Here is a 141,514-nt window from a genome sequence, read left to right as displayed (position 1 = left end):
CATTAGCTCCCGCCGGTCCCTGCCCGCTGGCTTGAGGACTGAGCGTGCTGTCAAGCACAGGGTGAAGACCTGAAGTTGAAGGAACGCATTGTAACCGTGCTACAAAGGAGTAGGAGCTTCCTGGAAGAGCATAATAGCAATGGACAGGTTGTGTACCAGAAACTGAGGGGAGAGGGAAACTAGCCAGATTTTTTGATACCAGGTAGAATAGTTGGTCAATGGGGTGATATCCACTGGCGGATCATGCTGAGCTCAAGAAAGATGTTAGACATGTCCATGTACTTTGCTGCATGAGTTTCATACTTTGCAGAAGTTGTAGCACCACTGAGCTCTCCCAAGGAGAGGCCCTGGGCTTCAAAGGGACATTCTGCTATCTATCTAGCTCCGCCGTGAAGCAAAGGATTGCCAATGCATGCAGGCTTGTTATTGTACTTTGTTACAAGTCTATGAAGAGAACCTGGAAGAAGCAGGGCTAACCAAGGTCCTTTATTTCAATAAAACAAAAGGAATAACAAAGCTTATCTTCCAGGCAGGGGTATATGGGATGGCCTTGGGGGGCCTGGAGGAAGTATGCACACTGCTAAAACCATAGGAAATAACACCATCCAGGAAACATATTTGTAAAAAGAAATCCTGAGTATATTTTTCAGGAGCTACCTACTTCATGCTGGCCCCAGATCATGCTCTGAGTATGACTGTGTGCTACTTATTTCTGGTTTGGATAACCTCAGTCATTGACGTCCGATCCTATAAAAAGGACACGAGTAAGGATGAAAAGAAGTGGTATGCAACCCTACAACACCCCACAGCCATTTTCAACAATGAAAAAGCTCTAGGAGATAGTTCATGTTTTTGATACACTGACGGAGACAAGACTTTGGTGTTTTTTCTGTCACCACCATGAAAAGAACAAGCAAAATGCAAATGCTTTATTTTTCACTATTTTTAACCCATCCTCAACAAGTCAGTCAAGTTCTGTATTGAAAGAGTGAGACAGTGTGGCTAACTGACACACACCTGTGAGCCACTGGAGCTTGCCTTCCTCACATTTCTAGAAAAAGTAAGCAAAAATTTTTTTTCTCATTTCAATGAAAATTCACTCTTTTTTTTCCCCTGCTCCTTTACTGACTTGTTTTTGAGGCCTTCCACCTCTGTTAACTGTGGGAAAAAGCTTCATTTTGCCAGGGTACAGCATGCATTGTAAAAGTAATTCAATTTTACACCATAGCAATGACATGATCAAGGGAACTTTGAGCAGGCTTTGTGGCCGAGAGCATTTAACAAGTATGTGAAAAGCTTCCAGAGAGCCTGCATGAAAGAAAGAAAGATTATAACAACAGGAGAGGTAGTTTGATAGTGGTAAATTGAGAGTCATAGGAGTGACTCTAATCAGGTTAGACTTTAGAGAAAGAGAAGCACCTTTATTTCTCTCTAAAAGGGCTGGTGGCACTGTGGCCTATACGGCCTGACTGCATCAGGAATTGTTTGATTTGTGTTGGACAGTGTACCAACCCTTGTGACAGCACTTGCTCCTCCTTGGATTGAAGAATTCAGCCCTGCAACAACAAAGACTTTCCAGTCAAAATAAGTAAAACCACAGATCTGGACCGAGCAGCTTGGCAAAATAGCATTGAATCGTTGTTCTCCTGGCAACAAAGGTTTTGTAGATTTCTAGACCTATTTAGAGGCGTTGAATTAGGTTTTGGTTGTCTTCCATTCTGTTCTCTGTGGAACTGTCCTGACAGTTCGAGTGCAAGCGTGGAAGCAACGTTGTCCGTAGAAGCAGTGAAGAACAATTCACATGTGTTACCAGGTCACAGAGTCTGTGCAGCCTGAGCCAGATTCAGTCCTGGACTATATCCTAGTGAAGTACATGAAGTTGTAGAAGTGAGAGTTGGAACTGACTATGCAAATAAAATTTTGGCCCCGCAAAAGCCGACCAGAAAAATAAAATGGTTTCTGTGGGCTCAACATTTCATACTACATACAAGAAAGGCCAAGCAAATTACGTTTAATTATCTGTAGTGTGCATATCCACGTGTGTGTTAGGGAGACTGGTTCTAGGCATATCATTAAAACGTAGGGTTAGTCGCACATACGGGTTTTTAAAGGAGAATCCAGCTATCTAAACAGATAATACCTATGCAAACAGCCCTATCAAGCAGTTAGGGCTAGTTTCTTTTTTTCTCACATCTGGCTTAATTGACACCTTATATACTAGCACGTTACTGTGAAAAATTACCAGAGTTTATTTTGCTCAGGGGAAAGGTTATAACTTGCTTTTTCCTTTGTTGACAAAAAATAAGAAATGAAAAAGTTGGGCCTGGCTCATTTTTGCAATCGACAGGGACACCTACAGGAAGACAAAATTAACACATTGGCATATTGGGTGTTTTCTGCTTTATTTGTTCACAGCTTGAGCCTATTACCTAATAGAGACACAAGAAAATGGCCCATCTGTTTGCAGTGGGCAAATGTGTGAGTACTACTCTCTGGGGCTGCATGGGAGAAGGGTTGCTTTTCAAGAATGTATTTACTCTACTCTCTGTTTTCTCAACGGTGTGTATAACTCAATACTAAAAGGCTAATTTGTTTAAGAAAACCAAACCTGACTTCTTCAGTTAATTGCTTCTAGAAAAGCTGTAGGTATTGCACATAGTCTGTGTGCTTTGCTGAGTGTACTGGAGTGGCCTCAGATACGCTACTGGCGAGGGAGCAGAAAAGGCAGCTTGATTGCAGCGAACTGCTCATTGTTCCTGGCCTACTTGCTGTGGCTGGGCTTCGGCACTTGGGAAAAGATCAAGGATGTGTAAGGAGTGGGAGAGAGATGAAAGTCTGTCTATCAAGGAATGGGGATGAGGCATCTGGGAGGGGGCAGGCACGCAAGATTTGAGATATGATTAATGCTTTGGCAACACGATAACAAGAACAGGATCTGGCAACTTAGAGGAAATGCCTGTGTGTTCGCTCGCAATGAGCCTCAAGCCGGAATATGAGCCTGCGCTCGTGCAAAAGTAACTCCAAGCTTTTGCATGTACACGAATGAAAGCTGGGTATAATTGAACGACTTGGGATTTGAAGCCAGGCTGGATGGCAGGAATTTTTCAGGGACCATTCCTCCAGCTGGAGCAAGGGTCTGCTTTGTAGCCTATTTTAGGGATAGGGATTGTTTTGGTAAACAGCAGCACGCTCTGGAAAAACTTGGGCAGCCGTTGCTTCTGCCCACATCCTTTGTCATGCAGGCTTTTAAAATAACTTTTAAAACTCCCAGAGTCAAAATCAGTGGAAGCTGAGGTAGCCTTTACTTCTCTGTAGTCTGCAGGGACAGAACTGCTTGAAGGTATTAGCTATGCTAAGCCTCTTAAATAACTATTAAACACATAAAACTCTTAAATGCACGCAAATCCTGTGTAACAAATGGCAAACAATAAGGAAAAGCTGATCACCCATTATACAGCAATTTAATCTATGCAATTTGCATAATTTTGTCTAACAGAAGGAGGCTGTAATAGAATTGCTTTCTGAGGAAAGACAGAAATGCTGTACAAAACAGGTAAACAATCGAGCATGAGGATTTTGCAAGTTCTCAGCAAATTCTTGGCACACGGACAAAGGGAGCGTGATATAATTGCAAGGGAGTGTGATATGGATAGATTGGAAAAGATAAAAGATAAGTTGTGAGCGTGAAAAAAAGCTGATTTTGCAGCTAAATCAGGAGCTACAGAAGAAAGGTTGAACATGTACCTTTCACTGTCCCTCTGTAGTCATTGCATTAGCCTTACCTGTCCATATACTCTATTAGGGAAACAGTACTCCTTACTATGACACGCAAACTGAGGCTAGCTTCAACATTTGTGCATGTGTAGCGCCTTTACATTTGGAGAGATCAAAGAGCGGTTACTTCTGAGCAGCCTGCTTCACAGAAGGCCACAAGGCAAATGAGGCGCCTGTACCAGGACTCCGGGCCGCTCCGCAGAAGAGGCTGCGCCTCCTCCGTCGCACCTACAGAAACCCTGCTTTCTCTGTTTTACCGTCTGTAAGGTGGGCTCATATTTCTGGGAAAATGCCTAGCACGTTCTGCCAATCTGAACTCACATACTGAGCACCCAGATATTTCAGGGACAGGAGTTGTACAGCTGACCCATAAACAGGCAACCAGTGCCCTGCTTGTCACTGCAGAGCCACCTGTTTAGGTACAGCCCTTGCACCCCCTCTGTATTTACACCAGGAGCTCATTAACAACTTAGTGCTGGGCTGCAAAGCACCTTTTTTTTTTTTTTTTTCAGGAATGTCCTCTGTTATGTTGCCAGCAATCTGGTGGCCATCAACACCTTGCTGATAAACTGGAGATCTTCACCTTCTTCCATCCTCACCTCTCAAACGACCCATGAAAGAGGCTTGGAGATCAAAGAAATCCTCCTCCATCCTTATCCTCCTGACAGAGACTGATGGGATTTAGCACCCATGTGGGAATATGAGCATTGGTAATTGGGGAGTAGTAGGGGTGGAAAATGGGGGGGGAAGGGGGGTGAAGGAGGAAGATAGCCTAAAAGATGAATTACTTGGGGAGGAGGTGCATGCTGAATTGTGGTCTCCACAGCAAGTGCGAGGAAATAGAAGAGAAATGACTTCCTCTGCCCCAAATAAAGAGCAAGCTGTATTTGCATTCAAAGAGGTTGGGTTTTGCACATATCCCATCTCTTCAGTCACTTTCTTTTAACTTAAAATCCTAGCTAATTAATTGTTCTGCAAATTATGCTTCTACGCATCGTATATCTGAAGGGTCTTCTTATTTCTCCTCTGCTAACTGCATATGTTTCTTGCCCTCATGTTTTACTGTCCAAAGCCAAATGAAAAATATAAAGGAATCCAATGAGAGAACTAGGGGATTCTGCGAGATTTTTAAAAGATTCTGCAATTCCAGTACTTTCAAAGTAAAGACACATTTGCTAGAGATAACCAAGCCAAACATCAAATAAGAATTGACCCTTATTTATCCCATTATTTCAGCAATTTTAGGCTTTATTTTGAATTCATGTTAGCAAACTCAGCAAGCCGGGGGCTTTCCACAGCACCTTAGGCAAACTAAACTGGAGCTGAAGAATAATCTGTGATGAAACAGCGGTTATCCAAATAGCAGAGAACCTCAGGCTGCAGACGTGCACGGAGCTGGGGGAGAGAATGTTGCACTCGCACAACGTTCCATTGTATTACTTTTCTATTTCTTCAGCTCTGAAAAACGAAGAAGCAACGATCTTTTATCTGTTGCTGTCACTCCCTGCTTCACCAGTAAGGTAGTTTTCTTTTCTTTTTTTTTTTTTTTTTTTCATGATAGGTATTTTGACATAGACCCCGGTCAATCATGCCTTGAGAACGCTGAGCCCATCCATGAGCAGATTTTTTTTTTTTGAGGTGAATAACTGCTCCCTCATCACCTCTCTGTATCAATCAGAATGTAACATGTCATGTTCCACCTTTTCTTGGTTATAGTCCTAGTCTGTTTAATCTCTGCTTGCTCAAACATCACCTACTGCTTTTAAGCATCTTTGAGTATGTTATTTCACTCTTCTGTGCATCCTTTGCTTTTCTGGTGTATCCTTTCTGCATTGGCAATGCAAACCAGAATGAATACTGCACTTGGGTCTACAGCAGCACAGCTTGGGCTTATGAGCTGCCAGCCCAGCCATCTACCCTGCCTGAGACTGCACGCAGCAGAGCAGGATGCAGAGCCATCAGCAGGTCCTCTGTCACCCACAGGAGCCCTCCTCCTGCCTGGGTTGGACTGCTCAGTGAGGCATCCTCAAGGACTTTGCATCTGGAGCTGGTCTGCAGTGAGAAGCCAGTGTTCAGCAAACAGGGCCCAAATTTACAGTACGCTAGCTGCTGCCTGTTGGATCGCTTTCACGATCCTATGCAGGCCTGCTGAAGAATAGTCACCTTCAAGTGGTGATCTCTGGATATCTAGATGTGTGTAGATAACTCATAAGAAGTCTGCAAAAGCTAATTTAGAGAAGCCTACCATCAGCAGTCCTCAGTTCACTGTCCAGCACTGGTACCCTCACTGGAAGATTTTTTGGACTTGCATACTGAGAAGGGTGGAAAGCTGCTGCTGTATAACCAGCAATGAGAGAGACATCGTCACCAAGGAACTGAAAGCACCTGAGCAAGTAGCTAAGAGGCTCCTGCTCTGCTCAGTGACCAGTATTTCACTTGACTTGCCTGTGCCCAAGGAGTAAGCGTGAAGCAATCACTGTGCTGCGCTACACCTTCGTCCTCTAGCACATGCTAAACTCGTTTCACCCTTGCGCAGGTCCCTACTAGTCAGCAGTTCACAGAACTGCCATCCTGAGCTGTCCGGTAGCTTGTCTCAGACATTAATTCACAAGTGCCCAAACTTCTAAAATATTTCCATTTCAGGGAAAGGAGGGCAGGGCCAAACTTTGTATAACTGCGTGCCATCCGGCCAGCTTTCCAGGAAAGCCAGCGGGCCTTGCCTGAGGCAGAGCGTAAACGCCTCCCATCCTCCTGGCAGAAATGCAGCTGTGAGAGACTATAAGTCGCCAGATGTGTAGCTCTGTGTCAGCTGTGTGGCTGGACGCAGCGCGGGCTGCAACCTGCAACAGCCCCAGCCCAAACACCTGCATCAGAAATCGGCGGCAGCCAGTAGGCTGCACTGTGCGTTTGGCTGTGGGTCCTCGTCCCACGTGCCCACCACCCTGCTGTGTGGCTGTTATTTATTCCTTACCCGAGAGCCTTTATGAAGTGATCAGGTTCAAACTGTTGGGATTTTTTTAAAAGACGGTAAGTGCTCACAGGTCATTGCCCCAGAACGGCAGCCCCGGCTAGGCAGGGGTACACCCATTCGCTGCGAATGACCCCTTGTAGTCAAAAGAGAGAGGGCTGTGTTGGTTTTCGCTTGAGAAATGTGAGTGAGAGCACACAGCAGTTATGTTCCCAGCCCAGCTTGTTGTTTTTGATGGTTCCCATCCCCAACAGAGGTCAATGGCTTCTGTAGCTGTTATAATCCATGGGAAGCTGATGTTTGACAATGCAGGCCCAAGACCTCTGTTTTGCTTTTCTGTTTTAGTATTTATTTTCCTGTTAAAGTTAGGCGGTTCCATTTTAGCTCTTTTTTTTTTTTTTTTCAAACTGCTCTCTCCCTTCCTCCACATCTTATTCTTCTTGTGGTATCGGACTGTCACTTACCAGCTGTTCACAATCCCTTCACCCCCTTCTGTTTTTCAGTACCACACTACCATGTCATACACTCAGAGGACATTTTCTTCCTTGCAGGACACCCCTGCCTCCGGTGCCCATTGAATATATTCGGTAAAAACACTCTTCTGTCCCTTTCCTACTTTGCAGGAAGGTTCTCATCATTTGTTCTCATCATGTAATTCAGACTGGCCAGTCTGTCGTCCTCTAATTGCCTGAGTTTGATTTCTTGTCTGTCTGTAGAGCTTAGGACTACTGATATTCTTCTCTCCTTGCTGGGGTAAGCTCACCCACAGAGTACGCAATAATTATTTTTCAGCATAAAGCTCATTCAACTCATAAATCTGATCTTTTCTTCCCTGTCTTTTCCATTTTGTTCTGTGTAACTGTTTCGTTGTTGTTGCTGGCTGAAACTTGACAAATAAAATGCATTCCCATATATCAACAAATGGTACCCAAAAGAGGCAAACTGAAATTACGTTGTTAAGCAATCAGTTGCACTTTCTCATAAATGCAGCAGTGGTGTTGGCCAAAGATAGAATAGCTATTACTTGGGACCTGAGGCCAGATAGGTGAGGTGGATTAGGGGAACTTCCTCTGTTGCTAAATGGAGAAGAGGCTGCCGAGTTCCTCTCGGGAATGTACTGTTTTAATTTCTAATTGAGTTATTTGTTCACTTGTTGAGGAGCTCATCTCTTAGGGCAGTGACTCTCAAAGACAATAATAGCGACCGCATGCAGCCACCAGGGAATTCATTGCAGCCATGAGACAAAAACTTGCTCTGATTGTTCAGTTCTGTTTTGACTTAAACTGTCAAAACTGTGACCGCTATGAAATTACTGTGATGGCATATGTCACAGCTGTTTGTTTGAGAGCTGCTGGTTAGTCCCTTCTCTCTTTTAGGGACTTGGAGCAGGAGTTCCCAAGCTGCAGTCTCAAAGACCATGTTAAATAGTCTACAGAGCCATATTAACGTTACACTGTTTGCACTGTCTTTCTTCTGTTTGGATTAGAAGTGCTTTGGGAAGGAGTGCAACAGACTGCAGGAAACACAAGGGTGTTTAGTGACTGCAGAAAAAATGGTATCGTCAAATTGACAAGTCAGATTTGCTCTCAGAGCCCATCTCTGCCAAACTCAGCTCACAGGTTACCTCATGCATCCTGTTGACTATGCTCCTGGTCCCTGATTTGTGTCTTCCGGATACATCCTTTATCTGCAAAGCAACTTCATAGGTGTCAAAGAAACCCAGAAATCTGATTTTCTGAGGAACCACCCATGTTAGACTTTGTACCAAAAACAGCTCCAGAGATTCCTGATCCAAGAGCCCCTCCCAGTGAGACTGATTCAAAACAATCCCTGCAAAAAAGATCCTATTGATGAGATGCCTTCTCTTTCATTGCTGGTAGACAAGGACAAAATTAAACGTACCAAACATGCTTAGTCTCCAAAGTGGAAGTCACAAGATGTCACACAAATGAAGCGCATACATCCATTACGTTTACTACCTTCCTTTCATATCTATTCCTTCGGTCTGTAGCCAACTTCTGGAGGAGCCATTGTGCAGGGAGCATCAAGAACAGATTTCTGTGGTAGGAAGTAAAGGACAAAATCTTCCATGTTTTGTTGCACAGTTTACTATTCTATTTCCTTACCATAGAACTTTTTGTTATGATGATGCTGCTCCTCATGTGAGACAGCTTTCTCCCCTATAAATGACCAGCTTCAGATTACTCTTTTTGTTAATATTTATCAAAATATCATCAAAGCCATCAGAGCTCTATAGGTGTGTGTTGTTTGTATGGCTTAGGTTAGTACTTGCACATGACTGAACTTTTGCAAAGGATGACGGAAAAGAAAGAAAGACACTTGCGTGCTTTGGCTTTAAGGAAAAGTATTGACTTGGACACATATTAGTAATATCTCAACCATGAGATAAGAAGATATTGATTTGCTATTGATGGCCTATATGAGAAGTACTTGCAAAAGGTAAATAGGGGAGTCCTGAAATTCCTGAGATGTGACCAAGCAGTCAGTCAGAAACAGTTGTTATGAAAGACTACAGCCCTGGCAGAGCAGAAACCTCGAGGGAAAGGCTGCAGATGAGTTGAGTAACTGCTGATCAGGGGAAGTCAGCAGCAGTCCAGGTGGGTTGAGAGCACCAGCAGGAAGTAGATCTCTGCTCCTTGGTGGAGGATCTCTTCCCCAGGGGGAGGCTGTTAGACCCCTTGTAACCTCTAGAAGAGGTGGTAATTCCTGAGGGAATAAGAAAGATGAAGGATCAGTAAAGCTCAGATAAGACAAAGCCTAAGGCTGGCTTATGAATTACTTTAAGAAGACAGTTCGATCTTTCTAGCCTCTTGTGAGCCCTTTCAGTACCCAGCGAGGAGAGAGACGGTCTAGGTATGCGTGCGTGATCTGTACAGGATATGCGCAGGGGGGCTGGATAAGCTATATGGGCACAGACCAGCTGTGTAGCATGTGAACAACATGTCTATTGCTGCTCAAAGTTTATTCTCCATGGACTCTGGGGAGTCTGCTGCGGCACGTGGAGCGAGCGCATCAGCGTATGTTGCTGCCTGGCAGAGGTTACTGCCCTGCCTGCAGTGCTGACCATCTGCGAGTCCCAGCGAACGTATGAAATTCTCACGTTCTGCCTAAGCAAAGCTCCCGGAAAAAAGAGGTGATGTGTCTACAACAGATGTCTTGCTTTGTCGGTGACAGAGGAATGTGCTGCTGGCACCAGGCTGCTGTGCCTGTTCCGGGCTGCTGACAGGGCTGCTGCCTCTGATTTCTCCTGTGAGCAAAATGTATAGGTAGAGTAAGTCCTACCAAACCCTAAACCCAGATTGCCTCATTAGTAAGAGTGAAAAGAAGTAGAAAACAATGTGCAGTAAAAGCCCAGGCAGAAAGTCTGTATGTAGGGTAGGACGTATATAGGCACAGCAAGGCCTCTGGTAAGTGGTGGATGTTGTACGTTACGGTGGGCTGTTGGCAAGCAGAGGACTTGGATGTTGGGGTGTCACTGAGGTTCAGGAACACCATCCAGAACAGCGTTAAGGAGCTTATGTTTCTGTAGGGCAGAGAGGAAGGGTTTGGCTGGGTCACAACTAGGTAGTCTGAGAGGTGGGACTAGGGAATAAGTGGGGAAAGAGGGAGAAAGCGTGCCCTCCCCTGCATATTAAGGTTGAATTTAAGAGGTCCGGGAAGCTGCATGCAGTCAGCTGGAATTCCTGTTCCTTCCCTCTCCCTCACTCCTCAAACAGAACAAAAAACAGGGCTTACTCTTTTTAAGGGTCGTTCTGGTGCATTCACTAAGGCAGAGACCCAGTTGTTCTGGCTCTGCACGTTAAGCCAAAGGAAACCTGGGAGCTTCTAAGATTAGGCAGCAGCTAAGCATGATGTGTTTTTCAGTCACTATTTTTGATTTTCTATTTGGGTGCCTGTTTCTCCTAAGCTGAAACCTTCCGCCCCCCTCTCCCCTCGTACTTTTTAATAAAATGGAGCTGGGCTCAGAATAATCGTGTGATATTCCCCCAAATGCCATTAAGACCCTGTGTCTTCTACAGCAAGTCACTCCCAAGGCCGAGACGTATATCCGTTCGGTGGGATGCCAGGAGCTGGTATTTGACAGGTGAATCGATCCATGAGCACAAAGCTGCAAGATCAAAATGTGAGTCGTCAACTCAGCAAGTTCACCTTTAGCCCAAAAAACTGCTGTTTCCAGCAGTGAAGGCAGCTTACACACTGTGAAACTGTCACCCTATTAAAGAAAACCCCAAACCTAGAGGTTTCTTTTCTCCTAATAAAACTAAGCTTGAAAACGTAACTAGCCAACAGCAGTTTAAAGGCACGAGAACAGCAGCATGTGGATGCGTATAAAGGAAGCTCTTAAACTATGAAATGTTTCGGAGCACAAAAATGTTCTCTTTCAGAAAGGACGAAGGTTTCTGACATTAAAATCTCGAGTTTGATTTTACTTAATCTGTTTCATCATGGCTTCACTTTTTTTGCACCTATTTCTAGGAAGTACATCACACGCTGACTAGGAGAAGCAGCTGCGGTGGAGAAACCAAGCTGCAAAGTAGCTGTGTCTGCTGATCTAAAAATGAGTACAAGGGAGAGGCATGGGAGCTTGTTTCTGAGCTTATCCTAAACTATTCCCTCCCCCAGAGCTACCCTGGCTCATGGGCGAAGCCAGGATCCTTCCAGGTGAAGAGCGTGTCAGGGAAGCGGGGCCAGCTCGACCGACTCCCTGGGGTTTGCTTGGGCGAGCAGAAGGTTTGCAGCTACCCTGCCCTTTGGTGCATGGGAGGGAGTCACAGGCAAAACCTCAGAGTCTGTGCATTCAAAGCACTGCCCCAGTTTTTCTTGCTCCTGTAGCACGTCTGATATTATCAGCATTGTTTTCAAGCACTGGTGTGGAGATTTGTCATCAACTTTTTTAGCGCGTCGCGTGGTCGGTCGTTCTTCCCTCCTCTGTCCTCGCCCTCCACTCCCTTATCGGTGCCCCCTCTACCTTCCCCCACTCGATCCGACTCAACAAGACACTCTGAATTTTCCGTATCTACTTTTTTTTTTTTTTTCCCCTCTCTCTTTTTCCCCTCTTTTGTCTTCTGGTAACAGCGTTTGGCGTTTCCCGGACAGCCCGTACTCCATAAGGCCTTAGTGTTTGAATACTAGGACGGCTTGAACGTTGCCTGCTGAGACTGAAGAAGAACTTGAGTGAAAATAATCCCTCTCTTTTGTTCCGCTTGGGTTGCTTTTTGTTTGCCTGACAGATGTTCGGCCCCTGTGCGTGTGCACGGAGCGGCTTCTCCGCCGAGTCGCCAGGCCCTGTGATCCGTCAGCTTATTGATTTCTGCGTATCTGTGCTGCTTGTCGCCAGCCCTTACAGATGCGAGGGCTCCAGGGCTGAAGCCCCTCTCCTTTGCACACAAATGGGGCCATCTCCTTTTGTGAGGGCGCTGCCTGAGGAGAGCCGACCTCTCTCCCTCTTGCACTATTGTGACAAATCTGAGCAAGTTTGGGGGGACGAAGGGGAAATCCTATCAAGCGTCAAGGCAGGATGCTGCATTTTGGCATGTCGTGACGTCCTGTCGTGCAGGTGCATGAGTTAATGGGAAGGCCAAGTCTGGAGGCATAAAGGTCTCAGAGCATTTTATTGTACCCCTGTGTTATTTCAAGTTTATATTTCAGGTGCTTGCCTGATGGAAGGATCAAAGATACAGAGAGAGAAAGCCTTGTAAACCACAGTGCTTAGTATTGCCCTGCTCCTCTTCTGCCGCGTTTCTGTTTGCTGCTCTGAGTTAATTGACTGGTCTAATGACACAGTCACTACATGTGAGAAGACTTTTATCTTACAATAACTGCCTTGTAACCCACTTATAATGCTTTTCTCCCATTTGTCTTTACTGTTTCGGATTGATTTTCTACCGCCTGAAGGATGGCACAAGGACTCTGTCACCAGAGAGGAGTACAGGCGCTCTGCGAACGATGCACGCTGCAGGCAGTCGCCTGTGTTTCGGGATACATCTGTAGGCTTGCTTTGCTGCTGGGAGTAGTGTGTTTGGTTTTTTTTTTTTTTTTTTCCCCGCTGGCGTATGTCTGGAGTGGCACCAGACCTGTCACTCTGGATGAATTGCGAAAAACAAGGCATTTGTTTTGCTGTGCTCACCTGTTTCCCTTGCATAAGCCTATGCTACCTAGAAAACAGTTGTTGCTTACCATCCTACCTAGATGCCCGTAACAGCAGCTCTTTACTGGTGTCTAAAACACACGTTCAGAGGGGGCACGCTGTCGAGGTACAGAGGCGTATCCTGTTTTCTGGGGGTTGGGATAAGGGTTATACTATGGTTGACCTTACTTGACTGCACCATTCCCTTACAGTAGAGACGAAGTGTGTGTTTCTGGGGGGGCTCCGGAGGTGGGTATCTGCTACCTCGCTAATCCCTCACACCTCTTGCCCCCTACAGTAAGACCTGTGTCTGCAGACCAGCTTCTGGTCCGCTCTGTGTCATGTTCCCCTGCCTTATCTCATCTCTCTCCCTGAGGCATATCACGTATCGCGGCGCATGTCAGAGCCTCCAGAGCTGTGATGAGTTTGTAGGCAAGGAAAGGGGCTTCCTTTGATTTCATTGATGCTGTCAGGCACTGAATTGTCATTTAATACCGCAGTAGTTCAGCGCCAGTTTATTGAAAACTTAGCTAGCTATGTGCTAATGGCCTGTTACTTGACAGGATATTTTACCCTATGGAAACAAATACGGACACCTTTGCAGTGCTGCAGAGTTCATCTGTTCTCTTCCTGACGTTCCTTCGCTTGTCGGGGATGCAAGGCTTGGGCTGACTCCGTTTGGACTTGTTAAAGCGAAACTCCCATTGACATGTAATGGTCTCCTGTATTTGCCTGAGAGGTCCCCAGAGCCGGCAGCGATAGCTCCAGTAGCTTAAACAGATTTGTACCGAGGAGGAGAGCAGGCGGGGATGGAAAGTGAGCCTGCGGCGCGAGGTGCCCTGGGTTACAGCTCTAGCTGCCTTGTGGCTCCTGGAGCTGAGCTCTGGTTGGTGCCTCTAGTCCTCAGCGTGCGCTTCCCCCTGACATCTCAGTGGGCCTGTGGCTGTAGTTAGTGCTACAAGGCAAAGGAAATGTCTCTGTGCCACACTGCCATGAATAACTTCTGGCAGTAGGGTAGAAACTTGGATGGCATATGTAGGTGAGAGCAGATTTTCTCGTGATCTGCCTCTTCCCGAATTTCTCTCAGTGCATGAAAGTATCAGAAGGGCTCCTCTTCACTTTCACGGACAAGACGAACAAATGCTGCTCTCAGAACCAGATCAGGCCTTGAGATTGCCTTCTCTGATGTGCATGTCATACAGTTCAAGTGGGATGTGTGTATGAGTCATTAATTGAGGGAAAGTAATATTGCCAAGCCACTGTGGTATCAGGACCCAGCAACTTTCATTCACCTCTTCAGTGGTTTTGGGGCCTCCTTGACACACACACACACACACACACACACACACACTCTAAAATGAGCATAAGGGGCTCATTTGGAAAGGAGAAGAGCTGTGTAGAAAGCTCTCTGGTTTGACAAACGGAGCCTTCCTGAGCCTGCTAGACCTGGCACTTGAACTCCCTTCTGGTGTGAATCACTCGATGCATGCTATGCAAAGGGAATTTTGTCCTCGGACTGTCACCCAAATGCTGCGAGCTAGCTAGCAAATGCTGTTTGCAGCTAGGTGAAGTTTCAGACGTTGGGTTTAACCTGCTAAAAACAAGTGGTTTGGGACTAAGCGTTCACAGGGATTACCTGTAGCAAGCTGTGGGGATGCCTGGCCTCTTACTCCAAGGCCGGAAGGACAGCAGATGATTCCTGAACGATGCCCAACACAAGGTTGAAAGGGAAAGAAAATTCCAAAAGCCAAGTCTCATAATCCTCTGAGGTTGTGATTGGGGGGGTAATAAATACTTTCTCTGGCTTTCAGGCCGGAAACGCGTTATAGGTTTGGGAGGATCGGTGTTCGTGTGAGTACAGCCCTGTGTACTGGAGGTACCTGCTGGAAGAGGTAACGCAGAGCCTGGCGACAGTGAATTTGTTCATGCCCGTTTTACAAAGGCCGTTTCTAACGCTCTGGAGGCTCTGTTTGAGCGAGAGCGTGGGTTTTATGTAGAGCACTTATCCTGTAGCTGGCGCCTGAAACCTAAGGTGTATCCATGCTGAGTGTTAGAAAAGGAAATGAGTATTTGAATTGATTCCTTTGGCTTGTTTTGTTTCAGTCTTTTCTCTCATCTCCAGTCTCCTTGCTCTGTACAGCCTCTGGGTGCTGTTGTTGTTTGCGGGGCAGCTCGGTGGCTGCATGCGAGCTAGTCTGTGACTTTTCTTTTAAAGCCGTTCTTTCAAATTCTTCTGCTTCTGTAATGGGGAGCTGAGCTCAGTTGCAGCACTGTCGTGATGGTCTGGCAAGCCATCTAATTGGGGTGTTTCATTAATACTTACAATTGACACTTACAAGGCAGCAATCCTGTAGTCCAACGCTGTAGCCAGCCCCGCGCTGGCTGACCAGGTGCCCACGCGTGCCTGGGGCTGCGGGTGCAGAGGCCTGGCCACAGGAAGCTGCTTGCCGGCACACTCACCCCGCTGCAGCCGAGAGGACGCTTGAATGTAGCCGACCATCTCCTACTTTACATTCTCCGTAATGAGACTAACGGGAGCAGTGCAGTTAAAATAAACGAATAGGTGGCTTTTAATCCCTAGTTTAGAGTCAGGACTCCTTCGGGGATCTCACACTGGACACTTAAGGACGAACCACCCACAGGCCACTGTTGAATATCCCAGCCTAGATGTTTCTTCTTTTTCGTTAGCACGCGCGAAGAGGAACGCTGCATGAGAAGAGCAGACTTGTGTAGGCTAATAGGAACTAAATTCTTGCATTTTGGCCTTGGATGGAAACAGTTAATTAAAAAATAAAACTCTGCTTATGCAGAGCAAAATGTTAGTTAAACCACTGCAAGCACCTTCTCTTACGAGAAGTCTAATTTTTCACTTTAAGCCAAGCAGTGCAAGAGGCCATTCGTTCACTTATTCCAGGACTCTGATTCACTGGCCTTGGCTTCATTTTAGCTCCAGTGATGACTGCTCCCAGCACCACAGTTAAACTGGGAGCATGAATTGGAGCGCGGATCTCCAAGTCTGAGCGCAAAGCGAAACTGAGGGCAGTTTACTTGCCGACCTTGGGTTTAAAATAAATTACTAGAAGCCTCTCTCAACCGTTTGTGCAGGAGTTTTTAACTGGTTGAATTAGGCACGTGAACGTCTGCAAATAAACGTTGCTTCAGTCTCTGTGACTTCTTAGCTGCTCAGAGAATAGTGTTCTGGCCTTTTTGGTGCTGGGCTAAGTTTAGTAAGTAGTGTCCCTTTGGCAGAGAATGGTCTGAACAGCGGTGGAAAGAACTACAGCCCTGGCTCCAAAAGCTGTGCAGCCAAACAAAATACATTTGATAATTAGATATGACAAACCACTCTAAGTCAATAGCCTGTCTGTTCAAAGCCATAAGCCCAACAGTTCTGCATTAAGGGCCTGCAGCAATTTGGGGAGGGTGGGGGAACATGCCTGTGGAGATGCCTTCAGCTGTGACCCGAGTAAGTGCTCAGACTGAAACAAAACAGGACTGCTGGTCGGGGACACTGGCTGCCCAGGTGACATCTCCTGAGAGTTAAGGGGTGCAGATGAGCTATGTCATGTACCAGTCAAACAAACATTAGGTAGCTTGAGTCATGATTCACACTGGGCTGCTCAGCATCACTTCAAATGCACCGGTTACTGCATGGGTAGCAGGGTTTTCCTATCCATATCCTCACACAGTGCACCTGAGGTTGCAGCTGTATGAGAAAAATTCTAGTGTCACCATTAAAATCTTATTTGGCCGCACTTTTCGAAGAGCAGCTTAATGTAAAAGCCCTACTAAATACCAGCTGAAAGCACTTTGCATCACCCTTTAAAACATTTTTACTTCAAATTTTGTGAGTTAGCTTAGGGTGAGTGCATCTCTTGGCTTTTGTGAAAGGACATAAAAAGCCAGACCGTGTGGTTTATTTTAAATTAGAGAATGAAAACACACTGCACAGCTCTTTCAAAGACAAATTATCTTTCATTTTTAAAAATCCCAGCTAATTCTCATTAATCAAGCCATCCCCTCTGCTAATAAGATAGAGGCAGGGAACGGAATGTCATTTCAGCTCAAGCAGCTGTTGAATATGTCAACCAGTTTCAAAACTCTTGGCAAAAGTTGTAAATGTAGTTCTAATGAGATTGACTTGTCTGCAACTAGCAAACAAATACCAGCCGCACCAAAATGTCTGTTTGCCATGAGACTTAATGGAGATTGTGTTAACCATTCTGCATTCAAGGGTACATGTCAAGAGAAGTTCAGATCAAACATAAGGCAGTGAAACTGGTATGCAGCTTTCGCTAAAATGGTTGCTTATATAAGAACCTCAGGAAAAGTCTCTCCCTCTTCTTTTTTTCCCCCCTCCATCAGACGTTTATCTTTCTGCTATTCCAGCGCACCAGCTTCTTCTTTCCAAAGGGCACGTAAGAAAGCTGCAAATGAAAACAGGACACTGAGCGTGGGCTCTTGGTAGAGGACACATCCCATGCCACTCCAAAGCACCACAACATCCCTCACCTCCAGGGCATCCCCAGCTGGTGGGATGTTGTGGACAAGAAGGCAAGTGGCAGCCAGGTGAGACTTCTCAGGCCTGAAATACAAGAGCACAGTAGCCAGAGAATGATAAACAGATTGATCATCTAGCAGACCTGACTGCCAAGTTGATTGAAACTTTTTTTTTTTTAAATATATATATTTATATATACACAAAGCCTGGTTAAATAGAACATCAGTCCAGACGAATTGTAATCCTGTTAGGCTAATCCACCTAAGTGGGCCAGGTACCTGTACCTTTAGCACTGTGGGCAGGTACAGAGGTAAATCAGCATTTCTGTGACTTCTTTTAGAAGAACGAAGCACTTGCACGGCTGGAAAAAGCTAAGCAGTGGAAATATCTACATTTCAGAGGAGCCAGGGCTTGAGTAAGCCAAAAGCTCTTTACCCCAGCAGTGAAGTGTCTATAACGTTGCAGTAAAACTTGCAATCTTCCACATTTGGTTTCTCTTCCTGGGCCAAAAGGGAAATACAAATCCTGGTTTTTAACGTTTCTTTTATAGTTCTTTCATCTAAAGTGCTAAGCACTCATTCAACTTACTTTCGGTACCATCATTATTCTCTTGTTGGTGCTCCTTTGTGTCTTGTGCCAAAGAATATAATTGTCGTAGGCTACAGTGAAGTTGAGCTGCTTGACAGAGTCCATCCCTACCCCCAGCTTGATTCTCTGAAACGAACGCTGAAGTTGAACTTTGCCAGCAACTGTTAGGAAAAGGGCCAAGAACAGTCTAACAGGAAAGATACTGAGGATTTTTTGTTTGTTTTTCTGTTAAACCATGTTTTCGTAATTATGAATACTTTGTTGAAGTTGCTTAGAAAAGGAAGTGCACATAAAATGGTTCAAACAATTAAACTAACTACATATAACAGTTGAAAGAATAGAGAGCAGTCTCACCCTGCTGCCCTCACGCAGACGAACCCCCACTCAGGAGGAATTTGGCTCGGAAAGACAGTTCTGGATAAAAATCTCGGTTAACTTAGGCCCCATGTGCCATATTGCCTGGTTTACAACTGCCCCAACTGGCCTAAAAGCAAAGGACATTTGCACTAGACAAAGGCAATGACTGAAAGGAAAAGGAAGAGGAATTTAAAAGATGTCACTTCCAAAACCCTTTGACTCTAACGTTGGTTCCTGACTCAGCATTAGCAAACCTGACCAAGAGAGCAATTACTTTCTGCTCCTAAAACTATTTTCTGCTACCCTGGGGAGAAAGAGGACTATTTTATTTTCCTCAGATTCTTAGGAATGCTTCTTTAATCATTCCCTGTTTGCTCCTGCCACTTCTGCCCAAGCTGCAGGTTTGTAAAACCTTGAACCTCTAAACTGAGATCTCTTGCAATACCTTTCTCTTGGTTTCCAGTATGGGGAGGTGGGGGGAACACTTTTATAAATGTGAGGTTTTACAACTTCATCCCCTAAATAAGAAACGCAAAGGAGTTGCAGCAGGAACACTTCAAACTGCTACACTTCAAATAGTGTTTTAATTCCCATATAGCTAGTTTCCCCTAGGGAACAGGAAGAAAATAGAAGCAGCCCCCTCCTGCCTCCCAGCTCACTGAGGCACATACACTGAGGCACATGCACTGAGGCATGCTCCAGCCTTATCTCGCTGAGAAAAGGAAACATGTCACACCAAAGTGAGAGCGCTCAGTATTGGGTTTAGAAAACCAACATTTTATGTTTCAGCCTTAAGAAAAATCTGGCTCTTAGTTAAAGCAAACTCCAACTCTTTTTGATACCTGCTTACAAGGATGATACAGTGAATTCAATTTCTAGAAGCATATACGCAGTATATAAGCACTACCAAGCACTTCTCGTAGCAACAGCCCCCCCACTCTTTACACAAAATGCTTTTGCCGCATAAACTATATCGCTGAAAACATGTGTCTAAAATAAAGCAAGGTCTACTTTATTGCAAACCAAGTCCTTAAGGCCTATTCTGACCTTCTATAGTCCCTTATATAAGCAACAGTATGCTGCCATTTGGCCGAGATCAAAATAAAGCCTCCCATCGCCTCAATAAACAGTTCTGCAAAGCATGTTATAGCGGGAAACTGGTAAACTATGTATGACTATTTTTACCCCCAGAGCGTGTAATTAGGCTGAAGCCCGTGATAGCAACTAACTATTGCCATCTTACGGTGGCCTTTAGTATTGCCCAGACGAAGCTGAGCTAGCTGTTACAGCAGCGGGCCCTTGCCCTGGTTACGCCCTGCAACCTGCAAGTTCTCGAGCAAGGCGGCTAGAACCGCTCACCCCAAGAGCGAGCAATTTCGCAGTACAGCTCACTTAAAATACACATATTTGTAACTTGCTTAATATAAGAAAGGAGTTTTGCAAGATAAGCACTTTCCCTCCTTTCTCTTACGTAAAATTGTATTACAGATACCTAATCCCTGCCTGAATGGATGTGTCAAACCCAGATCTCTGCTTCTAGCAAGCATAAGAGGTATTCTGATATTTGCTTTACCTAGCTGTTCATCTGTACTGTAGCAACCTAGAACAGTTCTGTATCTCTAGATATTGTCCAAAGCACTCAAAAAAATTAATACACATTGCAGGCGTACTACGAGATGACTACTGGCCTGATTTATATACAGGAAGTACAGGCAAAGAGTTAAGCAGGGTTGCAGAAGATCAAGTTATTCCTATTTTCCAGTCCTAGTTGATGATAATCTTTGTTAAAAAAAAAAAAGCTAAATAACTTGGTGGATTAAGCGACATCTGTGACTTGTGAGCACATTTTAATACTAATGAGCAAGCAAGTAATTTCTGGCTGAGCAGCCTATAAACATTTTTCCACTTACATTTCTTCCATCACTCCTGTAACTTCCATCTCTGAGCATGAGTGGCGATGAAATCAGAACAGGTATAACCAGGGAAGCCAAAACCATACTGGGAAACACACCTTCTCTGGTCCCTGGTTCCAACCCTGTCCGCACAAGGAGTGAGCGCCGTGCTGCCTTCTTTTGCCTCCTTCCATAAAAGGCATTTAGTATTTCAGTTCAACGGGCCTGTCAAAAAGCTTCCATTCCTGCTGGTCTTTTTTTTTTCCAGTGGGATGTACTCTGCAAGCGACCCCAGAACTGAAAAGGATACACAAGGGCTTTCTCATCTGTAGAAGCGCTCCAACAGGATAGCCCTGATACGCAGTAGCCAGAAAACTTGTATTCCCACTACCTGCTGTTGTATCTCTTCTGCAATCACCAATGAGGCCTAAAAACACTATAATAATCTTGTATTTCTTTTGAAACAATTTATAGAGACAGACCCAGACACTTGAAACTAAAACAAATCATTCTTAAAAATCTATTGAACATGCATTTATTTTGGATATAAATTTTACCCTTAAATATAAAAAGCATCCAAACTTCAGACCCATCCTAAAGGTAGGCACATCAGCTTGTCACTCTGTTGGGTTTTTTTCCTCCCTGTAGACTTGAACACTATTCAGTTTCACTAGTCTTCACTAACTTTGCACAAAGCATAATGATCTACTGTGAAAACACTTGAACACCTCAACATAAATTGGTACCAAATATAGTCAAGGATAAGGTGCTTCAATCGAATTTTACACAAGTACCAGAATGAGAGTTTAACTTGGTATGGCTCATTTGTATTTTAAACAGACACAAGCTTTCAGTTCTTGGCATTTCTGTTCTTGGCATTTTGTTCAGCCTGCTCAGCAAGAAACAACACGCAGCTACCCAGTCATTTATACAACTAACCTTGTCCATTTAAGGTGACTTCTGCAAATAACGTTAAACATTCCTGTAAGTTATGTTAGCATGCCTGGAAGTTCTGACTTGTGCAATCCAGTGATCTCAGGCCCAGTGTTACTCAGACTGGGATGCTCCGCTTCCTCCTTACCACCCATCGGATTATCTACAGCTGAGAGGTGTCTGCTCTTTACGTGGGTCAACAGCGGCACCCAGTGGTCAAGCGTTTCCATAGACAGCAAGAAAAAGCAACTGCTCAAACTGCTTTCCTGAACACCTCTAAACTTGTTTTAAAATGCAGTGGCTTTGCGAGTATTCAGGTTCAAGAAGTTACCTACAACTTAAACTGTCTAGAAAGCCTGAAGTTACCACCACTAGTGAACACTCGCCAGAGCTAGGAAAAATGCACAGCACCTGAAATGCTGCACACAAGGCAGTCCTCTAAGCAGGAAAGGATTATTGCAGGGCCAACCACATGAGCAAAATTGTTCTTAAGAACAAGCATGTCACCTCAAGCACAGAGATGCTTTTTATGTCCTTTTCTGAACGGCTATAGACTGAAAAGAGGCCTGAGCAAGAGAACGCCTCTCTTTTGTCCTTGATTGTGCAGCTTTGCTTTTCTGAAGGTCCTAATACTCAAGCCAATTTCCAGTGGTGCTATACAGCACATGAGACAGTCTACACTTTGATGCACTTTCCTAAGAAAGTGGAGCAGTAGTAGGACTAAAAAAGGCCCACAGACATTAACAGGCACTAAAGGAATCTCCATACTAAGTTATTTTCCATCAGTAGCCAGAAAAGGGTGATGCTTCAAGTTTTCACCAGTAACCGAATAGAAATATGTAGAGGTAAGCCCGGATGCAGAGTTCAGGACTAAACTCTGATAGATTCCTTTCAGCATTCTCACCTCTTACAGAGAGAGATGGGTTTTCTGCAGCTACCCTAAGGCCTAAGCCTCCCATCTCAGGTGATTCAGATTTACGGTCTATAAACTAAGGGCAGGGAGGTCAATGCAAGGACAGCAGGTCAGAAAGATACAGGAGAGAATAGCAAAAAATAAGCTATGAAGTACAGAGAAGGCAGCAGGAACACAACAGAAGCTTTTCTCACTAGACCAAGGCCAACTTGAAAGCATTATCAAAGTTTGTCAAACTAATTTTAGTAAGTTTAAACTTCCACAAGTTGTAGCACAAGGTACTGTGAACAGGAGACTAAGTGGACATTGGAATTAGACTGATTAACAGACTAAAATGAGATGAACCAAACTCCTGACTTGTAATACTAAGTAATCACCCTTACCACAAACTGCCTTGGTTTCTAAAAAACACTCTCTCTTCTAACAAAGATAGAAAATACTCAGCATTACAGTAGTCAAACTTCTTGAAAAAATTTAATAAGACAAATGTCTTCACAATACAGGTAGATGCACATCATAGATTACATGTTTGTAAGAGTTAGTCTTTCCGTAATTGGACAGTTTCTTCTTTAATTCCATCCTTTGTGACAATGCAAATCTTAACTGCATCACCAGTGTACACATCTCTCTCAGCAGCTGAAATAAAGACATCTTTAACTAGCTGCAAAGCCTTCTCCAGGGTCAGAGGTACATGTTCCACGTTTTGCATGTTCTTGAAGCCAATCTAAGAAAAGATGAAAACTCATTTTAAATAAATCATGTTCCATCTAGCATGAAAGTTGCTAGCTAGAAAGTTGCTTCAGTCTCTGCAAGAGAATTAACACACGTGGACAACTTAAAAATGAAGTACTTGGTCTGTTTTAGAACCCCAAAGTTGGTAAAAATATTCCTGCTGTAATGATGTAGTGTTTATAACTGCATAACCAAAACTTAAATACTGATATTCTTACTAAAAGTAACTGGAGGCAGATCCAGTACAAAGCAAGTGTATAGCTTCCCCCCACTAATATCCAGCATATGCAAAGCATTGCAACATTCATATCTAAATTGATCTATTTCTTCAGAAGCTTCTCACCCACTTTTTAAACTCAAAGGGCTAGCTAGCATCATCAGAATCGCACACGTGGGCACACATCTAAAGAAATTCCACAATTTAAATATTTAACTGTATTTTAAACAGCCAATCCACTGTTTGTAGTGCACTAAAAACCTGAACAGATCCTAAGGCAACACTTTCTAATTTGCCTTCAGAAAGTAGAGCCACCCAATTTGTAAATTTACAGATAAACAATCCTATCTGTAATACATTTAAGCCTTCTCTCAAAAGGCTACAGTAATATACTCTGAAAGTAAAGCAACAGTAACTTGAATGCCACAAGTCCTTACTGTGATCATTAAAAAGGTGGGGGAAGGGGGACTATTTTACCTGGTTATCAAGCAAGGGCTGCAGCATGGCACTTGCTGAACCACCTGCTTTGAAAGAATCTCTCTGGTATGAGCCTACCGGATCAAAGCTATATACTGCTCCCTTCCCTAAAAAAAAAAAGTACATAATCACAATCCAGGAAGATTCCCAATACTGAAAAGGAATTACATCAGAAACTATTTATCTCCATAAACAGTCTCTGGAGTACCACAGATCCCAGCAAACCTTTACAAAATACCTCAGTACATTCAGACCATACGTTGTATAGAAGGTTCACTGTGGTTGTGGTTTGGCACTATATAAAAGCATGTAAGTATCTTCCAGATTTAAGCTATAACTCTGCTCTAAAAGGCTTTTTTTTTTTTTTTTTAAACAGTACTTACCACAGAAATATACTCCTGGTGCAGAATAACTAAAGCAGGACCAGAATGTGTTACAGCAGTGCTGCACAAATAGCTCTACTGATTTTAGGGCTGGCACAAATAAAGAGGCAGTTTAGCCATCGTTTAAAACTCAAACTACCTCCACAGAGCCTGCTTAGGTGCCTCTTCCTTGCCTTCTTAGAACCAGGGATCATGCTCTGGGCTTTTTTTTTTTATTTTTTTTTTTTTTAAATACACACTTCCTTCTGGAGTTAGGCTAGCTTGTGCAAGTCTAAGCTCATGCCAGCATCAGAAATGCAGGCGTACCGTAGCTCTGCAGCATCAGGGTTTCATGGGGAAATACTAGTTGAGGCACAGCGCCAGGTCGAGCACATTCCTTCCATTCAGACAGGCTGCACCTGATTTAACAAACCAGCCAGTACACTGGGCAACACACTACAGGTCCCTGAGCAACCCAAGAAAGCTAGCAAAGATCCAGAAAGTAACACTAAATCAGAGCTGATCAATTTTGCTGGACCTAAACTAAGACCATGGAGGCAAGCCTGCACTCTGATTATTCTCATCACACACTACAGCACCCTCATAGTGTGAGATTTATCATTAGGCAGGGAAAGCAAACAGCCTTCCAGACTCTCTATTATGTGGACGTGTTAACAAACCAGGAAATGGTTGAAATTATCGAAACAAGACCAGTTCTGAGCTCCTGATCAAAGTCAGAACATAGTATTTTATTAATTCAATCAAATCACTGGACAAGGGCTGGAAGGGCTGTATGTTAAACTACAACCTCCACCTAGAAGTTATTATTTTCAATGGAAATTAGTTAACATTTAAAAATCCCTCTATAGAAACTAGCCCTTCATATTTAATGATCTGTAGCACACAAAGAAAAGCCTGAATAAAATATGTACTACTTTACTGCTAACATCTCCTTTAAAGAGATGTTTATAATACCTTTGCTGGAATTCTCAAATTTTTCTACTCTAGGTAAAAACATGACAAAGGTAAGGGATGTTAACAGATTTCACCTGCAATCAAATAACTGCAACGTAGTTTTTAGACTTTCAGACTCTTCAGAAATGGAAGATTAAGCTGGTAGTGAAAACTAGGAGACAAGTCAGACGCATAGTACGTATTTGATCGGTGCAAGTACCGTAACATCTAAAGCTAAGTTTCATTACACCATCAGTACATCTGAGATGTAAAAGGATATCTATTCACCTGTAGAAATTTAGCCTCCCTTTTTCCATGGTGTTCCAAGTCTTACCTTCTTCATCAAGTCCACCGATTATGTTGTACACATAGTAAGGAAAGAAGCGTCGAGAATACAGAATTGTAGACAGCATTGCTGCAATAGCCCCAGTAGTCATGGTCTTGTTATTGGAATGCTTGTACATCTGCAAATGGCACAGCACATCCAAGCAGAAAGTGATACGCTGAATTTTATGCTCAAAATAATCAGAGCCCTATTTGCTGCAGTCTCATCACAAAATAATTTAATGCTAAGCAGGATTATTAACTAGAATACATCTACAAGATTACTGAAAATATACTTGTCTAAATGCAAAGTCTCCTTACAAGCCAAACTTATTCTTTGTAAAACTTCAGAGAAATTTTAGATTTTGCCTGGTTAACATTATCCCCTCTGACTCTTCACTTTTTCAAAGCTGAATTTGTGACATTACATTTAGTAAGAACGCAGCAATCTCCCCTGCTTGATCTTTGCTTAGCAATACAGCTATAATTATGATACAAATGCTTGAGGAAAAACAGTAAAGTTGATATTTAAATATATTATTGGTCTCCTCTGATGTGAGGTTATATCAGTTTCTAAATACATTAAGACACTTATCTACCTTTAATCTTGCTTCAATAATTTTAGTAAGCGTAAGGCAGTCGCCATGGAAACCACTGCATGCAATGATCGTTTGTTCTGTCCTGTAAAATGTAAAGTTTCATTGTGATTTTAGGTTTAGTACAAACTACACTTTTTTTTTGAAACATAGGATATTATTATGAAAACATCAGGTGTATTTTCCAGTTTCTCTAACACTATCAGGCACAGTTTTCTATGAGTGAAGTACTTGTTACTATATTTTAGAAGGGAACTGCAAAGGCCTCATTAAGGGCAGAACTACGTGGATATCATTCATTAATACACTGACGTCAGCAGCAAGACTGACAAAAAGAAATTCACACTTTTTTCCTGCACTCCTAACCCCAGCTAATACCATTCGGTCTTGCCCGGGGAACTGTTCTGAGGTGGGGAGCCCACCATGCAAGATCACTAAACCCAGTTTTACAGCATCTGGCCAGAGGATTGCACTAGTATTTTAAAACAGTAATGTGAGTGTTACGTTTTGTGCAATTTTCTGTATCGAGACAAGAGAGAATATCTGGATGCAGAGGCATGGTAGATTAGTCAGCTTTCATGAAACGTTTTGAGATTGTGCAAAGAGCTACAGGAACATACACTTGAATTTTAAATTGTAATAGAATAGTGAGAGTATATAACCATTCAAACTATTCATACGATTAACAGAGTCATTTACAAACAATCTAAATTGAAATCTCTCAGTCTGTCAGTAGCATTACCCAAAACCACCCATCACGTGGGGTGTACAAGTTGTACCAAAGTAATTTCCAAAGCAAGTCAGTATCAGAGTCGAAGATATAGTAAGGAGGTAGCCTGGAGAAACATGAGTTTATACGAATTTGTGCCAACATCAAGAAGTTTAATTACACAGCTGACGGCAGCTACATTTAAAAGGAAGTAAACAATACATATTTCTAAACCAAGGCAATGATACCTAGGCAAGATGAGCATAAGTAATTCAATAATGGAACCACTGACCAGTTTACCTCTCCTAAAATAAATAGCTCTTTGAAGTGCCGATGGCTGACTAGAGGGACAGAGTACAACTGGTATGCTGAAAGCAGTGTGTACCGACAGTGTACCGACACCAGGTGTTCCAAGGAAGCAGAACTGTTTACTACAGGAATAAGTTTTACTACAGTTAAGAAGAAATTTCCTATGATTATCCAGCCAAAAAAGCATTTAGCTAGCATTACAGATGAAGTTTGGTACTGTACTAAAAAAGTTCTGTTATCAGCTAAATTCAAGAGCATGCAACAAGAAATCCAGTCATATTTACGGTATCACAAAAGAGTCCCCTTAATAACAAAATCAACTCTGTTACTCAGTATCCTTTTTTTCTGAAAATTATGCTTAAAGAAAACGCTAGTTCTTTTCAATATCCAAGACCTTTCATCATTTTCAGTTCAGACTTACAGTTTGTAGCATTTTGGACTGTCCCGGCTGTGAATTGCATAGCCCTCACTCAGTCGCGTGTCAGAGGCAACGATAGAAAAATCTTCTCCTGCAATTGCCAGCACAGTTCTGAAAGGAGAGTATTTGTATAATCATGATTTCTAGCACAAGTATTTTTTTACTTGACAGAGGAACCGACAAGACAGTAGTTCTCTATCCAGACTCAAGTTTTGTCAAGCATCTTATTATATTCCTTGATATGCTTCCTATTACACATTTCCCTATGCGGAAACCAAACCTGGCGAAAAAGAGATAGAGGCATAATGAACAGAATACATGTTGTTTTCTGCTTTGTTAACAGACTAAGTAAACTTGTTAGTGACTGATTTTGTATACAGCACAAAAACAACAGCCCAACGGATTAACGTTTTTAGATGCCTGACGATGAGAAAAGATTCAGCTCCCCAAAAGGATTTGTCTCTCCAAGCAAAAAAAGTCCAGCCAAGTGTAAGCAATCAAATCATCACGCTTAGATAACAACATTATTTTAGTCTGACATTTTCCTACGTTATTTGTTCTCAAATAACTAGCTGTATGTGAGCGACTGTTAAATAGCAAACAGGTATTCCTTAAGAAGCAGTTCGGCATTAAGAAAAAAATTAAATACCATGCTGGCCAGAGCCTGACGCCACCTTAGGGCGGGTGTCAAGAAAACATCACCAGGTAGCTATCAACGCAGTTACAGATTTAAAAGCAGGTAACGGGACCATCACACAGCTTTCCTAAGCCATTACAAAGGAACAACCCTATCGAGAAGGGAAAGTGCTTACTTTGACCCGTAACGCTCAGGGAGCCCGAGCATAACAACAGCCTCAGAGAATAACGTCAGAAACACAAAGAGGACCCCGCGGGACACTCGGGGGTACCCCGGCCCTGCCCCCTTTCTCCATGGAGAAGCGCTCACAGCGGGAGACAAACCCTCGCGCAGGGCCGGGGGCGGCAGCAGGGAGACCAACCCCGCCGCCGCCCTCCGCGGGGGCCCTAGCCCACCCCAGAGCCAGCCTGCGCCTCCTCACCCTCCGTTGAAGGTGTAGGGCGAGAAGCGGTACTGCACGGGCGCGCCGAGCCGGTAGCCCAGCTCGGGTGTGGGGTCCGCGTAGCCGGCGGTGGACAGCATCCCGACGGCGGCCGGCTGCTGTCTCACGGCAAAATGGCGGCACCGGAAGCGGAACTGGAGAGCAGCCGCTTCGCCGTATGTACGCTCTAGGAAGGCAGGAGGCCACCGCGCCTCGTCTGCCTCGGGCAGCGCCCCGCCCCTGGGGCCGGGCGGGGGCGGGGTCTGGGGCCGTTGGGGCGGCCGTTGGGGCGGCCGTCTCCCCGGGCAGGGGTACAGCTGGGGAGCGCGGTGGCGCCGACTGGCAGAGGGCAGTCGTCCGCCGCCCGCCAGCCTCCTCCGCAGTCAGCTCCAGCCGCGGGCCCGTGCCGCGCCGCAAAATGCAGCGGCTGCCGCTGTCATCTGCCTTTGCCGCTTCTCTGCCTTCTCACCACCCGGCAGGAGCAGGCGAGCTGTGGGCTCTGCGGGTCGCGCCCGTGTGCCTGTCCCTGCGCGGCTCCAGTCCTGCCTGGGGAGCCTCGTCTGCTGCGTTTGGTGGGGTCCCTAGCCAGGCACGACGTTTAGCGCCTTGGTTAGTTCTGGCGAGGTCAGGGTGCTGTGCTTTTTCTTCTTCCTGGAGTGGCGGCTGTTGGAGAAAAGCAGGGGAAGAGTAGCAGCCGTGAGAGGGTCGTGGGAGCCCCTCGTGTCTGAGCAGGCAGGAAAGAGGGTAGCGTTGAGGCTCCGGGTTTGGAAAGGAGAGGAGCACGCCCAGGGAGAAGCCCTCTGATGAGGAGAAGAAACTGGAGGCGCACCAGGCTCTTGAAACGGGAAGGGGGATGCGGTGCCTGGCACGGTGACACAGCCTAGGAAGGAATGGGAAGGCCTGGGGCAAGGAGTGCAGGGAGATGGCCGGGGTGGAGCCGTCGGGGAATAGCGGGATGTCACGGGCACGCGTGGTCTCCAGTGGAGAAACGTGGCCCCTCTGACCAGGAGAGAGTCCTGGTGGGGGACGCGCCAAGGCACCACTCCTGTAGCCCAGGGCCCGGCGCTGCGCAGCGCGCACAGCCTCCGGGGAAGGCTGGTGAAAACCAGGGGCGGGCTGGCGGTGGTACGGCGTAGGTGACTAAGGAGGCGAGCGAGGCGCGGTTTCTCTGGGGGCACGACCTCTCATTAAATCTCCCCTGATTATAGCACAGCCAGAAGCCAGTGAACAAGCTTCGGGACACACGAGCCCTCCTCCGGGTCTGAAACAGGAGCCAGGCACGCCGAAGCGAAACCCAGGCGGCGAGCACCCCGGCCGCCCTTCCGCCGCCGCCTGCCACCGCCCCGTCCGGCAGAGGGGCCCCAGAGGTGAGGCGGCCCCCATCCCCCTCCCCCACCGCGGGGTGGGGGGTGGGGGGGGCGCGCGGGCGCCCGGCGGAAGTGACGCGGTCGGGACGCGCCGGCGGCGCGGGCGCAGCTCGGCTGGCCGCTGGCTCTGCGCGGCGGCGGGTGGCGCCGGGGAGCGGCTAGGTACTGTCCGCGCTGCCGCTGCTCTGCCGGGGCCCGTCCGGCCGCCCGCGCCGCGGGGATACGGCGGCGGGGCCGCGATCGCGCAGGTCGAGACGGGCCTGGGGGAGGGGCGGGGGCGGGGCGAGGCGGGCGCCGCGGGGACGGGTTCGCCCCACACTTCCCCGCGGGCGCCGCCGCGGGGCCGGGGACCTTCGGGCCCGCCCTGAGCCACCGCGGAGCGGGGCGGGGGGGGGGGGAGGCTCCTGCGGCGGCCGGGCCGGGCCGGGCCGGGCCCCTGGGGCAGGCTTCGCGGCGGCCGTTGGCGCCGCTGGGTGTAATTGCGAGCAGCGGTTGCAGCCGGGGCCGTAACCGCCTGCCCACGTGACGGGGCGGTGCTGGCCCGCGGCCTTCCGGGTGGGGGGCGCGGGCGGGAAGGGCCGGGGGCGGCGGGGCCTGGCCCTCCGAGGGCTGCGGGAGCGGCGCTGGAAGCCGCTGGGGCCGAGGGGAGGCCAGCTCGCAGCCATGGCCCTCGCTGTGCGCCCAGTTGCGTGGTATCGGGGATGCCCGGAGGGGCTCGAGGGAGGTAGGGTCGCCGCCTTCTCGTGGGTGCCTTTTGCCTTTGGACTCTGTTCCCTGGGGAAACGTTAGTGGAGATCAGAGCGAGCCACGGTTAGGGGGTACAAGGCGGACCTTTGTGTAGGTGTTGTATGAACTGCGGGTCCTGGCATGCCTGGTATTTAGAGTTGTTACTAAACAGCTGGCCTGTGGAGGAGTTGGCTTTGTTTCTTCTGGGGTAATGTTAAAATTTTCAGTGTTCCTCGTGCACCCCCAAGCTGTAAAACTTGGGTGCTCTGTTGATACCTTCAGTGAGGGTAAATATAATGTATCTTATGATTGTAATTAAATAAACCCTTTTTAGCTGTGGCGTTCTGTTAGTGTAATTTTGAGCTCTCATGCTTTAAAAAAATAAAGGCTGAACAGGCTTTCTTCAGGTTTTCAAGTGGCTTACCTCAGGCCTAAAAATGACCTTGAATATTTCTGTGCAATAGGTAGCTAGTACCGAAAGCTATAAATTAATGAAAAAACATTAGGTAAAAAGTTATAACATTTAAATTGTCAATGTGCATTGGTTGTTTCCATAGCACCATAACAGAGGCATAGTTTAATTCATATTTAAAAAATAAAAAAAGCACGCACATGTTTCACAAGTACACCCTAAACTGGCTTTAACTTCTTTCTCTCTCTCTTATAAAGCACATGCCATTACTGGTTGAAATATCTTAGTGCTTTATTTTACCGAAGTGAATGGAAGAGGGTTTCATATTTCTAATTTAACTAGCAATGTTTTACTATAGAAAAAATTTTTAGAGGCCCAGGCCTCGCAATTGCACAGGAGGAGGCTTACCAGCAATGAGAGGCTTTAACTATCCTGGTTATTATAGTAGAGTTCAATTCTGAAAAATCATTACTTTTCCTAAATAAAGCAAAGCTTGGTGCAGAATGAACATGAGCAGCTTAAGTTGTTTGCAAACGAGGGTTCAGTTCTGCAAACGTTCGTGCATCCTGCTGAATCTTCAGGGCCTGCTCTTGTGAGGCAGGTTACCTTCTAGGAGACTTCAGCAGAAGCAGATGCAAAGGTTCCATAAAGTGCCCAAAAGAGGTTATTCCGCAGGTTGTGCGTGTATTTGTATGTATATTTGTACGTGAATATCTCTTATCTAACATAGCAGCTTTTGTTTTTGTTTAGATCACACTATCAATGTACTACTTTTTTTTTTTTTTTTCAGGTTTTGATTAGTGTTTTAAGCTCACAACACACGTTTCTCTGGAGCCGATGTTTTCCTAAAGCTTTGAGCTTAGCTAAAAAAACTACTTTGCTGGAATGTTTTAAAGGGTTAAAAACCCTTTAGGGTTTGAAATTGATTTTAGTTAATTGAAGGAAATATTTCTGGACTCACCAAAGAAATAACAGGGATCATGGATCAGAACAACAGCTTGCCACCCTATGCTCAAGGCTTAGCCTCCCCTCAGGTAAAAGTGAATTATTTTAATATGCAATTGTGATCTGAATTTCTTTGTGAACGTGTTTTTTTGTTTCTTGGATGTAATCACTACAGCTTTTATGTTTGCAGATCTGAAAAACTGTAGTAGATACAGAATAATATTCGTATAAAACTGAATTTTGAAACCATCGAGGTGTATATCCAGAGATTTAAGAAATGTGCAGATAGTTCTCTGGAGCTGAAACACAAGCGATAAGTTAGGAATACTAATTTTAATGGTTGACCTGGAAACCGTTTAAACTAGGTCCATTGTACAGTCTATTAAGCACTGTAGCTGTACTATGAATACATTTGGTATCAGGGGTAGAGTCTTCAAACAATTGCAAGTAAAATTTGTGGGTCAGAATTGAGTATGTTTGCAGGGTGCTGTGCGAAATGTACCAGCATCACTGGCTGGTGGAGAACAATGAAAGAATTGATAAGATCAGTAGAGACAGTGTTTCGTTTTATGGAAGAACTGTATTTCTAGGGGCTTTTTGTTTTTAATGAATCACTGTGCCTCGGGTTTGATATGTTCAAATAAGCTCATTTATTTCTAGACCCCTTTAGCAAGTTTTTTTTCCTTCTCTTAAAGACAAAATGGAGTCAATGGTATCTGTAGTTTATTTTTCATGTTTTCTTCTGTAGGGTGCAATGACTCCAGGAATTCCAATTTTTAGCCCAATGATGCCATATGGCACAGGACTTACACCCCAGCCTGTCCAGAGCACCAACAGTCTGTCCATCCTGGAGGAACAGCAGCGGCAGCAGCAGCAGCAGCAACAGCAAGCAGCGCAGCAATCTACGTCACAGCAAGCAACACAGGGAACGTCCGGTCAAACACCTCAGCTCTTCCACTCACAGACTCTTACCACAGCCCCTTTACCGGGAACCACACCTCTGTACCCCTCTCCCATGACTCCGATGACTCCAATAACTCCTGCAACACCAGCATCCGAGAGCTCTGGGATAGTGCCACAGCTACAGTGAGTGTGCCATATGCTGGCACAGTATGTCCTTTCTTAAGTAGCCCTTTAAAGACTTGCGGCCAAAGCCCCATCAGGAATTGGGTTCCATGGCTTAGTGGAGAGAAAGGTCCTCAGAATTCATTTATGGGTCTCCTTTAGCATGAGAGTAACTTTTTTTTTTTAAGCTTAGTTTCTGTTACTAAGCCACTTAGTAAGAGAAACCGCTTCTTAGTGGTTTGTAAACTATATATCCTTTATTTAAGCACCCAAGCGCAAAATATCATATATGTCTTTATTCAGCAGCATCTAACTTTTAGCTTAGTGCACTCTAGGTATTAAAACTGAGTACATGAACTATCGCAGCTGGAAAGAAACTAAAAGGATAGAGGGGAAGAAACTGTCTAGCAGCTAGACCTGTAATTGTCCTTAATATTCCACATTCTGTTTTCTGCTGTTTTTCTACTACAGCTGAGTTTATGATTAGGGAAGAACACATTGAAGTAGTGTTCTCCATTTAGTTATGAAAATATTTTCAGTGAGCTTTAGCTGTAGAGAGACATATATGGCAATTTAGGGAAGGCACAAAGAGAATCAAGGTGAATTTTGTAGTGGAAGAGTGGTTCCTAGTTTTTATTCCACTGAGGAACTTGAGATTGAAGAGTTTTCCTAGAAAACAAGTTTCCAAGGATATTAAGTTTCCTAGAGATCTTTTTATCACAGAGCAATGGGCTTCACTTCTAGCTTAATTCCTGCTTAGTCCTGCACCCCTTCAGAATATTGGCTTTCTTCCCCCTTAAAGGGTGTACCAGGAAAATTTCAGGTAGTGCTGTTGCTTCCTCACTTTTCCCTGTTCCCAGCGGCTCCCCTGCCTGTGATGGTGATTCTCAATCTCAAGAGTTTTTCCTGCCAAACTGCAGGAGAGACTTGTCTCGTGAGACACTTTTCATAACAGCTGGCAGAACAGGAGGAACTGGCAATCATGCTTTAGGAGCAAGTGCCCTAAAAAAGGCATTTCTGCCAAGTACAACCTGAGCCAAAAGACTGCTCAGTGCAGTGCTTCGATTAAAAAAAAAAAAATGCATAATTAAAAACGGGGAGAAAGCATGAATTTTTTTAATTTATTTATTTTCTCATTAATACATTTCTCTGAACTGTCTTCAGGAATATTGTGTCCACGGTTAATCTTGGTTGCAAGCTTGACCTAAAAACCATTGCGCTTCGTGCCCGAAATGCTGAATATAACCCCAAGGTAAGAGAAGCGTATTAGATTTCAACCTGTAACAGGTATGACAAAGGCATAGGTTTTGAGTATAGTTTGCTGTCATAGCTAGATTGAAAAACCATCCTGCTATATGTGCAGTTTTATGCTAGCGCTTAAAAAAAATCTGTAATAAATGTAGACCGTTCTTCAAATTAGTAAAAAGCATTTTTATGCGGATGTAGCTGTGTTTTTTACTTGGGCACATTTAATTATTTATTTATATATATTATTTTCATGGATAATTATATATATATAACACATATATATTATGCATATTTATGTATATTATATTTATTATATTATATAGTCATATTTATGAAGAACCTGACCGACAATGTACTACACTGCCAAAGTTTTTTGATACAGAGCTCACCTCAACTACCGCTCAAATGGACGTGTGTGTTTGTTGCGCTCGGGAAGCTCATATGAGTCTGAAATGTCTGACGTTGAAGCATTGTTATCTATCCCTTAACAAGGAGAAAGGAAGGAAGATTTCAGTTTCTGGGCTCCTGCCAGAGCCACGGTTGCTCTGTGTATGCTGTGGCTTCCTCTGCCTGGCTACTCCCCTGGAATTCTTGTGGCTGCAGTGCAGTAACTGGGTTTTTACAGTCTCATTTCCCCTTTGAGCTCCACTCCTTCATGTTGTCCCCCAATGCACCCAGCTTCCCCTCCCCACCTGGAAGGTTAGGTTTGGTGGAAGAGCCAAATGAAGCTGATCTTTGACTTGTCTATTTCAGAGTTGCCCACTGTTTCTAAACAGCAGCTTTGCAAAACTGATGACTAACTTTGGGGGGAGGAGTTTTTTAGCTTGGAAAACTGAACAGCAGCAGAGGCCCTGGAGCATTGAATCAAGACAATTATGTTGCTTCATTTTTCTTTCACTTAGCTCTTTAAAAAGTTATTTTTGCAGCCACAGCAGTTAGACACTATTTTTACTGAAAGCTTAGATGCTGTGTAGTTGAATTGGCTTGCCTTGTGAAGGCTTCAGTTTTCTTGGGGTGTATGATTTTTTTTTCTCGTTTTATTTTGTTTTAATAATGTGGGATTTTGCTACAGCTTACCTGAACTCAGCTCTCAAAGATTAAAGGCATGCATGCAGGCGTAGGTAATAAATAACTGTTACTGTACCATTAAGTTTTTATCAGTGATACTGTTACATAATTGCATGTGAGTAAGATTTGAGTGCAGCAAAAATTTGAGCCTGATAAGGTAATTCTTAAGTTAGTAGATGGCTATGTAAAACTTGTAGGCTGGAATGATCGATATGAAATGCTTTTTCCCATAGCAGAGAAAAAGGAGGGTTATGTAATGCACGCCCGACTTCTAGTCGGTACGCTTAGCTGTCAAAAAGAAGTTGCTTGGCTGTGTCATTTACGCCATAGTTGCACAAATGTGGTCTTAGGTAGCCCATGCTACTGCCTTATGTCAGTCAGCAGAAGGATTTATGGGGCTGCATGATGAACTGGTCCAGGTTAAATATAACAGGCAAACAGGAGGTTGTGTGTGTGTGTGTGTGTTTATGCCCAGCTTAGTTTTCAGTATCTCCTGCTTTCAGAGAGTTTAAGAATATTTGTAAATGGAGCTCCAACGAACGTGGCTTCTGAGTTTGATTTCCAGCTGTTCTGTTAGCAGTGTTCTAACACTGTCCGATTGTTTAAGATACAGAGACAAAATAGATCATAAAACATTTGTAAGCAGGATGGAAGACTACATGCAACAGATCAAATCTCAGGGCATGGGGAGGAAGGCTTACTTTTTAAAGATGTAGTTGTCTCCGTATTGCAAACGTTAGCATTATTTATACATCGCATGTACAGTAATGGGAAATGAGCTTAGTAAAATAGGAATGTAATGGCAAATACCCTTCCTTTCTGACTACCTCTAAGCGTGTGTATTTGAAGCTACTTGAAATATTCCAATCATGCATGATCTGTAAGTATATTTGAATTTAGTATTTCTGTGAAATACAGTATAAAATGCTGTTTAGAATACTCAGTTTTAGAATATGCTAATTATTGGAGCAATCTGTCACTAATAGTTTCAACTTTCACATTTCAGCGTTTTGCTGCTGTTATTATGAGAATAAGAGAACCTCGTACTACTGCACTTATATTCAGCTCTGGAAAAATGGTGTGCACGGGAGCTAAAAGGTAGGCGTAGCCTGTTATAAGAAAACTAATGCAGACTCTTTCCACTGTAGCATGGTGATTTAGAAATAGTTATTTGTGCCCATGCTGCTTCCCACGTACGTTATTTTGCCAAGAGCTCCAAGTCTCTAGTGCCTGTAGCCTGATCTGTTCTTAACGTGATCAGTGAAGAATAAGAATTGAAAACTAAACATAAGCTTAACTCCAGTTGGCAGGAGAGAAATTCTGCCCTGAAGAACTCGTTTAGGAATCCAAAAAGAACAAGTTCATGAGCACAGGTGAATGAACAGAGCCATACAGGAAACGCTTTCTCTGCCTGGTGACACTTGAAGTTCAAGTTGTCTTATTCTGCCTTAGGACCAACCAGAGATTTTCAGCTGCTTACAAAACTGAAGCAATCTGGGTTCTGCCAAAGCAAGTAAGGCCACGCAGTTGTAATAAACCCAGGTTTGAGTGCCTTAGCTGAATAAGGTAGAGGAGTTCCACGGCTTTTTTGTAGGAACATGTGTTTTCCAGCAGTAGTTCAAAGCTGTTCTCTACTGAAGACTGAAATAAGTTTTTGGCTTAACAGAAGAACTCGAGTAGATTTTTTTAAGAGTGTAAATGTTATAGTTACAACTTACTGTATTCTGTCTCATAGACAGTGAGTACATTAATCACATGCAAGATCTTAGTATCAAAATTAGAATACAAATCAATGTTAGTTGTTGATTTTGGATGTAAAAGCTTGGCCTGTGATCCTCCCCGCTGCACCTCTCAACGTGTTTTACACAGTTAAGTATTTGTAGTTTAATGCTGTTTGCTTCAATACTTACTAAGGGAATAAAACGCATATCCTTTTCTCCCTTCAGTGAGGAGCAGTCCAGACTGGCAGCAAGGAAGTATGCTAGAGTTGTCCAGAAGTTGGGTTTTCCAGCAAAATTTCTGGATTTTAAAATTCAGAACATGGTGGGGAGCTGTGATGTGAAATTTCCCATCAGATTAGAAGGATTGGTACTTACACACCAGCAGTTCAGCAGGTAAATAAAGGCTTGCTTGTGTTTCATCCTGCTGTACGCTTGACCAGCTAGAGTGACGTCTGTTCAGATTGTTCCCTTGCACCAGAGGGAAATCTGCATCTTTTCCCATCACTGCCCTTCCTCTGGTGTAATTATGTTGCCCACTCTGAACCCAAATGCTAGTGAAGCCTACATCTGCTCTGTCTATTCCTGCAGTCCGACAGGTGAAAGACTGGGATGTCTGTCTGCTAGCATGTTTATACAATCAGTGTCATTCTCTTCTCTTGCAGCTATGAGCCGGAATTGTTTCCTGGCTTAATCTACAGAATGATCAAGCCAAGAATTGTGCTACTCATTTTTGTTTCTGGAAAAGTGGTTTTAACTGGTAAGTCAAGACAGTATCTTATTCCAGTAGGTTAGATTTAGAGTGTATTACACAGAACACACAATGGTATCAAAAGCATGCATCTTGCTAGTTGCTTTCCTTTAGAGGGGACAGTACTGAGAAAGAGCAGATTCTACAGTGCTCTACAGAAGAGAACCCAGAAAGCAAACCAAACATACTTGGGTAAATCCGTATAAGCAGTGATCATGAAGCCTAATCAAGTTTACAGGTACCCCAAAAGCTGTAGGAGCACAGATTTAACTTCTCTGGCAAAATCCGAAGGTGTGGTTCTGCGTGCTAGGTAGATGCGACTGGGCTAGCTGATCTTTGACAGCTTGGCTGGAGACTGCTGCCATTCTCCTGGGATGCAGCAGCCAAGAAAGGGGAGACACTCGCCCTCGGGCGTTCCAAGCACACCCTTCCTTTCTCCCCTTGTAGGAAGAAACAAAAAAAAAAAAAAAAAAAGCAAGACTTGCATACAAAAGGACCTTGTCCCTGCACCATGTCAGGTGGCACACCTCTGAAACTGCCTCTGTTTCCAGACCTTGTGCCCAGTGGCCACGCTCTTGAAAAAAAGCTCCACAGGTCAAAGGCCTTTCTTTGGAAACATCCTGTGGGGCTAGGCTTTGTAGTTGCGTCTCGTCAAGAACTTACGTATAGGACCATCTCATTTGCAAGGCTGACACAGACACCAAGATGCTAATCAAAGTCCTGTTCAAAGGTTATCAGAGTAAATACAGTGAGAAGGCTGATAATATATGGTTTACACAAAACGTGTAGAAATGTATCAATTGTTAAGAACAGCCATTCATATATATAATATATACATGCATAGGATTTATGTAAATGGGAAGCATTCAGGTAAACATTATAAATGCTAAAATTAAGTATTTGACTCTGAAGAAAGATGCAGCATAATTTCACTTGCTTTTTCTAGGTGCTAAAGTCCGAGCAGAAATCTATGAAGCATTTGAAAACATCTATCCAATTTTAAAGGGATTTAGAAAAACAACGTAACAGTTTCTATGAATTTCAGAGAAATTGGGGGTACATTTTAAAAGGTATTGTGGATGGCACAGCAGTAACAAGAGATGGACTTTCAGAAACTACAACACCAGGACTTGGACTGTTTCCCAGTTAGTGCCTATTTCCCTGATACTCGAGGGGAATTGTATTATTGATTATGTCTACTGAGTTACTGTGAGTTGCTTCATTGGGCTGTTTGGGTAGCAGTCCCTCCAAGTTTTATTTATATTCTAGCTTTTAAATAGTTTTAACACCAGTTTTATTAATAGAAAATCCGTAAGTTGGTTTGAAAGACAAATACAACCATGTCACTCAGTGTATAAACCACTTAAATTGCCATGTATATATGTTTTACCTTCCTTCCGTAAATCCATGGGTTTTTTTAATTTTCAGAACTTAAGCTTTTAAATGTTTTCAATTTCAGTTTTTCTTGGTGTGAGACACATTCCCTCTTTCCAGTGTTAAGCAAGACAGAATAAATTTATTAATGAAAATGGTTCACTGTACATATAATATATATATATATATTCTTCCTCTTCCTCCCTTCAGCCCCACGTGTACAATAAACCCTGTTTATACAAGTATGGGAACTGTCTGAATGGATTTTAAAATTACCTAGCTGGCAGAGTGAAATACATTGAAAACTTTTTTTATTTGATCCAGGCTTTTCAATAGCACATGCACTACTGTAAATGACTTGTCATCTTCTGAGAAAGCCTTAATGTTCTGGCTTGCTTACCAGCAGTCACGTCCTTGGCAACATCTAGCTTGAGTATTTCTAGTATGTTAAAGCAAAGGAGATTACAGTATAAAGAAGTTTGTGTTCAACTGCTTGTTGCTTCACCTTCAAGAGATGGGATTTATGCAAGTCATAAATGGCTGTGTTTGACTGAATCGGAACAAGAGACTTTTGCTTAGCTTTTAGGATTTCTTTAAAGTACTCCTTTTGTATTTTACAAACTATGACAGTCTCACTATATTAGTGTTGCTGTAAAATGTCAAACCCCTTCCGAATGGTCAGTATGTACGTAATCTTCCCTTTGGACTGTGCTTGAAGCTTTAACAGGCTGAGAACGAAAAATAAACTTTTTCCTCCAGTGCACTTCCAGTAATAGTGACCTTTCTATGACTTCCAGATTCTTTCAAACAGCTTTTACCTAAAACTAACCCAAACGTAACCACGGTCTCTGTAGTTAACTTGTGTTTCATCCCCGACAAGATGACGCGACGGCTGGCTTTGCACCCCCTCCATTTGCCAATCCTGACGGAACTTAGTTCTTACAGTCTCCTCTGCTTCCCTGCAGTGGCGTACAATTGTGTCTCTAGGCTTTTTAACAATTGGTTTCACTGATCTTACCAGGAAGGTGGTGTTTAATACTGTACCGTTGTCAGGATAAGTTCAAGATACCAAAGATGATGTAGTTAGTATTCAGGTGCCACACCACTTTGCGCTGTTTGAGTCAGTGAATGTTCCAGAATGCTCTTGAACATGACAACTGGATCCCTGTCCCTGCTTTTGTAAGTCTCCGAATGTACAACTGTTACCAACCAGTCTGCAAAATTTTGCAAACTCGGCCAGGAAATCTTTGACCCTTAAGTAACTGAGGGATTGTTTTCATTAAAATCAATTGAGTTGTAGTAGCGGTACATGCTGTTGCCCAGTCTGTTAAATGCACCACGTGTTAAAACCACCCTTTCAGAAATTAAGGTCTAAGATAACAAGACTGCTTATACTGAAAGCATATCCTGCCTTTTCACTGGACTATTTCCACCATCTACAGTGGTGGAAATAAAACAACCTCAAAGTCATAACAGAAACAGTCATAAAAGAAAACAACAGTGGGCCTAGGGTTACATAAAATCAGCACTGGAATCATTGGTGAGCAGGCATAAGTGTTTTAAGCAGGGTAAGAGAATAAGTCACTGAAGTAAATACTACGCTGAGACAAAAAAAAAAAGAGCTTGATCTTTTCAACCGAGTAGCTATAGCCGTAAGAATAGTTAAGCAACCATCACAGTAAATTCAGTACGGTGGTTTTATTTTTCTCTTGCCTCGGCTCTATGGCAGTCAAATATCAGAGCAAGCCCTGCACAGGACAGTAGTTTTAAAATTTCACCGATGATGAAGGACTTCAGGTACGGTTCAGCTTGAAAATCTGTAGCTACAAGTAATAAGCAACAAAAAAACCCCCCATGTTCCGCTATAGCAGCCTTGGTTTAAACTACTTCTGCATCAGACAGTCCAATGCAGAAGCTGATGGTTAAAACTCTGTTATTGGTCCTAAGTCAGATAAAACACTTACTTAAAAGAACAATTTTGGTGCCTTTTATCCTGAATTACCACCGAACCACAGAATGTAATAGCTACTACCAGTTTACTCAGTGTACCTTTTGAAAAAGGGTAGTAGATTTAAGTTACATACTGCAAGGTTAAGCAGCCTTAATTTGTGTCAGCTAGGACTTCTGCACACCTCCTGAGCATAAGCCCTCAAGGATCTTTCTTACAGTAATCTGCTTTCTCTGTGAATTAACTTTTGAGCAGCATAAAGAAAACCTTGACAGACAACAGTTTAAGTTCTGAAAGTCCAGTCACTGACTAAGGACACTTTTACCAATCCAAAAGTGTTTCATCTTTATTTAAACATTCAAAACTGCTATGTGATGCAAGATTTGATGTGAAATTTACTGAACAAAAGCACCTGCTTTCAGTAGCAGGCTGAAGTAAGACGCTCCACCGGAGCGCAAGAAAGCACCGGCCAAGATTACTGTTTTCAGTAGTTTTATCGTTGTTACAAGATAGGTAAGATATCCGTGACATCAGTTCAATTACCTGTTTGCAAAGCACAGACGCACTGAAACAAGGAAAGTATTAGATTTAGATAATTCAATTTAGTAACATGATGGAAGTTACAGAGAGACTGCAGAGAAATCCTGTTTCCATATGAACTCCTCAGTGTACTGATTCCCCTCATTACAGTTATCCGCACAGGTGTACACCACCAGCGTTCCCCAGTCAATGCTCTCTCCAAGGCTATCGACCTTTAGGTGGTTCAGGAGCTGTGGCATAATCTTCAAAGAAAAACAACAGTTTAGAGGCTGGCCACAGCTAACTCCCTACTTTCTCACTGTTTCTCTTTCCTTAAGGTAAGTCCTGCCTTCATTTATGGACTCTCATACCAATATCCTAGTCAAAACTTACTAAATAACACAGCAGTTCAAACTAAATATATTTGGATTCCCTCAGACATTGTAGTCGATACACAAGAAATCAAATGCATGGCTCTGCTTAATTTAAGGAGCAATGAACAGCTTCAGTAAAAGCACACGTCTATTTTTAAAGCATTCTCCCAGAAGTTCCATTTGACTAAGTGTTGTCTGATTTATGAGCAAACCTTTTTCTATTTGAAAATATCTTCGTAACTACATTTTTTTTTTTTTATCTTTTCATGACATGAAACGTATTCCCTATACGGACGCTTCTAGCGTCCCAAATTCTACACCTGAATACTTCCAGCTAGGCATATTTCAAATTCACATCCTGAAATGTTTTTCTTCTTTAAAAGAAACAGTACCAAATTCCTATTACTTACAAGATGGTTCCATAGCCACAATTGCACCATTTTTTGGACCACACAAATTATCAGGATCGAAACCTACTTTCTATATGTGAAAGTCCTAAAAGAAAGAGCAGTTATACTAGTAAATAAGGTCTCTATACAATTTAGTGTCATCATTATGTGGCATCTTTAACTATCTCGCTGTAATTATAGGCCAGTATCTATAAAATTAGAACCTGTTAAGTTTGAACCACAGTACCTATATTATCTTTAGATGAATTTACATACCTGGAATTCAAATATCCTTTTGGCACCACACGAGCAATTGGGGACATCTTTCTCTTCAGGAATATTTTCACCTGATACCCAGATGGGGCCTTCTCCTCCCCTGCAGTATCTAATAATCTGAAATGGAGCAGGAGTTTAAGTTCTCAAGACTGTCTTTTCATCTTGGTATAAAATTGGTATTTACTGACATACACAAAGCTGTAAGATGGATGCAGACAAAAGTCGGTTCTTCCCCATGGCCTAAACGCAAGGGGACTGTCTTAATGCCCAAGATGGAGGTATCTTCAGACGTTCATATCCTTTGTTGTTTGGTTACTATTTCAATATATATATGGAAAATGAGGCATTAACAACAGGACACTGGTGGAGGTCAGCTGGTACATGGATCATCAGAGGCAGGGGATGCACCTACCCAAGCAGAGGAGTGAACAGAAAGTCTCCTGCTTTCCAAATGGTCACCCTAATCCCTGAGCTACCAGGGCAAGAATCTCTTTTTTTCTCCACCAGTTTTGTGGATCTAGGCCTCTATTTTCTCTGACAGTACTTTTTTTTTGGCCTTTTGTGGTGGCAAGAAATAGTGGGAACATTCTGTTTTAGATAGTTGAACATTTAAACCCATCACTCAGTCAACCTTACAAAAGCCAAACCAACCCCCATGCAACTGGTGAGAGTGACTCGGCTCTTCTTTGCAGTTTTGGTTCTGGTGAGAAGGAAAGCCAACAAGGCCAAAGGCCAGGGTACCCAAAAAGGTGGCAGAAGGAGAGCGATACTTCCTCTTCTCCTTTTGCTAGGACCACTTGACTGGACAGCACATGCTCCCCTGGTGTTGGCTTTAATGCCCCTGTGCCTGGTCATCCTGACCACTTTCTGTCCGAGTTAGATGAGCAGGTGCTAAATTCTTACTTCATTGAGAATCAGGTTCTGCATCTAAAGAATGGTAGCATATATTGATTAAAGCATGCAGAGGATGATGAGGTATCCCCACCGCCGTTTCTAACTGTGGGTATATAGGGCACTGAAACATTTTTCAGATGCAGCCAAATGCTGCATCAGAACACGTAAGTTCTGCAGATTGCCCTGTCTTCTGACCTGCTCTGGTTCTGCAGCTATTCGCTCCTTAAACTTTTGGAAAATCTCGTCGTCTTCAGTCTCATGTTTTGCCATTGCTTCCAATGTCTCTTCATCTAAGGATTCCAACGTTTCACCTAAGCAAGGAAAAGCCCCTGAAACATTACCGGTTAACAAAAGATGGCTGCAAATTAAGCAATAGTATTGTATCTGTAAGTGCACTTTGCCCTCGAGAATCATTCCCAGGGTAAAACACTCAAATAAAAAAAATTTCAAAACATCAAAGATATTTTCTCTTCTTTGCGGAAAATGTTAAGATCGGTCATGCCCACATCCACTTGTTAGTTTTTGCAGCATTTTGAACATAGATTTTAATCCCGTAATGTTAAAAAGGGAGAGAGAGGAGTCAATTTACCAAAGTTTATGGCCTTCCAGTGGGGATCAGTGAGATCGTTGAACCTTCTGAACCTGTCACCTTTAGGCCACCTGGGCTGCGTGCGCCAGAGTAAGTTTCCATCACTGAAAGGCTTATCTGTTATAGCTCTGCCACAGCACTCCCCAGCTCACATCCTTGTGGAGCACTGAGCAGTCTCTAGACAGCTTTAAACCTCAGTAAGATTCGGTTGGGAGCCAAGCAGCTTTCCCTGTAACACCACACACTCCTACACCCTGGCTCTGTGCAAAGCCTCAGTGGTGGGGAGCTGAAAATACATGATTTTTTTTTTTTTTTTTAGGGAAAGGGCCTACACTTCAACTTCTTAAGGTTAATTAAGGTCTCCTCAAAGCAGTCGTCTTCCAGCACAGACAGGGAGGCTTGTTAAATATTTTTCATAAAGTTTAACCAGATGAAGCCGAACCCATTTAATTAACTCAGTCTCCTGTCTCCAACAGTGGCCAGAAGCAGAGACACGCATGGCCCTATTTTTCTCACTCGAGGAAAGAACGCAATGATACAGCATGTTCCCAGCTATCTGCAGCTGGACCGCAGCAACAACTGCTCTGGCAGCTCTGAGGGGCTGGGGGGAGCCATTAGGGGAGTCTGCCTACGACTCCACCTGATCGCTGCTAAACCAATACTTCTGACCTCCACAGGACTGTAATACAACAGCTGCAGCACTCGTTATTACATCTTGTATGAAAAACACATTTGTTTTAAACCTGCTGAGACTTTATGTTTCCTAGTTCTTGTGTTGAGAAAGAGTAAATAATAAAAGTAACCTCACCAAATAAAACCCACAGCCCAACAGACGGCAGGAGAATTTGGTGCTACCAATTCCGAACAGTAAATTCAAGACTATGAAACCAGTCACTCTTTTACCCATTGCTCAGCAAGTCTCTCCCTCAAAAGCAACTTATATTATGGGATACCTACAAAAGACTCGTGCAAGACAGCAGCACATAACAAGCTCGAGTTAACAGAAATAGCTTGGCTATGGAAGCTGATTTTTGCTTGCATCACAGATGACCACAGGTTAGCCTTTTATCACAGGCAGTTTACAATGAACCCTTCAAAATAACACAACGTTTTACATTTTACATTTTACTGATGCAATATAGGCTGCACCAGGGAGAATTTCAGACATCCTCATTTATTTCTTACTTGCACTGCTTGTAGCTGTGAGTTCCTCTTGTTTTTCTGGGCTCTCTAATGTATCTGCAGCTGCTTCTTCGTCATTAGGATCTACACTGCCATCAGCAGGAGATTCTGGTTCCTCAGGTTCTATCAAAATTTCATATTCTGGAAAAAGGAATTCATTATGGTCTGGAACGGCATCCTCCACATCATCTGCAAAAACAGAAAGTAGATACTGTTTCCCAATGTCATTCCATATTTCCTGCTCTTCTCCCAGAAGTAGCTACTTAAAAATACAGCACCGACATTGCAAGAGCAAAAAGGATTTACATCACTGCAAAGAGAGATCTCATCTTAAAGTAAAAGGAAGCAGATTTTGTTTAAGCTACAGTAGAAAACTACAATAGGTGACAAGTTGCTGTCAACCTTTGTAAATCTACATGACACAGATGACAGACTGAACAGTGTTAGGAGCTGCGTTTGAGAAAAATAAATGCAGTTTTACAGCTCTGTACGTACCGCATTCTAACTAGCATATTCACAGAAGTCAAGCATGCAGCCAATGCCTTGCAGTCATATTATTCTTCTTTTTCCTTCGTATTTTGAAAACATATTTTTTAAAAATGCATCAAGTGTACCTTCTATAAGAACGAGGGAATAACTAAACGTTATATGTTTGAAGTTTTCACTGTTTAAATGAAATGTTTCAAACACCTGACCCATAATTTAATTTGCCTAATTCCAGTTTTTACCTACTGCTTATTTCCACTTCTCATAATTAAAGTTTTAGGGACTAGCATCCTGCAATCTATAAACAGAGACACCTTACACACCAAATTTCATCACACCACTACTAACCTGATACTTCTAAAGCCAAAAAAGAACTTTCAATAAAACCATGAACTGCAGCAGCTACCTAGCTGTAAGCGTTCAATACTTACTCCTTTAACTACTAGCAAACAAACAAGTATGAAAATAACAGAGTGGGAGAGGGGATGGCTTAAAGGACTCAAATAGCATACTTGTAAAAGGGACTTTTCTCATCTACTGACCTTTATAGCATCCTTTTAGGCATCACCTTTGCATACTGCTTTACAGTTTATGAATAAGCCATCTTAAAAGTGACCTGCGAAGGGAAAAAATAAGTTTATGTCCTTTAAGCTTTTTATGATATAAGAAGGCCAGAATGAGGTCTTTGAAAGAAATGAAAGGTATGCTCTAAAGTTATTAGCCTTCCAGGAAGAACAAACATGCCAAACTCTTATGCTGCTGAAGTAAAATTCTGACAGAAGAAAAGCTTCTGAAAGATTCATTCATGGTTTCTTTGCAAATCAGAAAACAACGTAAAAGACATAAGCTTCTTTTTTCTTTCCTTTGCAGGCCCTTACAGTATCAGTAACTAACGAATTTTGGCACGCTGAGAGAACCAGCAGCTTTGCAACAGCAACGTTTCTTAAAGAACGCCGTGCAAACAGCAGGCGCAACAAGCGCAGGGCGATGCAGCGAGCAGAAGCCTTCCGTTTAATGCTGCAGCTAAACTTCCCATCTATGCTCTTATCGCTTGACCCCGAATCCAGTTTCTAGCTTAGTCCCCTCGGCAAAGGGCCCCCCCACCGCCCTCCTCCTCCTCCTCCTCCTCCTCCTCCTCCTCCTGCGCGGGGCCCACCTGCGGCGCCGGGCTGCCCGCAGGCCCGCCGGTGCCCCCGCCGCCAGTCCAGGGCCTGGTGCTCGGGGCCGCAGTAGGCGGCGCGGCGGCAGCGGCCGCAGGCGCGGGGCCCCAGGCAGCCGCACACGCGGCACAGGGCGGCGCCGCTGCGGAGCCGCCGGGGAGGCGCGGCGGCGGCGGCGGCAGCGCCGGGCGGCGGCTCCCGCGGCGGCGGCTCCTCGGGGTAGGTGTCGTTGCGCCGCGGCAGCTGGTTGCGGAACACTGCGGGCGAGAGGCGGCGGGTGAGCGGGGCGGCGGCGGCGGCGGCGACCCCAGCCCCGGCCCCGCCGCCCCCGGCCCGCCCCCCGCCTCACCGCGCAGGGGGCCCCGCGGGCCGGCCGGGCGGTAGCAGGCGGCGCCGCGGCAGGCGAAGACGAAGAGGCTGCGGTGGAAGGCGTCGGCGCGGCCGGGCAGCGGCGCGTAGAGCTGCAGCAGCAGGGCGCAGGGCTGCCCGCAGCGGCCGCAGCGCAGGGCGGCGGGGCCCGGCAGCCCGGCCTCGCCCAGCCACGCCGGCCGCCCGCCGACCTTGCTGGGGAAGTAGGCGCTGCGCAGCCGCCACGCCTGGCCCGCCGCCGCCGCCGCCGCGAAGCCCAGCTCCACGCCCGCCGCCATGGCGCCCGCCGGAAGGCGCCGCCCCGCCCTTCCGCCCGCGCGCGCTCCCGCCAACGGCTAACGGCCAACGGCCGCTACCCACCCCCTCCCCCCGCGTGTCCGCCCCACGCCCGACGCCGCGTGGGGCAGAGCAGCCGCGGCCGCCGCCTGGCGCGGGGAAACCACCACACGTGAAGGCGCCGCGCTTTAACTCCGTTTTTATAACCACATTTATGAAGTAATTAAAACAATGCCAGTTGCTTGGGAAGAAAAAAAAAAAAAAAGCACGCAAATACACAATTAGCATTTCTGGTTATTGCCCGGAATTTGTTTTGTGCTCGTCTTTCACAGGGGCCTTATCTTACATACAGGCAGCCAGCAACATATTTTTCCTAAACGTTAATTTTAATGTTAAGTCTTTTAACTCCCTGTTATAGTCTCACGTCCATGACATACTTGAAACCAATCACATTCCTTGTTACACCCCTAAAAAAAGTATTTCAGTAACGGTTACTGTGCGCTTCTCTTTAAATGTATCCCAAAAAAGACAATGTTTAATCTGTTTTAAAAAAAAAAAAAAAACACACACAGCCAGGGTACAAATGTAAGTTTAACCATCAGCAGCAGTGACAGTTTTTAAGTGGCAACGGAAAACGCTCCAGCTGAAGAACACCTTTGGGCCACGCGTCCCCGCCTCTCCTGCCTGGCGCGCGCTTACATGCTGACAGCTCCCAAACCCAAGGCTGAGGCGTGATTTTCACCGCTGTCCCTCCGCGCTGGCTGTTGTCCTGTGTTCTCAGCAGACGGTTACGGTCACAGTCCCGGCACCACAGACCCCTTACAGTCTTGCGGCCACAGGTTTCTGTGCAGGGACCCTAGAGCCTAACAAAAAGTCAACACTTACTATGCAGTGTTAAAACACCGTAAATAACATTTCGTTAAACCACTTCTTGCCTTATTTTCTTTGGTCACTGGGTTGCAAAATGTTTGCAATATAATAAAGAAGGGATAGTCAACTGCACAGGGAAAAGTATTCAAAAAAACCCCAACTTTCATTCAGAGACCATCAGTATTTTCATACTGATAACTTTAAGGAGATACTAGAAAAACACACAACTTCTGATGTATTTTCATTGTCCAACTTAATTTAGAAACTGAGAAACTCTTTAAAAGAGTTAGAGATCATTCAAAACACTTACCAAACATGTCCAGAACGTTATTAACAGCTTCTTGATTTACACTGTAAGTGAGTCCATTGGTCCTAGAGTTTAAAAAAAAAAAAGTTTATTCAAGGAGTATTTCTTAATTCATTCATTTCTGCATAATCTGAATAAAATATATTCGGTTTCATCAAATTTTTCATCCTACCAGCATCTGTATCAATTTAAAGGGCCAACTTCAGCATGACAGCCTTTTGCACGGATTTTAAATGGATTGTACTCAAGGCTGGTGAAGGTTTCTTTTTCTTCCCTCTTGCTCAGACTCCCTGCCTCTCTCTTCCCTTAGTTTTTATTATTAGTGACAATTGCAGGAAGAAAAGTTTTGTCCGCTTACTTTCATCTGAATAATTGCCAAGACTATCTCTGTAAAACTGAGCCAAATCTTCAGCTGATGTCAAAATCAGGTACACTCAGCTGCTTTATTCCATTTACTCGAAAGGGGAATTTAGCTATAGACATTTATTTAGCACAATGACAAAGCAGGGGACATACCAACAACAGTACTGTCTGTGTGCTCTCCAAGAGCACTACAAACCTTAACCAGAAATAAGAAAATAGGTCAAGGCTACTGTCTGCCAGTCAAGTTCTGTGAAGCAGTCAAGACAATACGGGTCCTTGTGGGGCCTACCATAGTAGACTAGCAGGGTCTACCACAGTTACGCCCCTCAGTATAGTCAGCTCCGCAACACACACAAAATTGGTTACGTGAAATGTATGCCATCGTATTTCTGTACTGCAATAGCTGTTTTTTAATCTTAGGTCAATCCCCTCTAAACAGTGTTGAAAGACAAAAGCCTTCAGTTAAATTAATTTGAGATGTTAATGCCCACCCCTCCCCCCAAGTATCAATATTCCCAATTAACATTTATATTCCTTCCAAATGCTTATTATAATGCACAGAATAATACATGGGAAAAATAAGCAGAACCCTCCTCTATTTGCTTATCAAAGCCTTGGGAGAAACTCTGAAAACCAAAATATAAAGCATGCGGCGTCAAAAGAACAAGAAGCCTACTAGTGGGTTAATAAAATTTGTCGCTGGGTCCCACAGGACTGTTTACGCTGTAAGGGGTGGGCCCTTCTGCCGTTCTGCCTCTACAACACGTATAGAAAGCAGCTCCCCAGGTCTTCACTGTGGCTCAGGTAAATCTAATCCATCATCAGTTGACTGGCGTTCAAGAAATCCAAGTTAAGGTATACCACTTAATACTTATAGCTCAATCGTTAACAATTTCCAGTAAGACCACACATGGTCTTTTGTGCACCAAAAAGCCAATGTTATTTACATTTTCTTCTTCTTCACTGCACCTAGTTGCACAAGAGCTGCCAAGGCGTTCTTCTGGGTGTCAGAAGACAACGCTTCATAACATTCAGTATTCCCTACAGAGAAAGCAGAAACACAATTAAAAGCTTTATCACTGCCCATCAACAGTGATATCGATGTGATCAACATCATATTACATAACAGCTGTACACACCCTTCTCAAGAAGCTGAAAAACAAAGTTGCGGACTCCAGGTATAAACTGCTTCTCAGTAAAGGCTTCTTTTGCTTCTTTTGAGAGGTATCTGAAAATTAACTAACATTTTTAAAAAATTAACACTTCTTCCTTTTCATGGTCAACTTGTTATTACAAACAAATATGTCCTCATAAGGAAATAACATTATTGTTACACTTTGAAAAGTGTAGGAGATGGGCTCAAAGGTAACGTTACACAGAGCACCTGAAATTTTTATTACTGATTAATGGGCAATCTTGAGAACTCCAATACTACAGTAAGATTCAGTATTTCTGTAATAGTTGTCATAGACACTGATTTAACATCCCTGTTCTCACAATCAAAACCAGTATCTTTTTAAAGCAATACATGTTTTACAGATGGGAAAAACTGGGCAAATAGTACAGTTCAGCCTAAGTCATATCCCAGGTCATTAACAGTTCTCTCATCCACTAGGTTCAGATACCTACGTTCCCAACGATATGCTGTTGGGAGAACTTAGCCTCCTAATGCTGCATATACTATTTATTTCAGAAGCACAGGGTTTAGTCTTACTAAATCCGTGGAGAAAGCCAAAAAATTAAAAACAGATACTAATGGAATTAAGAACTCCCTAAAAGGCTATCAGATATAAGACGCAAACAAATTTCTGCACCTGGCAGGACAGCCCACATAAAATGACTTAAGGAAGAACTCCTCCTAAAGAAATAAAATATAAACCTGGATGCAGCACCCTCCCTGTGCAGCTTATATACCCACAACGGGCCACTGCATTACAAGGTAGTTTACTGCTTTGGTCATTTTGAAAGGTCTGAGACAGAAGTTGAAATCAGGATCCTGGAGGAAGGGTGGTGTTTAAGATACTTTTAACTGCTATTTCTCAACTCCTGCGCTCCCTAACCATGAAAACACTCTCTCTTTATGCTGCGGAAGAATCACCACTCTCATGGTTTTCCTATAAAACACAGGAAAGAAAAAGACGACAATTTTCTGAAGAACGACATACCTGATAACCTTCCAAAAAAGGTCTGAACATAGCCGACAAGAAAGATAGTACAACGCTTCCTTTGTCAGTAGGGTAGATTTCCTGTTGAGTTGTTTGAATTGCATCACATTTTGTGAGTAGAAAACATCCTTCTTCAAAATCCTGGGAGAAGGAAGCGTAACTGATATTTTAACATCTACAGCAGGCACAGCTACCTTTTCCCCGTGAAAAAATGACACACAACATGACACTCCTTCCATTTCTGAAATCAGGTCTTTAGAGACCTGAACCAACATTTTCCTATATACCAGAAATACACTTCTAAAAAGGCAGCGGGAATGCGTTTGCAAACACAGATGCAGCTAGATGCACAACAGGCCTTCTAGGGCCAAGGAAAGATGTCATGGCTGCTATTTTAACAGCCAGCCTGAGCTCCCGCAGGATTTTGCCAGAAAAAGGCAGATTGTCTGGTTTGAGAGTTGGGTTTTTTTTTTTTTTTTTTCCGGCCAGGGTTTGCTTTTATCTCATGTCCACTGGTTGTGATTAACGATAACATAGTTGACTGACCTCCTGCCTGCATTAAGGGGCAACACAATGGCCAAAACTTACAGCACTGTCTGTGACAAAACCTTTTTTTCTGCCAATAGCTGGGGGGAAGAGTAGAGGAAAGGGGGTTGGAGATCTCTTCCTGAAGTAACTTAGCAACTCCTTCATTTGATTCCAGAGAAGTCAGTCACCGTCACCTCCCTGTTCCCTATTTGGTTTTTGGTACTTACAAAGAAAAAAGGCTACAAGAGGCAACAATTGCTGACCATGAAAACTAAATGTGATTTTTCAGATCAGCGACTCTGCTAGTCAGCCTTTTAAAAAGTCCCAATTCTCTTCTATATAAAAATCCTTGAGATATTAATATAGTCAAAAGCCTTGAATAGTCTTATGAAAATTATTCTTATCTCTTTGTTTATACAGTGGAAGTGACATTTGAATACCATCACCATATATTTGGCCATAGTATTTGATAAAAAACCATATTTAATCAGTTTAAAATCCAAATAAAAACCTAGACTTACCAGTTAATATTGGGTATGACCGTGACTTTTTTTTACTGCCAAACTTGTGCTCACCTGCCTTTCAAGCTGGCTAGACCACAGCCATCACGATTTTATACATAAAAAAAGTTTACTTATGCACAGGAATATTGAAGCCTTCAGAAATCAAGATATTAGCAGAACCTTAGGCACTGTATACACACTACAGAGTTAAACGCAGCCACGCTGTGGATTGAAGGAGGGGTGAGTGGAGAGATGTCCTTCAACATATGAGGCACTGGGTGTTGGCAGAATGCTCTGTTAGCCCTGCCATGCCAGAGTATACATATGGAGCTCTACAAAACAACTAATCATGGCTGCACTAATAGGACTGTAATTACCTAGAGGACAATATGAACTTACATTGAGAAAAATACATTATTTGTCAAAGATAAAGACGCACAACAGAGGATTATTAATTGGTACAATAAATTTAGTTTAACTTTTGGAAAGTCGTTCCTATTGTAGAGCCTCTTCGCTACCTACTCTGCAACAGCTTTTAGGTAAACTTATCCTGCTTCTGCCCTCAAAGAGGATTCCTATTTTGCTTTTGTGTTGTCTGAACATACCTGTTCTTTGCTAGAATTCAGTTACAAGAGCTACATTAACACTTTTTTCTTCACAGCCTAAGGTCTTTCACAACCACAGAAGAACAGGACAGCCTTTACACTTCATTTTAAAGATTTTTCTACACGTATCTTTCCATCCATGCTGAAAAACTGGTAGTTTTATGCCAAAACAAAAAAGTCACACTTGTGCTACAGTTCTTGTTAAATAGCTCAGAATTGTGCAATTTTAGACTTTTTTTTTTTTTAATTGGATGGGGGGAGGGAAGGAGAGAGAAAAACGCACATGCAACCTTGTGGATTCAGACAATGGTTTGTAACTAAACAAATGACTGACCTCCACTCCGTCCCCCTTTTAAGTTCTCCCTCCCGCTTACAGATCAAGCTGATATCTCCGGAAATATTTATCACAAAGCACTCGTTAGGGAGAGTCCTGAAATTAGATGTTGCTTTAGTTGGTTAAGAACTATCAGTATTTATGTACAAAGGATGATTTTACCTTCAATGAAATACCAGGAAAGAAGATGAACTCATCAGAAAAAACATCTCTCAAGAAGCTGAAGCAGCTATAGACTTCCTCTGAAAAAAATTATTGTAGAGTACTGTCATTTAAAAACATGTTATACAGTAAATAAGTTAAAAGCCACTTGCTCCTGATTTTAGAGGTGTTACCTACTCCAAAAATAAAATCTGGACTTAACCTTAAAGCATACATAAATATACACCAGAAACTGCCACAGTGGGACAGCGAGTACTCCAAGTACTTGATTCAATTGCTCCTAAAAGGAGGGAAATCAGGAAGTGGGTACGTAGCTTCTCAGGACATGTATTAAATACCATATAATCGGATGCCACACAAAATTAAGGTATATATTCTGAGAAGTTTATTTTAAACAACCAAGTACTAGAAAACATCAAAATACTTCAGGAACAGTAGTGGGAAGAAGCAGAAAGACTGGGAGCTAGCTGCACTCCATGCCCATGAGAACTGTGTGCGATTTGTAACCTATAATGTGGGCCTACTAATCACCAACAAGACAAGACACTTATCCACTGCAAGTCATTCTACACGCCTGTAAAATGAAACCTTGTTAGAGAGACAGGAGACACTTCCAAACATAGTTCCACTTAACGGATCTGACATGTAAAAGGTGATTGATGCCACTTTTGGGGCTATTTCACTCTCTGACAGTTCCACAATGCCCACTGCAAGGGAAGCAACACCAACACTCCGAGGCATCCAGTTCTAAACCGTATTAACTTTGTATTCCAGATCACTGTAAACAGCAATCGAGATCAGCTCTGAACTCTGCCCTCTCAGTGGAATATACTTATTTCCAAAAGCACCAAAGAGTAAACAAATAAAGTACGCAACAAAAATACACCCCCCCACACACCACATCCACCTTACGTGAGCAGACATCATTCAGCATGCTGCTGAATACTTGGAGGGAGCTCCCACAAACAGCTGCAGGAGCCTTGCGCTCCTCTCACTGGGGACCACGGGAAGAGCAATGTCACTGGGCTTCACTCTTACGGCTACCCAAAATTACCTCTTCGGAAGCTGCGTGTCATTTGCAAGGCAACCGCCACTAGAGATGGACGCACAAACACATTCAGCAACTGGTTCCTGTAGGTTCCACACAGGAGGACAGCCAGAGCTCGCTTAAAGACGGTTTCCTCTACAGCTCCATCTTCCTTTCCTTTGTCGTTTAGGACTACATGGCCATCGACAAGGCGAGCGACATTGGAATGCAGGGCGAGGCCAGATGTGACTGCTTTTTTGGCACACAGGTTATCTGGCAGGAAAACACAACGCTCAGGCAGACGCAAAAGGGAATACATCTCTGCTGGAAGCGCACACGACAGCATCATAGTAGTAGGAAGGGAAGTCGTGCACACAAGAACAAAAGAGGTCAAAGTCAAAGTTAGATGAATCCCTTATTTGAGGGGGAAAGTATCGGCCCGACTCCAGCATTAGCTATCCCAAGCAGACAGACATCAGCAAGATGCTTGAATCAACTTTGGGCAAGATTCTGTTTAAGAACCTCTGTGTTGTCATCCAAACTGAAGGAAAATCATCTGAGAGAAGTTTCCACAATGCAACCCTACAAGGATGTCTTAAACAAGTAAATATGAACGCGAAATAGCCTAATAGAGAACGGCAGTATCTTCTGGCACCCGAGCCTTTTAAGGAAGGCTTTACCATGTTCCTCATTCAGGAAACGGAGACCATCCTTTTGATTAGGCATTTTTGACACTATAATTTTTGAATTGGATACACAAGTCTTTATAATATTTTTCTTAATTCTCTTATACAAGGAAGTCCTCATCCCAAACTAAGTTTGAAGAAATCGTAATAGAAGTTTCATAACATAAAACACCTGCTCCAAAAGAAAACAGACTGCACTTAAATGCAAAACTCTTCTTGTTTCCCAAGACAATTGTGACATTCGTTTTAAAGTGTCTAACGCAAGAGATGCGTGGCTTTGGTTTTACTGAAACAAAGTTCTGCAAAGGCAGGCCTAAGTTTCGCAAACCTGCGTGTAAGCCTTTTCATCAGGCTGACACACAGCAAGACTCGTGGAAAGATAACGAGCAGGATCTCAAGTCCTGCAATACGCTCAACTTTTTAAAATATCGTAAGCTTTAAACACTATCCAAACATTCCCTGCATAGAGTGAGAGACTGAACCCTTTGGCAAGCAAGGGAAGAAGCAATAAAAACATAGTGATATACTTTGCTTGATCACAGCAACACAAACTTATCAAATCAATGCAGGCCTTGATGGGGGAGAGGGGTACGAAAAAAAAAAATCACATATTCAATATTCTTTCCTCTTAACATAGCTTTCACACAGAATCTCACTGCATGTTATTTGCTCCTTTGGCCTGCTTTGTTCCAGTTTTGCCAAGCACTCAAGTTTCTCAGTGTAATAAGCAGAAGTGCAAGAAAGTCATTTTGCAGTTCCTGTTTCTAAAACAGGACTTCTAGCACCTCAGCAAATATTCTGCCTGTATCAACTAACCAACATGATAAAAGGAGAAACAGCTAGTCGTTTAGAGACAGAACAACGGACAGGATACATGTAGTTTCTGACTTTGTGACACCTCCAAATTAACCTTTAAAATGTATTTATTCTTTCAAATTAATGACAAGCCCCCCAAAACATAGTAAGAAGCCTGTTTCTATGCAAACCATGCCGAGAGCAGAACCAAAACATTGCGGTAGAATCTGCTCAGTTGTTGTCATTTCTCTATTTTATTACCGTGCCTATTTTCCATTCTCTGACTACACTACAACTCTACTAAAGCAAAAGCTTATTCATCATTGCTAAGAAAACAGTCAAAATAAATAAGCAAATACAAATGTGGTGTGTGCTTCAGGTTACTGTGCAGTAAGATTTGGCATGATGCTTAAGTATCCCCATGATAGTCCTACTTTTACCAGCCTGGAAGGAGCAGACCTTGCCTGTACTCACTACAGTGAAGATCTCTGGAAAAAGTATTCTTCCAGAAATGACTGAGTTCTGTTAAAACTGTGGCCTCCTTGTATTTCTTTCTTGCAGCATTGAGAGGGACCCTTCACTATAAACATGACTATAGAAGCCAAGATGTGTAGTTTAAACATACTTAAGACTGAAAAGGTAAATATATTTGCATCATATAATTATTTTTCTTTACCTGCTTTACCACTTATATCCTGAGCGAGTTACCTGTGTCACCTTGGCTCACAGAGAGAAGTTTAATATTTAAAAAAAAAATAGTTTGTTTAGAAAGTCTGGCTTTCAGCAGCCAACAGGCATACACACGTACATACACAGAGAGAGAGAGCGAGAGAGAGAGAGATACATATATATAAAAAATCTCTTCTCCCAAGCCCACCACTCTTTCCGATGATAAAGCAAAATGTAAAAACAAATAGAAAAATTATAGCTTTGATTTTATCTCACATATACCTTTGGGCGGGCTTTTTTTTTTTTTTTGCCACAGTAACAATTTATACTACAGTCAGTATCAAGAACCAAACAGCATTATACTAAGTTACCGTTGTGGATTAGGTAATTGCCTGTGACTTACATTTTAAAAGACAGGGTTCAGAAAGATTGGGAATATGTAAATCTCTGCACTCCTTAATACAATCACCTTATAATTTTCCCTTCATTCCATACCTCAAGAAATAATAGTAAAATCTCCGTTCTGCTTCCACCTCACTGGTTTTCAAAGTAGCATCTTCTACAGCCTGAACCAGAAACCTTCAGCTTTTAGCATCATTTTTGCATACCCTAAAACCCTTTTATGACTCACCACCAATGAAAACTTTATACTGTAAAGTCATTGAACACTGCTCCCAAGTAAATAAAATTTATCCTTCATAAACAACAAAAGTAATAGAAATAACACTTTCTCTGCATACCAGGCCACTCAACGAATCCTCCAAAAGTCTGCGTTAAGCCTTTAAGCCAAAGGGTCTTTTCTATTAGAAGTTCAAAATCCATGGCTGGCAAATTCTGGAGCAGGACAGCAGCAACTAGCACCCATGGGCTCAAAACCATGTTTTCTATTTGCAGGAGCTCCATTTTATAAGCTACATCAGTGACAAATTCTTGGACATCCACAGATGGCTTTTGGGGAAGATGCCTGAAAAAAACAACACAGTTCAAGGTAAAAAGCTCTGAAACGTAGGATCTAAATTATATCCTTCCTTATTTATTCTGTATTGCTCCCAGATCCGTAACTACTTTCCAGATGTTAGATGCCAGAAAGTAATTCTATGCATGTAGTATGTACCTCACAGGAGATGTGAAGTACAGAGCAGAACAGTAGCAGCTTCGTGATCGTATTTAAAATACAGAGCTCCGCACTGACACTGTACATTCGCTATCTGCAGAAAAAGAAATTCCAGGGCCTTACATTTCGATATCAAATTATGAAAGTCACCCGATCCAGTCAAAGCTACAGCTTCCTGGTGCACGATCAAGTAACAGCTTGCAGTAACAAAGCAAGAAGGGAGAGAAAAGTGGAATTTGTAAGTGGCAAAAGCACTGAATTCTCAATAAATGTCTCAATAAATGTCTCTCTCTGTTTAAGAGCTTTGCATGGCTCATGCATCATCATAATTTTATATGATGTTTCTCAACGTGATACAAAGCTAAAGCAAGTAACAACAAGTAACAACAATTTCAGAAGCACAATCACAAGCACAATAACCCTGTGCTCAGACAAAACAGGTTCGGTGGTCTAAACAGTCAGATTACAGGGAAAAGAAAAAAGTTAAAAATGGACAAAGTACTGAAAGTATCCCTCTTAATTATTTTACATAGGCGAAGACTAAACAAATGCTTTTCCTGTGTACAAACCGTGAAAGATGGGGTACCTGGGAACCAAATTATATGGGCATCGATTGATCCTCCCAGATGCTAAGGTTCTGAGTGACACTGGCTGGCCAACGTAAATATGTATAGACCCAAAATTGTCACTGAGGATTCTTCTGGCTTTCAACAAGCCCTAGGAAAATGGAGAGAACGAAGAGCAAATTCTAATGCTACTGGGTGTGTATATATCCGATTAGGTTCTGTTCTTATGGAATTTACATACAGATGTAGATTCTTTGGGCTTTGGGACTCCTAGGAGTTCATATGCATAGAGGGATTCTTCCAATATCCTCTCATAGCTGATGCTGATGGGAACAAGGTATGTGTCAAAGACTTCACATTTAAAAAATGGCTCCATCACAATACTGAGAAGACCTGTAAATAGGAAAAGAAAGTGAATCACACTCGTCTTTTTAGAGCGGGGAACAGCAACTGCCATTTAACTTTGAACAAGATCAAAAACTAAATTAAATAATTAAAAATTAAAAGCTGCTAATCGGCAAGCACTGCACTCGTTCTCTCTTCAAGCAAGCAGAAGCACAAGATGTTGCCCAAGCTTTAAAACACAACGCAAACCTAAGCGATGCATTCAGTCGGCTACTTGTGCTCTTTTCAGCAGCACTGCTGCGCGCTCACTCCCACAGCATCTTCCTTCCAAGGACTCCTCATTTCTTTTACAAACAGTTAACTTAAAATGTTTCTGTGTTGGCAAGGGGATTCCTAGCGGTTAAGTACACAGCGGGACAACAGGAGAAAGCGGTAGAGTGCAACAGACTTGTATCGTCCTCCTTTGTCTGGCCTTGAAAAATCTAACCACAACGTTTTCCACTACTCTGACAGACCTCACACATTTTCCACCACTTTCACACCCCACATTATCTGAGGAACTTATGAAGAAATAAGCTACGAATGACAATACTCATAAACATGAAGAGTTCCAAGTTTTCAACCAACCTACCAAACTTTGGAGTCAGAGTCTTGGCAGTGCGGCTTCTAGTCCCTTCAAGAAAAAATTCGATTGGGGCATAGCCATTCTTAAAAAATAAGACAAGACAAAAAAATGTTCAGAACAATATTTCTTCTTTGCTTCCCCTCAAAATTTTCTGTTAAGTTTCTTAAATGGAAGCCATGCACCTCTAACTTCAGTCATCTCTAAGCCTATATTCACCCACTGTATTTGCCACACCATATAGCTAAATGAACTGATGCATTTTGCCTGTGCGTGAGATACAGGCACATGATCAAAAGCAACTGATGAGCTGTGGTTACCACCTATTGTTGAAGTGCATAATGGAGCGCATGCATGCTGTTCGCTTGCATCAACTCTGAGGGAAAATTCATTTCCTCAGACCACAGTGAAGTTTTCGATCGTGTACCTACAGCATCATGAATACTTCACAAGAATCATTGCAGCAGAGTATTTCTTAAGCCAACATTTGATAGTTCAGTAATTTATTTACCCTTAACACAGTTTTTACATATTCAGCAAAAACTGCCCAATAGAGTCTGTTCCCACCGAACGAACGTCGCATAAAAAAGGCACCTGCCCTTCGTAGCAGCTCACCAACTATTTTCATTCCTAGGAAATCTGGAAAAACAAACAAACAAAAAACAAAACCACACACACAAAACTCATTGATTAATATTAGCCAGCAGGGTCAACCAGTTTCCCTAAAACACTGATTCAATTATCAGAATAAAGGAGATCTCCTTCAAGGATTCTCTTGTTGTAAATACCTTTACTTGCTTTCAGAACGTCAAGCAAGACATACGTAGACATGACTGAAATATGTTTTCAAGCTTTCTGCACACTGCACACACTTAGAATAATTTCCTTCGATAATTTAGATGATCGGATTTCAGTCATAATGAAGACTGCGTTATGTTCATTGTCTCACTTATCTTCAGAAAGATTAGTTATTATTTAATACGTCCTAGAAGACACAGAAGTATACAGTGTATATTCCAGTCAGTTAACAGTTATACCACTTGCGATGCTGATTCATTGCCTTTTGGGCGGTGGTGGGAGAGGGATCTCTCCCAAATCAGATCAACTAAATTTTTGCTAGTTTTCTAGTTTTACACAATCAGGGTAGACACCTAACTTGCTAAAACCAGGCAACACTTATTTTAACAACTTTAAGGGAGGCATTTAAAACAAGAGTCTACGCAGCAGCTTGCCATTTGCTGCTTCTGTCTCCTTGTCACCTCAAACAGTGAAACATCTGAGAACAGAGATCCCCTCGGTAAATAAGTTACATTTCCAGCTGCAACACTGACATGACCGCCCTGAAGACCTGATGTAGTTTTCTAGTACCCACATATACGTGCTTTATATATATGTGTGTGTAGGTATACACACAATTATTATTAATATATATGCTATTGTATATAAATAGCAACGTGTTATTGTGTATATATCTTATAATACAAATAATAACTTATATATTAGCAAAGACCTCACATACCTCAAGCCTATACCCCCTCACCCACTGTGTGCCTTGAACATCACTTGCTCCTGGTCCCAGGTCGTGAGACAGAAATGCAGATCCCACCACCAGCTGGGTTCCTGCTTATGCAGCACCACATATGCTGCAGTGTTACTTAGCAGCTATTTACCTCACTGTAGCTGATCCCCATATATCTGTCCGTACGGTACCTGGACTCAAGGGATAACTAACAGAGGAGAGGTACTTATCACCGTGATCAGGAGAGCATTTCTCCACTCGGCACAAGTACCACTTTGAAAGTGAGTTTGTGTATCACATCTTCTGAACCTCTAATACAACATGTAGTAAATATGACTAAAATCAGAGAGAGCCGTGTTTCCACCAGACAGAGGACTTTAAAACGATACACACACACACACACACACACAGAGCAACGTAACCAAGCTGCAAAACCCTAATTCTGGAGAACTTTGACCCCAAAACATCTAAAACATTAAAAAACAGTTAATAATTTAAAAATCCCTCTAAGCTAACTTCGTAGTATTTTGAGTGTTTTGAGACCCGTAACTTAAAACGGGTATTGGTCTAATCCAGAAGTCAGCAAAGGAGCACACCGGTACCTACAACAGCACGTGAGCAAATTCTGAGTAAGATGTGACAGGTTAGCAGCTGCAGCTCCTTAAAAAAGGCAGCTATGAGACAGCAGCTTCTGAATTCACCAGAATTCACCTGTATCACCCAGAAGCAAGATACCTCTGACTCACAGATCAGCAGAATCTTGTCTTCCCTAGCGAGTATATTTCCCCAGCTTCTGCCGTCTTTCTACTGGTATACCTAACTTCTCTTTTGGAAAAGAAAAATCCACTCTAGCCTCCACCCTTGAAAAGTTCCCAGCATCAGAAGAGTATTGAGAGAAAAATTTCAGGAGCACACCCTAAATCAGCTGTCCTCATTCATTCTAATGAGAGAAAAGCTAAGCTTAACATGGACCTGAAAAACCCACCCTTAACTTTTAGCTATTGCAGGTGCCTACTTAATAAAACACAGTTCCCAAATCTGTGACACTTTTCATGCAAGAAGCTCAAAGCAGAGATCCTGGACATCAAACAGTACCTGCTGAAAACAAATAACGACTCAGACTGTCGGAAAATTTTCAAATGCTTTTCCATCGAAAGCAATGGAAAATTTGTCAATATGACAAAAGTGACATGTTGCATGGGGGCAGGGGGAAAGAAAGAGAGGAACACCACCTTATCTGTTTATTCACAGGCTCATTCACTCCCTACCCTTTCAAAAGAGATGAACTAGTAGACTACAGAAGACTAATACATTCCCAGATCTTTGCTAGCTCGCCTGTGTGCATACAGGACTGCACCATATCTCCAGCTGCTGCCTGCCCACTTAGAAGACTTAGTTGACACTAAAGGTTTCTCAGCTAAATGCTACCGTAAAGCTAGGATTTTCAGAAGCATGTTAACCTAGAGAATATTCACTGACCAAGTTCAAAAAAAAAAATCCACACTTTCATTTCCACAAATAAAATTGGCTGCACGTGCTTTAGGATTAAATATATTCAGCAATATGCCTATTGAGGCAAATTTCATTTTCTAGCCAGCTCTGCTCTCAGCACTTCGCTTAATGGAGTTCTGTCAATGTTTTCAAGAGGACTGGTCACATCAGCACCTAGGATGAGGCACTTCATATTTGGCTACTATGACTACACTTAAAACTGTACAAAGTATCACAAACGGCTCTGCATACCCAGCAGCTCTTCACCAAGTCTTTGCCTGTTTTCAGCCAAAAAAATATACACAGAAGTCTTCTTCTCAACACCCATCTTTGCCCATCCTCGTGTCTGCAGTTGGGGCAGTTCCAGTCAAACTGACTACCAAAAAAGTTCACCTTTGATTAGACTCCTCAGCAGAGATGGAGAGGCTTTCAGACGCTTTAAGCATCTCAACCAAGGCAGATATTCCAAGACATTATTGGAAAAGAAGTTAAAGACACTTTCTTATAATAGCAGCTACCAGACCACTTGCTACAGATCCTCTGAATCCTGAAAACATTGTTAGAGAACATACTTGCCTATTCCTGCAGCAATGACAGGCAGAGCCAAGTCATATGTATACAGCAAGTAAGACAGCATCAAAAAGTCTATGTAGCTTCGGTGACTGGGCAGTAGTACAACAGGATGCTCTTGAATGGCATGTTGCAACTGAAAACACAAAAATCACAAACAATATTGTTCCAATATTTACAGACTGCCTGTTGAAATTTGCAAACGCAGACCTTTGCGCGGTTTAAGACAAACAGAAGTTGATTTGTTTGAGGGCGGTTTCTCTCTTCACGGGCTCTAAAACCTCCTTCAGTATGGCGCCACAGGAAATTTGGAGCTAGTTTCCATAATAGCAATGTGTGGTTTCACAAGCATCACAGGACTCACAAGCAAGGGGCCACCTCATTGCATGATAGCGTAATGCAAATCCCTTGATGGGGATGGGAAACCCAATAGCGGCTGTCAGGGTTGACATCGTTAAGTCTTCCAGGGAGCACACTGCACCCTCCAGTGCAGTGACATCCTACAACGAAACAAGGGAATAAGAGCTTCCCAGGGAACAAACTTAAAGTGTCCCCTGTCTCAGGGGCACAGCGTTTCATGGATCTTAGCTGCATGAAGGTTTTGTGGGACAGCCAACCTCCTCAGTCACGTAACACTAGGTTTTCATCCCCAATTCAGCCAAATGCATAATTAAATCTACAAAAGCCGATCTAACAGAATCACTGAAACATAACTGCAAGTATTCCTTACGCATATGCTGTACTCCTTATAAACAAAGCTTTCCATCACACAGTTAATTTAGCTGTATTCCAGCACTTAGTTCAAAAATCCACTAACTCTACTTAAATTGTAATTCACTGACTACTCTTGCAACTTACTCTTGCTTTTTCTGCCTATATTCTTGTCCGCATACCCACGTTTCCTCTAAAACCAGGCCCAGCGTTCGTATTTATCTGCTGTCCAGGCAGCTATTGCCACGTTCCACCCCACACGGAGAATTGCTTCTGGGATGTACTGTATTATTTCCTGCTTTATAACATAAATTAAGTTAAAAGAAAACAGGCCAAAGTTTTTCCAAAACAAAACTCTTAAACAAATGCTTCTCCTTCCTCTATGCTCTATATCTCATACATCACTTTATCCAAATATGTTGCACAGAGAACTTCTTTTAAAATTAGGAATTCAGACCCCTGTAGAGCCGGCAAAATAACGACATCACAAGAGTAGGGAAAAAAAAAAAAGGGAACAAGTGAGAGGAAGATCACAATGTGTCTTTTTTGACAATTATTTATCTTTAATGACAACTCTATGGAAAAAAAGATGTAAATAAGACTGTTCACATTACTCGTGCTTGCAAGGCTATAAGTATTATTTTATTAAAGAGTCTTAGGCAAATCCTTTCTAAGCATCAAAATAAACTGCATGAAAAAGAATTTTTTTTTCTAATCTTACATATATCGTATTCATTTCCAACTGTATTCCAAGTGCAGATCTACCTAACCTCTGCAAAAGAGGTATGATGCTTTGTATAAAAATGCCTCTTTATTGTAGGCAGCATATGGAAATAGTGCAAGAAATTTTGCTGACTACTTGCATCTAAAATACTTAAACAGCATCTGCCTTTTTTCTTTGTATTGTTTTTTTTAAGAGGTGCAATAATGAACACAAGTGCAGGGTTGTTTTTTTTTTAACGGATCCTTACGTTTTTGTATTTGTTACTTGGAGTGAAGACTGAAATCTTTCCTGCGTGACTAGTATGAAAGTATTATAGCTTTTTTTTTTTTTTTTTTGAAACAGTACTCACTCTCTGCATTCCTTCTTCATTCACGCAAACTCTCTGAAAAAGCCGTTTAAATATTTTGCTCAGAGTAAAGGCAAAAAATCTGACAGCTCCTAATTGCATACTGTGGCCCATCTCATCCAGGATTTCCATGGCTTCTTCTTGAATAATATCAGGTGATTCTCCCGTCTCTTTTGCTAACTAAAGGGGGAAAAAAAACAAACAAAAAAACAGTCAGAGGTCATCTCCTCCTTCCCCCCTCCACACGCACTGCTCCATGTGCCGCAACAATTATGGCAAAACTATTACGATAGTCAGCAAGACTTTTCTCTGTGACAGACAGGCATCTAATCTTACTGAAACTGTTCCATGTCAGCCAACAAAAAAAAGCCAAGTTAAAGCTGTTTAAAATCAAGAATGAACTTAGATGTCAATGACAGGGTGGGGGAGTAATGTATCAGCAGCCTATAAAAAGACTACAAGACACCCTCGAAGTACAAAAACGTCTACTAACAAAGTGGGTGCTGTGTCTTTCAGAATGCTGCTTTACATCAAGGACAGTGGAGAAGAGGAAAGAAAGAAGCGAAGCACACTGGAAAAGTTAAAGGGTGAACTGTCACATTCGCAGAGTCAAAACACTGCTACATGAACTAGTGTTCTAGCAGGTTCAGTGGCAGCTCTGTGGTAAATCAGTATTCGCTTTCGCTGCCAAGAGCATGGCTCTCAAGTTACTGATTTATTGGATTGTCTTTCAAACTCCAGCTACCATGTTTGACAAGGTCAGCAATCATTTTTTCCCCCTTCCGCCACACAAAATTTGGCTGCGTTCAGTCTGCTTTTTCTTACAGCTCAGCATTCAGACTCACCTGCTTGATAACGTACTGAACTTGCTCTGACTGGAGAACAGCACTTTTAATAGCATTTGGCTTGCATGGGGAAAGCCCTTTGTAGATCACAGGTGTATAGCATTTCATTGCATATCTCAAGTCACTAGACAACCGTCTTTCCTCCAAGATATCTTCAAATTCATCTCTTTTCTTTGACGTGAGCTCTTTCTGCTGGGAATATACAAACAAAGAATGAGATACCGTCCTGAGCTATTCAGTGGTCTGCTTGGCTACAATAGCAAAATAATGGTGTGCAATACCTTTGCAATGTTTGGTTTTATTCAGATTTCTAAAATATCTGCATCCCATACTCTGCACGTATGAACAAATATTACCTGCTTGGAACAATGCTGCAATTAGAAAGAAACTAACCACCACCCCCCCCCACACAAGTGCAAGGATCTCCAGTTCACCTTATACCACATTACTTAATCTTGTCCAACAGGAAGAAGTCAAGAGAACACCTAGGCTTTGAAAGATAAAAAGCCTCGCCTCCAGCCTCTTCGTGATTAATAGCTATTAACTAAAGGACCTTTGATTCCAACTGTTCCAATTGCACGGAGACAATGAGATGAAAGGCATTACACAAAAAATAATGCCTGCCGCTTTAAGCTGCTTCTGGGACTTATCTCATCTGTGCTGGCTTTCACCAAGCTCAGATATAAGGTACAGAAAACACAGCCAGATAGGAACAAAACAAAAAACAATTACCAGCTTACATGTGATTCATACATTGACCTGGAGCTAGGTCCTATCATAACGCAACACGGTGCACAGACAGATGGAGAGAACACAGTCTCGAGCAGCCAACATCACTACTAAGCAGAAAAGCTAGCTGCACACTAAGAACGAACTGTGGATTCATCCTACTGCAGAAATCTCCATGATAAGAGTCCTCCACTCATCCACTAGTATCTTCCATGCTGGAGAGAGAGATGTCTCCTAGTATCTCCTGTAACATCACAACGTGCATGAATGACCCCTTAGTCTTTCTAAAACTGAACTCGTATTCATCTAAACTTCAGAATAGCAGTAACAGCCAAGCAAGGCAATTGCATGGGTCAGGCTCAATGAAATACAAATATAAAGGCAACTGTTTAGATTAAACACATTTTTTAGAAGATACTAAAATAAAAAGGCTTCCGTCTTCCTCTATCTTAAATGGTAGCATGGGCGTTCCCTTTCATTCATTCTTTCTTCTCTTTCTTCCTATTTACAAGCTATGCAGAACCAGTCCCAGTCTACATACTGAAGGATAAAACACATTGCTTCACTGGTTCTTACAGTGGCATTTTCTGGTCTCAAGATGACGGCCTGGCCTGCTAACACACATGAACGCTGGAAGCAGACAAGCAACGTATCCAGCAGCGGCAGTTGGGTGTTCAGCCTTGGGAGAGGCAGTCGTATTTCACTGCCAGTTGACCACAGTCTCATCAGCAAAACTATTAAAAACAGCTAACAGATTTAAAATAAGTATATAGCAAACATTTAGTTCCTGTTTGCTCATCAGTACAAGATTTGGCTCAGAAGCATCTCCATTTAAGAACCACAAAAGAAATCCTTCAAAGCCTCAGCTCTATCAAAAGCCAGCTTCATTTTATTAGAGAATACAAATCCTACTGTAATGTTTTACTTTTTCCATAACTTTTTTCCCCCTACACAATGTAATCACATCTGGACACTAGCTTTCCACCACAGCAGCATTTGGTAGCTTCTAGCTTTCTAGCCATCTAGCTTTTCCATCTACTGTCCTACTACAGAGAATTGTCCTGCAGCAACTGCAGAACCAGTTTCTCCACGGACTTTTAAAATAATCAGAGGGTTTGTTCATTCAGAAGTTTTAGGCTTTTTTCAGGATGGTTTAGCATTAACGTTTTCAGCCTTTCTTCTGCAGCATCAACATCAGTTGATGTTTTGCAAGAGCTAAGTAAGCTAAGAACAGATGAGAAGACTGGAAATAGCTTTTATTACCCTTCTGTTGCCACTGATACCTTATGTCAATCCCCCTCGATCAAAAATAAAGACGGCAAAGAAAAATTTACATCCTGTAACAGCAAAACGATGGCATGAGAAAAACATTAGTCGATTCTACATTATGCACATGCTTATATCATGATGCCATAAGAAGACACGGCTCAGAAAAATCTAAGCTATGTTTACTTCAACTGCCGAAGCTTAAGCCCTGTAACATGCAACTGCATGAAAAGCAAACAAAGAAATCCAGCATGCAGCTCTGGTATTATTAGCCACATCAGCAGTCACCGCCTGCTACAGCCACTCCAGAACATGCCTCTGACAAGGAGTTTTACAAAGGCCACAGCCAATTGAAAAACCATCACTCTGCCACTTTTCTTCCCTTTTCACTTCCAGATTTAATGAGCACCTAATTTCTGTACACAGCAGCGGTTATTTTCATGCCCTGCCCTGAAGTAGCATGGAGGAAACCAAAACAAACAAACTTTACCAACTACTAAAGGAGAATAACTCTCCTCTTATATACTGAGGCCAAAGTGCTGTCTTGGCTTCAACCACAGACGGGCAGAGAACGCACTCAGAAAATATGCTATTAGCAACTTAGTAATTGGGAAATTCAGCTAGGTTCATGATTACCATGGAACTGGTGAACTACAAGAGTAAAACCAGAAGGAGCCTCGAATTTCTCCTTTTCCATATAACCTTTTAAAACGATGAAGCGATGCACTTGGGATACCAGTATAGAGCCAAGAGGACACAGAAAAGAAGTTCAGGAATCTCCCCTGAAACCAGGACTTATTTCCTCCTCTCCCCACCTCCCTCCCCCATCCAAATCCGAGCAGGGAGAGAGGTTTAGCATCCCACATCCAAATCTCCTTGTCCGAGGCTGGCAAAGGAGCTGCAGTTAAAAAACAAGGTCAATGAAGTCATTTTAATTGCATCACACAGGAAAACCCATTCTGTCAATTCCAACTTTATGACCAATTTCTAATAGCAAACGTAATTGAAAACTTATTAACCACAGCATATTGTGCCTACGCTGGCCAAACGGTTATGTCACGCACGTCAGTTAAAAATAAGGTTAAGCGAGAGAGAGACATTTTCATTCCAGGTGTTTCAAATCCAGAAGACAGCCACGAGCTCTACCTCCCAAAATGCTCTGCATTCAGATACCTGCTGCAATCACGGAGGCTTTCAGCTAAGTTAAACAGACCTGCAAACAGGCCTTTTGACAAGACTTTTCTTTAAAGTAAAGTCCTAGTCATTTCTGAACTTTTTTTTAAAAAAAAAAAAAGAGGAAGACTGGTATTTTGCAGTGCATTTCAGCTGAGAAGTCAGGTCTTCAAAATCAATAAATTAATTGTAATTATTGTGATTTCAATCCAGACAAATGCTACAGAGGCAAACAATCTGTGTGCGTGCTTCACGCCAGCTCCCAGTGTTTTTAAGCCGAGCAGCTGGGGAAGAGGAACTTTCCACTAAAACAGTTAAATTCTCAAAAACAAAACAAAACAAAACAAAACCAAACCCCCCAAAACAACAAAAAAAGCCCCCAAACCCCTGCAAGGAGCCAGGGCCAAAGCTCCGCAAGGCAGAGCACCTGCCAGCAGTTCTTTACAGCAGATTTCCTCCTCAGCACCCCAGAGCCCAAGGGGGGACCCCAGACCCCTCGCCAGCCCCCCCGCAGGGCCTGAGCCAGCGCTCCCCGTTACCCAAACGGGCCGCGCACCGGCAGGCCGCCCTCCCGCCCCACCGCGCCCCCGGGGCCGCGCCGAGGCCAAGCCGCAGGCGGCGGGAGCAGGAGGCAGCCCACGCCCGGGGCCAGGCGCTCGCTCACGGCCGGTAACTACGGCCTGGCGCGAGCAGCGCGGCCCCGGGCAGAGCCCCAGGCATCCGCCCTCCCCAACCCCCACGAGAAAGGAGGCAGCTCGTGGAGCGCCGTCGTTCCGCTTCAGAGTGAACAGCGGCGCCGCGGTTGCAGGCAGCGGCCCCGCTCCCCCCGGCCCCCCCCGCCGCCGCCGCCGCCGCCGCCGCCTACCGAGTACATGGGCGCCCATCGCCGCGCCCGCCCAGCCGCCGCCGCCATGGTGCTGCGAGCGCTGCCGTCGCGCCCCCCGCCCGCCCTACCGCGTCGCCGCGGCCTCACAACTGCCGCTGCGGCCGCCGCCCGCGGCGCCCATGGCCCCCCGCGTCCCTCCGCGCCCGCCGCCACCGCCGGGGCGGGGCCGGGGGCGGCGCCATCCCGGGCGCGACGGGAGCCGCGCGCGACCAAACTTCCTTCCGCCCGGCGTGCCGGCCATGGCGTCGGGGGAGCGGTGCCGCCGGCTGGCGGCCGTGCTCGGCGCCCTCTACGACCTGGGTGGGTGAGCGGGGCGCCGCGGGGCTCCTTGGGGGCGGGGAGGGGAGGGGAGGGGAGGGGAGGGGAGGGGAGGGGACGCCGCCCTGCGGCGGTGGCTTTCTGTGTAAACTGGGGCTGCCCCCACCGCCGGGGCCGGGCCGTTCACTCTGAAGCGGAGCGACGGCGGGCGGGCGGGCGGGTGACGCGCTGTGTGCTCCGACGCGCAGGTGACGAGAGCGGCCCGGAGGAGGCGCAGGCGAGCGGCGCGGCGGAGCCGGCCGTGCCCGAAGGCGGCGGCCGGGCGGGCAGGAGGCAGCGGGGCGGCGGCGCCCGCGGCTTCTTCAGGGAGCTGCGGGCCGAGCTGCGCGGCGCCGAGCCCGGCGGCGGCGGCGGTGCCCCCCCGCGGCCGCCCGCGGCGCCGGCGCTGGAGGTGGTCGTGTTCCGCGGGAGGAAGAGGAGGGCGCGGCCGCCCCCCGGCGGCGCCCAGGTAGGGTCCGGCTGCGCGGGGCTGGGAGAGGGGGGCCCGGAGCCGTCGGTGAGGCGTGCGGGGGTATCGGCGGGTTGGACCCTTTGGGAGCCCTTTGCGGAGGGACCAAGCAGCGGGTTGAGTCCTTTTCCCGGCAGATGGCCCTCTTTTCTCTCAGGGCTCAGAGCTGTTTGGTTTCCTAGCTCCTGTAGCAAGCGGCTGTGGAGCCCGCGCTGGGTTTTTCCCACTTTTTGGTTTTTTTCCCTCTCTTTCCCTAGGGTACAAGCTAGGCCCCCTGGGAAGTTCCTCCCCAACCTGAGAACTGCTGATGGAAGGTCTCCACAGAAATTGCTCAGCAGAAAAGACCTTTTCACTGATGTCGTTTCGCACGTTTAACGCTGGGTGCCGGCTATTTTGTTGGGCCTGCCCTTTGTTGGCAGTGCTTCCTTTGGAGCCTTTTCTGTTGCGTTAATTAAGTAGGATGCGTGCCTTAATGTATTTGTATACAGTTATGGAATAACTGTTGTTCTATATGTTACTGCCAACTGTCAGTACATACACTAGTACCTCTGCTCTGCGTGAAACAAAATGACTTTAAGTTCATGTCCTGCCCTGCAATAGCAGTTTTGGTACAGGTTTAGAAATGGCAAATGTAAGATGCATAGCTCACATGCAATAGTTCTTATACAAAGTGTAATTTAAACCTGAAGTTTCAAAAACTAATTGCAGCTATTAATTTGATTATACTGTATCTTTCTCAGTTATAAAACTCTTTGTGTTAGCAAATGACCTAAGCAAGAAAACGCTGAGCAAAGCTCTGTGCTTTAATGGTACCCTGTGTATTGTGCAGGGTTGTTCCAATAAGACCCTACAATAGCTACGTATTAAGAATGCCATTGAGACCTTCTTGTTTTTAATAAATCAAGGTCATAAAGATGGGAAAAGATCCTGCTGGAAAGCTGTGTTCTCTTCCCTACTACCCATTTTAGCGTTTCACTACTTTTTGAAAAACGATCATAATAAGCATTTACATTGGGGTTGCTTGTTATATTAAATGGAAACGTTTTGTTTTGTTTATAGATCAGAAAAGTGGCTGAAGAAAAAAACGTGAACAAACACGAATTTAACTTTGAAAAAGTAAGTCACCAGAATCTAATCTCAACGCTTTAGTGTGCAGGTGGCTGTATTTATGTGCTTGGGAAAGCTACAGCGGGACCAAAGAGAAACAATTCCAGAAAAGGTTATCTTTCGCAGGTGAGGATTTCCTAATACATAAGTTTGGCTGCATGCCGTTCTGGAGGAGTGTGCTGGCTGTTGGGAACAGCTCTTTACGAACAGAGGCATGTTACAGCTCTGTGGCCTTTATTTCTGATTTTTCAGTGATAATTTGAGGAGGATCATTGTGTGTTAGGTGTGTAAAGTGTGTAAAGCTATGTGGGTACCCATAATATATAGCGAATGCTGATTTAGGCCCATGATGTTAATTTTGGTATTTCTGATCTCGCATGGCGGGGGGAGAAGCGTATTGGTATATATTTTTCAAAGAGCAGTTGGTTTTTATTTTTTCATTTGTCTTTTGGTTCGAAGTTGTTCTTATAGAACTCACGTTAGGCTTCTTAGATAGTGAATTGGTTTCAAATTTGTGCGGGTTATTTTATATGCCTGACCCCTGCTCAGGAAAGTGATGTGATCCAGTGAAATCTGGTGACTGGGTGTGGCGTTCTCTGCTGCTGAAAACAGTGGGGATTTAATCGCTACCTTGGAAAAGGTTACGAATTCACCACCGATTCTGCCAAGGTCTTCCTGTGTATTGTGAACGAGACATCCTGTGTAGTCAAACCACTTCAGCATCTGCACGTCCAGGCTTCTCACTGGTGAAGTGCTCTGTGGTCAAGTAATGAGAACGCTCTGTAAACGTTGGGTGTTGTTGGTAGCGTGTTTTATTGTTGTTCTCTGTGCAGCACTATGATTCATTTTAATACAGAATAGGTCTTTTCCACGTGTTCAGTTTTATGTGAAATAAGGAGAGTCAAATATTGTCACCCAGACATCCTCACTGTCCAGAGATGAGACAGTGGTTAACCGTTTGGCAGTATAGGTCTAAACTCAGTGAGTTTTATTTTGTACTTTCAGGTACTATCTGAGGCTTCTTTGGGGGTACAAATTTGTTTCAGTCTGTCAAGCGTTGTTTCACGCAGGTTGGACAATTATAAAATGCTTTCAGTTTTCTGTAATGTTTTAGGCTCGTTTGGAAGTGCACAAGTTTGGAATCAGTGGCTATGAGAAGCAGGAGCAACGCATGTGGGAACAGGAACGTGCTATCATGCTGGGAGCCAAGGTAATTGTTGCTTGTTTTGTGGCAGGAGATGACCCAGCTGTTTTGATACAGACAAGTAGTAAAAAACCACAGTGGGCGTTTGGCCCTAGTTTTTTAAAAAGATGAGCTCTCCTTCCTTGCCCCTTCTGTGACCTCGTCCTTATTTTTCCTGTTTCGGCCCTATTTTCTGTTCAGTCTCACCTGTTTTCTGTAGAAATCTGGAAAACTAGTACGTTTGTGTTATCAGAGATGTTGCTTAGGTGAAATAAGACAGATTGGGATGAAAATCGACATTTATTTATTTTTATTCAGACCATCCAAACCTAAACGACTGGAGGAGGGGCTTTCTTGTTAAGCTTTCTAAAGCTTCACCTTCCCCAGCAAGTTAAGGACAGAGAAAGGTTTTCAGTTTTATTTACCGTCAGTAGTGTAAAGAAGACAACAGAGTAGAAAACGTGTTTTTTTTTTTTGAGATGGGTTTTTTTTAAGGGCTCTGTGTATAGGAAACCTTATAGGCCTGTTACCCCCATCAAAATGCCCCCAACTCTATTGCCCCCATCAAAAAAAGACATGGTTTCAGTGTGATCTACCTTATATCCCTCTAGTCACTTCCATTCCCCCTAAAGGGAAAAAAATGGGTTTTTTTTCCTTTTTTTTTCTGGAGGGCAGGAGTTGTTTGTTGCTTGGTTGGTTTTTTTTTTAACCCTCTGTGAAAAATAATTTCCGTGCAGGCATGTGTATATTTGATGAACCTATTTGAACATTTCACCAGTGATACCACTCCTGATCTTTATTGCAGCCCCCCAAAAAAGAACATGTGAACTACAAGACTTACCAAGAGAAAATGAAAGAGAAGAAAACAACGGAGGATGATAATAATGGAAAGGTTTGTGTGAAATGTCTCTATAAAAAGACAGCATGTAAGAGCTAGTCCAAGAGCCTGACAGATGATGCCTGAGGCACAGGAGGGGTGCCTGAGCTCGACGCCTACTGCTCCTCATAGTCTATCCCTCCTAGAACTAATCTCATCAGTAAAAGCTGGTTGTGTGCAATATGAAGGGTACAGAATTAGGCCTTTATGGTGCTACATTTCACTGCCTCATCCTTTGAAGCTGATAGACTGACTGCACAACATCAGCAGTGTTTTTTTTCCTTGCCTCTTAAAACAAAATACTCCTTCAATTATGATTTGATACACGTTATCAAACCGCAGAGAGCCAGATCTTCAGCTGGGTTTGTATCAGCACAATTCCATCTAGGATCTTCCTCATTATTTCAAGCAAGGGTGAAGTTTGTGTTGCAACCATCTCGCGTGGCCCGTCTGGCTCATGGTGTGCTCCTTCCTCCTCAAGGAGCCCGTTGATGTAGCTGGGAGCAGGCTGCGAGGCAGGGTAATTGCTCTATCAGCCTGTTCCCTGCCACCACCTTTTCCAGGGGACCTACTTTTCCTCTGTCACATGACTGAAAGTAACACGCAGCAAACAACCAAACACAGCCAAACCATGTCCTTTGACAGGTACGCTCAGCCAGGTCACTAGGCTGGTAAGAAGTCAATCTTTTGACCTGACAATCTGTCATGTACCCAAAACACAGGCCTCTCCCCTTGTGCAACCGGACTTATGCCCCCTCGCATGGCAGGGGTAGCATCTTGGTCATGAAAGGGCTGTACTTTGAATAAGGTGACAGGAAGGGCTCTGAGGCTGGGGCTCTGCAGTGCCACCGTAATGAGTTGTATCACTTGTCCTGTCAGGTCTCCCACCCTGTTTTAAATGCTTTGTGTGCTTTGTGTGCGGATGGTTGTTTAGCCAAGATACTCTACTCCTTTTCCATTAAAATATGTATCTTTAAAAACAGAAACATAAAGGTGATTCTCTTAAGAAGAAGAAGAAGAAAGAACAGAAGGAGAGGTGAGCCATCTTAACATGGTTAAAATTACCTTGCTTCTGTTTAAGCCTTCCCAGTGTGTGGCCCCTGGGTAAGTATGCCCAGTCTTATACCAAAAGTCACGCAAATAAGAATGGAAGGAACTTTTCAAGCTGCAGAAGAACTCTTAGTTGCAAAACTGAGACCTTGCTCTGTGTCTAACAGTTTTAAAGGCTTTAGTTACGTGGCTTAATTGAAGATATGTCAGTTCTGCCCTGACATGTCTAAGACTGCACCTGGCAGGGAGATGATGGAAATCCCTGTGTGTGGACCCAGGATGTGGCACGTGTCCATTTTACTCTGAGCATTTGCCCTGAGAAATAATTTTGGCAAAACAGAAGCTGCAACAGAGGCTTGAAGGGTAAAGTGGCATTCTTAATTATAGTGTAGCTGGTTCACTGAAATCTCTTCCTTATCTTTTTTCTCTGTCTGAAAGTCTGTGTTCTCTAACTTTTTTTTATGTAATTCATCCTGTAATTTGTTGCTAATTTTGAATGGCTATGCAGGTAATTAGGATTATTATCTGCTATAATTTGGTATTGCTTAATACCAAATACTGGTTGCGTAAATAGGTAACATTTTTCCACCATATTGAACATTTTGGGGAGTTTCTGGTCTTTCTCTTAATTCCTTTCTTACCCCCTTCTATTTCAGGAAGGCCAAAAAAAAGAAATCAGTGCCCAGCATTTGGCCTGCAGGACAAGTTGGAAAATTCAGAGATGGGACCTTGATTCTGCATAGCTGTGACATAAAGAAAATTAAATCATCTAAAGTTATCAAATGAACTTACAACACAGAATGAAATCGACAATAAAAATAACATAGAGTTCGTTTTGCCACCACAACGCATCTACGAATCTTCTTGCCCTCCCACCACATCCTAACTCTTTCAGCTGACTTTTAGTTTCAGGATTTCCCATCTTCCATTGTGCTCTGGTGAGACTATGATTATTTATCTTTTTTCCCTTTTTTAAATAAAAATAAGACACTTCTGTTAAAGTGCATGTTGACTATTTTTATTAGATAACAAATGCTAAAGAAAGCATTTCACGATTCCTAGAATTAGTTTATCGGCTAGAAGGAAAATATTAATTTAATTCATTAATTTAAATAAATTAATGAAATAAACTACATAGCTCTTTGCTTTCATCTGAAAGGAATATGCAAAAAGCAATACCTTATTGCTCTGAACCTGAAGTAAGTATTCTTAAACACCTATCAGGCATGCATCTATTTCTGTATCTATATGAATTATTAGTAGAACTACACAGCAAAAACCTATCCTGTCCAGCAAAACCTTTTAAGGTATCAAAATTATCTGCTTTGGAATGAAAATGAGGCTTTTTAAAGTTTTGTCCCAGGTAAGAGTTACAGATGCAACTTGCATACGTGTGTAGAGAACTCAAATTTAATTATTTTTTTCAAATGTGTTTTTTAAAAAACAACAAAAAAAAGTTGATTAAAGACCTGAGCCAAGTGAGGTGGAGACAGCCAATGGCTACTGGTTGTTCGTCGGTAACTCACAGTTGTTGTGATCGGTGTTCCTATGCTAGACCTGATGAGCCTTTTCTATGAAATCTCTGTCAAATCCATGGCAATTGTTAGCAACTTTGCAAAGCGTCCTTGCTGTTTTACCTCAAGCTAAAGAAACTTCAATATTTTACGAGGAGACAAAAGTAGTGTCAACTGTCAAAAGACAGAGGAAGGTTTCATGCTCTGTTACTTACATGTAAAGTTATCTAGAGCTTGTGTGCACAGCTTTGGCAGTGAAACAAATGTATATGAGACGGCAAATAACCCTCACTAGGGAAACACTTTTTAGGTGTATTAGTGAACTTCAGCTTAGCCAGGAGGGTTTAGGAAGTGCACTTCCTAGCTGCCATCTCAGGGCCTGAATAAGATGACATTTCATCTTAAGCAAGCAGAGAGGTCTGGGTCACCTCGCAGCTAGCAACAAAAACAGCAGCATAATTCCTCTCCCCCAAACAGCTGTATTCTCAGTTTAAGGAAGTATTTTGGGGTGGGGGGCGCTTTCTTACGTGCTCCTTCCCTCATCCCTTCCAGGTTGTTTTCAAGGCTTGCCAACAGAGAGAGGACTCTGAGGACTAGGCCAGAATGGAAAGTAGGGCCAGATAAAGAGGGGAAGGGAGTGTTTCTGGAGCCATATGGGGTGGGGGCGGGGAAGCAAATATTGCTGAATATTGTTGTCACATTTCATAATTGCTTAAGTGGATTTCTTCTTATTCAGGATTGGTTGCAAATTCAAACCAGAATTAACAGCCCTGTCTGGTTAGCGAATATGCAGACTAGAGAAATGTCAAATCACTATTGCATATGAAGGTGTAATCACTAAGCTGGATTGAGTACAACGCATCCAAACTTGCTGAGGCAACGTATAGCCTTTGGATGTTACAGTGTAACCTGCGTTTTTTAATTCCTAACTAATCCTTGTGCTCACTTTTTCTGTGCTCACTTTTACATAAAGTTTTGTTCATTTGGCTTTGGGTATCATGTGTTGTGGGAGTTATGTCCCTGAATCATCTTGGGTAATTTACAGGGTTCACTTTCCACCTCCGTAGCTTAGAAAAGCTGTTTAGGAGTGAAACTTGGTCAGAATGGAGTGCCTAATCTTTGCAGTTCTAGCCTCAAGCTTTGTAAGCTCTGCTAAAGAATGCGGTTGCAAGAAGATCAGTTTTTAAATTAAAATTGTTCAGAATTTTGTGTTTTTAAGACCTATTTAAAATGTGTGTGTATGCATTACAAAAGTTTTCTGCTCTCAGGTGATAGGCTGCTTTTTAACAGCAAACTCCCGTGGTGATTTAAGCTGGCTATGCTACATCCCAGAAGCGTGCTGTTCTCTGTTAAACATGATAGCTTTAATCCAATTTAATTACTAGATTATGTATATATATATTTAAAAAAAAAAAAAGATAAACACTGCCATTTGGCAAGCCTAACAGTTGAGAACCTTTATGCACCTAATGTTTCTCTGAACTGAAATATGTTATTAACTAGCAGAGTGCAGAGCTTGCTGGCTGAGCATAGTGTTGTGTCACTTCTGGAGCGTGTACTGATATGTGAAAGCCAGTACTGACTGAATAGCTAATGGATTATTGGCAAAGGAGAGCAGGGACCATCTTATTTTGCCTTCCTTCTGCAGCAGGATAGGGGAATGAGGGAGGAAAGGAGACATCTTTGCATTCTTCCCATCTGTTCTCTGTCAGGCCTTTTATACTGTAACAATAAGCTTTGTTCTTGTTTCCCAGTAAGCTAAAGCTATTGTGATTATCCTATTAACAGTCATTTATCAAGGTCACATAGCTTAAGTGAGCTATGTGCCTTTTTCCAGGGGCTGAGTGTGTTACCTCTGTGGCACTGCTCAGTCCCTTCCAAGGCATCTCCTTGATACAGGTGTGCAGCTCCAATATGACAGGTAATTTAACTTTCTCACAAAGTTTTATCATTCCTGCCCCAGACAAGCCTCTGCCTCCACCATCTGGCTTTTACACTTACCTGAAGGCCTTTCCAATCGGATCCTTTGAGTGACGTAATTGCTTTCTGCTTACTCCAGTGTCAGAAACTTCTGGAGACTGGGCAATTACCCAAAGTCTGTAAGACAGGGTGGAACTAAATAACACATCCCAATATACTCTATGACCAACGTAAGCCAGAGATAATGGAGAGGTAGTGAGAGAGATGTTTCATGCCACTGAATCCAGTGCACACGTTAAGCCCAGAGATGGATGATTTCTCTGAGGAAGGCATCTTAGCTTTCTCCAGCTAACAGATTATTTGAGCTATATTAATGAAGCGTGTATCAGCAATTAGGTATGCATCCTGCATGAGTGCCTCATATACATTATGATGTAGTAATAATAAATAGGGTACTGATGCTAAATTTGTTGGCAATGTACTAAGAATTTATTTAGAAACCGTAGAACAGCATAAACTCATATGTCAGGTTTTCCAAAAGGGTAATAATAATACACAAAGTTTTACTCAGACCAAAAGACAAAAGGCATTTTGTTTTCAATTCAAAAAATACAAACTCTTGTCACAGGTACAAAATTATAAAAAGTTGATATTCTCCTCTTGATCTGGTGACAGACACATACAGAAGAGATGTATTTTTCACCAGCTCCAAATTTATATAAGCTATGGGAAATGGTGATAAAGAACAAATGTCGTTGTTAAGAAGAAAACAGAAACAAGTTCTTGTCTTTCATTTAACAAGATGTGAACACCGTTATCTTATTCCTTTGCACTTTTTTTTGGTTGCCAACATTTAAATTAGTGTTACTCATGCTCCATAGAACAAGCAGAAACTAACAGCAGTTCTACCTCATGCATTTATTCTAATATTCATCACAAAATGATTTCTCACCATGCTTTCATTCAACTACTTAGAAAGCCTACTATTTTTATTGACAACATTTAAGGAAGGTGGTGTCAGCCACCAGGATGAAAGAATGCAATCTGGATCTGTAAGTGTGAAAATCAGTACACATGTATCTGCTGACCTACAAGAAAATGTTACAAATCCTCCAACTAATCCACCAATTCACTTTGTGTAGTGCTTGCTTGGATTTGCCTGCAATAACAAAACTGTAACAAAACATCACTTAAGGGGAAAATGCTGCTGAGTACCTATTTCAGTAAAGCACACATCTGTCTTCTGTGTTGTGCAAGGATGCAGAAGCCCTGCGCACTTAATTTTTGTGGCTTGCATGGGCTTCTGCACATAAGAAGATCAAATGTATCTTATTTGTAATGGACTTGTGCTTCAAGCTGCCACTCCAGCCATTTGTGTGTGTGCAGCATTCACTAGTACTGGACAGAGGATTTGCCAGAAATGTTGTCAATAAAAACAAGAGGCAGCTCACTTTTTTAAAAACAAGACTCTCCATCGTTGTTTGGTAATTTCAAGTGATGAGTGCCCTTTACGTTTGTAATGTGTTCGATTTGTTACCATAACCTACTGAAGGACTTGAAATTGTAATCTCCCTTCCAAAGCTGATCTAGCCAGGATATTTGGGTTTTTAAATATTACTTTGCTTGGTTCAAAGGTTAATGATTTGCTTTGCTATTTAAGCAGGATGCTGGAAAGCCGGTTAAGGCCTGAGGTTAGGTCTGACGACTCTGTTTCCTCATCTTTCTGTTTGTGAGCAAAGGATGTACTAGAACGCATCAGAATGTGCCGCTGTTAACAGGTTGTTCGTGCTCTTTATCCCTTCTCACAGGAATAGGTAATATGAGTTGTGGTCCAAAATGCGCCACCTATTGTTAGTAGGTTAGTATTGTTAGTAGTTTTGTGTTAGAAAAACACAAACACAGTGTTTTTCATATAGTGGGAGTGGCAGCACAGCCTTGATCTCTCTCTCTTACCTTGTTCATTAAATATTATTATGTAAGAAAGAAAAAATCTGTGTACCGCATTTCTTCTTGCTCTAGAACTAGGAAACTAGAGTATTAGGTGTTCTCTGCTATCCTTACTTACTACATTTTGAAAAAATAAAATAAAAAATTTATACAGCACTGTGACAGAAATCTATCACCAGCCAAGAACCATCTACAGCAATACACTATAATGGCATTATTTACAACACAATGGAATGTTATGCATATAATAAATTACATTTAATACCTTTCCTCTTAAACTCTGATACATGTAAGCTCATGCTTTTTTATTTTGTGCAGTCCAATATATTTTGCTCTATATATCTTAACTCCACAGGCAAATAAGGGAAGTGATTGTGCTGTTTGCCTGTCTTTTCTTTTAGAAGTCAAATTACTTTCCAAATTCAAGATGCGTCACAGTATCCTACTGTCCTTACTGACATTTATTTTATAGCGTGTACCTTTCAACATCAGCAAAAATAAGGGACTGTCCGCTAGGCCTGTGCTCATATTGACATCAAGTTTTAGTAAGAGATCTTCCTTGTTAGCTCCTTTGAACTAAGGAGGGGGAAAAAATTGTAGTCGAAATGGCATAGCGTTGCCCTCCGTGGGAGGGCTGACAGTGTGCTGGACGGCAGCTTCTCTAATTGGTCCCACTAAACTTAACAGGGAAGTTTGCAGAGGAAGGAGCCAGGAAGAAGGTTCGGAAAGGATAACGTTTGGGGCCACACAGGCAGATGAAAGCTAAAGTCCCTTGTTGCTCTCCAGGCTACAAAGCTTACTTACTGTATTTAGCAGCTGTAGAGACATTTCAAAGCGACATATTCAGGGGTCAAACTTCACTGTTTATTAGGGAAGAGTTTGGTATTTTTAGACATTTTACAGCTATGTCAAGTGGAGTCTGCGCTGTAGTGGACGAGACTCATCCCAGTGCAAAATGCTCTGCTCTCCTGTTTACATGGAACAGTCTGTCCTCTAGGAGCAGAGGAGCCCCATGAAATGCACCTCTGTGCCTGTCCAGGTGTCTGGGCAGCAGGACGAGGAGCTTGGAGTCATGGAGTGCTGCACAAATATCCCAAGGAATCAAAAGGAAGTAACAGACATCCAAAGCAGTCCCGTTTGGTATCTATGCTACTCTTCAGACCCCTGGGTTCTTCCTGGACAGTCAGCAACACGGTTTCTGCAAGGGCCATACTACTAAAGGCTGGCTCCCTCCTAAAAAAGGGATTTAGAAGTAACAAAAACTGGCAAAAGAGATGCTGTAGAAAGCTAGATAGGTTTATTTCCCTCCTTTATTTCCTCAAGCCACTGCAGAGCTGGCGCCCCAAAGAAGACCTGGGAAGCAGTAGAGGAGAGAAGCAGAGGAGCGTGTCACTCAGGCACAGTCTCTCTGTATGGACACTGAGATGAAGAACACGCAGACTGGTGGGTTCATAACTAGAAAGACCTTGGGGAGTTACCTGCAGGGAAACCACCACCTCCAGCTGGAGCCGAGGTGAGTGTTCCCCACTTCTCCCACCTGATGCTCTTCTGAAAAGGGAAAATTCTGTGCTGGCCTACGTTCAGATGGGTCTCACGGACATCTGGACATGCCTCGTAAATAGTTGTGCGTGGAGCAATTGGTCTCCTAACATAATTCTAACTACTTAAGCATTTATTACTGTTAACGAGACTGCCAAAATGCACCCAGCTGAAGTCATAGAGAAACTGCACTCTCTTGGGGTAACTTGGTATACTGCTGTGGACTGAATCCAAGTCCTTAAATGTGTACACAACCAACACATGCGCCCACTTTGTTTAGACCTAGGCTAAATCGGTATTACTAATGCAGGATGCCTACTTCTACCTGCCTTCCTTTTATCTGCTTTTCCACTACATTGAAAGGAGACTGTAACGGTAGCTAGTCTCTACCCTATTTTTGTGACTGCTAGAATGTGTAGAGAATAACAAATGAGCTTCCCTGCGTATCTGAAGCATGTTCCTATCTACTGTCCATATTTCTATTAGCACTTAGTAACCTGTATCACTCGCTGCGCTTTCCCAAAGGTACAACACTCTAGGAACTGATACCAAAGCAACTATGAAAACCAAAACCAAGTACCACAAACACTTCTGAAGCACTTCTAAAACCCATTCAGAATTAATTTTAAACATCTGGCAATGGCTGAAGATTGGAAAGTTTTAAGTTCATTTGAATTTTCTTCAGAGAAGTTGGGAGTAAAGACAAAGGTTCAGTCCTTTTACCCAAGACAAACAATACTCCTTTGCTTTTAATACTAAAAGTGGAAGTGGAGTGCCTTCTGGTATTAAAATTATCACAGGATGTTTCCCAATATAAAAAAACTACACGCAATTTATGTACAGTATACCCATACGCTGCTCTGACAGGCAATACTCAAAGCCAATGCTATGATTACAACTTTTATGTTTGTAAAAGACAGTTTTACAATGAGCACACTCAAGAGGAAATTCAGGGTCCAGTAGCATTCTAGCTGAGGTAGGTTAAAACAGACCCACTGAATTAGAAAATCCTGCACAAGTTCATATGGTATCAAATAAAATCAAAAATTAAAACACAGTTGGTCTCTGCTGTTAAGAAATCAAGATGAGTGTAGCATAGTTATTCCAGTGTCTAAAAGTTTACTAGTACAATCCATTTCAGACTTTGAAGAAAGTACAGTTGCTTTCCCACTTAAGCATTTAAGTTATTTTTTCCTTGTTGTTGGCTTTCTTTCCTATGTCAGTCTTGACATCATTGAAGGTGCATTGCTGTTCTGTAGGAGAGGTGGGCTATAAATGATTAGTTAGTTACAGGTAACCTGATCACAGACTACTTTTGGTTTGCGCAACAGTCTGTGACTATTTCATTCTGGGTGGCCTTCTTTTTTGATTCCCTCTCCCCACAATGGCTGAGAGGTGGGATGACACCAGTGAGGATCCTGGCTGCTCTGTCACAGTGAAGCCTTGCCATCACTCAGCACTACCTGAGTGATGTGCTCAAGCTAGAGACAAAAGTGCACCTGCAGCAACGGCCAGCAGGCTGTTCCAGGAGAGGCCTGGGCTGTTTGTCCTGTGGCAGTGGTTTAAGCAAGGCAGGAAGCTTGATTTTGGTTAGAATATTTGTTTTCAGGTTTAATAGTTACTTGTCTAAAAGCACAGGCATGTGTGTGCATACATATGCTTGGAGAGGAAAAGGTATATAAGCAGTAGGATTAGGAAAAAGGAAATAGTACATCAATAGCATGTAAGGGTCTATGATTTTCCTGCTCGACAGCACCACACTTGAGTAGGATTAGACTGGCTAAATCCTAGATATTGTGGACTCTTGCAGCCTCCTGCATCTTGCTTGTACACATTACCGCTGTACACACATGCTCTCACATGTTAATTCGGTTCAGAAGAACAGACACACACAAACAAATCGATGTGTTTTCTGAGAGTAGCATGCAGGTGAAAGTGCCATGGTGATGGGAAGTTCCATGCCAATCAGACTCAAGTTGTCATGGCCAGCACCTGAAACGGTTTCTCATTTTCACCAGAGATGCAAGACACAACCAAGACTCACAAAAGATTTATGTCCCAGTCCAGAAAAATTCGAAAGAATGCATTTAACATTAAGCCTATGAGTCTCTCTTGCTCAAATGCTTCACTAGGAGCAAAACATTATTTAGCTCACCCTAATCTAATAGAAAATTAAGGCTTTTGATCTTGAAGCTACATCGGAACTACAGCTGCCTGGGATCTATCAGGATCAAGGCTAGGAAGCAGCATTCCTCTACATGGAATACTTTGTACCGTATTTAAAGAAATCTTTTATCAATTCAATTCAAAGGCCTCTTCCCTTTTCAAAAGATTCGCTGATAACCACAATCAGACCTTCCATTTGTGACAGTGTCTACAATCATATTTAAATGAGAAACACTAAAATACATTGAGAATACTTTTCTATTTCTTGTATGTGAATTCTGCACATCCCATGGTGCTAGCTAAAATAAGCAAAACTATGAAAGTATTTGGAGAGCAATCTTTTTCTTATTGAAGATAAGTGCAAGTTCTGCCACGGAACTTCTAGGGGAACGTAATCGATAGATTAATACAGTTTAGCACCAGAAGGGGTAATTATGGCCATTTGAGCTCCTCAATATAACGAACAAAGGAATCTTGCCCAGAAATTCTTTCACTGACCTTGCAGCTTCCACTTCAGCTGTCAAAACATATGTTGTCTTGATTAAGGACTTCAGGTGGCAAAAGAATCCCGTTCACCCCCGGTAAATTGTTCCAACAGCTGTTCACTCCCCAGTCTTAGTCTTACACATTTTTCCTGCATTCCTAATATCTTGTTGAGCACAAATCCAGCCAGGAGAGAAAAAATACACTCATTTTACCTTTCACCTCTCTATATATGTATATATATGCACGCGCACACACACACACACATATATATATAAAAATATACACCCTTGTATGCAATGCAGTGTAGATATTTTCAGGTACCCATTTGTAATCAAGCGCCACTTCTGGGACTATGCTTAGTATGGCTATTAAACTAAAAATGGTGTGGGCTAGCTGTAACCAGCAGCTTACTCAGCGAGCAACACACTGTATAATATTTTAAGTTAGGGAAGAGAATGCTTTTTTACTGACTTACTGAAAAGTGCCAAATCACACTGAGAGAGCTTACAGAATCCAGCGTATGTTCAGGCAGCAGGGGCTTCATTAGTTGCTGGGCAACTTTGGCTGTTTTACACATTGTGGCACCTCCAGTCCTGTGCGTAGAGTCACCTGCACAAAGAAGAAGCAACACTTAGAAACAAAGTGAGAATTGGGACAACCCCAGCAGAAAGCATCTGTGAAGGTTAAGAGCAAGTAAATGACAGGGGAAGGGCTGTGGCACTTCAGATCCGGGCTCAAGTCATCAGAAACATTTATGGAGATGCTACTGAGCCCCTGAATCAACAGCTACCCCTTCCCCTCTCTCTCTTCAATAGCCCATGGTCTAGAAACCAAGTGCCTTCATCTACTTCCAAATCTAGCCACCGGTTGCAAGTCTCCATTAGTGCTGCTTGCTAGCCACAAGGTGGATGGCATCTTTGTATGAAGGACTACGAGTAATTCAAGAAAGGGATCACACAGTGAAGCCCACGTATTCAATACAAGAAAATCCTGTTGTCTTTGCTGTCCTGGCAGGACAGAATACGGTGCATTTTAGTGCTTCTGCTATAACCTGACATCTCCATGAGGCCATGGTTCCCAATATAGACGTGCAAGAGTACCACTTCATAGCAAACATACACTTAAACTAAGATTTTTCCCCTACCCCTTCTCTGCCACTCTCTGCGTAACCTCTGTGGTGGTTAAAAAAAAATGTAAGCCATGTACTTACAGGTAACCAAAGGAATATAGGTAGTTAAAATTTGAGGTGGGGGGTGAGCAAAAAATCTGTGTTGAAAATAGCAGTGAGATGCCCAGAGAAGTACCTGTGTCTTCCGTGTTCATGCATTAAATAATGCCGTGAGAACTTCCTGAAGTATTTGGATGCTACCAGTAACTGACGCTAAATATTCATATAATAATAATGCCATGTGAAGTTTCTGATTTTGGTCTGTCTGCATGTTTTAAATGATGACTATTTCTTCCACTCCTGGCTGCATTGGTCCTGCTTGACCTAAGCTGACCTCCTTCAGTCCTCAGGCTCCTGGATGTCTCTGTAGGTAGAGGCCCTGGTTCCCCCTCACGCTGAGTCCTATTTCTAGCTATATGTGGTGATCTTGAAGTAAAAACACATTATATTTAAAGAGGGCTCCTCCAAAGGGAGATCCTCTTGAGAACAGAGAGCAATCTCCAGACTTCATGAAGAACAAGAATGGTATGTTTAAATGGGTCTTCTCTGTGGGATTGATTTTCTCACCTACATTGTCCTTGCTCTGTTTACCACTGTGCTGCTGACATTTCTCTCTTTCCAATGTTAGTCATCACCAAACATGAAATCTAAGAGTATTTAGGATACTCATACTTTTTAGTCAATCTGGCAGAGGAAGCATTAGCACTTTGCTGCTTTCTAAGTGGAGAGTTGCAGCAACGTGAGTATAGAAATTAATGTGTGTGTATATGTACTTTTTCTTGTTTTTACAGCATTATTCCTCACAACTCGGAGGCGAGACAGAATGTTAAATACAGTTTTCAAAAAAGTGTTAGTAGCCCAGATGTGCATCTGGGAAGGATGAGCTCATATCCATAGTGACTGCCTACAAATGATATTATCAGGCACAGCAGTAGCGGTGAGTTAGCATACGTTCTCCTTTAGATGAGCAAGATAAGTCAAACTGAGCTACAGAAGACTTACCTGGACATTTCGATTGAGGCTTAATGCAGGCATGAAGACACCCTCAACATTTTCAAATGCTGGAGGCCCTTGCTGCTGCCCATTTATGTAAAAGGTCAGGTTGTGCTTGTTCAGATCCAAGAGCACACCAACAGTGGCACCTTTAGAAACTCCCCCTTCGGTCCTAAGAAATATAAAATGAGCACCTTGTTGGTTTAATGAAGGCAGAGTGCTACACTGCAGCTGCTCTCTCCATGACAAAGCAGCCTTACTAAAGCAAAGGAAAAATGGAGCAACACAGTGAAATGATTATTCCCACAGTATTTGGCAATGGCTAAACCACAGCTTTTTCTGAAGTACAGGCACCACATTCATCAGAGCTTAACTAGGGTATTTGAAAGAGAAATTAGGTCCATCTCATCTCCAGTTGCTAGCTAAGAGCTGAAAATGATGTCCAAAACTAACAGATCCCATAGGCTGACTACAGATGGGCAGATATGCAGATGATTTCAGCGCTAAGCAAGCAGGACAGGAGTCTGGAAACACGGCTCCTCAGAATGTCCCTGCGAGAGTGGAGTGATGCCCTGCAGAGAATGAAAAAGCAGACAGCTTGTTTCCCAGGCATTCATTCTTAAGTCATATTTCTGCTAACAGCCCCAGACTCAGACTGCCTGTTTGAAGTACTCATCTTGAAATTCCCTAAAAAGACCTAATTTTTCAGAGGCCACAGAGCCAGCACAGGTGTACCAGATACTGGTTTAGGGGAGGAAGGGAAGGTGGGACTGGCTAGAGGTAAGTGTAGCTCCATGACTGACAAGGTATCCAGTTGTTGGACTGAGAGTTGTTTCAAGTGTTGGGGCGCTATTGTTAATCTTAGTCATAATTGGTTGTGTCAGGAGCAGCTGCTGAGAGCTACCACTGTATCAGAGCTTGCCATGACACATTCAGCCAGCTATTACATGCATGAATAATTTGACATTAATGCACGTTCCTTTGGGGGTTAGTCAAACCTAGCATTTAAAAAGCACTGAGCAAGAAATTTGCTAGATACGCAGATTGGCCACAGGCTCTGGTACTTTGCAAATATCGTGGGGGCTCTGCAGCGGAATTACAACCTGACATGATTTGTTCAGGGTAAATTAGATTTTAAATAATTTGCAGAAGGAGAGGAAGCAACCCTCTTTTGTCCTATGCCCTCTCCTGAGGCACACATAATTCACAAGATAAATGCAATTTTAACACAACATTTATCAGAATGGGTAGGAATAGATCAAAACATCAAAAAAAAAAAAAAAAACGGGGAAAAAAATCAAAATCCTCTCAGGAATATAGTGTATAGTAAGGAATTTTCATCTTGTCCACTAGGTGGCACAAACTGGTTTCCTTTAGACTAATTTACGTGCCACATGCCGTGTCCTCCGAGGTTAAAGACAGTTTTACCTGTGAAGGTGAGGAATGTAGTATTCTGACTTCTGCATTTCAAGCTCTTCAAAGACTAACAATATGGCTGCGAATCATGAATTTGGCCCTCAGATCTGTTAGATTTAAGCCTGTACAGTTCTGAGGTCCCTTTTATTTGCTTTCTAGTACCATAAGCATGAATAGGTTTGCCTTTGAGCTCTTCTCCAAAACCATAAAGCGTATTATTTTTCAACAGAAGTTGAGATGCTTACCTAACCTCAGCATCCGTTTTAGTTTGTTTTTATTAAAAACACTCAATAATATCATAAAACTCATGATGATATTGTGGGAAGTGGCAGTTTTACGATCTAGAGCCATTTATAAATGGTTATGTTATTTTTTCCCTGTTTAGGAACAACCTTGATTGTAGTTCCCCAGGCTTTATATCCTGCCGTGTTTTAAGACAGATTTTATGGCATCTTTTTAAATGACATTGATTCTCTCGGGGAACAAAAACGGCTTACTTTGCCTTTTTGAGGTTATTATGCTCTTTCCCATATAGTAAACTACTTCCTGAGGGCTAATTAGCTGTGTGCTAAACGATGACACTGGATGACGGTTCTTTGCAGCCGCCGGGGGGGAAGCCTGGCTCATTCTGCTTGCGGAGCCGAGCGGAGCTGAGCAGGCGGGACAGCATGACCCAGCTGAGGCCTCTCCAGGATCCCGAGGGGAGCACGGGCAGAGCAGAGGAACGGGGTCTCCTTCGCTTCTCTGCCGCAACTCTTGCAGGACTCAAGCAGGTAAATCTTCACCTCCACCTTGCCACAGTGAACAAGTTCTGACAGAGTACAGCCCGGGCAAAGGCACGGGGGTGATACTTGGCCACGCTGCCAGAGGGGAGGCTGGACCTTTCCTGAGGCTGAACAGCTGCTCTGCTTGGGCTTCCCATGAGTTCCCTGGGCTACATGAAGAGACTCAAAGTAATGCTCTCTCCTGACACACTTCTGTGGCAGTGCACAAAAGAACTGCTGCTTTACTGTAATGCATGTTTAAACTACTTAAAACAGTCACACTACAGGCTCATAATCTGCAGGCCATACAAAAGGAAAAATTTTTTGTTACAGTATTTCTTCAATAAATGCCTAGCATTTATTAAATGACAATCACTTTTTGCAGATATGCAGTACTCCTTCATCATTTCAAGTAAATCCCAATTCTCACACCTCTTTTCACACAGTCCTGCAAGTACTTATTTATTTCTGCGTATAACACTAGGTGCTGGGTGCTGACTGTGCACAAAGGCTGTGAGTAAGCCTGGAAGGTCTGAGGAATAATGAAGGAATTTGGCTACCATGAAAACTGACTGTTGCAGTGGAGTCTGTTATTTTAAGTATGCTTTCAGCAGCAGTTCAGAAAATTTGCAAAAGAGGATGGAATGCATTCACTTTATGAATAGAGAACAGCAAAAAGTTTCCCTATTATCAAAAAATAAATCTCAACAATTTATGAATACTGTTTAATAAACCAAAGAATTAGTTCAATTCCACATTAACCGTACTTTTCAGTCAATTATAATATTTTTGTTTGATCAATGCCTGCTCTAAAGACCTTTGAAGTCAGCAGAGACTCCTCCTGATTGCAGTGGGCTTTTAGATGACACTCCAAATTCTCTAGATTTTTTTACTTCTCCCACTGGACTGCTAATCACTGTATTTCAGTATAAAAGATTTTTGTGTGATTTCTGTCTCTTTCTTTATATAACCATGTCGTGGCTAGAATATCACCTATAGTACAAGGTACTCCTGCTTTTGGGAACTTTGCCAAGGAACAGATCCATTGCAATGAATGCTAGTTCCTCTAGGCAATGGGCATACATCTGTGGGGTGAATTCATAATTCCAAAAACAACAAGACTGAAAGGTACCTCCGTAATCTACATCCCTGCTCTAAAGCATATTCTTAACTGATGTTTGCCCAACCCATTCTTAAAGGTCTCCCTTGTTTTTGCTAGCCTTAGTTTCTTCTGTTCATGCCTATTCTTCTGGCAGTATAAAACTCAAGCCTAACCTGCCAGTTTTAAAGAATCTACATGAGTCCAGTTTCTCAAGCTAAGAGCCAAAAGAACAGGAAAGTACTCTCAGCTTGGCAGGTTCCATGACCAGGCCCTTTAAGCTCCATCTCTGCTCATCCTTGAAGCCGTTCATTTATGTATTGCCCTAGTTTATTCTCATAAAGATTCATAAGGATGCAATGATTACTATGAAATAGCCTCCATCACAATAACATCTGAGAGGCTAACAGCTGACGATATATCTTCTTTGGATGGTGATACTGTGCTGTCATGTACTCGTCTCCAGTGGGGAACAGTAAGCAGGCAGCAACAACTGTTTCCACAAGACTGCTACACCTGAGTTAACAAATTGACCTACTTGATTGTCACGGTTAAAAATATAACGCCTAGACCTAAATTCATTGAAGCGCATGCGGTTTCATGAGAATACGTGCCCTTCGTAAGTGCACTTCACTTGAAAGAACATTCCACTGGTCCCTCCATTTTTTGCACGTGCCTGTAAAAGCTCTGTGTTTGATTTAGTAAAAACTGGGAAACTGTCATCAGCAGAAACTACTTTGTCCTCCTGTTTAGGCAAAATGGTTGGAAATCTAAAGTGTTTCCATTGTTTGTGTTTCCCAGAAAAAATGCTTTTGCTTAGCTGTTGTGTTGCTTGCCTGAAGGACTATGCCTAGGACCAAATCCATAAAATAGGTTTCTGGGACAGTAGCACACAGAATGTTTGCCAGCATTTTTCCAGAAAACATAAGCTGTTTCACAGAGCATTAAAATGAATACAGCTTAACATTACTTCTGCCCTAAATCTAATCAAGATGTTAAAGGGACAGAGAACCTTTTCATAAATTTATCGTACTCATGTTATTTTACTCTATACTGATTTAGGACATGACCTAAGGCCTCTGGAGTCAGATAGCTTTGGATCCAGCTACAAAGTTCTTCCCCCTGTCTATAATGAACTGCAAGTCAAAATGACTATAAAAGTCAAAAACAGGAAGTTCCATCTGAACCTGAGAAAAAACTTCTTCACTGGGAGGGTGACAGAGCACTGGAACAGGTTGCCCAGAGAGGCTGTGGAGTCTCCTTCGCTGGAGATATTCAAAACCCGTCTGGACGTGATCCTGGGCAATATGCTCTAGAGGACCCTGCTTGAGCAGGGAGGTTGGACTAGATGATCTCCAGAAACGATTCTGTGCTTCTGTGATTCTGTAAAATATCCCAAACTACTTGTTTGTTGTTTCATGTTTATCACTTGTAATGCTGTTTAAGTAACAGAATAAAGAATGAGCTATAAATTGGAGCAATGAAAGACTGGCAGATGGCACCCACTGCCCCTGGAACCCTTTTGTTTTCAGAAGTATCTCACTGCTGCAGCTGCAGTATACCTACTTCAAATACAAATATGTTTTAGAGTATAAATGACTGTATTCAACAAGAGCCATTGCAATTAGCTTTAGGGCACAGCGAATGTTGGCATGAACTTATCTCTTTAAGGAGATAATACAAATATTCAAGCATTTTCAGAATCACTGCAAGCCTCTCTTTTAATCAGTTGGTATTACACAAAGAACATCTGAGCTAATGGGTGGGGAAGACCTGCTAGGGCAGTCAGTAGAAAACTAAATTGAATTTGATTCATGCTCTGCCACAGATCGGCTATATGTGCTTGGTCAGTCACTTTATCTGTACATCAATTTCCCATCATGATAGAACAGGCATACAAACACTTTGATCATTTTCCAAAATACGTATGGGACTTAGGATCCTATATCACACTCCTCAGCCGAGATCTTTTTAATGGTCTTGGTTCCCTTAGTACTCAGCTGACCTTCAGCTGGGGCCTGACTCTCTTGTGGGAAACTGACAGAGAGCAGTGCAGCTCTCTCTGCACTGCTGATACACCCCAGAGAGCTTCAAGTGAGGCTGAGTGTGTCTCCCTACACAGTGTAGCATCATGTCAAAGAAACCACAGCCAGCGCTAGGCAGAGTGCTACCGCGAGCGCTGAAAGCCGTGCAACCATGTCAGTATGATATTCACCCTGCTCTAATATGTATTGTCTCTATGTGATCCGGCCCTGGAGCTCCTGCTTTAGCCCCAGCTATAAGACCTCTTCCCACTATTCTGCCGCACGGAGCACATAGATCCACTGATCTCATGAGAGAAAGACAGTTTTGGTAATGACAGCTAAAGGGCATTCTCAAATCCTTCTTTTATAGATTGGCTGTACTTTTTGAGACACTTTCCAAAGCTCTTCAATACAATGGCTCAATTGGACAGAAGCTGTCACTTAGTCCTCAGCGGGAAAGATTCCCTTGTGTCCAAATCATGCTAGGTATAACCTATCGTGTTACATTTAATTAGCTTTCGGGACTGGTAAAAAAAAAAACCTATGTTTTTTTTAAGACAGGAAATCACCAGTGTGCTTGCCTAATTATTATGCAACCCTGCAGCCAAAAATCCTTCTAGAGAAGACAATCAATCACCTTTCCGCTCACACTCCTCCGGCAACGGAAGAGCAATCCAGCATCTCAGACTGTGTTGTGCCCTTGTCTACTGATACTGTGGGTGGGACACACAGTAACTGGCTTAAATCACAGCAGGGGAGATTTAGGCTAGATCTCAGGAGAAACCTGCTAACAGTGAGGATAAGAAACACCAACACAGAATGCTCTGGAAGATAATGATGTTGCTGTCACTGGTGAATTTTAAAAACAGTTGAGACAGACTGCTGTCATGAATAAAACAGGTATAATTAGTAGGGAGGTGGACTTCCTGAGATCCCTTCCTCTGCTGCAAAGTGGAAAAAACAATCAATAATAAGAAAGGTGCGCAGATAGTGCTTACCGATTAGTGTGAGAATTGCAATGCATAAACCAGCTGCGGTTGTTGTCAACGTACATGGCCCATGCTTTGTCGTCCTTGCCTAGCATCATGTCCTTGGCTACATTAATCCTGGCAATACCAAAAGCTGGATCTGGATGGTTATCATAGCGGTCCACATGCAGTTCCCAGTAATGCACTCCCTTGGAGAAGGCTGCTGTGCCGAGAACAACTCGGTCATCGTAACTACTGCAGGTGGCCGTCTGGTTGTCATTTGACAGCACTATGTCTCTGTGCGCTGAGGAGGGGTCAAAGCTGAACCATGCCACTGAGCAGGAAAAAAAAAAGAAAGGCAGCATTAGGGCAGAATGGACTGCGTTGAAGTGTCATCTGCTTTACTGCAATTAGGAGAATAAGACTCCACCTTCCTAAAGCCCCCATTGCACCTTTGGGTAACAAAGACAATCTTTCCTTGTTACTGTAGGCAGTTACACAAGATTGCTTTGCGCATGCACCCAGCTGCTTTTCAGCTCAGAAGTGACCGCTGGTTACTAAGAGAGGAAGGAACGAATGCTTCATACCATCTGCATAGCCTATGAAAATTTGAAAGATATTTTTCAGTTCGTTTAGCTTAAAGGTGCTGTGGAAGTGTAAATTACTCATGTGCCTTATATTATCTGTGCTTATCTCTTAGAATGCGAGCTTCTAAGAGCAGAGACTTTGTTCTCACACGGTAATAACAGGCACTGAGGAGACCAAGGCTTCTCCACAGTACAGAAACTGCTCCACAGGCTTCTCCACAGTACAGAAACTGCTCACATAAGTAAATTCAGGTTGCCTTTAATGGAAATGGAGTTCCAGTGTGTCCATGTTGGTTAGAACTGATTTCACTAGCTTATCAAAGGAAAAAAACAAAAACGAGAAAAAGCTCTTAAAGTATAAATATTTTATATTGGCCTATTTTGGCAATACAGCATAAAAGTAGAAGTGATTACTCCCAGCATGTGCTCCTGGATTCGTTACAATATCATTAACGAAGATGAACTTCTTGTAATGCTCTTACGGATGTCAAGTATAATTACACAGGAACATGCATGAATTCCCTTCCCTGTCTTACCAAACCTTACTGTGAAATTGCATCAGTACTGAAGAAAAACACAAGTGCCAAAGAGATGATGGAGAAGTGGAGACAGGGAGTGGCATACAGATATACTCAGTGTGTTGCATAACTGCTTCTTTACGCTAAAACAAATCAGAATCTTTAATTAAACCCGAAACCTCTACAACCAAATAAAATTGCATGATTTGAAACCTGAAGTGTTATTGACAACACAAAATCCCCAAAAGCCTAAAGAAATGGACTAGTTTAATTTTATAGTTAGTGAATTTAGAGCTGAATTGTTTCCCTGAGATGCTGCAGGTTTGATCTTCAGCCCTAGTGCACTACAACAGCCAACTGAATACACCAACAGCTGCTTTTAGGCATTGACTTCTGCGTATACACTTGGCAGAATAGATCACCTGTATGTGCATTAGATCCAATTAGCACTGGAAAAGTGTGCACACAGAAAGATGCATGCAGGTGGAGGGTCATGCTATGCAATCCTCTGGTTTATACAAAGAAGGGACAGCAGGGACAGCAGCAGCATAGCCCTGCCTTACTGCTCTGCCTTCTTCAGCTCTGACCCCCAGGTTCATGCTAGGAGGGGAGCTCAGTCTGTGCATGCCCAGTCCCTGACCCCTCCACTGAGCCGATCCAAAATCTCTATGCTTCTTAGTGCCAAATATATTAGTGGATATAATGGGAAGCAAGTATCCTGCCACTGAGGCCTGCAGCTTTTTATTTAGAAATGGTCAAAAAAGAAACCTCACCATCCGATGTCTGTAAAACAACTGTCTTGCTGTAAGGACCAACTCCTGATGAATTAAAAGCTTTGACTCTTGCATTATAGGTACTGTTGAAATGAAGGCCATCAATAGTACAGAGAGTCTCCTTGCCAACATATACTTCCTAAGCATTGCAAAAAAAAAAAAAAAAGAGAGCGAGAGAGAGAGAGAGCGAGAGAGAGAGAGAGGGGAACACAGTTTAACTATTTATTCACTATCACAGTGTTTCTATTATTTACCTCATGATCACACAGTAAGACTTTTAAATATAAACTACATGTAAAAAGCTTCTCATTGCTTCAGAGACTGTAGAGTTTATGCTCTTAAAACATGGACAACTACAGCAGAGGAGACATCAAGGAAAATCAGCAGTGGACAAAGTAAGATAAAGCTGGGAGGGTACATCAGTAAAGAGCAACACAGAAAAAATTTTGTACTGTTTTCCTAAACACCTACTCTGAAATACTATCTTGGACAGTAGTCCCAGGGTTTGACCCACCATGGCCATTCTTATATATATTAATGTAGGGCAAAACCAAAAAGTTTTTGTCAGGTGGAAGAATGAAAAACAAAGTAAGCATAGTTTTATTCTGTTAGAAAGGTTGTCTCATGCTCTCGTTAAAATATAATTTTGAAACTTGTAACTAAAGAGCTGAAAGAAGTCAAACTGCTGAAGATTAGGAACACATGCATCACATGATAAAACAGCGGCTAACGCAGAGACATCATAAATGTCTGAAATGATGTTTAAAAGAGCAAGCACTTGTATAATGTGAAATACTTCAGGAGGAAAATCTAAGCCTTTCCACCTCTGATTTCTCTGCTTCTGTGAAATCCGTTAACTAAAGAGTTTCTAAAGAGTTTAAGACTGTGACTAAGCAGACCACTTAAGCCCCAAATCAGTAAGACACTTAAGTATACGCCCAGGAGCAGTCCTGCCAATCTTTGCTATGAACCTATAGAGAATTATGTGATGAATAAGAAAGGGATTACTTAAGTTTACAACAGGGCATGTGTTTGGCCACGTGGCTACAGTGGCACTAGCTACAAGTAGCAAAGTTTTTTGGGCCCTGAGTTAGCCTATGATCTTTCATGGAGAGAGAGAAGAGTTTTAACAGAGCACTTTAATTTATCTCCATATTATAAAATATACAATCTCAGTGAAAAGTTGCATTTGTTAGACAACTCTCACATCTAGATCATAATCCTAGAGCTTTAAGGTCTGAGATGATTTCATGTCTTTTCAATACAAAATCTTGACACAAAAGCATTGGCAGTCCTGAAACCTTTGCCACATATAAAATGCCACACACAAATGGAACAAGATGCACCCTCACCTTGGATACGCACCAGCCTGAAATCTTGTTTATTCACAGGTATTTATTTAGATGTGAGTAACACTTGAAAAGGCTTATCCAAGACACTCAGATTCATAACACCTCATCCATAACATCTCATTCATAACACACCGATAACATGTTTACCTAGTAATAGTAACTGTATCAGCAGCTCTCAGCCGGTCATTCACAGAAATGCCTTTTCACCCTTTCAGTCGTGGAGGCCAGCCTCTTTAAACACAGGTGAAACAGTACTTGGACCAAGGAATCAAGGAGATGTTCCAAAAACCCAGTGCCCTCCGCAAAACACCTCTCTCTCTTCTAATGAGGGGCATCCAAATCTACCTTTATGTATCTACGGATGTAGCAGCTTGGCACAGGGAAGCAGTGGCCCAGATGGAACAATACCACGCCATTTTCAGCTTTAGAAGCCTTCAGGTACTAGAGACCTTAGGTTTCCAGTGAGAAGCCAGTTTGCAGCTCCTGAAGAAATGGCATCACATATTCTTGGCAAAAATTCCCATTTGTGAAGAGAGCTGCTGTACCTGCAACGACCTCCAAATGGTTTCAAGGCATTCTGCCCTAGGGAATGCATTGGGCTAGTCCGATCCTGAAGTAATAAAAGCATGAACAACAGCAGCAAGTCTGCCTCTGGAGGAAAGGCCACAGTTTCCAGCAGGACAGACATGGCTGGCTTAAAGCCAATTGAATTATTTCTATAATTTGTTATCAGCATGTGGGGGGAGGGGGCAAGAGCTTAGAGGTATCCCACATGTGCAAGCATGAGTAAGTAGTTGTGGCATATAAGGTCTGGCAGGACAGCAGTTGGGATACTTTCCCATACTTACCAACACCATCGCAGCCATGTCAGAGGAAAGCTTCTGTTAGCCTGGTCTCGCCCACACCCAGAGAAAAGAATTAAAATTTGATATTTTAATGCAGGATCCACTTTTTACTCAGAAAACCAGAACAATTTTAATTGCATTTCTTGACCAAGAAGCTCAGCTGTTGGAACGGGAATGCTAGAGTACGAGCTTCAAAGAAATTTCTGATTTGTGGAATGCAATACTTCCACCTCCTGTAGATAGTATGAATTTTCTCCTCTGGTATGCTCCATGTGGGTCACATATTAAATATGGTAGTGACCTGAAATTCCAACTCAACAAGGCCCTCTTTGCCAGAGCCTGAAGAAAAACTTCAATCAATCAGACTTCCTATCCAAGCCAGGGATTCCTCTGAAGAGCAGACTCTGCACCCAGGGCTTTCTAGATCTATGCAACAGAAGCAAGGACGCTTTGGCAAATTGTATCTATCTTCCCTACTTCCTATTCCCCCCCTCAGACAGACACAAATCCATATCCTGAGGAAACTTCAATACAAAGAAACACAAATAAATGCTGAATGAAATTCTCACTCGGAATTGGCCGCCATCTCCATCATCAAGTTCCAAGATATAACCCTCCACTGGGTTGTGGCTCAAAGGTGGCATCCTCCAGGCCAATGTCACACTGTTGTTTCGGGTGCAACACTTCTCCAGCTGCAGTAACGGGACGGGTGGCACTGTAATAGGAACTGAGTACAGATTAGTGTAACTCTGCCCTAACCCCTTCGTCTGTGCTGTGAGCAATATGACGACTGGTCACTTCCCTACTCGCACAGGGGAGGCAATATTAGTTAGGAATAGGGCTGGCAACAAAATGGTTCCTTTCTCGTCATTAAAACAAAACCCAGTAAAAATGTTGTTCTTTGGTTGGGCAAATAATTTGGCTGAAATAGAGATATTTAGGCTGAAACATTTTTATTTGGAAGTACTTCTGCGGTACCTCATAACAGCTACCGCTTGGGAGTCTCACATCTGGTTTCCTTTCTAGGGGTCACTGGCTGGAAGAGTTTTTTCCCGTGCTACAGCAGTTTTGCCCCTTTCTCTCCAAGAGGAGAGAGGGAACAGCAAACAGCAGAGGAAAGGAGGGGTGTCTCAGACTGTGGAGCCACGTGGGAGATGCCGTGCTGTCAGGAAGCCCCGCTCACAAAGAATGGGGATATTAAGCATCAGAACAGCCACTCCTTTAAGCGCTGTGGTGAGCCAAAGGTTGAATTCTACTGAAAGGAGAAAAACAATTTTTCGCAATAATGTTTTTAATCTAATCTAAAATCCCCAGTTTTTTCATCAAAATCAGCTGGGATAGAAGTTATTCTTATGGCAGCCATACTTAAAAGAAACTGTTAAAGAAAGTAGTTCCAGTTGCAGCTTTTATCTAAATCGCTTGGTTCAGATAGTAAGAGGAACTTCAGCATCACAGCAGACTGCTTTTGGCTCCATTCGTTTGGAAATTACAGGTGTGAAGTTACCTCCAGGCATGCTTTTTTATTGAGTGGCCCAGGATAAACACCAAAAGACTGTTAACCAGACCAACACCTCAAAAATAAAAATAAACAGAGTAAAATATTCAGTTATGCCTCTATGGAGAAAGAGCCCTCCGCTACACTTTCTGTACTAGACCAAACTAAATTCTCACTTTTCTCCCTTCACTGGAAATTATAAAGTGACATTTCAGTCGTCTGGAGATGACTGGCATGTAACTTACGTACCATTGAAATCTCAGAGGTTAAGGGGATATAAGTGATGCACAGGCCCTAGCCTGGTCTTCTGCCCAAGGCTGAATTTCATCATTCAGGATCATTTCTGCAAAATTCCATGGTCTCGCAAGGGGCTAAGTGCTCTGAGCGAGCATTCACTGACTTAGCTCTTAAAAATGTCAATTTGCTCTTCTTTTACCTACTCCACTCCGAGCATCTAGTTTATTTTCCATGTTCCATCCGTGCAAGAGCAAGTCCTTGAGCTGTTCTTTGGTCCTGCTCTATTTCTTTGTACAAAACGGACTGATTACGTTTTGTGTAACAAGTACTCTATGGGAAAATGGTTACTACTGTGTCAGAGGCTAAATCTTCACCTCATTTTGGAAGTGACGTAAAAGTCAATCATCATACTTGTGATAAACAACAGAGAAGCTACTGTGGCCTTCTGTCGGCATTACTCACCGCTGCACTGAACTGAGATGGTTAGTAGCCCAGAAGTAGTGTGCCATGAAAGAAAAGAGCTTTATAAATAAGCTCTTGAAGGTTTTTCTGCAAAAAGAGAAGAAAAGCCTTCTTGCTTTTCCTTCATCTTTAAGGACGATTCAGAGGGTATGATAAATAAAAATCTGCTTGTTTTTTCACATGAAGAGCTCGGGCCTTGCTCTCTCTAGAAGGCACTGTGTCTAGAGAAGTAGCAGAAATTTCACCTTATAAGAGTCAAAAAACTGAACGTGAGGAATTAAGAGGTAATGAGAAGTTTAAATGAAACATTTTAAATTGGAGGTTTTGTTTGTGTTTGTTAGTATGTATAATTTAAGTGATTAATTAATCTTGGAGAAGATACGGCTGCGTCAGTCATCCACACTCCTGCCACTTTAATAAAGCTGTTAAGGCTCTCAGGACGCATTTACTAGGTCTTCTCTGCTTCTGAGACTCCCTCTGCAAAACTAGATGAAGACCTAATTCTTGAAATTTATAAAGTGCAAAATAATCAACACTCCCACGTCCTCAATAAGCCACCAAAATTCCACCTCTCCAACTCCCTGCCAAAAGCTCTTGGGAATACTGAAGGGAAGTTTTTAGGGATTGTTCACACAAGGCAAAAAGGTAAAAAAAAAAAAAAAGAGCAGAATTCTTGGGCAAGGGTAACTTGTTTGTAAGTCACTTGTAATTCTTGAAGCAGGAACGTCATGCAGGATTAGAATATGTTTTTGTACTTTAAAATCCAGTTACTCCCATTTCCTGAAGAAAATATGAAACTTGGCCCTATATATATGTATATGATATTATGGGGAAGACCTGGGCTGCTTTAATTTGTCACCGGACATTTCAGTTTTAGTGAGTAATCCTTATCAACCTCCTACTCACTTTGGTCCAGCCTGTGACCTGAACTGCATGGCCACACAGTAGTTCAGGGAGGGGTAAGAAACTCCCACAGAGCACCTGTCCAGCTTTGCTGGATTACACCCTCCTCCCTCCCTCCCAGAGTGGCCAGACAGGGATGGGCAGAGATTTACCTTGACCTCAGATTCCCTCTGGGAGGGGAGGGGGTGAAGTCTTGTAAAAGTCAAAGGAAAGTGTAAAGGGAGTTGAATAACTGGGACACAGAGATATGCTTCATAGCGAACAGCAATGCGACAGTCCTAAGAAAAGAAAAATATAGGCTAACTATCAGAACAAAAATGAAGATTCAGATGTTAAATTATAGCACTGTCCCACTTCTTGTGCAACTTAATGTCCTCTAGAGAGTTTTTGAAAGAAAGGATTAAAAATATAAAGGGAGAATGATGCTGCATTGGCATAGCCAGACCTACTAAGGAGCTTGATTAATGATGTCCTGCTATTATAAAAGCGCTTCATGCAGGTCACCCTTAGCTGAGAATATGATATTGATATCTCATGTCAACTCAGCAGTTTAAAAGCACGTTGTTCAATGCATCTCATAGCCACTCTCCTCTCAGGGTACAGCAGGCTATTCTAAGGCTTCATTATCTGTTTGTCAGCCTGTCGAGGAAGTTGTGCCCTCCACTCTCCCTCACAGATTAATTTTTAAAGGATCATATGCAGTGAAAGAACAGGACCCTCACAAGCACGTAACCTCTGATCTTCTCCAAAATCGCAGTTCGGCTAGGTCAATCCTGAGTCACTGCTGTAGCAAGCACACTACAGTGTTATTAAGAGAGAAGGAAAGCCCACAGGCAAAGACCCGTGTTCAAGATGCAAACCAGACAGAACTAGGGAGAAAGACTACTGTGAAACAGTTCCTCTTTCATTATTAGCCTTGCGCAGTTTGTGGCTGGAGAAGCAGAGAGGAGTCGCTGCGGGAGATGTGTCTGGGGAATCCTCAGGGAGGAGGAGGGGAAGGAGTCCTGCCTGACTAGAAGGAGTATACGAGTGGGTACTCGAAGGTGATGCAGCAAAGTAGTAGGGAAGGGGTTTTTTGCTATTCCATGCTGCTTCAAGGAGTAGCTGTAGGCTGTAGTGTATGTGTGGCAGCGTCTCTGAAATAGATTAGGGTATTGTGAAAAGAGCTATGGCAGGAATCAAGGCAAGAAGGTTAACCCTGGACTGAGTCACAAGACAGGAGGGATTTGCAGAGGAAGAAAGGAACCTGGGAAAAGAGTGGCCAGTCCATGTCTGAACTTATGGCAACCATTTGCACCTATTCTTCATTTTTCAACAAACCAAGCTTGCATGACAATTCCAGCTGTTTGAACAACCAACCTGGAACACATTAACGGGTATTTTGAATTAACTGTGTTGAATCTAAGAATGCTACAAAATGGCATAAAGCTTCATGCAACTAATGTCTTTTTCATCTTCAAAGCTGTCAGATGGCCTCTTCATCTAAGACTGTGTCTAGCTCAGTACTACAGCTTAACTGGGTTCATATAATACATAGGAATGTCAGCAGACAGCACTACTGCCCCCATAAAGCTCCAGTGAATCCAGCTCACTGCAAGTCCCTAATTCTTCAAGCATTAAAGCCAAATGAATGCCCAAAAGCAAATATCTAAAATGTTCTCACTTCAAGTGACCTGCTATTAATTAGCAATCCCAAGTGGATAGTTTAGTTAAATTCTTTATCTTTGGCACGGAGAGTCATGGGAAGTAAGCCAGTATTAAATTTAAACTGATTTAAACAGATAACTGCAGATAGTATTCAGAAAAGTTTTATCAGCTGTACTTTTTCTCTCTGCCTTCCTGGCTGTTAAGATTTCAGAAGAGCAAATGTTGTTCACAAATGTTATTAGAGTAACTTCTTTAATACAACCCATTTAGGCCGACATGCAAACTGTTCTTGGTGAGTAGACTTTGGCCTTTAACTGTTTACCCATTGTTTCTCTACAGATTTATCTGGCAAATTACCCGCTCCAATTACTTCACCTTGGGCCTCTTGGTTTCAGATTTAGGCCCAGAGAGAACAGATGAACTGAACAGAAATCTTTATGTTTACCTGGAGTCAGAAAAAAAATAACACCACAACATAGTTAGCCTTAACTCATTCATTAACTTTTGACAGCCTCTACCCAGTCACCCACATGCATAATTAAGGCCTGAATCACCAGTGAGTGAAGATAATGGCATGATTCCCAGTAGGCTTAAAAACCATTGAGTCTATGTATCTGTCTATTTAATTCTGATGAAGGTTGACATCCTGATCCATATAAACTAAACATATGACAACTGCACAATTAGTGGTGTTGTTGTTGTTGTTATTATTATTATTATTTTGCAAATGGCATCTGCTGTTTGGCATCTTCTGCTTTTAAACACTTTTCTTAACATCCTCTTCCTTTTTTGTGTCCCTTGAGATCATTCCGATATGGAATCAAGTTGTTGTTAAACTACTTTTCCCTTGTAATTCTCTGCCTCCCAAATTTTTTAACCTGGGCACGGTTTGTAGCACAGTCTGGATATAAGAAACAGAGGTTCTTCCCGTGTTCGAGCATATACGTGTAGGGAAGTATTTATTTACCACTTAAGCTGTTCCTGACAAGACAGCAGTAACGGGTATTTTGAATTAACTGTGTTGAATGTAAGAATGCTACAAAATGGCATAAAGCTTCATGCAACTAATGTCTTTTTCATCTTCAGAGCTGTCAGATGGTCCTGCTCTGAAGAATTTACCTTTTCAAATCTTTAACTGCACCTGATATCACTGTCTGAGCTTGTTCGGGTCATTACATGTGAAGTCAGCACATCGCTTTAGCAAACACTTGGTAACTTGCATTTGCTGGAAAACTATCCAGCAATTACAAGTCATTCCTCTTTCCTCCTTCTATGGTCCACTTCCTCCCAGCACTGTTTCGAAAGATGCATGAAAAACAGGGGGGAAAAAAATGAATCACAAAAGCTCACCCCTACATTTCATCTGAATAAAATCCAGCTGGTGAATCGACTGCAGCAAAGGTTCACTATCCAAAGTCAGGTCAAACTCAGCAGACACTTTCGGTTCCAAGGCGCCTTTGACCCACTGTTCCTGAGATACTTGAACACGTTTGATTAAAGCATCCGAGATCTGAAAGAGAGTAGCAGGCTCATAAGATTGCAGATGCAGCAGCACATTGCAACACACTAAAAGTGGCAGAATGCCTGTGAGATAGATACAGCACAATGAGATTGGGAATATGATAATGTAGTTGAAAGAGGATGTGACAGTTTTGGGGTGAGTTCCATTTATCTTGTATCCTTTTGTCACATCTTTTCAAAACAAGTCCCATCTTAGGAGTAGGAAAATAAAAACAGCATTTACAAGGAATGTTAAGATTATGTTAGATATCATGTCTCTGAATGCCACATATGCTTCTGAACTCTGTTCTCTGATCTGCAGAGTCTGGTTTTGCTCTTCTCTTTAGAAAGCCGTTGCACAAAGTGAGGCTTAAATGTTAGAGGGTCTCTCCGTTTAGCAGAGATGATTCAGTGGATGAAAGCTTGAAGCAAGAAAAGAGTCAAGTGGTAAAGAAGGTGTATATTTGAGTGAGAGAGAGAAGTTGTCAGAACAGACTGCCAAAGACTATGATGGATTTTCTATCATTCCATCACGACTGAATCCCACTTTTAAAACTCTGCTCTACCTCCGCCCACAGACAATTAGGCGAAAAGTCAGACTAAAACTGTCGCAATGGACTCTTCTGCAAGTGAAACCCTGTCTCTGTGGAAATCTATGGACTCAATTGTCCTTGAACTCTGTGAAGCCATTTGGATATCTGGAATTCTTCCCATTGAACGTCCTGTATATCATAGCAGAATATTCTTCTGTATAGGCCAGAAAGAAGAATTTTTCTTTATTGCAAGAGTTCAGATCTCCTCCCTTACAACTGTTATTTATTGGAAGAGACTTTTGTCTGGGCCCCTGCATCAACAGCTCCTAAACAATCTGTGCAGTAAGTGGAGGAGCATCTTACAACCTCTCTACAACCCTGGAGCCAGCTACTGGGGTGCTGGATCCCTTGGCCGTATCTCAACACCCTTGTTGCAAGAACAGTTGCTCTAAGTAACAGAATGCTTCCGTGTTTGCTGGTTATTTTGAAATCACCACTAGATAAACCTGGAAAAAGTAAAAACAAAAGTGTTTTTTGTATCAAATGTGAATGAAAAGAGTGAAGTCACAAAGATTTTAAGAAAAGTAAGCTGAAATGAAAACTAAGCACATCCCTCACTAGCATGCAGATAAGGTTTCATCTGCCCTGTAGTATCCAGTTGACAAGCTGCTAAAATACTTTGTAGCCTTGAGATTAATATACATCACACATTCCTAGCTCCTCTTTGAGACCAGATATGACAGTGACCAGTCAATCTGGAGTGATAATAGGTTTAAGTTGACTAACTCTCATCCTGTTTTTTAGGGATATTGTGACAACCCTCTAACACGCATGCATGTGTGCAGCAGGCCCTGTTTAACTGACAGCCACACACACACAGTGTTTTGTTTGATGTGCCTTTCTTGTTAGGCAATTAATAAGGCGGTAAAAATAATAAGGTGAAATTAATTTTATTAATTAAATAAAGCAATAAAATTAATTAGGCAAAATGAATTAGGCAGTAAAACTGTTATATTTTACCTCAGTTGGCCTTTTCACTGCTTGCCCCATCTCCTCCCCCATTTGGGTAATAGTAACCATGGCAGTCTCTTACAGCTCTCTGTCTGGAAGCTAGACTGAGTAGCAACTGGAACCAAGTCAGAGAAAGGCAAGGGGTAAAGAAGACAACTATCATGTTGTAGTTTTACACGGGACCTAGCCCTGAAAATCTTACTCATTTTTTACTGAGGCATACTCCACTGGGCCTTGCACACATTTAAAAACTCTTCAAACTTCTGTACACAACTCCAGTGAGTAGCCCGCTGCAGAAAACGCTGAATAATACCTTCAGGTTAATGCAGTTGAAATTGAACAAAAAGAAATAGTTTCCATATAAGCAACAATATCCTGCAATTTTGGCCACGTTTTGCAAAGAGCGAGTACCTGGCACCTTCTACTCCAAGACTTGTCTTATATCCCTATGAGGTGCAACTACTCCAGTGAAACAAAGCTACACACAGGGCCTTAAGGCTGTATTTCCTCCTATAGGAGAGATGCTGGAAGAACTCTTTCACGTGTTGAAGCAAAGGAGAGAAGTACTACTGTTCTTCTCAAAGAAACAGAAATGGAACTAGGTCCTGTGTTGTGTTTTCGGGTAGGAAGGAAATATTTTGGACCAGAACTAAGGGCTGGCAAGAGGAAAGACTTCTGCAGTAAGAAAGATGGTGGGATCTAGCTCCCAGAAGCTGTAACCGGCTGTGTGAGCTAAGCGAGTGTGCCTCCTCTATGTGGTTTAACATGTGTGTTTCATGTAACAAAATGAGCAAGAGTTAGGCTGCACGTCCTGGAGCATCGCCCTGTCTGGGACTCTTGCAGATTCTGCAGGACGGCTAGATTGGATCTTTTGTGTCCCAGCCCAGGTGCTTCTAACTCTTTAGGAAGATTCCCATTGACATCCCTTGTCATTTTAATTTTTAAAACACTTCTTCGTTTTTTCCTTTTGTACAGCTTCACTTGTTGACTTGCTTAAATGAGATATTTCCTTTATACATTCAGAGCAGGAGGGACTGGCAGTTCTGCTGTCATTCAAGCTGTGTTTCTCCAGGGAAGGGAGCTGCCCAAAGCATCTGTCTGGCTCAAAGGGCTCAAATTGTCTTCTATCTGAACAACACTGAAAAAAACATAACTCTCAGAAAAAATATAAGTTTCTCACTGATTCATCTAGTTGCAGAGGGGTCTAGCTGCCTAAATGATGCTCAGTTCAGCTAGAGTCAATGACCATGTTAAGATTTTGGGTCTAAATCAAGAAAGTGTCCTTATTCACGTAAACACGTGTAAACACGTGTTTCAGTTCCACTGAAGTTTGCTGGGGAAAAAATTAGGCTTAAGTTCAATGCATGTTTAAATCACTGGTTTCCACACCTGTTTGTTTTGCAGATCCTTAATTACCTATGCAGAGGTTTTTCACGCACTGACAACAGCCTTTATGCAGTTACCTTTCATCAGCCTATTAGAAGTAGACCAGAGATGCCCAGACATTCAAATCCACATGTTGAAAACTAGTATTTTCAGTAATTTCCAGGATCATTTTGAATTTCAGTATGTGCTTAAATGTGCTTTCCGGAGTTCTGACCTTAGATGATATTGTGCAGACGTTCTCAATTTGGCATAAGTTATATATTATGTGACAAGAAAACAGAGAATCCACAAAGTCATATCAGCATTGGTATACTTGAGGGTTATATTATTTAAGTCGGCTCTTTACAGATCATTAAGTTCATAAGCACTGTGACATTTTATTCTCCTTCCAATGTTGCCTTTGAACCATCTATCGCTTCAAGCCACATGTATTCTCAGTATGGAAGTAAACCCGCAAACTTCTAAATTGCCAGTTGTAAAAATATGCTTAAATCAATTTCAGAACTGTGGTGAAACACTCGTCTCATCTGAGCTTCTAAATTTGAAGAATTCTAGCATTTTCTTGACAGTTTTGCCTACAGGAAACTTGCATATTTATACAGACCTTTTTCACACTTTCTCTGAAATGACCACTGGAGAATATAGGAACACTGGAATTGTTTAACAACTATTACACACCATATTGCCACAGATATAACCCATGTACCCCAAAACTCAGCAGCAGCACAATTATACACATATGTGATCTATATGAATCAATTCCATTTCACTTAGAAGCCCCTTCTGCCTCTGTCCCACCTGCTCCTGTTACTCATTACCTTTCCTGCTTCTGCCTTGGACTTTTTGTGTTATGCAAAGGGGCAGGATGAACAGGGAGACAGTGCATCTGGGTGAGTCCTCTCACATGAGGTGGCCAGTAGTGTGTTTTTGTGCCAAGTTATCACCTCGATAGCCAGCCATGCTAATTCCATGCCCCAGTCAGTGGGACTGTTTGAAGACCGACTTCTCTTCACTGGGAATTAGTACAATCACCAGGCTAGATGGACCTTGAGAGATTACTAACAGGGGTTAAGGTGATCCTGTCTCAGAGGTGGAACAGGCTAATTAGCGAAGCAGTCCATTTCTACATCTAGCTGTAAGTTCTTTTTTTTTTTTGCCACAACACTGGAAAGGAAAATACCTGTAAAAACCCAGAGGGATCATTTTCTTTGATAACTTCTAGGCAGTATTCCATAAGCCCTGTCGACTGACGTAGCTTCAGTGTACAGTGATTTATCTGGTCCCAAACAACCTGGAAAACAAATATCAGTATAGTTCTCGTAACTGCCTCAGCTTCCAGTGAATTGCATAAATTATTTCAGAAGAGGCAAAAAATGGAAGAGAGTGTTAAAGCTATGCTTAATTTAGCTGCCATATGGGCATTACCACATCTCCATCAGCTACACTAATTTGCTCTGTATTGTAAATACCGATAATTAGTTTGGCAAAATGTTGTGCAGAGGGAATCTCAATTTTCAGAGCAGATTAATTGCTCAAAGCTCACGTTTGCTTGGGGCAGAAAGAGCACAGAATAAGTTTCTGCATTTGCAATATTCACACTTGTAATTAAACTTTCACTAAAATTCAAGCTTTTAATAAATCTTTCACTTAAACGCAAGTATTACAGAAGAGGCGGATAATGGGGTGATTTTTTGCAGATCATAAACTATCATTCTCTTCACAGATCACAACTGATCCTGTTCTATTTAAGGATGCATTGCTAGTATTAAGAAGTAAGACAGATACCTCTCACTTTCCCAGATTCTGGATTTGGTTCTGCTGTCATATGACTGTAAACTAGACCTAATAGTTCTGTGTAAAATAGCACAACTTCTGAGTATAATAGGTGAATAGGCATAAACTGCAGAATAAACTGTGCTGTTAGTAGGGTAACCTCAACGTTGGTTCCTGCCAAGCACGGAGCTTTCTGAATGCTGACCTCTACTAGATGTTACTCATTGGTTTTCATTTTAGATTTTTGACTTCAGTTTTTCCTTATGCCTTAGATATTATTGTTACCAGCACAATAATGCCTCAAAATCACATAGCAAGCTCCATGTTTCCAGAAATTTGTCCGTTTAAAGATTTATTGATTGCCACCAGTTACATCTTCCCTTTTCCCTTTATTTCTTTTGAGTAGAAGTTGATCTCTGAAGGTGGCTTGACTGATTTCAAAGATTTCAAGAGACCTATATCCTAAAATCTTACTTGGACAAGTACTCTTTTCAGTCTGCTCAGAAGGGATTCCTTGCATTTAGAAGTACTGAGAATGTAAATCACACACAGGTTTCGCTTCTGACCACTTCTCAAAAGTTAGCCAAAAACTTTAAATAAATAAAGACCGATGGCCTGATTCAGCAGATTGCAGAAGCGTATCTCTCATTTTAAGCGTAGAAGCACAGGTCCACCAAACTGCTAAACTGGAATCCAATGAATGACTTTAGGATTCGGTCAATAGGAATTTTCACTGTGTAAAGGGCTGAGGGCTTAACAAAATGCACATTAAAACCAGGTATCCATTGCTATGCTCACCTGAATACTCACAGCTTATGAGAGAGGTGCTCACCTTTAGCTTGTGCTCACGTTCTTTGGTAACTTTCGTGAGCAGTTTTGCCTTTTGACGAGTTAATGCATCAACCAAGGCGTCACACTGAGCAACAAGACAGGCCTCATAATCCAACCCGTTCTCCTAGAAAGAGAGAAGAGTCGTTTTCATCAGAGTATTTTATAGGTGAAGCTCTTAGTCATTCTTACCTGTTTTCCATTCAGAAGAGATTTCCTTTGGAAATCGTAGCGTATTCTGTTCCCTTACTGATTTCATTATAGTTGTACCATTAACAGCCACTTGCTATAAAATAAAACTGTAAGATGCTATGCCACAAAATGGGCTCATGTAAAACCTTGACTTACTGGTACTTTCCAGACAATGGATGTTTGCAAGATGCCTTAATACAACATAATGTAAAATCTAAACTTGACATACGCTGTGCATACATATATGCATGCATATAAGAGGGTTCTGCCACATTCTGTTTTAATTCTCTCACCGTAACTCCTTTGAAATCACTGGCTTTACACCATGACAATTAGAACAGAATTATGGACTAGAATCTGATCCACAATCTGATTTCCAGGAAATAATTCAGGTACAAATATTAATCTTGAGATTTTGTGTATTGCCTCAAGTACTTCTTTAAAAATAGCTAGCACTTGGCAAATGTAGCTAGCTCACATCTTCCCTGGAAATATGTATTTGACTAGCTTTTTAAAAGAAAAATACACGGCCTTTTTTTACTCACAGTATAATAAAACTCTATGCTAGGTTAGGGTAGCATCTCACTTGCACCTATAAAAATGTGGGTAAATGGTACTGAAAGGTCTTGTGCTGACCCTTCTCCTGGGGACAACTTTCACTACTGTGGAAATCACACTGTAACACTCATTCAGAGGGAGGCTCTCCCTTGCTTTGTCCACTCATGAGAATAGAAAACAGAGAAAGCTTTCAAGCTCCTTTTTCCGGGAGACTGTCAGTTGTCCCATCAGCTTTCCTCGCAGTCCACCATATCAAAAAAAAGTATCAAGTGTGAGATTATTTTAAACACATGCTTAAGGAGAAGCATCTCTACAGCAAACCATCACACACCCCTAACTCATTATCATCGTTCAGCTTTTGCTTGTGCTTTTCTTTTCAGTTGATTTGTCTTGGTCTTTGTTCTTTTGAGAGCAAATTTTTCAGCACCATACTCCCTTCCCCCCACTGATCCGTGCGTCCCTTTCTCCAGTTGAGGGAAGAAGGCTCATTCTTCCTTGGGAGCTGCTTGGCCTGGCCTCCGGGGCAGTCCTAGCCCCTGCCACCAAGAGGAGAGAGGGGGACGGAGAGACCAAACAGCTGAGTTACTGTTCACAGGTCTGCTGCAGATTTTTCCTGTTTGTGTCTCTGCTGCCTCTGCTTATATTACACCTTAAGCTCCCCCTTAAGCTTATTTCTATCAAGCCACTCTTGAAGTGTTGTTTCCTGTATAGAACCTAAATCAGTAAGTGGCTGTAGTGCAGCGTTTTTCTCCTTGTTTTCTATTCACACATCAAACGGTTTTTGGCAGTATGCCTTTTTCAAATGAGAAAGGGTGAAATTGCTACAGCAGATGGGAAAATGTAAAAATCAGATAATGACAGCAACAAGGAGGAACGAGGAAGCAGAAGCAATGAGGAGCTGGAAGTTTCTAAGAGTAGACCAAGACATTTAAAGGTGGCCTCACAAAGGAGAGGGGAAGGAAAAGAGCAGAAACTATCAATCAGATCTACGACACACACAAAAAATAACATTAGATTATGAATTTGCAGATTGCTCCAGGCAAGGAAGAAGCACAGTTCCTTGTAGCTCTGGAAGGCTCAGAGAGGAAAATAAGGGTGTGGATGGCTCTCTGTTCTGTTGTGCATTGAAAGAGGATAATAAAATGTATATATGGATCACTCCTTTGTGCAAACATACATTTCCAAGGCATTTTTGCTGAGGGATAAATGTTTGTGTGCGTGTGTGGTACCATAATAAGATATTTACTAGTCAGGACCTGAACTGAAACACACGGCTCTGGACATAAATCCGCATGCAAAGACGACATCTATTCCCCCCCTACAAAACAGCCCAAGAACTGTTCTCTGGCCCATAGGCCAAACGACAGAGATCAGCTCATAACATATCTAAACTCTTCTCCCTAAAATAGTGTGCCTGTATGAAACCTGCCTACTGGGAGTAATCCCTGGTATGTGCTATCATCCAATCCCACTCAGGCATCACCTGGGAAGAGTGCCATTTGTCATGGGACAAAGCTGTGCCAGGGAGCTCATTAAGAGCTAAACTGTGTGGGTGATCATGATCCAGCACTCAGGGTTATGCCCTAGCCCTGTTTTACTTAATAATGCATATATAGCTGATTAGTCCTTATGTTCTCGTTTGCTGAAATTTGATGTCCTCATTCAGACTCATGCTGGAGACTGGCTCAATACGTGACATTCACATTCAGCTTTGTATCCAGACACACCTAAATTTTAGAGGGTGATCGGTGGATACAATTTCCTTTTTTGAGTCTTCCTCTAGCATTTAAGCAATGAGCTGCACAAAAAGAATTCCCCGGGTGTTTGATCTAATTGTAGCAACTCCCTTATGCAGAGCAATATACCAGTGATTTTATTGAAACACATTAAAGGATTTTACAGCATAGTCATAAATAGTTGTAATAGGCCACCTTTAAGTTTCAGGAGGGAAAAAATATATTATTTTAATGGAGCTAAGTGACTCAAGAAAAGACTGGTGATTGATAGACTATTGTTTTGGGATGAGTTATCCCATGCTAAAATAACTGTCAATACATATAGGAAGAAGAGCTCTCTAGAAGTGTCTAGTCATGTCCTTGGACAACTGGAGAAGCCTAAATGACTAGGTTAGATGAGCTATTTAACTTTTAGACAGCTAAAGTCAGCTGAGAGAAACCTTGCACTGTGTCTAAAACATGTCATATGGCAGGTATGGGTTGGTAGCGTCATGCTGGTTTCTGTCAATTAGATGTTCTTTTACTGGTTTTCTGGTTTTCATTGTTCTCTCCCTCACACTGAGCACTGTCACAGAAGAATGTGAGGGTGGGTTGGCAATTTGAGAACTTTGGCAGCATTTGTGGTATGAATTCATAATCTGGAGTGTTAAGTGGAACTTTTTAGTTATTAAATTCTAAACCAAATACAGATTTTTGAACTGCTGGCTTTCTGTTAGTAACGGAAGTAGGACTTGCTCATTGACAGAAGATGGACAACCAGCAGAGCAGGCATATAGTAGAGCAGATGATATAAGTTCCACAGAAGCCATGCTGCAGCAGAGCACATCTGCAGATAACAAGCATCCCATCCTGGACCCTGCAAGCTCGCTGTGGGAAAGCTCAAACTACTGCAGAGTATTTCAGTCACGCGCTGTAGGACAAGAAGGGACGTGGGGATCATTTGAGCTCCAACACAGAAGAGTCTAAATGCAGTTGAAAAAGAAACTTGTTTCATTTTGTTTTTGTGCCCTCAGTTACCGCACTCACCATGAGTCCTATTCTGACTATTAAAGCTGTCCAATTATACACATGAAAATGTCTTCTACTTCAGTAAGTGACCAAATTGATTTGGCAGCATTAGGTTCTTCTTCCTTTTTTGACTTCCTATAGATTCTCTAGTAAACAGGTTGACTGGATTTTATCCATAATTAAGCACGTTTTTAGCAATTGTTAGATGAAAAACAAAGTAAATTCTGAATGTGTAAAAACAAGAATGTATACAAAGCGCCCAACTCAAGGAATTGCAGTCAGGCTGGAGCCTAGCGCATGACCAGTGGATTCAATCAAATATCCATCAACACAGCTCAGATGTTTAGTACTGAGTGTCAGCTTCTTGTAATAAACAGCAAAACAATCAATCTAGAGGCTAAGAGAGATTTGCAGACATTATTTGATGAATAATTTTGTCTGGCACATTCATTCGAGAAAGGTTAGATGATTCCAGGAAATATGAGAACAGCAAAGGAGACAAAGTCATCAAATAAATTATTCACTCAGCTCTATTGATTACTGTATTATCCAAACAGCTAATATTCTACAGTTACCTGTATCTGCTGCAATAAATTTTTCAGCTGAACCAAAAATTCTTTTGCTTCCTTTGCTTTATCTGAAACACCGTTTAAAGCCTGAGATAGCTGTGCCTGCAAGAAAAAGAATTTGAAAGGAAATATTAGAGATAAAATGCAAATGTATTTCTTACTAATCCTTCCTTTTGACAATTAGCAATGTGCTAAAAGGCTTACTCGCTGTCACATGTATTCTTACACGCACAGAGTGTTTGTGCTAGAAAAGAATAGTTAAGATTTTAATTGTAATAAGGTTTAAAGGTGAAATATGCATGTGGGGGCAGTCAAGTATCGTGTCTACACATTCCACTTTACTGCAATGTCTTAATAAGTCAAAATACTTTAAAAAAGACAACTACCCACATATATAAGGAAATAATAGTCTTACACTTAAACAGTAGCATCTGTCATGCTGAAAAATCCCCAAGTGCTTACCAAAATAGTACTTTTTACATCACAGCTTGAAATCCTTATGAATGTGGTAGATTCGACCATGCCTAGGATACAATTAGAACCTCAAAGACAAACGTGTGTTTTTAAGCCTCACAATAATGTCCCTTTGGGGCTCCAGTTTTCCATGCCTCAACCTAACCAAAGGGTGGATGTTTCTGGAAAAATACAGGAAAAAAAACCCTTCGAATAACTTTTGCCTGGTGGGAGATAACTTCTTGTTTGCTTAGCTGGCATCCAAGATCTCTAAACCGAAAAGCAGCTTCTTGACTGACTTTAAGCATCCAAAGGTAGCTGAGGTTCTGCTCCTGAGCACATCCAGTGCTGCTACCACCCGAGTGGTGCAATTCTTCAGGTAGCTTCCCCCTAAGCCCGATGAGGATTACCGAAACCACGTGGTTTCACTCGTCAGCCCTTGGCAAGTCCAGACCAAGCACTAGTTCTTTGTGCAAACGTAACACAGTGACAGGATACGTCTCCTCAGTCAGTGTTATACAGGTCATTTTCTTTTCGCTCTGTGATACTCAGCCTTCCTCACAGAGAGTACACCTAACACAAGGTCTGAACGCTTGTGCCAAGTCCCAGGCTAGACACGGAGTCTCTTCTTGGATTTGCTCCTTAGCCGCACTTGGCAACTACCAGATTGCCCACGCCCAGCTGATTATCCTCACCAAATGGATACGACAACTGACATCAGGAAACGGAAAACAAAATATCTTTCCTAATGTCAGACTTGCAAAAGGCTACAGTCTCTTCTTGATTCCTTAGGACTCGAATGCGCCTCGAGACAGAGCCTTGTATGGGGGCAGGCACAAATGTTACGAGCCCTCTAAGAGGAGACCTAACTGAAATGCAGAAAGTCACCACTCACTCTCTGCTCCCCTCTTGTTCCTGAGGGGAAGCAAACTATTCCATCCCTGCAAAGGGCACAGCTCACTTCTTCATGCTGGCAAAGTTTGAGATTACCTCCTGACAGTCTGGATGTCTCCTTCACATCCTCCCCTTGCGCTCGCTCATTTGGGCAGGAGAGAAAAGGGCAGTGTGTGGCAGCTCCCTATGTACATCTCACACCTCAGCTCCTAAGGCGGGCAGCATTACGCAGGCACAAAAGTATCTGGCTAACTCTATGCAGCCATGCTGGAAGTAGGCACAAACTCACCCTTACTGTGAATTAGAACTCAACTATAGAGAAAGAAGCCAGCCAAGGTTTTTTTTTTCCTCATATTTGCACGAACTTTCCCCTTCAAACCTAGTGGTAGGTATTACATTAGTGCTAAATTTAAAGATAAAACATGCTTTACCAGAGCACACTTGTAACAAACGTAATGGGAAGGTCAATCATTATTGTATTAGTTCGTCAATATTTATTCAATATTCTTTTACACAAATTCCTGTCACTTCACAAAAAAAATGTAAAGCAATCATATTTGATATGAAAGCTAACTGGACTCACTGGGTCAAACACTAATCCCTTGAAAGAGTTCCTATTTTCTGCCAGATCAGCCCATTAGGACCTTAAATCAGCTGTCCATGAGCTGATTGAGATTGCCGTTGTTTAAAGCACATGCTTTCTGATTGCACTTTCCACTCCATCCACAAGGCATGTTTGAGCCTTTGGTTTGTGAAGCTGGTATACGACAAGGTGAAACCGGCATGTGACAAAGCAGCAGAGGAGGAAGAGACAAAGAAATAGAGGGCAAAAGCATTGTACGTTCTGCCAGTGACTGGCCCAACAGAATTGCCCCAGTGTGGCAGGAGCTCCCTTCCTTCACATCAAAGGCGACGACTGGCCCCAGCAAACGTAAAGCTTCGACCTCTCCAACGTCTGCCTTCACTCTCAAATCAGCTACAAAGTGTATTTCACTAAAAAAAAAAAAGAAGAGAAGAATCTAAAATTGTATATGGTCATCGGAGCAGCCATAGAAATCTGAGTCCACGCAGATGAATTGTAACCGATTCTGATGTCGGCGAGCCCAGTCACTCTCAGCTCCTGGCACGCTACCGTTATGAAGAACCGGAAAGGAAGCCTGACAAAGCTGTTGATCAGAGGGCTTGCAAGTGAACCTTTGTGCTCATTAAAACCTGTGGCTGCGCTAACGCAAGTGCAGCATGAAACTAAGGAGAAGACCAGATCTCCATTTACAAAACCCACTTAGAGATAATAGCTTTATTTTTCAAAGCATGGGTAAAAGATACCTTACAAAGCAGAGGAATTTAGTCAGGTACTTCCCATTAGAATCAAATGGAACTACATGACTAAGCCCTGAGTAAACCAACCAAAGCGTAAAAAAATGCCCTGTACACTCAGAGCAATCGTTCATGCTGCAGAAAGGCTTACTTGAAGCCAAACTGAAATGTTACAAGCTCCATTGACTAACACAATTAATAACTCCTGACAAATGATATTCATCTAGGGTTACCTTTATTTTAGTATCTGGTCTTGCAGCAAAAAATGGGGATTCTGGAGACGGACACAAAGTTTCTACTTCTATCAAATACAGGAACAGAGAGATAATGAGAGCAAGTAATTAAATCCAGATAGCCATGGAAGACTGATGCTTCCTTTGATTTTAGAAAATGAGCCAGATAATTCCATCGCCCTTTTTCAACCAAACCGTTCATGCTCACTTAACTTTTTTCCCTCCACCTCTCTCTCTAGCAGCAGATTAACTGTTGATTAGGTAAGCTCATCCTGGTGCTGATTCCTGAAACAGCCTTCATGTTTTGGGGAACACAACTCCTCAGGCCAGCACAGGACAGAGGCATTCAGATGCCAGTATTTGCCTTTGACCGCCAGACTGCCTGCCCTTCACAGACCTATCCAGCTGAAGCTTCTGATGCTGTTCCTTCGCATCACTTACCATCCATATATACATATACATACACACATATACACACATATAACCATATGGAATGTGCAGAGCTTAAATATGCCCACCATTTTACATCATTTTTAATTTCTCTAAAAGAGACGTTACGTACAGGAGTGTAATGGGGAAACCTGCGCCATTAGCAGGGGCCAACTAGTCCTGCACGACTGTCAAGCCAATACTACAGCTGCAGGTAAACGCACTTTTCATTGCGGGGTCTGAAACACTGAACAGATAAGTTTATACACTTTGTAATGTACCAATATATCATCAGATAAGGCTCAGACAAAGCAATAATCAAACAATTTCTACAAAAGGCTAATACAGAAGCGGAATGGAAACATATCCTGAGGCTGAGGATGGGCACGACATCTGGAAAAAACAGGTCTAGAGCCAGCAGAGAAACTGTTTTGTTAAATTTGGTGCTGTGGCATAAAAGTGTCCCGTGGGAGGTGTGGAAATGGCACTGAAAGCCCTCTCTAGGTTAAGAAAACTGGCCACTTGCTTTGGAAGGAGATAAGCAGATACTTATCAGCTGATCACAAACTATAGCATTGCAGACAATTGTCAATCTGTCAAGTTTATTGGGCTAGGAATGCTTATGACAGACAAGCCGTTACGCTCGCCTCTCTGTCAGCTATATCGGGATTATCTGGGGAGAATACATAAAACCTGAATTACATTTGGCATACCGTTCAGTGTACAACACTTCAAATAAGTAATTTATGGCTTGGCCAAAGCTACTACAGGTAATAAACTTGTAGAAATTGCTGTATGTGAGAACTATTTCCAAGCACAAGTATCTAATTCCAAAGCACTTTATCTGAATGAATGTGAGCTGATGATTTAGGCTGTCTGTCTATATGGTTCCATTATTGTTCGAGGAAAAATAACATTCACAAGAGAACAATGTTAGAGTAAGAAAATTAGTTAATTTTGAGGGTTTTTTTTTTGCTTTCACTACAATTTTCACATTAAGATTGAGAGTATAAATAACAAGAGAAAATCACATTCTGTGAGACTGTACTCTCGGAAAAAAATATGATGAAAACACAAACCAGCACGGTACCATTCGTTCTTTTGACAGTATTTGACAATAAGAAAAAAAGAAAGTGATCAGCTATGCACTGTGATTGCCCTAGAATTTATCACATTGTTCAGAAAGTCATTAAACAATTTTAACTCAAAGTAGACCTCAATAGAACACAAGCCAGTCTCTCACAATCTGCAAAAGATTGACTGTATCTGAACATTGAATTCAGTCACTGCTCATTAAAATAATTCTGCTCAGAATTGGAGTCCGCCATTAGCATAAGTACTAATAGCTGTGACTTTGTGATCTGTTGCCTATGAGTCAAGAGAATTTCTCCTCTAAACAAGTGAAAAACGTGTTAGCAAGGAGATGGCTAAGCCCTTGGCAGAGAATATTCCAACTATGAAACACATATTGAAGTAGTTTATCTTTCTCAAACAGTGCAGTTCACACCAGTTTTTTCCTGAGCCTTAAAATTTAAAGTCCTTTTTTCCTTGCCAATGATCTTAGGCTAGACTGAGCTCAAGCACTACATGGCTGAAGGAGGCTGAGATCAGTCTTGACTTTGTCCTTTCTTGCAGTATGTGAAAGGATCTCTGTGCTTCCTTCACTGCTAGTTGTAGCAGAGAGTAAAAAGGAGGAAATCCTGTGGCCAGCAGAGCTAGCCAAGTGCACAGACAGGAGCTCCTGGCACCATCTGCAGGAGAAGTCCTTTTCCCAATACCGCTGGGAGCTCCAATGGGGCTCCCCTCGGCACTGAGGTCCTGACGTCCTTTCACTATGCTCATATTCAATAACTGGTAACTGTTCCTGGGTCCATCGCTCTTAAGAATGAGCAAACTTCCTATGCTTCTTTTTTAACCTTCAACTTTATGCCTTGCTCTTTATTCAAACAGTTGAATGTCTGACTTTTAAAGAGGAGACCGTGGCCAAATGGCCCTACAGCTCTACCAGGTTTCGGCAAACTGCCCTTGCTGCACAGTGACCGACTCTGCGGTCTCCCAGAGGAGCTCCTTTGCTGTCCCTGGAGCATCAGTGTCAGGGAGGGATGACCCGCGCTACAACATTAGCGGAACCAGAGAGAACTTTACCTGCCCATCCTACTTCTCCTTATTCATTTTTCTGTCAGGACAGGTCCCTCCAGCTGCTGTTTCCGGCCTCTTTGAGAACTCTCCTCTCCCTCCATCCTCAAAGAGGCCCACGACACAACACGATGTCTGGTGAGCCTCCGATAAATCCCTCTCGCACTTCCCCGTCTAACCCCTTCAGGTGGCTCTTGGCCACCCTCCCTCACAGAGGGGGAGGAAGCCCCAGGTGACAGGCGCCTGGAGATGTGACGGAAGGAGCGTCCCGCGTGCTCCAGGTGCTCACAGACTGCTGCCACCGCCAGCAAGGGGACGGGCCGGCCAGGCGGGCCTCCCCGGCCAGCGCCTTACGAAGGGCCGTCGAGGGGGGCAGACTCACCCACCCCAGGTGGGCAGCCGGGGGGCCACCCTGGTTGGAGATGAGGCAACGTCCGGCCCAGAGAGTTGGGAGAGCCGTGCGGAGGGGGAAAAAAAGAGCGGGAAGCTCCGGGAGGATGAGGGGCGGGAAGGGGCCTCACTGCCGCCCGGGCCTGTCTGCCTGGGACAGCAGCGAGGCTGGTGGTGGCCTCTCCGGGCTGAGGGGGCCTGGGTGGCCATTTCGGGTTGGGCAGGGCGGGCGGGCGGGGGTTCGCGCCTTACCTTGTGCTGCTTCCACATGGCGCCCAAGGCCTTCACGTCGTGCTTGCCGTGCCTGCCGTCCTCCAGGCACTGGTAGCACACGGGGCTGCGGCAGCTCACGCAGTACATGCTGTAGTTCTCCAGGTCGTGCTCCGCGCACGTCGGCAACTTGCGGCCGCCGCCGCCCGCCCCCTTCCCGCCGGCCTCGCCGCCGCCGCCGCTGGGGGCGCCGGGGTGGCCGGGCGGCGGCGCCAGGCGGTGCTTGGCGAAGGGCCCGCGGGCCGGGTGGCAGCGGAGCTGGCAGGCGGCGCAGTACAGCACCTCGCACTGCTCGCACAGCACGGCGGCCGGCTCGGGCGGGCTGCGGTCGCAGAGCTGGCACTTGGCGGCGGCGGCGGCGCGGCCCTGCTGGTAGCGCTGCACGATGGCCTCCAGCAGCCGGTTGCGCTGGAAGCCGCGGAGGCCGCGCTGGTCCAGGGAGGCGCTCCGGTGGCACTGCGGGCAGGTGAGCGACGAGCTGCCGCCGCCGCCCCGCGGGGCCGCCACCGCGCTCGGGGGCGCCGGCCCCAGCGGCAGCACCCGCACGCCGTTGGGGGACTTGAGGCTGGGCGTGTAGGAGCCGTAGCCGCTGTCGGTCTCGCTGTGCAGGCTCAGCTTGTCGGCGTGGTCCCCGCCGCCCGCCGCGCCCTCGGCGTCCGGCGGGGCAGTGGAGCCCGCGGTCGCCCCCGGCCCCGGCCCCGGCCCCGGGGCGGCGGCGGGCGGCGCGGGGCCCCGCGGGTGGAGCAGGGGCGGCAGGTGCTGCTCGCTCTCCGGCGTCTGCACGGCGATGGTGCGGGCGCAGGGCAGGCAGACATTGTGCGAGCAGGGCAGGATGATGGGCTCCCGGAAGAGCGAGCCGCACACCGGGCACTTCAGCTCCTCTTCCATGGCCGCGGCTTTGTGCGCGGGGCGCGGGCGGGCTCAGGCGGGGTCGCCGCCGCCGCCGCCGCCGCCGCCGGCTCGCCCCATCCCCCGCGGAGCCCCTCGCCGCCTACCTCGCCTGGAGGCGCCGGGCCGAGGCCGCCCAGGGCTCCCGGGCCGGCTCCTCCCGGCCGCCGCCGGGCGCCTTCAGCACCGCCGGGGCCAGACAGCTCCGCGGCCCCGGGCCGGGCGGCGGCGGCGGCGGCTCAGGGCGAGGGGGTTTCTCCGCGCCTGGGCTCGGGCAGGGAGGGCGGCGGGGCTGTTGGGGCGTTCATGGCACAGAGTAGTGATATATGGGCGAGGGGGGCGGGGGAGGAGTAGGAAGGGGCGGGAGGAGCCCTTTCCAGCAAATAAGTGATGGCTCGCCGCACGCCTTTGGGCGGGGGGGGGCAGCGGAAACATGCTTTAAAGGCTTTCCGCCCTGCGATGCCTTCGCCTGTTTAAATAAATGCATCGTGTGCGTAGGCGCGGGGTTGAGCACGGGCGGGGTTTCGTTATCCTCGGGAGCTTTTTCTGCCCGGCCCGCGCGAAGGCGAAGGGAGGAAGCTCGCAAGCCCGTAACAAGCTGGGAGCGCGTTTCTCCGTCGTGCGTTTCTCGTCAGGGTCGAGCCCGGGCGAGAAGCACAAAATGTCAGGCACTGCCAGAGAGGAGAGCGCGGAAGGGGTTAAAAAGGATAAGCGCCAACCTTGGCTGCAAATTTCGTGGGGAAAAGGGGCGAAAGGAGCGTAACGTGCGGGGAGAGGGGCCGCATCGCCCAAGCCGCTAGCCGCCTAACCCCAGCACGAATTTGCTGCGAAAATAAATCAGCGCTGACAGCTGAGAGTTGGTGACCTGAAAATAGCCATCCTTAAAAGAAAGCAACCAGCAGTGGGAATTCCCCCGTCTGTTTTGTTTACTCTGCATATGCTTGGCGTAGATGTGACGGTGGCTTATTTTCATAATGAGCGGATTATAAAGTAGGAGTGATTTCACCAGGTTTTTTTCATTCGTGTACCTTGTTTAAAGGCCACTTCTGCATCAACTTCAGTTCCGTCAGCAGATGCTGAAGTCTTTTTTGTTTCAAAATGCAAATTATTGGTTTCAGGGCAGCTATCCAAAAATGTAGTACTAGCTGGTGTCGAATGAAAAAAAAAGAATAAACCCATTAAATATATCATCTGCCATAGTAATGTTTCTTGATACATTATGAGCATTTTGTGGCACTGGATAGGAAACAAATTTCTAGTTTCAGATTTTGCTCTTGCCAGGTCGTTAACTGTTGATGCATAAAAAAGCAAGAACAGGGACAGAGAGTAGGAATATATTCAAGGTCCCAGCTTTTTTTATTCTTTCCTCTCTGCAGTTTTCCTTCTCCGATCTTGCCTAGACGTCCTCATGGCAAGTTGAGGGGGAAACCTCTGGGAACCATTCCAGGGTGGTTTTAAACCTTTGTAGTTCCCCAGTTCAAGGTTGAATGGGGCAGGTTTGTCCTCTGGCACATTAAAGAAATCGCATTGACCCACATAAAGTATTCCGGCAAGTACTGGTTGCTGGATACTAGGTATCTTTTATTTATTTATTTATGTATTCATTTATTTATTTTTGGATGGGACCTGTATGCCAAGATTTAGAGTTTATAGAAAACTGTATGTTTGGGCTACCTCCTCCCAGAAAACTCAGCAGTGCAAGAAATGTTCTGAGATAACATTGATTTCACAGCTACCTTATGCTGCTACATAGTAAGAAAAAGCTGCGGGTGAGATGCTGTTATCTTCACAGCCTTTATTCTCTGTTCTACCATCTGTCAGCAGTGGGAGTGGAGGTATGCTGAAGATTTCTTTTATACGTATAGGTGAATTGGAGTCACAAATTTCACAGTATATGCTGAATGCCATAATCCTAAAGGTAACTAGGAAAGCGCAATAGCTTTCTTTCGGGACTTATGCCTTCTTTCTTTGCCTGTCTTGTGTATCCAGTGCCAGGGATCATAAAGTATATAATCATACTATTAACTCTGAGACATACAAACAAAAATGGACAAAGTGGACAGCAAAGTGGTGAAAATGAACAGGTGTGAATGCCAAACCCAAGAAGTTCATCTTTATAGGTGCTTTTTAGCCATGGCTTGCAAGTTCCAGAATTTTAATACAGTGAATTTTACATTTCCATTTTTACCACTGCACTACAATGTGCATAAAATTCTAATACTGTTTGCCCTTGACTACAAAGGGAAATGGCAGGAAATAAAGCCGGACAGGCTTTGCTAGACATCTCCGAAGTACAACCGTGATCAGTCACACCACCCTCTTTCGAACTGAACTTTTTGCATTCTTTTCACAAACCTGATACAGCCTCAGAGCATATTTCCGTAACAGATGACATTTGAGATGGGGATTATGGAACCAAAAATTAATGTTGAAAAAGTAGTCTGGTCTTCTCTGCACTGTGCTGTCTTTTACTTCATTTAAGATCTTTTTCACATATTTTAGAAGTTTGTCTCAAACGTTTACGTCCAGGAGAGCTACAGCTTTGACACGAGGAAGAGTTGTGTAGTCTGTTCTACTGACCCCAGAACGGTTCTTATTTCTAAATAATTGCAGAGTTTGAATGCAGAAACATTCATCCACAGGGCACCATGGACTCCTGATGGAATAGTAAATGCTCTGATGGGCTGTAGAGCACAAGTTTCCCTCCTTGTGACAAATACTTATTTAATTGTAAGTCCATTACTGATGTTGGCAGGATCAAAATGCTGCTGTCATCCATACTACTCCAGAGGCCAGAATAGAAACCAATATAAGCAGTGAAAAATGACACTGAGCTTGAGTGATCCCTGTAAACTCCACAGACTAACTTTGGACACACTTACTTTTGTTGAGGAGCGTGTCACGCTGTGTAGATCCCAGTAATTTCCGTGGAGTTATTCATAAAGCAGCATTCAGTCTGAGCTTGATAGAATCTGGCCCTCATTATGTTTTGTAACGAAGCCATTCTTAAAATGGAGATGATCCGTATGATTCTTCTTTCTTACGCTCAAATGAGTCTTTAATCTGCTGGAACTGTAGCTGTGTATGGATAACCTAGAAACCCTATTCTGGCAGTCATGGCTTTGATCTTTATTTTAATACTTCAGTATCACTAGTATCATCCCCTTAAACCATTTACTCACTGTAAGAAGTTCTTATTAGCATCTTTTATATCACCATGACATAAAAAAGCTACTGGAGTTTATTTATAAATTTATAAAAAAAGATAAGTCATATTGCAATACATCCTCTCAGTAAAGAGAGATCTGATTCATCTTTTTGTCTCTTTTGTTTCGTTGCTCATGCCTTCTCCTTCTGTTTGTTGGTTTCTTGTTCTGTGTTTTCCCACTTCTTTTCTTGCATGCTTTTATATTTTAGGTTGCCCTCACATTAACCCTCTTCCCTATTAGTTTTCCCTCAGTTTTCTCAGCTTTTTTCTTCAAAACTAGTCCACCAAAGTAACTTCACTTTCTTCAGTTTTCTTTTTTCCCCATCCATGGGGAACATTTTGATTCCAGGATTTCAGCATTGCTCCTGCTAACTGGTATCACTCAAAGCACATATCTTGTGGTTTGAAGGGTATCAGAAAATAAAGATCTTACCTCCACAGGCGCTCATTCCATTGCAAAAAGAGCTACAAAGGAAGAGTTCACAAAACAGAAAAGACAAAATGTATCTGAGCCAGCAGCCTGTGTTACAGTCTAAGGTGAAGAGTCTTGCTGTATCATTACAAATGCGCGTCACTCGGTTACTGGAGGAGGATGCCCTCAGCAACCGCAGAGGACACAGCAGCTGCAGCTGCTGATCATCTCTGAATTTTAGCCACTACAGTAATGAGTGGATGTGTGTTTTGGTACACACGCACACCTCACACTTTGGCATTGCTATTTACATAACAAACAGCATGCCACACTGTAATCTGTTCTCTCTACTTGTTCTTCATCACATTTTTTACCCAGACTTTTTTTCCCAACGTTACTAGTTGCAGTCGTTGCTGTTGTATGTTCTGTTTGAAGGGTGATGTGGCAAGCAGGCATGGGACAAAACTCCACCGCGGATTAGAGGTAAAGCTGGTGCACACAATCTGTGGAGCGGGGCAGCTTTGGAAATGGTAGCTATGTGCTACCATTTTTCCTTATTTCCTTGTTTTTGTAGGATTGCATTAGATACAGTATGCAGACGCAACAGTTTCAGTATCTGGGGTTTTTTTTGTTTGTTTGTTTTTTTGAGCATGCATTCAAGTATCTATTATGCTATTTGGGGTTTTCAAATGCTTACACATCGATCTGGTGAAGGCAGAGCTTGGCAGGAGCCCAGAAGAGTGCCACAGAAGCATGGCTGCTGATGAAAAGCTTATCTGTTGGCTAGCAGGAGAAGACTGTGTCTGTGACATAAATGCAGCTACATGCTGAATTTTCTCCATCAGAGGATTAAATCTGCCAGAAAAATACAATTCAAAACTGAGGCCAATTCTATACAATGGAATTTTATTCAGACTGTCTGCTGAGTGTATGTTTGTTATCTTGGTTAAATGGTAAAAAATAATGCTTGATCCTGAATGTGTTTCCCAAGACATACTCACATGCCTAAATCTACTCCAGTAATCATTTATGAAACTTAATATAAAGAAAAATGCTGCTTTAAACGTATATGCCAACAAAAAATAGGAGGTTGGCACAGACAAACCTCAATAAGAGGTCGATTTCAATGCTTCTTTGCAAATTTTTGTTGAAAAGAAACCACAAAGAAAACACACAAGGCACTAATCCACAATTAGCACTCTTGAAGAATAAGATCCCATGATCCCATTCTCTGATGCTGTAAAAACCCATGCTGAATGCAAGGCTCTGGAATCTCTCCCAGAGCATTTTGTCTTTTCTGCTTTACGAGGAACCCTCCTTGTGTTGCTGTTCCTGCAGTGGAGTGAGATCCTTTCCTTCTCTGCTAAAAATCGAACTGCAAGCAGTGTCCTCACAATAACTCTCCTTTAAGAACCCGGAGAATAGAAGGCTGGACCTCGAACAACTACATACAAAGGAGAATAGGAAATTGTGCCCTATTTTAAACCTGCTTCAGAGCGCTATTAACTATAGAATCATAATCAATGTCTTCACAATACGGTTATTATACAGAGCTCTTGAACATTCGCTACCTTTTTTTAAGCTAGTGTGTACATTTCTACAGAGCTGATTTAGTTTCAGTAGGTATTGTGGCGGGGATCGGATTATGGCTCTTCGTTTTGTACTCCCCAGCAATGTCACAAAACACAGAAGGCCTCTGCTCAGTTTTCACAGGAGCAGGGACTGTATCTCCCTGTATCCCTGTATCTCAGCAGCCCAGGGCAGCGCAGTCAGCTCACTAACCCCTGTTCACCCTGCCCATTTGACTAGAAAGCTGCAGGAAGCTGTCCTGAGCACAGTCTGTCTTAGCTGTCTGCTGCCATCCTGCCTTGGTTCCTTGCTCTAGCTAGCTGTCCCCAGTGTCATCCGGCTCATGCCAGCCGAGGAGGAGGAGCTTATCTGGCTTTGGTAAACTAACCAAGGATTATATACAATGCATACTTGTTCTGCTATTCTCTTTGGGTAGGAACACTGGAAGGAGGTAGGGAAAAAGTAATGGTATTTGAAGTGCAGAGGGGGATAGGGGCTGGGGGTTAGAAGAGAGAAGAGGAGCAAATACCTCCAACAAAAGCAAAGGAAGAAGAAGAGAAAGTACCCTTAACACTGAGGTGTAGCTATTTCCTGAGAGCACAACATGGGCTGAAAGAAAATAGACAGTTGGAAAAGAAGCTAGGCTAGGCTATGTATTTGTACACCCAGTTTTAAAGTGGGTTCAAATTGCTATCATTTTCTTCCTGGGCAACCACTCCACATGTAAAGAAATTACTTACATAAAGGAGGTAGTGAATTTTTGCCCCTGAAAGAGCAGGGAATATTCCGTGAACTGAGCTAGCAAGCTGATCCATTTGTCATTCACTGAGAAAGGTCTTTTATCAAGAAGAGAGGCCTAAGTAGCTTTTCTATAGCTCTACTATACATAAGAAAAGATAGAAAATGCTATCATTGTTTAGAGGAAGAGAGCTAGTGAGGAAAATCTGCTGAGCTGTAAAGGATTTATCAGTACCCTAGAGATGAGCTTTGCTTTTTTGTTCTGCAAGTAGATAGAGATCAGAACCTCTCAGAAGGCTTCCAGAAACCGTGCTCTGAACAGATGCATTTGATGGACTAAGGGACCTGCAAAACCTGCCTTGGCTGATGTTGTTGGGACAACATTTACATGAGGTTCCGGTGGATTTGATCAAAGCCTCCTCCCTCTACTGCAATATTGTCCAGGAGCACTGCAAACCAGGAGCCGACTTGGAAGATGCATGGAGAAACAAGGGGTAGGAACAAAGAAAGCAGAATCACTAGGAATAAGTGTAGAAAATTAATCACAGCTGAGGCACAGATTGACCGGTTAGGAAACAAGACTGCAGAAATGGGGAATGTCTTGAGCTTCCCCTTCGCTTTTTAGCTTGGTTTCCATTAAGTAAGCAAGAACTCATACAGTATTTTATGCCAGAGAATCAATATGGAAGAGACCTCTTAGGAGGCCTAACTATCTTAACTGGAACTTGTGCCTTGTGAGTCGGTGGTTATACAACCGCTGTAATATGGCATAAAGCCATGCCACTGCTCTAAAGGGAAGTCCTTTCTGCCACCACCCCAACCACTTATTCTCACTTTTTCTCCTGTGCTCACAGTAGCATTCACGCAGCCACAAGAATCAGACCAGCACAGAATGGTCAGGTTTCAGCATCACCATTTGGATTCACAGATGCCAGTGCCTACACAAGGACACGGGTGAGAAGGAGGGGCCCCTTGCAGCAGCACTGAGAATTTATATCAGATACAAAGAGCAGTGACCTGAGACATCAGCATTAATCAGGTGAAGAGGCAAATCCACAAGACACCAAAACTGATATACTTTTTTTCATCAACACAACACCTCTCCTTGCTGAGTTTACCACTTTTCCATACCCCTCTCTTTCAGTAGCTAGTTGAGCTACCTAGTGGGAGGAAGGAAATGGAAGTCAGCCAAACTGATCACTGATATGTGATCACACTGATCACATACGTATCTGGAATATTCTTTATTGTTTCATTTAGCATTACATTTTCTGATGTGAAAAACAACTTGTTTCTGCCTTTGTCCTTTCTCTCCCTTTGCTGCATCTCCCTATCTTCTACGATAGTGTCTTTTAATATTATTACATGAGTACAAAGGCTCTGCTTCGCTCTCCTTCTTCTCTTTCTTATGTTGCTTTCCCTTGCTATTCTTGTTCATTCATGCTCCAGGGAAGCTCCCTCGCTCCTTTATCCCCTCTTCTGACAAACATCACTTTCTGCCCTTCTCCTACCACTTATCTCACCAACAGACACCTCCTCCTTCCAGTTCTCCGGTCCTTCTCCACCTCACATCCAGCCCAACCCCAACTGCATCTCTATCTGCACAATGGACTAGAGGTGAGACACCTGGAGAGTATGAGTCCTGCATACAAACAGGTAGGTGGGTTTCATCCCTTAAGTTCTCTGTACTGGCCACGGCAAGAAAGTTATGTTCAAGAGAAAGAGGTTTTGCCGACCTGTCTCCCAGGCACTAAAGAATTTCCTTTTTCCTGCCTGCACAACAGATTTCCCCAACAGCCACTTTGCTGCGTACAGCAGAGCGCTCTCTACATGTTTCGAGTGCTCTGTACTCTGTGTGGGTGCAGATCTGTCCCCTGAACCCTGGCACTACTCTCTCTTACTGCTGCTGTGGGAAGGACCTGCCAGACTGAGAGAGCAGCAGGTGGGTACAAGAGGCACGTTTTCTTTTTTATTTTTTACATTGCTGTGATACAGCAGGCAGAGGATACTCGTTTGAGAGAACCCCTTCTGTAAGAGATTTTATCTGTCAGTGTGCATTGCCTAATGCCATCCCCAGATAGAAGCCCCGCAGAGTGCTTTGCATGAAAAAGGCAGCATGGCCAGACTCATCTCCACTTCCAGCAATCTAGGTCATTGAGGGACATATCATTTAGAGCACGAGGAAGCAGTAAGCAAGAAGAAATGCAAAGCCTTCTCTGTTCTAGAGTCAGCGGATGCAGGACAATTATGTATCCTGTAAAGCATACCAGAGAGCCTGGTCCGTGAGACTTGATTTTTATTTATATCAGTTTTGCACCATTGTAACCACTGATTTCAATAGCCTGACCTGCTGATTCGCAGTAGTGTGCACATAATATGAAGTATGCATGGAATCAAGTATATATGGTGACCAGTTCCCCGTTATGCTTCTGCTATTCCTGTAGGAAGGGCTAATCCATTTTCAGACTTCCTATTCATTCTTGTAGCTTAATCATTTCTCAGTACACAGCATGTGGTAAACCAGAATTCCACAAATACCGCTTCTTCAAAAAAAAAAAAACCCATTACCAATCTGATTTCAAATTTTTTCTGATACTTGCTTTGATACCCACAAAGATAAATGAAACAGCAATATTTGTGAAATACCAAATCTACTGCACGCATATTTAAAAAAGAGAGACATCAGCACATTATCCCAGCTGCAGTGAGATTAGTCAGAATCTCCCCACTTAACTTTTTCCTCCTAAGTGTCTTGCTGGGCTCTTGCCTCTGAGTTGATTCCACTTTTAATTTTATGTTTCCATGAATAGCAGAAAAGTAAAACAGCTGAAGGGGATAGATAAGAGACTTAGCCCACAACAACCGCTATCCCACTCTAAATTGGATTGACTGGCTGAGTGCCCCCAAATCCTCCATGGATATGCAATTTAATAGGAAGAAAAAACTCCTCACACAAAGAAAAGATATGCAGAAAATAATAAGACCATATTATAAAACATAACAACTTCAGCAGTGTGTGTATGATTACAGTCTTAATTCAAACAAAATGTCGCCTACAAGGTCTTATGTTACCCTAGCAAAAAGGAACCTCAGTTGATTGTTTCATTTGTCTTTTACCAAAGGATTTAATTTCTAGCAAGCAATGACCCAAGGAAGTACTTATGAAAGGCCGTATCATGTCAACCCAAAGATGAATCTAGTCTATCCTGACTTTAACAGTGGCTACTGATGGATAGCAAGAGAATATAAGATAGGAGTAAGCATATAACAATGCATCTGCAGTATACTCTTCCATCCTCCAGCAATCTGTGGTTGTGAGCTGCAAAAAGAAAATGAAGTTTGGAGTTGCATGGGCACTGTCATGAGTAAGCACGTATCAGAACTCCTTTTCCATGTTAACTGATACTGAGTTTCCTGTGGGGAAGTGTATAACAAAACAGATGCGGAAAAAAAGTGCTGGGGAGAATTTGAGGAAGAGGAAAAAAGGTTAAGGTAGGTGGAGAAACTAGAAGAATCCCCACAGTCTTGTAGACAGTTACGTATGTACAGTATACGTGCACACAAAGCTTTACTTACATGGGTGAGCACATTTCTACAGAGGCAGCTCCAAAGAGCGGCAGTACTTGCAGTGATCAGCACTCTTTGCAGTGCAGGAGTGCTCCCTTATTTGACAGCAGAGAAGGAAGATGAGCTGTCCTGGCTGCAAAGGCAGAGCAGTGGGTATTGGTCCAACCGTTCTTTTTTTAAAATCTTTTCTTTTAACTTGAGATATATCCCCTAAGACTCAGACAGCTTTCAATGCAATTAGAAATCATGTATCTTCAAAGTAAGTGTTGGCATCTTTCTATAACGATTCAGTTAATCAGAAGATTAGGATTATAACAACCCTACCAAATACCTTTCACACCAAGCAGGCAGATCTCTGCTCTAGTAGTATGCTATACTGCCCTAATCTCCCCCTCTCACTATCCCTCTTCTTTTAAATCATTCCACTTTGCTTCTCAACTTGTCTTCCCTTGATCTCTAACAGGCTGCTGACCCTCTGATCCCTTTCCCGGAGTTGTGTCAGCAGCTTAACCTTTCCAGTCTGTCAAACTTCCATTTTCTCCTCATTTCCCTCCTGCTGTGCCGCAGGTTTCATCATTCCCTTTCTACATCTCGATCTTTCCATTTTCTTTCATTATTTTTCTTCTAGGAAATGCAGTTTAGCCTACTCACTGCTGAACCACCACAGTAGTTGCTGAGTAACAAAAATCAGTGGAATATTAAAACAGTTGTGGCTCATTTAGCAGCACAGCAAACGTTTTATATGAGGTCAGTGTGGTGATTTATACTTGCTTGTAATAATTGGGATATTTCCTATCTGAATGGTGCTGTTGTTTCTAATTTGATAAAATTCAGTCTCCGTTCTTGATCTGCACACAGTGCATTTTAGCAGACAGGAGGGCAACGATCCAGGGTGGGATTCATTTTACCTCACCGCAGGTGCCTCATGCAAGCGTGTCGATGTTCAGGTAGCTGCCCAGGTTGCCTCTGAAGCCAGTGCAAGGCACAGCAGCCTTCCCTGGAGAGTCACCCACCACAGCCCAGGTGCCTAAGGCCCTCTGGTCATGCGTGTGCCTCTCCGATGACAGCAGAGGGAGCCCAGATAATAAGGTTAGACTTGACCTTGCCTTCAGGTGGGTAAAGTTAGATGAGGCAAATCCTGCCCCTAGGGACTTTCCAGCTAAAGCGACAGTAACAGCACTGGCTAGGAGCTGGAGAGGTACCACTGCACAAAGGCAGGAGGCGACCACCTTCATCCTTCCTCTGCTAAAGTAGCAGTTTACATGACAAATCCCTGCTCACTGTTCTGCCTGCTTCTGAATCAGGGTATTTCTGGCCTGGCCAGTCCTGTTCATGTGATGGCTGCGGGTAGCTCTGAAATTCAAATTTAATTGACCCTCATCTCCCAAGCTGGGCAGAGGGGCCACACTACAAATAGGATGTGCAGCCTTGCCTGGAGAGCCCTTTGTCTCTCATGTCTTCATCTTGCTCAGGGGCTTAACGAGACTGTAGGCTCCCTGGCCCCTTTAACGCTACCTGCTGCGGTGCATGTCCCAGGCATATGGCTAGGAGCAGCCACGCAGCCGTACAGCCTTCATCTTGGCTGTAAAGCAGCTTCTTCCAGCCCTGACCCCTTCGAGTGCACTGGTCTGTTTGATCTCAGCTGCTGAAGCACATTCCCCTCACCTTTCTGGTCTTTGCACAAGTTGTTAGCAATCCACGATGGCTCAGCTCAGTCAGAACTGCTGGGCAGCACAATGTGTGCAGCCATCTCTTCCGCAGGAGCCATAACCGTATTTCAGATTAAGGTGCAAATGATACCGATGAATGTCACCTGCTCATACAGAAGATGTGACATGCTGAACTAAAACTTAGGTGATACACAGGTTAGAATGTATTACTACCCGCATTTCGTAGCATCATTAGTGAAATCTTATTTAAGACCACAGAGGTCTCAAAATAGTATTAGAAATTTTCACTGAGGAAGTCATCCTACGAAACAAAACCTATAAATTTCTACTGTGAGATTATTTATTTCACAAGGAGGCAGAATCAAGAGAACTGGCTTAATTATTTCTGGCAAAATCCTTGGCAAGATGTTCCCAGTGAAGAGATATTTCAGTGGTCCAGTTGGAGCTAACCTGGAACCCTTGCCCAGTCAATCAACAACACCAGCTCTTGATAAAAAACAGGAGAGAGAGACATGGGCAGCCAGTGCAAACTGTAAAGGCATTTCTGTAATTTTCTCCTCCAGCACTGACAAGAACTCTCTAGGTGAGCTTTCTGCTTATGGTGTGCTATTTGTCTTACCCACGAATCACAGTGCTTTCAGTGAAATCTCGACTTGGCTGCAGCTTTTCCCACTTTGATGCAGTTCCGAGCTCTCCCCCCTTCATGGAGAGTGGCTGCTGACTGAGCTGCTGAGGTCTAAGCTGATTCCCCAGACGGCACATCTGTTTTGGCTTTTGCTGTGTTAGCCAGGAGTGCGGCAGTGGTGTTCTTCATTGTGACTTATACATGGGTTCTTCTGAGTTTCCCGAGAAGCAATCCTGATCTGTCTTGTTAGCTGCCCCTAACGGAAAGAGGTGTTTCTTCGGTTTCCTGGAACGGGCACTGAAGCTGCAAATGAGAGTGCTATCTCTGAATCATCAGGCTCTTCACCCTGCTGCTGAAGTCCCATAATTTCCTTATTTAAGCAGAAAACAACTTTCTTCTGACAGCCATATAAAGTGACTTTGCTGACAGCTTTGAAGATTCCCCATGGAGAACTGCATGTAAACCTGTTCTATCTTGTGTACACGTATAAGACATAGCTGTGGATCACCACAATCTAGAGAAAGTTGGCCGGAGTTAGGGGTGAATGAGGTCTGTAAGTATTCCGGAAGAGGCTGCAAAGGTAATCAAACCGAGACTGGAAGGGCACTAGTCTTCCATTTGCTTCTTCCTATTTGATATCTAATATTTCAAATATTTGTACTGTGCCATTTGTCACTCCACTACTCATAATTACATTAATAACCACAAGATCACTGCAAGTATTAATGTATACTTTTGTGATGTTTTCAGACACTCAGTTGAATGATATTATATAATAGGAAATCCAAACTATTTTCCCTATGCATTAATACTTTCCATTTAACATCTGTATTGAAAAAATAAAGATAGTGTGTCTTGAATGTGGAATATATAAAAGAAGCTGCTATCACCTTCCAGCAATACAAATACAACTTGACAAAAATATATATATATATATATAAAACCGCATAATTCAGCCTGCCCAGCTGTTAATAAATATGTATGTTACATTTAAACCAGCAACTGCTGCTCAAAGTTTCTCTCCAGGTGCTCAGGGATGAGTTAAACACCACTTTGATTCTGCAGTAATGCATTTTCCATATCAAAAGCTAGCAAAAGGAACTCCTTTGATAGCAAAAGAGACAGCCAGTGGTGATTAAAACAAGCAAACATCCTGAGGAGGTTGAAGCAAACTGCAGATCCTGATCAAAGCTCAGGTAACTGTAGCAACACAGGGTTAGTAGGGATAAGTAGTATCTTTTTATTAGACCAGCTCACACCATTACAGAAAATGGACGACTTTTGATACATAGGCCTTTCTTCAGGTCTATCATTTGATTTAAGCAACAAATGTTGCTTCTCTTGTTTTCATAGACCACTCCAGAGACAATACTCTCACTGCTGGAGCAACGGTAAGTCTTGCTGACAGATGTGGTTGATGCCACACTGTCTAACAGTTTATAGGAATAATTTAAGATCCTAATTATCCCAATATAAAAATCTAGCTCCCAAAGAGAATTTACTTGAATTATTGAAAGCGAGCTCTATGAGAGAAAGAAGAAACAAGAGGTTGAACAGCGTGTTTGTTGAAGCCCCACACTTTCAATATAACAATCGCAAAAACCTGTTTTCTAATATGGTGAATGTTAGTCATGCAGAAAAGCTGTTTGACATCTCCGTCTCTCAAACAAGTCTCTGGCTTTGCACAACTTTATTCCAGTGACATCACATTTTTATTTGTTTCTTAACGTGTAGTCACCCCTTTGCCCCATCTGACCGTCTGGTTGCCTGCCAACCTGAGAAAGAAAGAAAGCTTTCCTCCTCTGTTCTCCCAAGAGCTGCGAGATTGACAAGAAACACGTCTGAGAACAGACAGAGAGCTGAGAAGAGCTCTCTCCATCTCATATTTGTGTGGAGTTCACTGTTTCTCAGTTCCTCCTCATTTCTCAGCAGCAGCTTCCTCCACCATGAGGACGTGTGACCTCCACAGGGAAGGAGGTTCAGCTGGTGAAAAGAAGAGCCTGAACCACCTGTGATACTGGAGAGGGAAAACAGTGGGACAAGGTGGGAAGGGGGAAAGACGATTGAACTGGGATGAGAATTTTTGCAAAGGGAGCATTTGACATGAAGATGGGGAACAACGTGGAGAAGGAAGAGCCTGGAGTTCATGTTTGGGCTACATAAAGACATAAAACAGATTCTGAGGAGGGAATTAATTTATCTTTAAAATCAGCTGAGTGCCTTGGAGAATTCTGGGATAGGATTACACTGGTGGGAGGCAGGTGAAAGTCCTGTGAGGGGACTGTGCCTGTTTGGTGAGAAGCTTCTCTGAAACTGCCTCCTCTTCCCTGGAGCGTGCTTGAGGTTCCTTCAGGGAAAGGAATGGGACAAGGAAGAGCAGGGCACAAGGTTAAGGCGAGACTTTGTGTTTTGTGACACTAAAGTGAATATTTTAGTAAAGCAATTTGATTGGAAGTAATATTGACATATGCTCTTGTTGCGAATCTGCCAGTTTGCTTTCAAGCTGTCTGTGAATAGAGGAAGGTTTTCATCAGTCTGCTGTGCTGCCAGACAGGCAGGAATGACACAGAATGACTGACTAATTTCCAGATGTCAAGGTTTGCCTTTAACTTTCTCTCTCCCCCCAGTTTTACAGAGGCAGGTTGCCCATTTGTGACTGTAATGCCTTAGGCAAGAGAACTGTTACTGCTTTCTGGATTTTGGCTACAAATGCTGCTCCCTGACATATTCTGATGTCTTGTGACAAAGGAATCCATGAGGAATATGTCTTCATCTGTTTCTTCAGGGAATGTGTTTTTTTTTTCTTTTTCAACTTGTGTGGTATTGTTGGAGAAGCTGCTGCTGCAAAGTCCTGTGCAAATGTCAGTTGCGTTTTACTTGACAATGAAGAGCTCAGCTCCTGTTACACAGCCTGGATTTGTACAGTATCAGCATGTACCTATTTATTCCTTTTACAGACTGATATGGTGCATTGCCTAAAGATATTTCAGAGAGCACACAATAATACCCCTCCAGATGTACTCCTCCTCAGACAGAAGATAGGCTGTTCCCCAAAACAAACACATCCCTCTTCTATTAAATCTTCCAAATTCCTTCAGACAAGCCGTGGGGAAGGAGATGAACCTCTAACTTTTCCCTGAAAGCCAGTCCACAGTCTCCAACTGACTAGCAAATGGAGTCCTGAGGTCTTCACTATGAAGGTTGTACAGCCATGGCACATTAGTGGCTAGGCCCTGGATTGTAAACCCCCAACAGCTGTCAGGGGAAAAAAGCTGTTCTGTAGCAGTCAAGTCCACTCTTGAGGTATATCCAGAAGTAAACAAGAAGCCCCTGTCACTGTTGAGAAATAGGGTGTCAGAAATGTCCATCAGTTACTGTCCGCCAAAGATTGTTCAGATTACAAATGATCAAAGGGTTTTGGCAGCTGTATTCTGCCACAGCCAAAGTTTCTGTGAAAATTTTCAGGGGTGATTGCAAACGGCACGACCTATTCCAGAAGTCGCATACACTTGGGTCACCATGGAAAAGCTACATGCAGAGTTGTAAACAATGAGATGTGAATGGAAAAATAGTATCATGTATGTTAGCTGAAATTTAAGAAGAAATGGGGGAATCACAGGACACGTTCTCCCCTGCACGTATTTCAGCATAACTTTTTTTTGTACTGTTCTTGTTTTTCTCTTTTTTTCCTTTTTTCCCTTCTCTGGACTTCTCCTTTCTGTCCTGTTCTCTTAACTCTTCTGAGTGCTACTTCCTCACACAGTTTCCAACAAACTTTTAATTTCCCTTTGCCACCTCTTCCTTTTTTATTTCTTCTTGATTATGATCTCACTTGTTATACCCCTTACCCTGCTGCTGGGATATTATCCCCCCAACAAGCACTTCAGATATGCTTATTCTTTCCCATTTTCTTTGCTCCAGCCAAAGCCCCACAGATCTTTCAGCTAAGCTCCTTCCTTCCTGCAGAAGCCTTAACCTCAAAAGAGACTTTTCTTATCTCTTTACCTTTTTCTTCCTTCCCTACTTCTTTTTCAATGTCATTATCTCTCCTTTCCACCATCAACACAAACACCTCAAAGCAGCTCCTATATTTCTGGTTTTCCAACCCCTCCCTAGACTCCCCTCTTCAGATTTCCCATAAGGATCCCTGCAAAGATCACAAGGCCTACAGAACCCCCTGCCAACGTGATGAAATATGCATAGGCTCCACCTGGACTGATAGCCCTTTCAGGCCTCCTGTGTCAATTACGAAGTTGGCTGTTCACATCAAATCCTGAAAAGAAGATAAACTAAGCATGGACTCCCACAGAGAAAATAAAAGCCTGAAGAGCTCCCTTGGTGGTTCGCATTACACAGAAGCTTCACAAAGGTAGGGATAAATATATTCAACCTTTGCAAAGACAAGGATGTACCGCAAAATGTTACAGAGTGACTCATTTAAAGGAGCCTCAGCGACTTGAAGGAAATACAGAGACAGCACTGGATTAAGATGGAAGGGTACTATAGAACAGGATGGTATAAACTTTATGGAACTTCATTGCAAAAAAGGAGGTAGGAAACCTGGAAGTCTGGTAGGAGCCTGGAAATTCAAAGTTAGGTTAACCCACCTGTTCCATATAAAGGCAATCAGGACCAAGTTGGCTTGGATAGGCTTAAATCTGTCTCAGTATCTTACCACCCCAGGCTCTCTAATAGTCAATGATTGTCCCTAGACTATAAAGTAGTTGACATCCTAAACCCTCTGTAACTTTCTTAGTTCTTTGGCCCATATTAGAGTCATCCTAAATTAAATCTAGCATTATTTAAGTCACAGGGGACATACATAAGGGAATATGTTGCACACAGGGTGGTAGTCTTTCTGAAAATCCAGAAAGCTTAAAGTGTTAGCAAGTTCCCAGCTACTAACATAAATAAATTATGTGAGGAAGGTAGGCTGGAAACAGATGAATCTTCAGGTTAAGTGTGAGACGGAAAAGGGGGTAGAAACTGCTACTGTCTTACCAAGGAAGGGACAGGAGGAGAGACTGGAGAACAGTCTGTACAAATCTTCTTCTAGTGCTTCAGGCAGTTCTCAAGTATCAGCCATGGTTCTGTCTGGGGTACAGGTGACTTGAGCACTTCCTCTATTTAGCATGAGGCAACATGAATGAATAGCACCTCCAGCCAGATCATGGATGTTTCTCTGCTTCACTGACTAGCTGACTCAGGATTTCAAAATGTCCTTCATGCCATCACTATTGACATTCATGTATGCAATTAGTTTTGCATTAGCAAATTTTGCAGATGAAAGCTTTGCTCAACACCAATGAATTCAGTTTCAATGGTCCTATACTGTAGCTTGTTTTCTTGAAAGGTCCATTACAACACTCAACCTTAACTTGATTTTTTCCACTGTTTTTATATAACTATTTGCTTCTACATCACACAACAGCTGATGTCAACTAAACACAAAGTTATTCCAGTACAACTTTAATGCTTTCCATGGAGCTGTATTCAGTGATGTTTTTAGCCCCATAGCTTTTCCTTTCTCTGATCTCTTGATAAATTAATCAGTTCTGATCATGGATTTTTAATAAACTGACAACAGACAAAAAAAAAAATCTATTCATTTCTACAGCTGTGGGCTACCTACCCCATCAGCATAAGACATGAAAAGACTTATTAATACCACTATTTTTAGTCCTCTTTTAACCTACATTGTTTTTATTTATGTTTCACTTGTGTGTTTAATTTAGCAGCCTATTTTTCATTTATCCATTATTTACTTCTTGCCTAAATACCAATAGAAATGAAACATTGCATGAAGGTTGAGGAAAAATTACCATACAAGCAATGTTTAAAACAATGTAGTTGTACAGCTCTGTAAACTGGCAGGAGAGGAAGAGCTAGAGGGGCATAACGCTTTGCTCAGGCTAGGTTTCTTCTGTAAACTGGCAGGAGAGGAAGAGCTAGAGGGGCATAACGCTTTGCTCAGGCTAGGTTTCTTCTGTCATCTGAGAGGACAAAATTAAGGCAGCAGGGCATTGGCAGTCTGCACTGCCACTGCCATCTGAGAAGTGCCTGAGGGAAGCTGAGCTGTGCTAGCCGAAGCTAATTTACCTTTCCATCTGCTCAAGCTGAGTGAGACAAATGTATGACGCACCTAACGGGCCTGCTATATTCCGGCTATGTTGATGTTAGAGTGGATCTGGAAGCACACTTACGCTTCCAGGGTAAGTTCTGAGGAAAAGGGGAATCAAATCAAACCAGGCTTTTCACTCTACAATGGCAAAGGTATTGCTATATGCCTATACAAAACAAAACAAAAAAAGGCAGAGAAGGAAATTTAAAACTGAGGAAGGTTGAAGTACGCTCAGGTGTATCAGCAAGAGGGAGTATTAGTTTGAAAACCAGTCAGGACAACAGTAAAGATAGACCACCTGCACAGCTGGTGGTCTGGCAGCAAGGCAGTGATGCTATCATAAAACAGCAATCGAGGGCACGGTCACCTGCAGTCCCTCTGATCGTCTCATGTCTCTAGCAGTATGGCAAGTAGCATTTACAAATCATGCATGTTAAGTGTCTGCCCTCAACTAGGAAAACTGTGACCCTATTACATTTGTGAAAGGAAATAAAACATTCCTATAAATATTTAGTTCAGCGAAATCTCTCCTCAAAATTTCTACATTTTCTGCCTTAAAACTATCTGATAGTGTCCTTTACGTGGGCCAGTATTACAAATGACAGTCTTTCTTGATCCATATTTATGTGACTGAACCATTACTTATCTCACAACTCTATTTGGTAAATCAGTGTTGCTGCAAGGACCTAGCTGTCTCAGGTAAAGGGGTAACAGAGCAAGTTTGTTAGTCTGGTCTTCTCTGAAACATGCAACACCCTGACACTATAGCCATCCAACTGCTTTTCAAGAGCAGGGAGTAGTGGCTGGTCACAATGATCAGGAAAAGGTTTTCAGCTCAATCTACCATTGTTTCTGCCAGAGACGAACAAGAAATTCCAAATACCATTACGGCATTGATTCAGCAGAGCTGTCTAAATCTGTATCAGGTGGTCATGCCACAGGTTTGCACTACTGCCAGAAAGCCCATTTTCCCAAGGCCAGTGTGAGACAGGTAGCTCAGGAAGGTGTGGGTTTATAGGATGAAAGGCTAAGAAGGCTATATGTCCCTTCCTCCGTTGACAACACAGTTGCATTCTCTGCTGGCTTCAAAAATCCCTCCATGTGTTGATTTGGCACTATGCTGTGCCAAACACATTGCTGTGCCAAACGCATTGATGCATTACAAACAGCTGTAAGTTTGTTTGCTGCTGTTTGGATGCATTTGACAAATGTTTCTTGGTCTTTTCAAGATATCACCTTATCTGAAATACAGAATGGTCACAACTCTACTTACTCTGAAAATAAGAACAATAACAACAGTGTATCTGCAATGGCTATGGTTAGCATTTATAGTATATTTATAGGTCAGTTTTTGAGAAACTGAGAGAGAGAACATTTCCCCTTGCAGACTGGAATAGAGCAGAAGTGGCAGACTGAGATTTTCTCTGCTTTCAGTTATATTTCAACACTTTGCAGTGCCTCAACTGCATGATCTCTCTGGGATTTGCAGCCCAACAGTTGGAGAATACTGTCCTCAACCAGTGCAAACATTAGAGAATGAACAACCCACTTTGTGCAGTCAGTCTCTGCTTGGCTTCCTCAGCAAGAGTCACTTGTCTATCCCTCTTCTGCAAAACATTAACACCTCTGCCTATCTTCAGTGGGAGCGAAGCTCGAGTCCTGCGCCGAATTCAGCTACTAGGCGAAGCACACCCCTTTGCGCCAGGCAGAACCGGGCCTCTATCTCCTGTGAAAACCAAAGTGAGCTTGTCTTTGAGAGGTTGAGCACCACTTGCAGAATGAACAGGACATGTGCGTGCCTTCTATACGGAGCTTATTTCAGTCTTAATACCTATCCCACCCCCTCTACAAGTGAAGTCCGGGGAGAGACTGTCACTGATTTTAATGAGACTTGGATCAGACTGTGTGCGTCTTGTCTTAGAAATGCCTAGAGGTCTCCTGAACATGTTGGAAGCATTTTCCTATGTAAATCTTGAAATTATCTTAAATTTTACACTTCTTTCAGTTTTAACTAGCCATGGTCTTGCTGAAATTTCGTTGAACGGGAATTACAAGTAATTCATTTTCAGAATCAGTCTAGAGCAAAGATACTGAAGTATTTAAGTTCTGAAATGATTAAAAAATCATGGTATTTATAAGTTATTCCTTGTTTATTTTCTGTTCTATGATAGTTCACCAGTGATATAAAATTATCGTCTTATCTCTTCCTTTAACTGTCTCAAAGCAGAATTAGAACAACGAATGACTTGGCAAGAATAAAGTTTGTAAATATAAATGACTCCATCAAAAGAACAGGATGCAAGTAACCTGTTTTCAGAACACTGACAGAATAATGTTGATTCTATTTTGAAAACTTCCATAATAATTTTTAAAACATAAAGGAGCTACTTTTCTGTTATTTTCTGCTTATAGCTGAAAACTGACAGGAACTGTGAAATACATTAGAGTCGTTTCAAATCAGTGAGATTCCAAAAACAAGTTTTAAAAACTCAGAATTAAAGAACAATTGTACCCTAAAAAGTGACTTTGTAAAAATGATTGAATTTAATTGAACTTAAAGCACATATACCTTGCACTACAAATCTTTTTTTCTCACATTGCAGGGTTTTTTGTGGCCTTGCATAAATTACATTGTTTTAATTCTGTTCCAGTTTGAAAGAAAAGCCAAGAGAGAAAGGAGACTGGAAAGGAATACGTTCCTTTTTTCTCTTAGATCTGTAAACTCAGAGCTGTAAAAGATCTCTACCACTTTTGTCTCATTAGGACTCTTTGCAGATGCAAATGGAAATTAACTTTGATAGGCCCTAAAACTGATTTTTTTTAGGATGAATTTCACCGTAAATAAATATTCAGCCTAATGTATTTTTTTGCTATTAACTACATTTGTACATCAGCATAAAGTTTCTAGTTATTGATGCACAAAGTGTACATAAACAAAGAAACAGCAGTCTATGAAACAATTTATACAATATCATGTTACCAAAAAGTGCGTTTTCATGATAAGGGTTGGAATTGTTAGAAATCATATTTCTGATGATTCATATTCAGGCACTCTCTATAGACTTCCATCTGCCTTCCCCTATTCGACAAAGAACGACAGAGAATTCTTTAGTTCATTTCTGCCTAGGCAAAATTATTCTTATTTTGCCAAACTTTTCAAAAATCCATGTTCTTTCCTTCTGACTTGTTTGTATGCCTCTTTGTTCATGTCGGTGACTGAGTAAGGCCTGAGTGATTTGCTTGATCCAATCTCACTTCCAGCATAGATGTTTGTTTTTTGCAGCTTCCCGTCTTTGTGGATACTTGTTATCACACTTCCCTCTGGAGGGGGTTTGGCTTTTTGTTTTGTTTTGTTTTGGGTTTTTTGTTTCCTTTTGCAACCTTAACGTATATTGTAGACTGCTTTTTATTTTAGGCTCTGTCTATGCTATGTTCCAGGTGGCACCAAGTGACAAAATGGCAAAGTGATGACCGAATTATTATACAATTTGGTCTTGCAACACGTGTGAGTTGTCTGCAGTGGTACAACAGGTGCCTAAAGTATGAGCAGAAATCATTGTACCCCAGAATAACTCTCACCTGGCAATTACGACTGCTGGCATTACAGTTCTTCTCCACCAGTTCTGCCAAGAAAGAACAACTCTGAAAAGCAAATGAAGCTGGCAGGACTTCACAGAGGTAAGTTGAACTAAGCCTTCCGATCCCCCACTGCTCTGGATATAATTCTCCTCTCCTGGTCTAATGCATCTGTCTGGGACAATGATGTCTGGCTGGAAAAAATTGTGAAGAGTGATGGACTTGTGAAGAACACAGGAGCTCAGCCTGTGATGGGCAGAGCCTCCCCCTTGGCAGGCAGAGCTTAAGTCCTCCATTGGAAGGAGGAGGCAGAGAAGCAGCCACTCAGTTTGCAGGGCCTGAAAGGGGTATATCTAATAGGAAAGGAGAAAAAATGAAGGATGAATGGCTTTCACACTATTTGAAATGTGAACTGCTTTGATAATATTTCCATGTCAGGTTCCCGTCAGGTTAGAAGCTGGTATCGTAGGTACTTATGGGAAGAAGTTATAGGCAAGCATTATGTTTACTGCATATATTTTAGTTTTAAATATTGGCGTTATTTGAAAGTTATTCCTTTGCCTATACCATTATAAACATTTGATCCCACAAACTAAGGTGCAGCCTTATCGCTGTTTAGGTGTCATATACTAAAATGCTGCAAGAAGTAATGATCATAGTTCACCTAGTAGAGCGTCTACCTCTGAGTCAGTAATTACTGAGTGCCCCTGCATTGAATTTAGGGGTCACTGGGTTGCTGAATGTACTGTTCTTGCATGAAATATGAAACAAAAATTCTAATCACATGTTGGCCATTAAATAACTGATGACAGTTTTCATCAGAGACTCACA

General features: G+C 43.0%; 6 protein-coding genes across 20 annotated transcripts; 2 read left to right on the top strand and 4 right to left on the bottom strand.

Moving 5' to 3' along the window:
- Positions 1 to 22,529: 22,529 nt before the first annotated feature.
- PSMB1 (proteasome 20S subunit beta 1) lies at positions 22,530 to 28,472 on the bottom strand. The gene is made up of 6 exons (XM_068939086.1): positions 28,231 to 28,472; positions 27,176 to 27,283; positions 25,740 to 25,821; positions 25,151 to 25,280; positions 23,501 to 23,607; positions 22,530 to 22,798 (listed from the first exon to the last, which is right to left on the bottom strand). The coding sequence occupies exons 1-6, from the start codon at positions 28,329 to 28,331 to the stop codon at positions 22,613 to 22,615; spliced, it is 714 nt and encodes a 237-aa protein (XP_068795187.1). The 5' UTR covers positions 28,332 to 28,472; the 3' UTR covers positions 22,530 to 22,612.
- A 7-nt stretch (positions 28,473 to 28,479) lies between these two features.
- TBP (TATA-box binding protein) lies at positions 28,480 to 40,211 on the top strand. Of its 6 annotated transcripts, none has more exons than XM_068939083.1 (9): positions 28,480 to 28,854; positions 29,439 to 29,597; positions 31,526 to 31,769; positions 32,429 to 32,766; positions 33,910 to 33,997; positions 36,068 to 36,159; positions 37,008 to 37,175; positions 37,445 to 37,539; positions 38,477 to 39,674. In XM_068939083.1, exons 3-9 carry the CDS (start codon positions 31,716 to 31,718, stop codon positions 38,554 to 38,556), a joined length of 915 nt encoding a protein of 304 aa, XP_068795184.1. In that variant the 5' UTR covers positions 28,480 to 28,854; positions 29,439 to 29,597; positions 31,526 to 31,715; the 3' UTR covers positions 38,557 to 39,674. The 6 variants fall into 6 exon arrangements, with proteins under 6 accessions (XP_068795184.1, XP_068795183.1, XP_068795186.1 ...); XM_068939082.1 differs by having other exon boundaries at positions 28,483 to 28,839; positions 38,477 to 40,201; XM_068939085.1 differs by lacking the exon at positions 28,480 to 28,854 and adding an exon at positions 28,863 to 28,962 and having other exon boundaries at positions 29,444 to 29,597.
- Positions 40,212 to 41,171: 960 nt separating this feature from the next.
- On the bottom strand, positions 41,172 to 47,383 carry PDCD2 (programmed cell death 2). 2 transcript variants are annotated; one of them, XM_068939078.1, is made up of 6 exons: positions 47,071 to 47,383; positions 46,718 to 46,978; positions 45,079 to 45,264; positions 43,500 to 43,615; positions 42,411 to 42,527; positions 41,172 to 41,634 (listed from the first exon to the last, which is right to left on the bottom strand). In XM_068939078.1, the coding sequence occupies exons 1-6, from the start codon at positions 47,366 to 47,368 to the stop codon at positions 41,473 to 41,475; spliced, it is 1,140 nt and encodes a 379-aa protein (XP_068795179.1). In that variant the 5' UTR covers positions 47,369 to 47,383; the 3' UTR covers positions 41,172 to 41,472. The 2 variants fall into 2 exon arrangements, with proteins under 2 accessions (XP_068795179.1, XP_068795180.1); XM_068939079.1 differs by lacking the exons at positions 41,172 to 41,634; positions 42,411 to 42,527 and adding an exon at positions 43,262 to 43,337.
- Positions 47,384 to 47,549: 166 nt separating this feature from the next.
- GNPAT (glyceronephosphate O-acyltransferase) lies at positions 47,550 to 69,435 on the bottom strand. Of its 2 annotated transcripts, none has more exons than XM_068939077.1 (16): positions 69,267 to 69,435; positions 65,234 to 65,422; positions 64,392 to 64,568; positions 62,614 to 62,743; positions 59,539 to 59,666; positions 59,037 to 59,112; positions 58,302 to 58,453; positions 58,081 to 58,211; positions 57,121 to 57,344; positions 54,258 to 54,503; positions 53,204 to 53,283; positions 51,072 to 51,212; positions 50,046 to 50,145; positions 49,854 to 49,947; positions 48,547 to 48,608; positions 47,550 to 48,229 (listed from the first exon to the last, which is right to left on the bottom strand). In XM_068939077.1, the coding sequence occupies exons 1-16, from the start codon at positions 69,312 to 69,314 to the stop codon at positions 48,186 to 48,188; spliced, it is 2,022 nt and encodes a 673-aa protein (XP_068795178.1). In that variant the 5' UTR covers positions 69,315 to 69,435; the 3' UTR covers positions 47,550 to 48,185. The 2 variants fall into 2 exon arrangements, with proteins under 2 accessions (XP_068795178.1, XP_068795177.1); XM_068939076.1 differs by having other exon boundaries at positions 65,234 to 65,425; positions 69,267 to 69,398.
- An 81-nt stretch (positions 69,436 to 69,516) lies between these two features.
- Positions 69,517 to 81,135, top strand: FSAF1 (40S small subunit processome assembly factor 1). Of its 2 annotated transcripts, XR_011140307.1 has the most exons (8): positions 69,517 to 69,587; positions 69,794 to 70,053; positions 71,113 to 71,169; positions 72,275 to 72,370; positions 73,149 to 73,235; positions 74,204 to 74,256; positions 74,927 to 75,208; positions 80,975 to 81,135. XR_011140307.1 is itself a non-coding variant. In XM_068939075.1 (7 exons), the coding sequence occupies exons 1-7, from the start codon at positions 69,527 to 69,529 to the stop codon at positions 75,054 to 75,056; spliced, it is 744 nt and encodes a 247-aa protein (XP_068795176.1). In that variant the 5' UTR covers positions 69,517 to 69,526; the 3' UTR covers positions 75,057 to 75,271. The 2 variants fall into 2 exon arrangements, 1 of the variants encoding a protein (XP_068795176.1); XM_068939075.1 differs by lacking the exon at positions 80,975 to 81,135 and having other exon boundaries at positions 74,927 to 75,271.
- TRIM67 (tripartite motif containing 67) lies at positions 80,284 to 119,220 on the bottom strand. 7 transcript variants are annotated; one of them, XR_011140306.1, is made up of 11 exons: positions 118,292 to 119,218; positions 112,194 to 112,289; positions 108,129 to 108,251; positions 106,704 to 106,814; positions 102,444 to 102,603; positions 96,919 to 97,076; positions 94,153 to 94,291; positions 92,305 to 92,608; positions 86,013 to 86,175; positions 83,855 to 84,451; positions 80,284 to 81,004 (listed from the first exon to the last, which is right to left on the bottom strand). XR_011140306.1 is itself a non-coding variant. In XM_068939071.1 (11 exons), exons 1-10 carry the CDS (start codon positions 119,195 to 119,197, stop codon positions 84,386 to 84,388), a joined length of 2,226 nt encoding a protein of 741 aa, XP_068795172.1. In that variant the 5' UTR covers positions 119,198 to 119,218; the 3' UTR covers positions 80,284 to 81,004; positions 84,351 to 84,385. The 7 variants fall into 7 exon arrangements, 5 of the variants coding, with proteins under 5 accessions (XP_068795172.1, XP_068795171.1, XP_068795175.1 ...); XM_068939071.1 differs by having other exon boundaries at positions 84,351 to 84,451; XR_011140305.1 differs by lacking the exon at positions 80,284 to 81,004 and adding an exon at positions 81,315 to 83,182.
- Between the last annotated feature and the right edge of the window lie 22,294 nt (positions 119,221 to 141,514).

This window comes from Struthio camelus, chromosome 3, assembly GCF_040807025.1.
Source record: "Struthio camelus isolate bStrCam1 chromosome 3, bStrCam1.hap1, whole genome shotgun sequence".
Classification (NCBI taxonomy): domain Eukaryota; kingdom Metazoa; phylum Chordata; class Aves; order Struthioniformes; family Struthionidae; genus Struthio; species Struthio camelus.
This window is presented reverse-complemented; position numbering and strand designations above follow the sequence as displayed.

Bases quoted from the DNA above. Each gene is read 5' to 3' on its own strand.
- GNPAT (XM_068939076.1), bottom strand. From the start codon at position 69,314: ATGGCGGCGGCGGCTGGGCGGGCGCGGCGATGGGCGCCCATGTACTCG. The intron at 58,454-59,036 runs GTAGGTTGGTTG...TCCTATTTACAG, and splicing joins GACTCTGACTCCAAAGTTTG to GTCTTCTCAGTATTGTGATG. The intron at 58,212-58,301 runs GTATGTAAATTC...CCATTTTCCTAG, and splicing joins AGCCCAAAGAATCTACATCT to GGCTTGTTGAAAGCCAGAAG.
- TBP (XM_068939081.1), top strand. From the start codon at position 31,716: ATGGATCAGAACAACAGCTTGCCACCCTATGCTCAAGGCTTAGCCTCC. The intron at 31,770-32,428 runs GTAAAAGTGAAT...TTTCTTCTGTAG, and splicing joins AAGGCTTAGCCTCCCCTCAG to GGTGCAATGACTCCAGGAAT. The intron at 36,160-37,007 runs GTAGGCGTAGCC...TTCTCCCTTCAG, and splicing joins GTGTGCACGGGAGCTAAAAG to TGAGGAGCAGTCCAGACTGG.
- PSMB1 (XM_068939086.1), bottom strand. From the start codon at position 28,331: ATGCTGTCCACCGCCGGCTACGCGGACCCCACACCCGAGCTGGGCTAC. The intron at 27,284-28,230 runs GTGAGGAGGCGC...CTCTCCTTTCAG, and splicing joins CCCTACACCTTCAACGGAGG to AACTGTGCTGGCAATTGCAG. The intron at 25,281-25,739 runs GTAGATAAGTGT...TGCCATTTGCAG, and splicing joins TTATTGAAGCAAGATTAAAG to ATGTACAAGCATTCCAATAA.
- TRIM67 (XM_068939074.1), bottom strand. From the start codon at position 119,197: ATGGAAGAGGAGCTGAAGTGCCCGGTGTGCGGCTCGCTCTTCCGGGAG. The intron at 112,290-118,291 runs GTAAGGCGCGAA...TTTTTCTTGCAG, and splicing joins CCATGTGGAAGCAGCACAAG to GCACAGCTATCTCAGGCTTT. The intron at 102,604-106,703 runs GTATTTTCCTTT...ACTCTCTTTCAG, and splicing joins ATCCCTCTGGGTTTTTACAG to ATCTCGGATGCTTTAATCAA.
- FSAF1 (XM_068939075.1), top strand. From the start codon at position 69,527: ATGGCGTCGGGGGAGCGGTGCCGCCGGCTGGCGGCCGTGCTCGGCGCC. The intron at 70,054-71,112 runs GTAGGGTCCGGC...TTTTGTTTATAG, and splicing joins CGCCCCCCGGCGGCGCCCAG to ATCAGAAAAGTGGCTGAAGA. The intron at 72,371-73,148 runs GTAATTGTTGCT...TCTTTATTGCAG, and splicing joins CTATCATGCTGGGAGCCAAG to CCCCCCAAAAAAGAACATGT.
- PDCD2 (XM_068939078.1), bottom strand. From the start codon at position 47,368: ATGGCGGCGGGCGTGGAGCTGGGCTTCGCGGCGGCGGCGGCGGCGGGC. The intron at 43,616-45,078 runs GTAAGAAATAAA...TTCCTTGCTTAG, and splicing joins CACAGCTACAAGCAGTGCAA to GTGAAACGTTGGAATCCTTA. The intron at 41,635-42,410 runs GTATGTAAATTC...TTTTCTTTGAAG, and splicing joins AAAGGATATTTGAATTCCAG to ATTATGCCACAGCTCCTGAA.